This window comes from Pristiophorus japonicus, chromosome 4 (genome assembly GCF_044704955.1).
Source record: "Pristiophorus japonicus isolate sPriJap1 chromosome 4, sPriJap1.hap1, whole genome shotgun sequence".
Taxonomy (NCBI): Eukaryota; Metazoa; Chordata; class Chondrichthyes; family Pristiophoridae; genus Pristiophorus; species Pristiophorus japonicus.
In genome coordinates this window covers 6,557,505-6,701,683 of record NC_091980.1, presented here as the reverse complement: position 1 = coordinate 6,701,683, position 144,179 = coordinate 6,557,505, and the positions used below count along the sequence as shown (strand labels likewise).

Below are 144,179 nucleotides of genomic sequence, written 5' to 3'. Positions count from 1 at the left end.
CAACGGGCCATATTTTACCAGTGCTGAGTTCAAAGAATTCATGACCCGTAACGGGATCAAACATGTCACATCTGCATTGTTTAAACCAGCAGAGAGAGCAGTGTAAACCATCAAGCAAGGCTTGAAGAGGGTAACTGAAGGCTCACTGCAGACTCGCCTATCCCGAGTCCTGTTTAGCTACTGCACGAAACCCCACTCACTCACTGGGATCCCACCTGCTGAACTGGTCATGAAAAGAGCACTTAAGACAAGGCTCTCGTCAGTTCATCCTGATCTACATGAACAGGTAGAGAGCAGGCGGCTTCAACAAAGTGCATACCATGATAGCGCAAATGTCTCACGCGAGATTGAAATCAATGATCCTGTATTTGTATTAAATTATGGACAAGGTCCCAAGTGGCTTCCCGGCACTGTCGTGGCCAAAGAGGGGAGCAGGGTGTTTCGGGTCAAACTTTCAAATGGACTCATTCACCAGAAACACTTGGACCAAATCAAACTCAGATTCACGGACTATCCTGAGCAACCCACCTTGGACCCTACCTTTTTTGATCCCCCAACATACACACCAGTGGCAACCGGCACCATGGTTAACCATGAAGCAGAACCCATCATCCACAGCAGCCCTGCAGGGCCCAACACACCAGGCAGCCCAGCAAGGCCAGCTGCACAGCAGCCCAGCGAGGGCCCAACAAATGATTTAACAACACCAGCTTTCACACCGAGACGATCAACCAGGGCAAGAAGGGCCCTAGATCGACTCACATTGTAAATAGTTACACTATTGACTTTGCGGGGGAGTGTTGTTATATATGTGGACTTGTATTTACTCTGTACAGCCACCAGAGGGCTCATCCCCTGGATTCCCAAGGGATCCTATAATCCCTTGGGAGCACAGGTATTTAAGGAGGCTTCACAGGTTGGAGAGGTACTCTGGAGACCTGCAATAAAAGACTAAGGTCTCACTTTACTTTGAGCTCACAGTGTTCAGTCTGACTCTTTCTCCATACACTACAGGGGGAATGAAGGCAGAACCGCTGCTTGGACGGATACGGGAGAGGACGGTCCCGAGGTGGGAACGTGCTCCGAGCCAGAAGCAAGATGTTGCTCTTGGCTCTCATGTGTCGTTGGCAATGGGGGTGTGGCACTTTGGGGTGCAGTGCTGTGCTCCAGGACTACTGGGAGCCCTCTGCCACCAGTGTTCCTGGCTACCAGCTCCAGGGCCTCCTCCATCCCTTCCATGTTATATCTTGTTTGTTGGACAAAAACTCGGTGCCAATTACGTTCTTGGTGCTTAGTAGGCTTTTTGCTGCTGGTGAATCTCCCTCGTGCCTCCCACAACAGCCAGACAAACACACACCACAGCCACACACGCTTTCAGTTCCTCTCTGCTCCCTGTCTCTCTGTCTCCTCTTCTGCCCATGTCATGATGACCCCTGATCTCCTAAATTGCGGGAATCGAGCGTTGCCATGCCGTTGCTAAGGACGACGACATTTTATGGCAGAAGGTCAGAGAGATTTAACGCTAATGCCCATTTCATATCATTCGCAGTAACACCCCATTTTTTTAAAGTGGAAACTTGGGGGTTTGAAAATGGGCGATAATCCGGCGTTCTGAAAACCCATTTTTACCGCCCACGCCGGAAATAACGTCCGTTTTTGGGTGATCTGCACAAAAGTGGAAAATCTAGCCCATGGACTATACACAGCAGACACCTCAAAGCACTGGAGAAGTACCATCAACATTGCCTCAGGAAGATCCTACAAATCCATTGGAAGGATAGGTGCACCAACATCAGTGTTCTCACTCAGGCCAACATCCCCAGCATCGAAGCATTGACCAGCTCTGTTGGGCGGGGCCACATTGCCCGCATGCCCGACACGAGACACCCAAAGCAAGCCCTGTACTCGGAACTCCAACACGGCAGACAGGCCCCAGGCGGGCAGAGGAAACGTTTCAAGGACACCCTCAAAGCCTCCCTGATCAAATGCAACACCCCCACTGACACCTGGGAGTCCCTGGCCCAAGACCGCTCAAAATTGGAAGAGAATAATCCGGGAAAGCGCCAAACACCTCGAGTCGCTTCACCGGGAGCAAGCAGAGATCAAGTGCAACTGGCGGAAAGAGCGCACGGCAACTCAAGCGCTTTGCCAAACCGGCACTTCACCCAACGTCCCTTCAACCACGGTGTGTCCAACCTGCGACAGAGGCTGCAGTTCGAGCATCAGACTTATCAGTCACATGAGAACTCATTTTTAATGTGGCAGCAAGTTCTCCTCGACTCCGACGGACTGCCTATGATGATGATGGGCGGGGCAGGTGGTGGAGGTTTTGATAAGGAGCAAGAGTTTTTATTCGCGAGCCAAGTTGCCGTCAAGGACATGAGGTCGATGGAATTATCCGAAATAAGTTAATGGATGGCAAGAAAGAAAGAAAGATTTGCATTTATAGAGCGCCTTTCATTATATCCGGATACCCCAAAGCGCTTTACAGCCAATGAAGTGCTTCATGAAGTGCATTCACTGTTGTCATGTGGGAAACGTAGCAGTTAATTTTTGCACAGCAAGTTTCCACAAGCAGCAATGAAATAATCTTTTTAGTGATGCTGGTTGAGGAAAAAATTTGGCCCAGATCAGTGGAGAGAACTCCCCAACAACTTTTCAAAATAATGCTGTGGGATCTTTTACATCCATCTGAGAGGGCAGATGGTCCCTCGGTTTAACATCTCATTTGAAAAAGCAGCACCTCAGGACTGCCCCTCCGACAGTGCGGCACTCCCTCAGTACTGCTCCTCCGACAGTGCAGCGCTCCCTCAGTACTGCCCCTCCGACAGTGCAGCACTCCCTCAGTACTGCCCCTCCGGCAGTGCAGCACTCCCTCAGTACTGCTCCTCCGACAGTGCGGCACTCCCTCAGTACTGCCCCTCCGACAGTGCAGCACTCCCTCAGTACTGCCACTCCGACAGTGCGGCGCTCCCTCAGTACTGCCCCTCCGACAGTGCAGCACTCCCTCAGTACTGCCCCTCCGACAGTGCGGCACTCCTTCAGTACTGCCCCTCCGACAGTGCAGCACTCCCTCAGTACTGCCCCTCCGACAGTGCAGCACTCCCTCAGTACTGCCCCTCCGACAGTGCGGCACTTCTTCAGTACTGCCCCTCCGACAGTGCAGCACTCCCTCAGTACCACCCCTCTGACAGTGCAGCACTCCCTCAGTACCACCCCTCTGACAGTGCGGCGCTCCCTCAGTACTGCCCCTCCGACAGTGCGGCGCTCCCTCAGCACTGCACTGGGAGTGCGAGCCTAGATTATTGGGCTCACGTCTCTGGAGTGGAACTTGAAGCCACCACATTCCAACTCAGAGACGAGAGAATACTGCCCACTGAACCCCGATGACATTTTGGGGTGATTTTTGTCTACGTTAAAGGCGCTATATAAATGCAAGTTGTTGCTGCTTGGGACATTTTGTCAGCTCGGTGATCCGTGTCAGGGACTGGAATCTGTTGCAATCTTAATTGTTGTAATTTGTCAATGTTTGGGCTCTGCAGAGATATGTGAATATGATTTACATACTGATGAGTCGCAAAGCATCTCCAAATAAATAGTCATGGCGATACTCCGTAAGATTAAAAAGGTTGGATATTGTCGGAAAATATTTGCAAACGGAACATTTCAGGAAGCGAAGGTTGGTGGAGCTGCCAATTCCTTTTCGAGAGCACATCCCAGCGGAAAGTGCGGAGGGTTAATGCCTTTGATTTTCCATGAAAAAGAGAGATAAGTAGAAACTTGACACTGGACATTTGAAATAAAAACAGAACACGCTGGAAATTTGGAAGAAAATCAAAACGCTCTTTTTCCACACAACGCGCCTTGGAAATCTGGAATTCTCCTCTCCCCTCAATTCGTGATGGAATCTAGAACTAGGGGACATAGTTTCAGAATAAAAACGGAGATGAGGAGGAATTTCTTCTCTCAGAGTGTCGTGAATCTTAAGGAAGGATATACCTGCATTGGAGACAGTTCAGAGAAGGTTCACTCGGTTGATCCCTGAGATAAGGGGGTTGTCTTATGAAGAAAGGTTGAGCAGGTTGGGTCTCTACTCATTGGAGTCTGGTAGACTGAGAGGCGATCTTATTGAAACTTATAAGATTCTGAGGAGGCTTGACAGGGTAGATGCAAAGAGGATGTTTCTCTCAGAGGGTCGGGAATCTTTGGAATTCTCTGCCCCAGAGAGCTGTGGAGGCTGGGTCATTGAGTATATTTAAAGTGGAGATGGACAGATTTTTCAATGATAAGGGAGTCAAGGGTTATGGGGAGCGGGCGGGGAAGTGGAGCTGAGTCCATGATCAGATCAGCCATGATCTTATTGAATGGCGGAGCAGGCTCGAGGGACCGAATGGCCAACTCCTGCTCCTATTTCTTATGTTCTAAATTCCCCTGCAGTGGGGAAAGAGGAGGGGGAGCGAGGGAGGAAATGAGTCACTCTTTCAAAGATCTGGGACAGGCACGATGGGCCGAATGGCCCCCTTTAACTATGCTGGGTGATTCTATCCTATGATTCTAAAATGAGGAGGATAGTGATAGGCTGGTGGAATGGGCGGGCACGTGGCAGATGAAATCTAACGCAGAAAAGTGCAAAGTAATACATTTTGGTCGGAAGAATGAGGAGAGACAATATAAACTAAAGGGTACAACACTAAAGGGGGTGCATGAGCAGAGGAACGTGGGGTATATGGACACAAATCGCTAAAGGTGGCAGGACAGGTTGAGAAAGCAGTTAAAAAAGCTCACGGGATCCTGGGATTTATAAATAGAGGTAGTGGGCTAGTTTTATGCCAAAATTACCATTTTCGCTGCGTCGCCATTTTTAGGATAAACTTTCGGCCTTTAGGTGTCGGTAAAGTTCACGTTGCGCGAGGATTCCTAACATCTGTGTTTGGGAAAATGTTGGAGTCCATTATTAAAGAAGCAGTAACAGGACATTTGGGAAAACATAATTCGGTCAGGCAGAGTCAGCATGGATTTACGAAGGGGAAGTCATGTTTGACAAATTTGCTGGAATTCTTTGAGGATGTAATGAACAGGGTGGATAAAGGGGAACCAGTGGATGTGGTGTATTTGGACTTCCAGAAGGCATTTGACAAGGTGCCACATAAAAGGTTACAGCACAAGTCATTGAATAAATTTAGGACAAAGATAGACAGTTTCTTAACCAATAAGGGTTAAGGGGTTATGGGGAGCGGGCAGGGAAGTGGAGCTGAGTCCATGATCAGATCAGCCATGATTGTATTAAATGGCGGAGCAGGCTCGAGAGGCCTACTCCTGCTCCTATTTCTTATGTTCTTTCTTTCTTTCTTTTTCTTTCTTTCTTTCTTTCAAACTTTCTCTTTCTTTCTTTCTTTCTTTCTTTCTTTCTTTCTTTCTTTCTTTCTTTCTTTCTTTCTTCTTCCTTTCTTCTTTCCTTCCCCTGTAGTAGTTCAAAGTTTTGCTTTCCTTGCCAGATGTTGTCGATTCTCATTTGAACTGCAATCGAAGTCTGACATGAGGAGGCCTCATCCAAAGCCATGAATGTGCTGTGCTAACCATGCAAGTGTTGTGAATTTTCAACCGCATGCAGTGGGGAGAATCCAACACGGATATAAACGTTGAAAAAGTGCTGACATGGAGCATTTCAACTTTCTTCCAGAACCTTCTGTCGACTCTGTAAGTGATTAGACAACAAGCGCGCTGGCAGGAATGAAAGGATTGCCAAGCGATGAGTCTTGGCACATTTTAATTAAAATTATTGAGCCAGAGACATAGCAATGAGTAGGGATAGAGTGTGATGGAACACTCCCCACTTGCCTGGATGAGTGCAGCTCCAACAACACTCGAGAAGCTCGATACCATCCAGGTCAAAGCAGCCCGTTTAATCGGCACCTCATCCACCACCTTCAACACTCACTCCCTCCACCACCGGCGCACCGTGGCTGCAGTGTGTACCATCTACAAGATGCACTGCAGCAACTCGCCAAGCTCCATTGGGCGGGCCACACTGTCGGCAATGCCCCAGACACGAGACTCCCAAAGCAAGCGCTCTACTCGGAACTCCTTCACGGCAAACGAGCCAAAGGTGGGCAGAGGAAACGTTACAAGTTCACCCTCAAAGCCTCCCTGATAAAGTTCAACATCCCCACCGACACCTGGGAGTCCCTGGCCCAAAGACTGCCTTAAGTGGAGGAAGTGCATCCGGGAGGGCGCCGAGAGCGTGCAGTAATCAAGCGCAGGCAGCGGAAGGAGCGTGCGGCAAACCAGTCCCACCCTCCCTTTCCCTCAATGAATATCTGTCCCACCTGTGACAGGGACTGTGGTTCTTGTATTGGACTGTTCAGCCACCTAAGGACTCATTTTTAGAGTGGAAGTAAGTCTTCCTCGATTCCGAAGGACTGGTTATGATGATGATGATGATGATGACACTGCAGCAACTCGCCAAGGCTTCTTTGACAGCACCTCCCAAACCCGCGGCCTCCATCCAGTGCTGCTGACCCATCCCCCATTTCAACCCCTCCTGGAGACCAACAATCCTCAATCCTCTCCGTGTTTCCCTCCAGAATGTCATCTCACTCACGAGCCAGGCCTTTGTGCCACCCACAAGCTTATTGTGGGTTCCTCTGGGCAGGACACAGACACGGAAAAGGTGCGAGAGAGATTCGGCTGCTGACTGCACATTCTAGGCCAATATCTAGGTCCTTCCAGCGAGCCGCTGATTCTGGAAGTGGTGAGTTTGTAGTCTCAGATGTTTCCTTCTGCAGAACTTGTTATCACTGAATTAAAGTATTGGGAGTGTTTATTGGCTAAACTGATCATTGCTTTAATTTTGGGGAGGGACAGCAGTAAATGGGGGGAAATAGAGGAGGGGCACCAGTAAATGGGGGGATAGGGAGGGGCACTAGTAAATGGGGGATAGGGAGGGGCAGCAGTGAATGGGGCAATGGGGAGGGGCACCAGTAAATGGGGCAATGGGGAGGGGCACCAGTAAATGGGGCAATGGGGAGGGGCATCAGTAAATGGGGCAATGGGGAGGGGCACCAGTAAATGGGGCAATGGGGAGGGGCATCAGTAAATGGGGCAATGGGGAGGGGCACCAGTAAATGGGGCAATGGGGAGGGGCATCAGTAAATGGAGCAATGGGGAGGGGCACCAGTAAATGGGGCAATGGGGAGGGGCAACAGTAAATGGGGCAATGGGGAGGGGCATCAGTAAATGGGGCAATGGGGAGGGGCACCAGTAAATGGGGCAATGGGGAGGGGCATCAGTAAATGGGGCAATGGGGAGGGACACCAGTAAATGGGGCAATGGGGAGGGACACCAGTAAATGGGGCAATGGGGAGGGGCACCAGTAAATGGGGTAATGGGGAGGGGCACCAGTAAATGGGGCAATGGGGAGGGGCAACAGTAAATGGGGCAATGGGGAGGGGCACCAGTAAATGGGGGATAGGGGAGGGGCATCAGTAAATGGGGCAATGGGGAGGGGCACCAGTAAATGGGGCAATGGGGAGGGGCACCAGTAAATGGGGCAATGGGGAGGGGCACCAGTAAATGGGGCAATGGGGAGGGGCACCAGTAAATGGAGCAATGGGGAGGGGCACCAGTAAATGGGGCCAACTTACAATGATGTTTGTGAGTGAAAGAAGGTCAGAATGTTTTCATGGGTTAAATATAGAGATAAGCAGCTTCCCCTGATGGCTAAGTTGGTCAATGCTGGACCACGCAGACTAGGAAGATCGGAGGTACAATACCTGGTCTATGTTGAGTTTGCTGATCGCGAGTCAGGATAGCAGTAATTGCCACGTACAGTAAACACCTCAAGTTGCTGGAGAAATACCACCAGCGATGTCTCCGCAAGATCCTACAAATCCCCTGGGAGGACAGACGCACAAACGTCAGCGTCCTTGACCAGGCCAACATCCCCAGCATCGAAGCACTGACCACACTCGATCAGCTCCGCTGGGCAGGGCCACATTGTTCGCATGCTAGACATAAGACTCCTAAAGCAAGCGCTCTACTCGGAACTCCTTCACGGCAAACGAGCCAAAGGTGGGCAGAGGAAATGTTACAAGGCCTCCCTGATAAAGTGCAACATCCCCACCGACACCTGGGAGACCCTGGCCAAAGACCGCCCTAAGTGGAGGAAGTGCATCCAGGAGAGCGCTGAGCACCTCGAGTCTCATCGCCGAGAGCATGCAGAAATCAAGCGCAGGCAGCGGAAGGAGCGTGCGGCAAACCAGTCCCACTCACCCCTTCCCTCAACCACTGTCTGTCCCACCTGTGACAGGGACTGTGGCTCTCGTATTGGACTATTCAGCCACCTAATTTTAAGAGTGGAAGCAAGTCTTCCTCGATTCCAAGGGACTGCCTATTATGATGAATTGCACTAAGAGGCCGGAAGCGAGGTCGGGACCCGAGGCCAGTATACGTGTGGTAACCAACCACCAAAGCGTGAGCGGCTGGAGAGAGCGCGGTAACAGCGCAGTGGTTCTTGCGCATGGAGAGCAGCGAGCTGGAGCAAGGAGGGCCGAGGTACAGTGTTAGTATTCTATGGACAAATACACAAGCTGAAAAACAGGGAGAGAGGACCTGAGAGAGGGTTAGTAGGACTATGTGTGTTAGGCCCATGCAGTAGAGCCTGGTCTCCAATCATCTTGGATCCCCTTGCCATTGGACCAACATCGTGCTCTGTAAAGCCCGTGTGGTAGCTGTTGTGCAACGGTCACCCCACGTTAAAGGAATTCACGTACAGGCATCTTCCACCCTCTAAAATGAACTTCTGGAGGCCTGCATTGGTCTCATCAGTCACCTTAGAACTCATTTTAGCGTGGAAGCAAGACAATTCCGACTCCGGGAGATTGCCTAACAAGAAAAAGGGCAGCAGGTGCATGGGAACACCACCCCCTCCACGTTCCCCTCCCAGTCACACATCATCCTGACTTGGAAATATATCGGCCGTTCCTTCATCGTCGCTGGGTCACAATCCTGGAACTCCCTCCCTAACAGTCCCTAACAGGACCATTTTCCATACCTTGGTAGCTTACTGTCAACAAGCAGAGACTTCGATGACGAGGTCCATGACCACCTTCAGTATGCCAGTGCAGCCTTTGGTCACCGAAGGAAGAAAGTGTTTGAAGACCAGGACCTCAAACCCGGCACCAAGCTCATTGTAGTGATACCTGCCCCCGATATATGCTTCAGAGACATGGACTATATATACAGCAGGCACCTCAAAGCACTGGAGAAGTACCACCAACGCTGCCTCCGCAAGATCCTGCAAATCCATTGGCAGGATAGGTGCACCAACATAAGTGTTCTCGATCAGGCCAACATCCCCAGCATCGAAGCACTGACCACATTCAACCAGCTCCATTGGGCGGGTCACATGGTCCGCATGCCCGACACTAGATTCCCAAAGCAAGCGCTCTACTCGGAACTCCTACACGGGGTAAGCGAGCCAAAGGTGGGCAGAGGAAATGCTTCAAGGACACCCTCAAAGCTTCCTTGAAAAAGAGCAACATCCCCACCGACACCTGAGAGTCCCTGGCCCAAGCCAGCCCTAAGTGGAGGAACAGCATCCGAGAAGGCGCCAAACACCTCGAGGCTCTTCGCCGGAGTACGCGGAGACCAAGCGCAAACAGCGGAAAGAGTGTACAACAACCCAAGCACCCCAACCAACCGGTTCATCAACCAACAACCTTTCAACCACCATCTGCCCAACCTGTGACAGAGACCGTAGTTCCCGGATCAGATTCATCAGTCACCTGAGAACAAATTTTAAGTGTGGGTGCAAGTCATCCTTGACTCTGAGGGGGTGCCTAAGAAGAAATAGTGGGAAATGTTATATAAGTAAACTTGTATTTACTCTGTACAGCCACCAGAGGGCTCATCCCCTGGAGTCCCAAAGGATCCCATGATCCCTTGGGAGCACAGGTATTTAAGGAGGCCTCACAGGTTGGAGAGGCACTCTAGATACCTGCAATAAAAGACTAAGGTCACACTTTACTTTGAGCTCACAGTGTTCAGTCTCATTCTTTCTCCATATATAACAACTAGCAACAAGATCCAGATAGCGAACCCAAAGATGCAGAGAACAGTGGGCATCCTGGAGAAATTTTCAGAGAGAGCTGATTTGGAAACTTTTGTGGAGCAACTCAACCAATACTTCGTGGCCAATGAGCTAGATGGGGAAGAGAATGCTGCCCAATGTAGAGCGATCCTCCTCACCATCTGTGGGGCACCAACGTATGGCCTCATGAAAAATCTGCTCACTCCAGCGAAACCCACGGAGAAATCGTACGATGATTGTGTACACTGGTCTGAGAGCATGTGAACCCGAAGGAAAGCGTTCTGATGGTGAGGTACCGGTTCTACACCTACAAAAGGTCTGAAGGCCAGGAAGTGGTGAGTTATGTCGCCGAGCTAAGATGCCTTGCAGGACATTGCAAATTTGAAGGACATTTGGAGCACATGCTCAGAGACTTTGGTCCTTGGCATTGGGCACGAAACCATACTTCGCAAAGTTTTGACTGTAGAGATACCAACCTTGAGTAAGGCCATAGTGATAGCTCAGGCATTCATTGCCACCAGTGACAATACAAAGCAAATCTCTCAGCACACAAGTGCTCTAAAAGTACTGTGAACAAAGTGATGTTGTTTTTGAATTGCAACGTACAGGGTAGGTCACACATGCCTGCAGCTGCATGTCCGCAGATGTCTCAGAGTCCACCATCAAGGGTGATGAATGCAAGGCCATTAACACCTTGTTGGCGCTGCGGGGGTGATCATCATTTCCATTCATGCCGATTCAAAGGTTATGTTTACAAGGGCAGTGGAACAATGGGACACCTCCAATGTATGTGCAGGCGAGCTGCAAATCCTGTTAAACCTGCAAACCACCATGTTGCAGAGGAGGACATTTCCACGGAGGATCACAACGAACCAGAGCCTCAGACCGAGGAGGCAGAGGTACATGGAGTGCACACATTCACCACAAATTGTACCCCGATAATGCTGAATGTTGAACTAAATGGACTCCCGGTGTCAATGGAGTTGGACACGGGCGCGAGCCACTCCATCATGGCCAAAAAGATTTTCGAAAGATTGTGGTGCAACAAGGCCTCAAGGCCAGTCTTAACTCCAGTTCGCATGAAACTAAGAACTTGCACGAAAGAACTGATTTCCGTAATCGGCAGTGCTACCGTAAAGGTCTCCTACGATGGAGCGGTGCACAAACTACCACTCTGGGTGGTACCGGGCGATGGTCCCACGCTGCTCGGCAGGAACTGGTTGGGAAAGATACGCTGGAACTGGGACAACATCCAAGCGCTATCGCCCGCTGACGACACTTCGTGTGCCCAGGTCTTAAACAAGTTCCCTTCGCAGTTCATAAGAACGTAAGAACATAAGAATTAGGAACAGGAGTAGGCCATCTAGCCCCTCGAGCCTGCTCCGCCATTCAAAAAAATTATGGCTGATCTGGCCGTGGACTCAGCTCCATTTACCCGCCCGCTCCCCGTAATCCTTAATTCCCTTATTGGTTAAAAATCTATCTATCTGTGATTTGAATACATTCAATGAGCTAGCCTCAACTGCTTCCTTGGGCAGAGAATTCCACAGATTTACAACTCTCTGGGAGAAGAAATTCCTTCTCAACTCGGTTTTAAATTGGCTCCCCTGTATTTTGAGGCTGTGCCCCCTAGTTCTAGTCTCCCCGACCAGTGGAAACAACCTCTCTGCCTCTATCTTGTCTATCCCTTTCATTATTTTAAATGTTTCTATAAGATCACCCCTCATCCTTCTGAACTCCAACGAGTAATGACCAATCTACTCAATCTATCATAAGGTAACCCCTTCATCTCCGGAATCAGCCTAGTGAATCGTCTCTGTACCCCCTCCAAAGCTAGGATATCCTTCCTTAAGTAAGGTGACCAAAACTGCACGCAGTACTCCAGGTGCGGCCTCACCAATACCCTATACAGTTGCAGCAGGACCTCCCTGCTTTTGTACTCCATCCCTCCCGCAATGAAGACCAACATTCCATTCGCCTTCCTGATTATCTGCTGCACCTGCAAACTAACTTTTTGGGATTCATGCACAAGGACTCCAAAAGAGTTTCATGCACAAGGACCCCCAGGTCCCTCTGCACCACAGCATATTGTAATTTCTCCCCATTCAAATAATATTCCCTCTGACTGTTTTTTTTTCCAAGGTGGATGACCTCACATTCAAACCAGGCATATGGAAATTTCAAGGAGCAAAAATGCAGATCCACCTAATTTCGGGGACGCGACCCATCCATCACAAGACGAGAGGGCATCATTTCACCAATCGAGTTCAACGAGTGGTCCAGCCCAATCGTTTCTGTCCTCAAGGGAGATGGCACCATCAGAATCTGTGGCGATTACAAAGTAACTATCAATCGTTTCTCCCTGCAGGACCAAAACCCACTACCAAAGGCCGACGACATATTTGTGACGCTGGCGGGAGGAAAGACATTCACGAAGCTGGATTTGACTTCAGCCTACACGACGCAGTAACTGGAGGAATCATCGAAGGGCCTCGCCTGCATCAACACACACAAAGGTCTTTTTATTTATAACAGATGCCGGTTTTGGAATTCGATCAGCGGCAGTGATAATCCAGAGAAACATGGAAAGCTTACTGAAGTCGGTCCTGCACACCGTGGTCTTCCAGTACGACATCTTGGTCACAGGTCGGAACACAGTCGAGCATCTGCAGAACCTGGAGGAGGTTCTTAGTCGACGCAACCGCATGGGGCTCAAGCTAAAACGCTCGAAGTGCGTTTTCCTGGTGCCTGAAGTGGAGTTCCTGGGAAGAAGGATTGCGGCCGACGGCATCAGGCCCACCAACGTGAAGATGGAGGCAATCGAGAACGCACCGAGGCCACAGAACGTGATGGAGTTGTGGTCATTTCTTGGACTCCTGAACTACTTTGGTAAAATCTTACCAGGTCTCACTACACTGTTCGAACCACTGCATGTCTTACTACAAAAAGGGGACGAATGGGTTTGGGAAAAAGCCAAAAAATGCCTTTGTAAAAGCGAGAAAATTGTTATTCTCTTACAAATTGCTTGTGTTGTATGATCCATGAAAGCGTTTGTACTAGCATGTGATGCATCGTCATATGGCATATGTGTATTGCAACAAGCTAATGATTTCGGGAAACTGCAAACGGATGCTTATGCATCCAGGAGTCTGTCTAAGGCCGAGAGAGCCGACATCATGATTGAGAAAGAAGCGTTAGTGTGTGTCTATGGGGTAAAGAAAATGCATCAATACCTGTTTGGGCAAAAATTCAATTTGGAAACTGACCATAAGCCACTTATTGGAACATAGAAAATAGGTGCAGGAGTAGGCCATTCGGCCCTTCGAGCCTGCACCACCATTCAATAAGATCATGACTGATCATTCACCTCAGTACCCCTTTCCTGCTTTCACTCCATACCCCTTGATCCCTTTAGACGTAAGGGCCATATCTAACTCCCTCTTGAATATAGCCAATGAACTGGCATCAACAATGCTCTACGGTAGGGAATTCCACAGGTTAACATCTCTCTGAGTGAAGAAGTTTCTCCTCATCTCGGTCCTAAATGGCTTACCCCTTATCCTTAGACTATGACCCCTGGTTCTGGACTTCCCCAACATTGGGAACATTCTTCCTGCATCTAACCTGTCCAGTCCCATCAAAATTTTATATGTTTCTATGAGATTCCCTCTCATCCTTCTAAACTCCAGTGAATACAGGCCCAGTCGATCCAATCTCTCCTCATATGTCAGTCCTGCCATCCCGGGAATCAGTCTGGTGAATCTTCGCTGCACTCCCTCAATAGCAAAAACGTCCTTCCTCAGATTAGGAGACCAAAACTGAACACAATATTCCAGATGTGGCCTCACCAAGGCCCTGTACAACTGCAGTCAGACCTCCCTGCTCCTATACTCAAATCCCCTAGCTATGAAGGCCAACATACCATTTGCCTTCTTCCCCGTCTGTTGTACCTGCATGCCAACTTTCAATGTCTGATGTACCATGACACCCAGGTCTCGTTGCACCTCCCCTTTTCCTAATCTGCCGCCATTCAGATAATATTCTGCCTTCATGTTTTTGCCACTAAAGTGGATAACCTCACATTTATCCACATTATACTGCATCTGCCATGCGTTTGCCCACTCACCGAACCTGTCCAAGTCACCCTGCAGCCTCTTAGTGTCCTCCTCACAGCTCACACTGCCACCCAGCTTAGTGTCATCTGCAAACTTGGAGATATTACACTCAATTCCTTCATCTAAATCATTGATGTATATTGTAAATAGCTGGGGTCCCAGCACTGAGTCCTGCGGTACCCCACTTGTCACTGCCTGCCATTCTGAAAAGGATCTGTTTATCCCAACACTCTGCTTCCTGTCTGCCAACCAGTTCTCTAGCCACGTCAGTACATTATCCCCAATACCATGTGCTTTAATTGTGCACACCAATCTCTTGTGTGGGACCTTGTCAAAGGCCTTTTGAAAGTCCAAATACACCACATCCACTGGTTCTCACTTGTCCACTCTACTAGTTACATCCTCAAAAAATTCCAGAAGATTTGTCAAGCAGGATTTCCCTTTCATAAATCTATGCTGACTTGGACCGATCCTGTCACTGTTTTCCAAATATGCTGCTATTTCATCCTTAATAATTGATTCCAAAATTTCTCCACTATTGATGTCAGGCTAACTGGTCTATAATTACCCATTTTCTCTCTTCCTCCTTTCTTAAAAAGTGGTGTTACATTAGCTACCATCCAATCCAGAGGAACTGATCCAGAGTCGATAGACTGTTGGAAAATGATCACCAATGCATCCACTATTTCTAGGGCTAATTCCTTAAATACTCTGGGATGCAGACTATCAGGCCCGGGGCATTTATCGGCCTTCAATCCCATCAATTTTCCTAACACAATTTCCTGCCTAATAAGGATTTCCTTCAGTTCCTCCTTCTCACTGGACCCTCGGTCCTCTAGTATTCTCGGAAGGTTATTCGTGTCTTCCTTCGTGAAAACAGAACCAAATTATTTGTTTAACTGGTCCGCCATTTCTTTGTTCCTCATTATAAATTCACCTGAATCTGACTGCAAGGGACCTACGTTTGTTTTCACTAATCTTTTTCTCTTCACATATCTATAGAAGCTTTTGCAGTCAGTTTTTATGTTGCCAGCAAGCTTCCTCTCGTACTCTATTTCCCCCCTCCTAATTAAACCCTTTGTCCTCCTCTGCTGTATTACAAAATTCTCCCAGTCCTCAGGTTTGCTGCTTTTTCTGGCCAATTTATATGCCTCTTCCTTGGATTTAACACTGCACTTAATTTCCCTTGTTAGCCACGGTTGAGCCACCTTCCCCGTTTTATTTTTACACCAGACAGGGATGTACAATTGTTGAAGTTCATCCATGTGATCTTTAAATGTTTGCCATTACCTATCCACCATCAGCCCTTTATGTATCACTCGCCAGTCTATTCTAGCCAATTCATCTCTCATACCGTCGAAGTTACCGTTCCTTAAGTTCAGGACCCTAGTCTCTGAATTAACTGTCACTCTCCATCTCAATAAAGAATTCTACCATATTATGGTCACTCTTCCCCAAGGGGCCTCGCACAACAAGATTGTTACTTAGTCCTTTCTCATTACACATCACCCAGTCTAGGATGGCCAGCCCTCTAGTTGGTTCCTCGACATATTGTTCTCGAAAACTATCCCTAATACACTCCATGAAATCCTCCTCCACTGCATTGCTACAAGTTTGGTTCGCCCAATCAATATGTAGATTAAAGTCCCCATGATAACTGCTGTACCTTTATTGCATGTATCTCTAATTTCCCCAACCTCACTACTACTGTTTGGCGATCTGTACACAACTCCCACTAGCGTTTTCTGCCCTTTGGTATTCCGTAGCTCCAGCCATACCGATTCCACATCATCCAGGCTAATTTCCTTTCTTACGATTGTATTAATTTCCTCTTTAACCAGCAATGCCACATGACCTCCTTTTCCTTTCTGTCTATCCTTCCTGAATGTTCTATACCCCTGGATGTTGAGTTCCCAGCCTTGGTCACTCTGAACCCATGTCTCCGTGATGCCAATTATATCATATCCGTTAACTGCTATCTGCGCAGTTAATTCGTCCACCTTATTACGAATAATCCTCGAATTGAGGCACAGCGCCTTCAGGCTTGTCTTTTTAACATACTTTGCTCCTTTAGAATTTTGCTGTAATGTGGCCTTTTTTGATTTTTGCCTTGGGTTTCTCTACCCTCCACTTTTACTTTTCTTCTTTCTATCTTTTGCTTCTGCCCCCATTCTACTCCCCTCTGTCTCTCTGCATTGGTTCCCATCCCCCTGCCATATTAGTTTAATCCCTCCCAACAGCACTAGCAAACACTGCCCGAGGACCTTGTTTCCGGTCCTGCCCAGGTGCAGACCGTCCGGTTTGTACTGGTCCCACCTCCCCCAGAACCAGTTCCAATGTCCCAGGAATTTGAATCACTCCCGTCTGCACCACTCCTCAAGCCACGTATTCATCTGAGCTATCCTGCGATTCCTTTTTTCTGAGAGTAAAGGGATAAATACCAACACATCGGCCCGCATCCAGAGATTGGCGCTCACATTGTCCGCATACAACTACGCCATCCGCCACAGGCCAGGCACAGAAAACTGCGCCCATGCTCTCAGTAGGCTGCCATTGCACAACACTGGGGTGGAAATGGCACAGCCTGCAGATTTAGGCATGGTTATGGAAGCATTTGAGAGTGGGCAATCAGCAGTCACTGCCTGGCAGATCAAAACCTGGACAAGACAGGACCCCTTATTATCTCTAGTCATAAACTATGTGCTTCACGTGAACTGGTCCAGTGTCCCAGTGGAAATGCATGAAGAGATAAAGCCGTTCCAGCGACCAAAGATGAAATGTCTATACAGGCAGACTGCCTTCTGTGGGGCAATCGAGTAATGGTCCCCAAGAAGGGCAGAGACACCTTCATCAATGACTTCCACAGTACCCACCCAGGCATGGTAATGATAAAAGTGATAGCCAGATCCCACGTGTGGTGGCCCGGTATCGATGCAGACTTAGAGTCCTACGTTCACAGATGTAATACATGCTCGCAGTTAAACAATGTACCCAGGGAGACGCCGCTAAGTTTATGGCCTTGGCCCTCCAAACCGTGGTCTAGGGTATACGTCGACTATGCAGGCCCGTTCTTGGGTAAAATGTTCCTTGTGGTTGTAGACGCGTACTCCAAGTGGATTGAATGTGAGATAATGTCGGCTAGCACGTCTGCTGCTACTACTGAAAGCCTGCGGGCCATGTTTGCCACTCACGGCTTACCCGATGTCCTGGTGAGCGACAACAGACCACGTTTTACCAGTGCTGAGTTCAAAGAATTCATGACCCGTAACGGGATCAAACATGTCACATCTGCCCTGTTTAAACCAGCAACCAATGGTCAGGTAGAGAGAGCAGTGCAAACCATCAAGCAAGGCTTGACGAGGGTAACTGAAGGCTCACTACAGACTTGTCTATCCCGAGTCCTACTTAGAAACCGCACGAGACCCACTCACTCACTGGGATCCCACCTGTTGAACTGCTCAAGAAAAGGGTACTTAAGACAAGGCTCTCGTTAGTTCACCCTGATCTTCATGAACAGGTCGAGAGCAGGCGGCTTCAACAAAGTGCATACCATGATAGCGTGCAAATGTGTCACACGAGATTGAAATCAATGATCCTGTATTTGTATTGAATTATGGACAAGGTCCCAAGTAGCTTCCTGGCACTTTCGTGGTCAAAGAGGGGAGCAGGGTGTTTCGGGTCAAACTTTCAAATGGACTCATTCACCGGAAACACTTGGACCAAATCAAACTCAGATTCACGGACTATCCTGAGCAACCCACCTTAGACCCGACCTTTTTTGATCCCCCAACACACACACCTGTGGCAATTGGCACCACGGTTGACCACGAAGCAGAACCCATCATCCACAGCAGCCCTGCAGGGCCCAACACACCAGGCAGCCCAGCAAGGCCAGCTGCACAGCAGCCCAGCGAGGGCCCAACAAATGATTCAACAACACCAGCTTTCACACCGAGACAATCAACCAGGGCAAGAAGGGCCCCAGATCGACTCACATTGTAAATAGTTACTCTATTGACTTTGGGGAGGAGTGTTGTTATATATGTGAACTTGTATTTACTCTCTACAGCCACCAGAGGGCTCATCCCCTGGAGTCCCAAGAGATCCCATAATCCCTTGGGAGCACAGGTATTTAAGGAGGCTTCACAGGTTGGAGAGGCACTCTGGAGACCTGCAATAAAAGACTAAGGTCACACTTTACTTTGAGCTCACAGTGTTCAGTCTGACTCTTTCTCCATACACTACAGGAAAGATATGGAGGTGCAAATTTGCAGAGAAATTACAGAGAGGTGCAAGAACTATAGGGTAGTAATAATGCGGGACTTCAACTATAATAATATCGACTGGGATCGTAATGGTGTAAAGGGCAGAGAGGGGCAAGAATTTCTGGTGTGTTCTGGGGAACTTTCTAGATCAGTTGCGGCCCAACGAGGGAGGAGGCATTGCTGGATCTGGTTCTGGGGAATGTGGTCGGTCAAGTGGAACAAGTGTCAGTAGGGGAACATTTAGGGAACAGCGATCATAGTATCATAAGGTTTAGATTAGCTATGCAAAAGGACAGGGAGCAATCAAGAGTACAAATGTTTAACTGGGGGGAAGGCCAACTTCAGTGGGATGAGAACGGATCTAGCCCGGGGTAAACGGGATTGAAAGATTGGCAGGCAAAACTGTAGTGGAACAATGAGCTGCCTTTAAAGTGGAAAAGTGCCACATAATAGGCTTGCCAGCAAATTTGAAGCCCATGGAATAAAAGGGCCAGTGGCAGCATGGATACGGAATTGGCTCAGTGACAGGGAACAGAGAGTAGTGGTGTACGGACTGGAGGAAGGTATACAGTGGTGTTCCCCAGGGGTCGGTACTGGGACCACTGCTTTTCCTGATATATATTAATGACTTGGCCTTGGGTGTACAGGGCACGATTTCAAAATCTGCAGATGATACAAAACTTGGAAATATAGTGAACAGTGAGGAGGTTAGTGATAGATTTCAGGAAGACATAGACAGGCCGGTAAAAGTCACGATTGAGTCTGCCTCCACCACCCTCTCAGGCAGCGCATTCCAGATCCTAACCACTCGCTGCGTAAAAACGTTTTTCCTCATGTCGTCTTTTGTTCTTCTGCCAATCGCCTTAAATCTGTGTCCTCTGGTTCTCGACCCTTCCACCAATGGGAACAGTTTCTCTCTCGATCTACTCTGTCCGGTCCCCTCATGATTTTGAACACCTCGATCAAATCTCCTCTCAACCTTCTCTGCCCCAAGGAGAACAGCCCCAGCTTCTCCAGTCTATCCACGTCACTGAAGTCCCTCATCCCTGGAACCAATGTCGTAAATCTCTTCTGCATCTTCTCTAAGGCCTTCACATCCTTCCTAAAGTGTGGTGCCCAGAATTGGAAACAGTACTCCAGTTGGAACCGAACCAGTGCTTTATAAAAGGTTCATCATAAATTGCTTGGTTTTGTACTCTGAGGCCCAGATTCTCACCAACTTTGCGACCGGGCTTTTGCCGCGATTTGACCCTTGGTCAGCGTGATCCTCGGTGATTTCTGTGAGGCGGCACTTCCACATACTGCCGGGGAGAGGAGCGCCAACGTGCATCGCCACGGGTTGTGCTGGCGTCGCATTTTCGGCTCGCTCAGGACACATACGCGACGCCCAGAATACCGACATGGTCAAACCCGTTGGTGCAGCCCTGCCAGACCTAGTAGGTAAGGGTTTTATGAATGTTTTGAAGAATGTTTTTCCTACCTCTCCAAAGGGTCTCTGTCACAGCGCTATCGGCCCCGGACTAAAGTTGCCGAAATTTGCGGTTTGTGTCGCGAATCATAAGAACATAAGAAATAGGAGCAGGAGTCGACCATATGGCCCCTCGAGCCTGCTCTGCCATTTAATACGATCATGGCTAATCCGATCATGGACTCAGCTCCACTTCCCCGCCCGCTCCCCATAACCCCTGATCCCCTTATCGGTTAAGAAACTGTCTATCTCTGTCTTAAATTTATTCAATGTCCCAGCTTCCACAGCTCTCTGAGGCAGTGAATTCCACAGATTTGCAACCCTCTGAGAAGAAATTCCTCCTCATCTCTGTTTTAAATGGGTGGCCCCTTATTCTAAGATCATGCCCCCTAGTTCGAGTCTCCCCCATCAGTGGAAACATTCTCTCTGCAGCCACCTTGTCAAGCCCCCTCATAATCTTATACGTTTCGATAAGATCACCACTCATTCTTCTGAATTCCAATGAGTAGAGGCCCAACCTACTCAACCTTTCCTCATAAGTCAACCCCCTCATCCCCGGAATCAACCGAGTGAACCTTCTCTGAACTGTCTCCAAAGCAAGTATATCCTTTTGTAAATATGGAAACCAAAACTGCATGCAGTATTCCAGGTGTGGCCTCACCAATATTCTGTATAACTGTAGCAAAACTTCCCTGCTTTTATACTCCATCCCCTTTGCAATAAAGGCCAAGATTCCATTGGCCTTCCTGATCACTTGCTGTATCTACATAGTATCCTCTTGTGTTTCATGTACAAGTACCCCCAGGTTCCGCTGTACTGCGGCACTTTGCAATCTTTCTCCATTTAAATAATAACTTGCTAACATTATATTCCATCTGCTAAACTTTTGTCCACTCACTTAGCCTGTCTATGACCTTTTGCAGATTTTTTGTGTCCTCCTCACACATTGCTTTTCCTCTCATCTTTGTATCATCAGCAAACTTGGCTACATTACACTCGGTCCCTTCTTCCAAGTCATTAATACAGATTGTAAATAGTTGGGGTCCCAGCACTGATCCCTGCGGCACCCCACTAGTTACTGATTGCCAATCAGAGAATGAACCATTTATCCCGACTCTCTGTTTTCTGTTAGTTAACCAATCCTCTATCCATGCTAATATATTACCCCCCAACCCTGTGATCTTTTATCTTGTGCAGTAATCTTTTATGTGGCACCTTGTCAAATGCCTTCTGGAAGTCCAAATACACCACATCCACTGATTCCCCTTTATCCACCCTGTTAGTTATATCCTCAAAGAATTCCAGCAAGTTTCTCAAACATAATTTCTCCTTCATAAATCCATGCTGACTCTGACTGACCGAATTTTGCTTTTCCAAATGTCCTGTTACTGCTTCTTTAATAATGGACTCCAACATTTTCCCAACCACAGATGTTGGGCTAACTGGTCTATAGTTTCCTGCTTTTTGTCTGCCTCCTTTTTTTAAATAGGGCCGTTACATTTTCAGTTTTCCAATCTGCTGGGACCTCCCCAGAATCCAGGGAATTTTGGTAATTACAACCAATGCATCCACAATCCCTGCCGCTACTTCTCTTAAGACCCTAGGATGCAAGCCATCAGGTCCAGGGGATTTATCTGCCTTTAGTCCCATTATCTTACTGAGTATCACCTCCTCAGTGATTGTGATAGGAAAAGCAATTTTTTGTGAGGATGACACAAAAAATCTGCAAAAGGACATAGACAGGCTAAGTGAGTGGGCAAAAATTAGGCAGATGGAGTATAGTGTTGGAAAGTGTGAGGTCATGCACTTTGGCAGAAAAAAAATCAAAGAACGAGTTATTATTTAAATGGAGAAAGATTGCAAAGTGCTGCAGTACAGCGGGACCTGGGGGTACTTGTACATGAAACACAAAAGGCTAATATGCAGGTACAGCACGTGATCAGGAAGGCCAATGGAATCTTTGTTGAGCCTTTATTGCAAAGGGGATGGAGTATAAAAGCAGGGAAGTCTTGCTACAGGCGGCCTGGGAGTCCGTGAACCGACTTAAAAACGGGACGGGACTCATTGAATGGCGGTGCAGGCTCGAAGGGCCGAATGGCTTACTCCTGCACGTATTTTCTAGGTTTCTTTGTTTCTATGTTTCTATGCAACACCCTCCAGGCCAAGTCCCCAATAAATAGAGGGAGGACTCCCGCGTAGAGAGCACTCCATTGGGGACCCCCGCCTCCTCCGGACTCCAAGATAATGCGCCATGGCATGTCCGGATGGCAGACGAGGATGGAAAAGTTGAGAGGGTGCAAGAGCAGCCCGTACAGGAATAACCAACAGCTCTACAAATCTGTGAGCATCCTCAGAGGTTCATACCTTACAGGAGGGAGTTGCAGGATTGTGACCCAGCGACGATGAAGGAACGGTGACATATTTCCAAGTCGGGATGGTGTGTGTGTCTCGGAGGGGAACTTGGAGGTGATGGGCTTCCCAATACCAAGCTCCCCACAAAGACAGCGGCCTCGATTTTAACTCTGAGTGGGTTTTGTTGGGGGTGAAGGTGGGTCGGGATTTCCAAACACGGAGCGTCCACATAAAACGCCACGGTTGCCAAGTGTGTTTTTAGAGCATCAGACAATCCCCAGATTGAGATAATAGTGTGTAATGCCCAGAAAATGCAGTGCCGGTTAATGAGATAAATCGGAGAGATGGCAAAGGCCTCCATTGGTAATACAAGCTCTCATGATGTTTAATATTCAACATTTACAAACAGCAGCAGAGAGGTGAGGCAGAAGGAAGGAAGGGAGGGAGGGAGGAGTGTAAGATGAGCAAAGGTGTTGATAGGGAAAATAATGTGAAACTATTCCCTCTGGTGGGGGGAGTCCAGAACAAGGGGGTGCCACCTTAACATCAGAGCCAGGCCGTTGAGGGTGATGTCAGGAAGCACTTCTTCACACAAAGAGTGCTGGGAATCTGGAACTCTCTCCCCCAAAAAGCTGTTGAGGCCAGGGGTCAATTGAAAATTTCAAAAATGAAATTGATAGATTATTGTTGGGTAAGGGTATTAAGGGTTGTGGAACCAATGCGGGTAGATGGAGGTAAGATGCATATCAGACATGATCTAATTGAATGGCGGACTAGGCTCGAGGGGCTGAATGGTCTCCTGTTCCTATGTTCCTAAATGCAAGCAGATCCTGGGTACTCAGCCCTCTAGCTATTAGGGTCAGCTGTGGCTCAGTGGGCAACTCTCTCTCTCGCCTCTAAGTCAGAAGATTGTGGGTTCAAGTCCCACTCCAGCTCAAAAATCTAGCACTGTCGGAGGGGCAGTACCGAGGGAATGCTGCACTATTGGAAGGGCAGTACTGAGGGAATGCCGCACTGTCGGAGGGGCAGTACTGAGGGAGCATTGCACTGTCGGAGGGGCAGTACTGAGTGAGCACCACACTGTCGGAGGTCCCGTCTTTCGGAGGAGACATTAAACCGAGGCCCCGTCTGCTCTCTCAGGTGGATGTAAAAGATCTCATCGCACTATTTCGAAGAAGAGCAGGGGAATTATCCCCGGTTTCCTGGAGCCAATATTTATCCCTCAATTATTGTCACTAAAAACAGATTATCTGGGTCATTATCACATTGCTGTGTGTGGGAGCATGCTGTGTGCAAATTGGCTGTCGCATTTCCCACATTACAACAGTGGCTACACTCCAAAAAGTGCTTCATTGATTGTAAGGTGCATTTGTTTGTCCTGTGGTCATGAAAGGTGCTATATAAATGCAAGTTCTTTCTTTCTAGTTGGAGTCTCAGCAGTTGTTCTGGAACCCCCTCGGTCCATTCTCTCTGTGTTGTGTCGCTCCCCAGTCTCTCGGCATCTTCCGGCCCTTCCCCCGCCCCCGCCGCAGCTGGGTCAAAGGCCAATTGCGAAGGAGCGGGAACCAACACTCTCAATTTGTCCTTCGATCAATTACAGATACTGTAAAGTCCTTACTCTGCAACATGAAACCACCCGAGGCACATTCCAGGGACAAGGCCACTCAGTGACCTTCTCTCTTTATTACAGCACTCCAGAAGCGATGACCCTGCGTGGGACCTCCCTTTTTATACCTAAGTGATCAGGTAAGGAGTGTCTCCCACAAGTTCAGCCCCTGTGGTCAAGGTGTGCATCTGTATTGAGCGTATACAGTGATACAGTGGTGTTACATTGTGGTTACAAACATGACAGATACTCTTTTTCATATCAACGGTGTGTTTAAGAGCAGAGACTCCGGCTGCCAGATAATCTGCACTGGGATCCTGCACTGGGCTGCTGATCCCCTCTCAGTCCTGAGGATTCCTCCCTGGTCCTAAAGCCTGCCACAAATCACCCTCCCCATTTTGCTAACTGCACGCAGTGTTATTCAGAACCTAAAACCAAATCTGAGAAGTTTCCTTTAATGCTTCTCCCCAACTCACACTTTGCCCTCCAGTTTCACTCCTTCTGCAGGAGAAAGAAAAGACTTGCATTTAAATAGTGCCTGTCGCCACCTCAGGATGCCCCGTAGCACATTGCAGCCAATAAAATACATTTTAGAGTGTAGTCACTGTTGTAATGTGGGAAACACGGCAGCCAATTTGTGCACAGCAAGTTCCCACACACAGCAATGCGATCCTGACCAAAACCATGTTTCGGTGTTGATTGGCCCCAAGTCAGCAGCGAGAACTCCCCCTGCTCTTCTTTCAAACATGGCCGTACGATCTTTTACGTCGACTTGAGAGAGCAGAAGGTTCTTCGGTTTAACGTCTCATCCAAAAGACGGCACCTCCGACAGTGCGGCGCTCCCTCAGTGCTGCCTCTCCGACAGTGTAGCGCTCCCTCAGTACTGCCTCTCCGACAGTGCGCTCTCCCTCAGTGCTGTCACTCCGACAGTGTGGCGCTCCCTCAGTACTGTCCCTCCGACAGTGTAGCGCTCCCTCAGTACTGCCCCTCCGACAGTGCGCTCTCCCTCAGTGCTGTCACTCCGACAGTGTGGCGCTCCCTCAGTGCTGTCACTCCGACAGTGTGGCGCTCCCTCAGTGCTGTCACTCCGACAGTATGGCGCTCCCTCAGTACTGCCCCTCCGACAGTGCGGTGCTCCCTCAGTACTGCCCCTCCGACAGTGCGGCGCTCCCTCAGTACTGCCCCTCCGACAGTGCGGCGCTCTCTCAGTACTGCCCCTCCAACAGTGCGGCGTTCCCTCAGTACTGCCCCTCTGACAGTGCGGCGCTCCCTCAGTACTGCCCCTCCGACAGTCCGGCTGTCCCTCAGTACTGCCCCTCCGACAGTGCGATGCTCCCTCAGTACTGCCGCTCCGACAGTGCGGCACTCCCTCAGTACTGCCCCATCGACAGTGCGGCGCTCCCTCAGTACTGCCCCTCCGAAGGTGCGTCACTCCCTCAGTACTGCCCCTCCGACAGTGCGACGCTCCCTCAGTACTGCCGCTCCGACAGTGCGGCACTCCCTCAGTACTGCCCAATCGACAGTGCAGGGCTCCCTCAGCACTGCCCCTCCAACAGTGCAGGGCTCCCTCAGTGCTGCTCCATCGTCAGTGTAGTGTTCGCTCAGTTCTGCCCCTCTGACAGTGCGACCCTCCCTCAGTTCTGCACTGAATGTCAGCTAGGATCATGTGCTCAAGTCTCTGGAGTGGGACTTGAACCCATAACCTGCTGACGCAGAGGCGAGAGCGAGGGAGCTGCCCACTGAGCCACAGCTGACCCTAATAAATAGAGGACTGAGTGACCCAGGATCTGCTTGCATTTAGGAACATAAGAACAGGAGACCATTCAGCCCCTCGAGCCTAGTCCGCCATTCAATTAGATCATGTCTGATCTGTACCTTAACTCCATTTGCCCGCCTTGGTTCCATAGCCCTTAATATCCTCACCTAACTTAAAATCATGGCTCATATACGCCACAACTCACCCCCAATCGTTTTGGGGAACGTCCTATATCCCAGGAACCGCCGTGACCTGTCGGTCCACGGATCTGTCCCATTCCCAGCTCGCCCTAAGGTCTAGGCTCAGTCGGTATTCCCCCAGTTCTCAGCTTGGTCCCATCACCCAGTCAAGTTGGCCAAATGATGCTCCAGTTCATTTCAATCACTCCTGTCTTCTGTCACCCTATCACAGACTTTCCCCTATTGTTCTTTCTGCGTACAGTTTTGGTCTCCTTATTTAAGGAGGGATATATACTTGCATTGGAGGCAATTCAGAGAAGGTTCACGAGGTTGATTCTGGAGATGAAGGAATTGTCTTATGAAGATAGGTTGAGCAGGTTGGGCCTATACTCATTGGAGTTCAGAAGAATGAGAGGTGATCTTATTGAAACATATAAGATTCTGAGGGGGGGCTTGACAGGGTAGATGCAGAGAGGATGTTTCCCCTCGTGGGGGAATCTAGAACTAGGGGGCATAGTTTCAGAATAAGGGGTCGCCCATTTAAAATGAAGATGAGGAGGAATTTTTTCTCTCAGAGGATCGTGAAACTTTTGAATTCTCTGCCCCAGAGAGCTGTGGAAGCTGGGTCATTGAAGGTGGAGCTAGACAGATTGTTGAGCGATAAGGAATTCAAGGGTTATGGGGAGTGGGCAGGGAAGTGGAGCTGAGCCCAAGATTAGATCAGCCATGATCACCAATGGCGGGCTACAGGGCTGTAGTGATACCCACCCTCCTGTATAGCTCAGAGACGTGGTCCATATACAGTAGACACCTCAACTCGCTGGAGAAATATCACCAACCATGTCTCCACAAGATCCTGCAAATCCCCTGGGAGCACAGATGCACCAACGTTAGCGTCCTTGACCAGGCCAACATCCCCAGCATCGAAGCACTGACCACACTCGACCAGCTCCGCTGGGCGGGGCCACATTGTCCGCATGCCAGACACAAGACTCCCAAAGCAAGCGCTCTACTCGGAACTCCTACACGGCAAGCGAACCCAAGATGGGCAGAGGAAACATTTCAAGAGCACCCTCAAAGCCTCCCTGATAAAGTGCAAAATCCCCACCGACACCTGGGGGTCCCTGGCCAAAGACCACCCTATGTGGAGGAAGTGCATCCGGGAGGGCGCTGAGCACCTCGAGTCTCATCGCCGAGATCATGCCGAAACCAAGCGCAGGCAGCGGAAGGAGCGTGCGGCAAACCAGTCCCCCACCCTCCCTTTCCTTCAACCACTGTCTGTCCCACCTGTGACAGGGACTGTAATTCCCGTATTGGACTGTTCAGCCACCTGAGAACTCACTTTTAGAGTGGAAGCAAGTCTTCCTCGATTTCGAGGGACTGCCCATGATGATGAATGGCGGAGCAGGCTCGAGGGGCCGAATGGCCGACTCCTGCTCCTATTTCTTACGTTCTTTCCTCCCCAACCGTTCATTTTCCCTTGTCCCTGACTTTTACTGAAAATCTGTGCAATTCATCCAGTTCTGATGAAAGTTCATCATCCTGAAACGTTAACTCAGTTTCTCTCTCTCTCTCTCCTGCTGTGTGTTTCCAGCATTTTCTAGTTGTATCAGCGAAGGAATCTGTTTTTGCCAGCAGCCCCTGCCCTAGATACATTAACAAGACGTGTGTTGGTTGAAGTTCATTCCTGAAACAGTCTCTTGGCTGAAGTAAGGTAACCAGACTGAGCACCTCTCCCGGGATGGGAAGAAAGTTTGGCTCTTGCCATGTGTTTGATTTATCTCCAGCGAACTAGATACTGGAAAAAAAACATTAAACGACCAAATAACAGAACAAATCTACATCGCGTCTGTAACCACGACTCCACCAATTTCTATCCTTCAGTTACCCCGTCACTTGCCAAATAGATCTTTTCTCAAATTAACTTTTCACTTTCCAGACGTTTAATTGGAGAAAGAAGTAACGAGAGAGGGAGTGAGAAAGAGAAAAATGGAAGAAAAAGAGAGAGGGAGAGAATGAGAGAGAGCCCGGGAGAAAGAGAAAGGAAGGAAGGAAGAGAATGAATGAGAGAGAGAATGAAAGAAAATGGAGAAAGAGAGAACGTATAAAACAGAATTTTGAGCAACAAGGTAGTGAAGGGTTATGGGGTGCTCCGCTGGGCTGGCCACATTGTCCGCATGCCAGGCACGAGACTCCCAAAGCAAGTACTAAACTTGGAACTCCTTCATGGCAAGCAAGCCAAAGGTGGGCAGAGGAAACGTTACAAGGACACTCTCAAAGCCTCCCTGATAAAGTGCAACATCCCCACCGACACCTGGGAGTCCCTGGCCAAAGACCGCCCTAATTGGAGGAAGTGCATCCGGGAGGGCGCTGAGCACCTCGAGTCTCGTCGTCGAGAGCATGCAGAAACCAAGCGCAGGCAGCGGAAGGAGCGTGCGGCAAACCAGTCCCCACCCTCCCTTACCTTCAACCACTGTCTGTCCCACCTGTGACAGAGACTGTGGTTCCTATATTGGACTGTTCCGCCATCTGAGAACTCACTTCAGGAGTGGAAGCAAGTCTTCCGTGATTCCGAGGGACTGCCTATAATGATGGGAGCTGAGCCCATGATCAGATCAGCCATGATCTTATTGAATGGCGGAGCAGGCTCGAGGGGCCGAATGGCTGACTCCTGCTCCTATTTCTTCTGTGCTTAGAATGGAAGAAAGAAAAAGAGAGTGAAAGAAAGGGGGAGAGAATGAAAGAAAGAGAAAGGAGAAAGAGAGAGAAAAAGAAAGGGAATGAAAGAAAGAGAAAAAATGGAGAAAAGAAAAGAGAGAGAGAGAAAGAATGATGATAAGATAGAAAAAAGAAAGGAAAGAGAGAAAGTAGAAAAGGTGGACAGGAAGGAACTTGCCGATATATATGTCTATTGAGAGGTTTACTGTTAATGGGACTGGAGGCTGACTCAGATAGTGAGGGAGAGGCAATCAGTGAGGAGAGATTCAAGAAGCAACACGGCATTAGGAGTGACAGGAAATTGGAGAAACAATAGCCAAAGGGTGCCTGTGAGGGCGGTTCTGAGCCACACAGGTAAGAAAATAAGAATTAGGACCAGGAGCAGTCCCTACGACCCCTCGAGCCTGCTCTGCCACAATAAGATCACGGCTGATTTTCAACCTCAACTCTACCTTCAACCCCAATCCCAATATCCCTTGATTCCCATCGAGTCCAAAAATCTGTCGATCTCAGCCTTGAATATATCCAGAGACTCAGCATCCACAGCTCTCTGGGGCAGAGAATTCCAAAGATTCACCACCCTCTGAGTGAAGAAATTCCTCCTCATCTCAGTCCTAAATGGCCGACCCCTTATCCTGAGACTGTGCCCCCTAGTTCTAGACTCCCCAGCCCGGGGGGAACATCCTCTCAGCATCTACCCTGTTAATCCCCCTCAGAATCTTGTATGTTTTAATGAGATCACCTCGCATTCTTCTAAACTCCGGAGAGTATCGGCCCATTCTATACAATCTGTCATCATAGGACAGCCCCCTCATCCCAGGAATCAATCTAGTGAACCTATGTTGCACCCCCCTCTAAGGCATGTAAGCCCTTTCGCAGATTAATTATCCTGGCCGAGAAATTGCAACATGTTTTTCAGGCACCACTCGGCCTACTAGGGCCCCAAAAAGGGGGGCCGGAAGTGCCCTGACCCCCATATTGAGTAAGGCAGAGCATCACAAAACCTAGGCTGACAAAAGCTAGTGCAGTACTGAGGGAGTGCCGCACAGTCGGAGGGACGGTACTGAGGGAGCGCCGCACTGTCAGAGGGGCAGTACTGAGGGAGCTCCGCACTTTCGGAGGAGCAGTACTGAGGGAGTGCTGAACTGTCGGAGGGGCAGTACTGAGGGAGCTCCGCACTTTCGGAGGAGCAGTACTGAGGGAGTGCTGAACTGTCGGAGGGGCAGTACTGAGGGAGCACTGCACTGTCGGAGGGGCAGTACTGAGGGAGTGCTGAACTGTCGGAGGGGCAGTACTGAGGGAGCGCCGCACAGTCGGAGGGGCAGTACTGAGGGAGTGCTACACTGTTGGAGGGGCAGTACTGAGGGATTGCTGCACTGTCGGAGAGGCAGTACTGAGGGAGCGCCGCACAGTCGGAGGGGCAGTACTGAGAGAGGGCCGCACTGTCAGAGGGGCAGTATTGAGGAAGCGTTGCACTGTCGGAGGGGCAGTACTGAGGGAGCGCTGCACTGTCGGAGGGGCATTACTGAGGGAGTGCTGCACTGTCGGAGGGGCAGTACTGAGGGAGCGCTGCACTGTCGGAGGGGCAGTACTGAGGGAGCACTGAACTGTCGGAGGGGCAGTACTGAGGGAGCGCCGCACTGTTGGAGGTGGATACTGAGGGAGAACCGCACTGACGGAGGGGCAGTACTGAGGGAGCGCCGCACTGTCGGAGGGGCAGTACTGAGGGACCGCCGCACTGTCGGAGGGGCAGTACTGAGGGAGCGCCGCACTGTCGGAGGGGCAGTACTGAGGGAGCGCCGCACTGTCGGAGGGGCAGTACTGAGGGAGCGCCGCACTGTCGGAGGAGCAGTACTGAGGGAGTGCGGAACTGTCGGAGGGGCAGTACTGAGGGAGCTCCGCACTTTCGGAGGAGCAGTACTGAGGGAGTGCTGAACTGTCGGAGGGGCAGTACTGAGGGAGCACTGCACTGTCGGAGGGGCAGTACTGAGGGAGTGCTGAACTGTCGGAGGGGCAGTACTGAGGGAGCGCCGCACAGTCGGAGGGGCAGTACTGAGGGAGTGCTACACTGTTGGAGGGGCAGTACTGAGGGATTGCTGCACTGTCGGAGAGGCAGTACTGAGGGAGCGCCGCACAGTCGGAGGGGCAGTACTGAGAGAGGGCCGCACTGTCAGAGGGGCAGTATTGAGGAAGCGTTGCACTGTCGGAGGGGCAGTACTGAGGGAGCGCTGCACTGTCGGAGGGGCATTACTGAGGGAGTGCTGCACTGTCGGAGGGGCAGTACTGAGGGAGCGCTGCACTGTCGGAGGGGCAGTACTGAGGGAGCACTGAACTGTCGGAGGGGCAGTACTGAGGGAGCGCCGCACTGTTGGAGGTGGATACTGAGGGAGAACCGCACTGACGGAGGGGCAGTACTGAGGGAGCGCCGCACTGTCGGAGGGGCAGTACTGAGGGACCGCCGCACTGTCGGAGGGGCAGTACTGAGGGAGCGCCGCACTGTCGGAGGGGCAGTACTGAGGGAGCGCCGCACTGTCGGAGGGGCAGTACTGAGAGAGCGCCGCACTGTCGGAGGGGCAGTACTGAGGGAGCGCTGCACTGCCAACGTGCCAGTACTCAGGGAGTGCTGCACTGCCAAAGGGGCAGTACTGAGGGGGGGGCTGCACTGTCGGAGGAGCCATCGTTCAGATGAGACATTAAACCGAAGTCACGATTCGTCCTCTCAGATGGATGTCGAATTTCCCCTCGCTATATTGTGAAGAAGAGCAGAGGAGATCTCCCCGGTTTCCTGGGGCCAAAATTTATCCATGACCCAACACCTAAAACATATTATCTGGTCATTATCATATTGCTGTTTGTGGGAGCTTGCTGTGCGTAAATTGGCTGCCCTGCTTGTAACGTTACGACAGTGACTACACCAAAAAACATTTCATTGGCTGTAAAGCGCTTTGTGATGACTCAAAATTGTGAAAATCGTTGCAGAATTAAAACTTCCCTCTTAATTCAGAGCTGACAGTTCCCCAGTGTGCTTACTGAGTGCGTTGCTATGGTCTTCAAACTGCTGACTGTAATTCCTGATTTATGAAACACTTTACCCGGAAGGCATCGAAATCAGAAAGGTCAGGAGATGAGCTTTCCAAGAACTTCTAGAACTGAGGACTTTTCTTATAAAGGAAGACTTTCATTCATATAGCACCTTTCACAACCACTGGACAAAGCGCAATACAGCCAATGCAGTATCAATTGAAGTGTAATCACTCTTGTAATACAGGAAACACGGCAGCTAATCTGCTCAAAGCAAGCTCCCACACGCAGCAAATTATAATGACCTGATAATCTGCTTTAATTAAGTTGAGAGATAAATATTGGCCAGGACACCAGGGAGAACACCCCTGCTTTTCTTTGAAATAGTGCCGTGGGATCTTTTATGTCTACCCTAGGGAGCAGACAGAGCCTCGGTTTAACGTTTCATCCGAAAGATGGCCCCTCCGACAGTGTAGCGCTCCTTCAGTACTGTCCCTCCGACAATGCCCTGCTCGCTCAGTACTGCCCCTCCGACAGTGCGGCATTCCCTCAGTACTACCCCTCCGACAGTGCAGCGCTCCCTCAGTACTGCCTCTCCGACAGTGCGGCGCTCCCTCAGTACTGCCTCTCCGACAGTGCGGCGCTCCCTCAGTACTGCCTCTCCGACAGTGCAGCGCTCTCTCAGTACTGCCCCTCCGACAGTGCGGCGCTCCCTCAGTACTGCCTCTCCAACAGTGCAACGCTCTCTCAGTACTGCCCCTCCGACAGTGCGGCGCTCCCTCAGCACTGCCCCTCCGACAGTGCAGCGCTCCCTCAGTACTGCCGCTCCGACAGTGCAGCGCTCCCTCAGCACTGCACTGGGAATGTCAGCCTAGATTTTATACTCAAGACTTTGGAGTGGGATTTGAACTCACAACCTCCTGACTCAGAGGTGAGGTTGCTGCCCACCAAGCCACGGCTGACATTATGTTAATCTTTACTTTAATGACACTTTTCATTTTATCACTCTATTTTAAAAATATTTTAAGAAATAGGAGCAGGAGTCGGCCATTCGGCCCCTCGAGCCTGCTCCGCCATTCAGTAAGATCATGGCTGATCTGATCATGGACTCAGCTCCACTTCCCCGCCCGCTCCCCATAACCCTTTACTCCCTTATCGCTCAAAAATCTGTCTATCTCCACCTTAAATATATTCAATGACCCAGCCTCCACAGCTCTCTGGGGCAGAGAAATCCACAGATTCACGACCCCCTGAGAGAAGAAATTCCTCCTCATCTCATTGGAATTCAAAAGAATGAGACTAGAACTAGGGGGCATGATCTTAGAATAAGGGACCGCCCATTTAAAACTGAGATGAGGAGAAATTTCTTCTCTCAGAGGATTGTAAATCTGTGGAATTCGCTGCCTCAGAGAGCTGTGGAAGCTGGGACATTGAATAAATTTAAGACAGAAATAGACAGTTTCTTAACCGATAAGGGAATAAGGGGTTTTGGGGAGCGGGCAGGGAAGTGGAGCTGAGTCCATGATCAGATCAACCATGATCGTATTGAATGCCGGAGCAGGCTCGAGGGGCCGTATGGCCAACTCCTGCTCCTATTTCTTATGTTCTTATTAAATGGACGACCGCTTATTCTGAAACTATGCCCCCCTAGTTCTTCTTAAGTTATTCTTTAATACCTAAGGTTAACAAAAATCTCTCAATCCTAGATTTAAAATTAACAATTGATCTTGCATCAAGTTCTGAGCAAGCGTCCTCAACCTGAAACGTTAACTCTGCCTCCTCTCCACAGATGCTGCCTGACCCGCTGAGATTTCCAACATGTTCTGTTTCTATTATAGCATCAATTAAACATAGAAACATAGAAAATAGGTGCAGGAGTAGGCCATTCGGCCCTTCGAGGCCTGCACCGCCATTCAATAAGATCATGGCTGATCATTCACCTTAGTACCCCTTTCCTGCTTTCTCTCCATACCCCCTTGATCCCTTTAGCCGAAAGGGCCACATCTAACTCCCTCTTGAATATATCCAATGAACTGGCCTCAACAACTCTCTGCGGCAGGGAATTCCACAGGTTAACAACTCTCTGAGTGAAGAAGTTTCTCCTCATCTCAGTCCTAAATGGCCTACCCCTTATCCTAAGACTGTGACCCCTGGCACTGGACTTCCCCAACATCGGGAACATTCTTCCCACATCTAACCTGGCCAGTCCCGTCAGAATTTTATATGTTTCTATGAGATCCCCTCTCATCCTTCTAAACTCCAGTGAATACAGGCCCAGTCGATCCAGTCTCTCAATTGCCATTTGCGGAAGAGAGTTCCAAATTTCTACCACCCTTTGTGTGTAGAAGAAGTGTTTCCAAATTACACTCTGATTTTTAGGCGATGGACCCTCGTTGTCGAATCCCCAACCAGCAGAAGGAGCTTTTCTCTGTCCACCCTCTCCATTCCCCTTAATATCATGAAAAATGCAATTCGTTTTCCTGAGTTCCCTCTCCCTGGCCATAAGAATGATTTTCTTGTGGAAAGCGGGGAGAGGGCGTTGAACCCCAGCAGCACATTCCGTGCAGATGTGAATTTGGGAGAACAGAGCACTCATAGTGTTTGCTCAGCTGAAACTCAATCTCATCTCCCAATCCCTGCGAGTGAATGAATGAATGAATGGCCGGCGGTGACTGGCAGCTCAGCCGCCCAATGGCAAACGGGGCAGCCCCCACACGCCCCGAGATGCGGGCCAATCAGAGAGGAGAGGGCGGGGCCCGGGCGCCGCGCTGCTTCAAAGGCGGGATCCCCCAGCGCAGCGAAGCACAGAGCTCGCAGTCATTGATGTAGTGCACTTTAATCTGTGCCAACAGGGTCTAAATACCTGACCCAGAGGCAGGAGTGGGCAAATTCAGCTTTTTGCCGCCGAGAAAATTTTTTAAAAGCCGTTGGAACAAGTTTCTGAAAACTTTTGGAAAAGTTTGCAAACTTTTAGGAAAAGTTTCCACAAACTTTTTTTTTAAAAAAAAAGCGATGTTTGGATTGTGAGGGCGGGCGAAGTTACCATGGCTGTTTACACTCTGACCGGCTTCTCCTTGCTGAGTTTGCTGTCCTTCGGCTACTTGTCCTGGGACTGGATGAAACCCGGGCTGAGCAACAGGAAAGTGCCAGCGATGGAAGAGGAGGGCGTCAAGCGGAAACCCCACATCATCTTCATCCTGGCGGACGATCAGGGCTTCCACGATATCGGGTACCACAACTCGGACATCCGCACTCCCACCATGGACAGACTGGCGGCCGAAGGGGTTATCCTGGAGAACTATTACATCCAGCCCATCTGCACTCCATCCAGGAGTCAGCTCATTACAGGGAGGTGAGTTGAGGGAGAACTAACTTTCAAATTCCAAACTCTTCCCCCTTCCTCTCTGCAGGATGTAAATTAACATTTGTATTTGAGAAAAAGCCCTTGTATTTCCATAGCGCCTTTCGTGACCCCCTACCTCCAACCAATTGCTTTACACGTTTCCCAATGCAGTCACGGTTGTAATGAAGCCAATTTGCACACAGCAAGATCCCACGATCAGCAATTGGATACATTAGCGCATAATCTGTTTCCGTAAAAGAAATAAAGACTTGCATTCGTATAGCACCTTTCAGGACGTCCCAAAGCGCTCCAACGTATAGTCACTGTTGTACTGTGGGAAACGCGGCAGCCAATTTGCGCACAGCAAGCTCCCACAACAAGCAATGTGATAATGACCCAGATCATCTGTTTTTGTTATGTTGATTTGAAGGATAAATATTGGCCCCAGGACACCGGGGAGAACTCCCCTACTCTTCTTCAAAATAGTGGCCGTGGGATCTTTTACATCCACCCGAGAGAGCAGACGGTCCTCGGTTTAATGTCTCATCCGAAAGATGGCACCTCCGACAGTGCGGCGCTCCCTCGGCACTGCCCCTCCGACAGTGCGGCGCTCTCTCGGCACTGCCCCTCCGACAGTGCGGCGCTCTCTCGGCACTGCCCCTCCGACAGTGCGGCGCTCTCTCGGCGCTGCCCCTCCGACAGTGCGGCACTCCCTCGGCACTGCCCCTCCGACAGTGCGGCGCTCCCTCGGCACTGCACTGAAGTTTCAGCCTAGATTTATGTGCTCAAGACCCTGGAGTGGGACTTGAACCCGCAACCTTCTCACTCGGAAGCAACAGTGCTGCCCACTGAGCCACAGCTGATTGCTGGTTAAAAAGGGAAAAATATTTTGGTTTTAAAATTAATTATTTGCAAGTTTATATAATTAATGTATTAAAAAATATCTAATCAGCAGACATTACCTGTCAATAATTTGCATTATAAATTCATAAGATCACATTATATTATGTGATACCAGCTGTGGCTCAGTGGGTAGCACTCTCGCCGAGGAGTCAGAAGGTTGTGGGTTCAAGTCCCACTCTAGCACATAATCTCGGCTGACACTCCCAATGCAGTGCTGAGGGAACGCTGCAGTGTCGGAGGTGCCTTCTTTCGGATGAGACGTTAAACCGAGGCCCAACCCTCTGAGTGAGGAAATTCCTCCTCATCTTAGTCTTAAATGGCTGACCCCTTACCTGAGTCGTGCCGTCATGCTGTAATTGCACTCTCCCTCCACTGGAGGTGCTGCAGTGCCACCAGTGGCAGGAGGGCATCATTACAGTGTGAATAATTTACATCGATAACTCCCATTATAAATGTGGGCACAGAAATTTATAATGGCAAATATAAAAATAAGGTATGACCTTAAAATGGGGGCCTAAATATATCTGCTCCCTGGCAGATTAACTCCATCCCTCTCCCAAAATCCTGTCTGAGGCTGAACCAGGCTTTTTGCAACCTTGGTGTCATATGTGACCCTGAAATGACATATCCACAGCATAATTAAAACTGCCTATTTTCACCTCCATAACATCGCCCGTTTCCGCCTTTGCCTCAGCTCATCCTCTGCTGAAGCCCTCATCCGTGCCTATGTTACCTCTAGACTGGAGATTCCAATGCACTCCTGGCTGGCCTCCCACATCCTACCCTACGTAAATTAGAGGTGATCCAAAACTCAGCTGCCCGTGTCCTAACTCGCACCAAGTCCCACTCAACAATCACTCCCTGTGCTCGCTGACCTACATTGGCTCCCGGCTAAGCAACGTCTCGATTTTAAAACTCTCATCCATGTTTTTAAATCCCTCCATAGCCTCACCCCTCCCTATCTCTGTAATCCCCAGCCCCACAAATAGCCCCGAAATATCTGCGCTCCACTAATTCTGCCCTCCTGAGCATCCAATGATTATAATCGCTCAACCATTGGTGGCCATACCTTCTGCTGCCTGGGCCCTAAGCTCTGGAACTCCCTCCCTAAACATCTCCGCCTCTCTATCTATCTCTCTCTCTCTCTCTCTCTCCTCCTTCATGACGCTCCTTAAAATCTACCTTTTTGGCCAAGCTTTTGGTCACCTGCGCTAATTTCTACTTGTGTGGCTCGGTGTCAAATTTTTATCGCATAACACTCCTGTGATGCGCGTTGGGACGTTTCACTACGTTAAAGGCGCTATATAAATATACATTGTTGTTGTAAATGGCTGACCCCTTACCCTGAGACTGTGACCCCTGGTTCTCGGCTCGTGCCGTCATGCTGTAATTACACCCTCCCTCCACTGGAGGGGCTGCAGTGCCACCAGTGGCAGGAGGGTGTCATTACAGTGTGAAAAATTTGCATCAATAACTCGCGTTATAAATGTGGGCACAGGAATATGTAAAAATAAGGTATGGCCTTAAAATGGGGGTGAAAATATATCTGCGCTCCCTGGTCCAATTATGACCTGCCTGCTAACTTGACTCCTTGAGATATAAACTAGTAATGTGTAGCTTTGCCTTCAATCATACGAGAGCGAGGTAATCGATTCCAGCCTGGTAGAATCTCGAGCTCTTCACCCTTGGGAGATGATTGAGAGCTTGCTTGGCAGAGGTGGACGAGATAGCAAATGGTATGGAAGAGTAAATCTGAAGCACTGCATCTAACCACACTGAGGGACAAAAAAGGCCAGAAGTTCAAAAGCAACTTTAGTACCTGCTTTTAAGAGGTCGTTCTTAAATTCTCCAAAGCAGAATTTCAACTATGAGGATTATTTTCTTTGGAACAGAGGAGGCTGACGGGAGACCTGACTGAGGTGTATAAAATTCTAAAAGGACAAAGAGTGTTAAAAAAACAAGCCTGAAGGCTCGGTGTCTCAATATGAGGAGTATTCGTAATAAGGTGGATGAATTAACTGCGCAGACATCTGTTAACGGATATGATGTAATTGGGATTACGGCGACATGGCTCCAGGGTGACCAAGGCTGGGAATTCAATATTCAGGAAGGATAGACAGAAAGGAAAAGGAGGTGGGGTAGCGTTGCTGGTTAAAGAGGAGATTAACAAAATAGTAAGAAAGGACATTAGCTTGGATGATGTGGAATCTGTGTGGGTGGAGCTGAGGAACACCAAAGGGCAGAAAACGCTAGTGGGAGTTGTGTACAGACCACCAAACAGTAGTAGTGAGGTTGGGGATGGCATCAAACAGGAAATTAGGGATGTGTGCAATAATAGTACAGCAGTTATCATGAGTGACTTTAATCTACATATTGATTGGGCTAACCAAACTGGTGGCAATACGGTGGAGGAGGATTACTTGGAGTGTATAAGGGATGATTTTCTAGACCAATATGTCGAGGAACCAACTAGATAGCAGGCCATCCAAGACTGGGTGATGTGTAACGAGAGAGGATTAATTAGCAATCTTGTTGTGCAAGGCCCCTTGGGGAAGAGTGACCATAATATGGTAGAATTCTTCATCCAAGTCAGAGACTAGGGTACTAAACTTAAAAATAGGTAACTTCGATGGTATGAGACGGAAATTGGCTAGGATAGACTGGCGAATGATACTTAAAGGGTTGACGGTGGATAAGCAATGGAACACATTTAAAAATCACATGGATGAACTTCAACAATTGTTCGAGTGTAAAAATAAAATGGGGAAGGTGGTTCAACCGTGGCTAACAAGGGAAATTAAGGATAGTGTTAAATCCAAGGAAGAGACATACAAATTGGTCAGAAAAAGCAACAAACCTGAGGACTGGGAGAAATTTAAAATTCAGCAGAGGAGGACAAAGGGTTTAATTAGGAGGGCGAAAATCGAGTATGAGTAAGCTTGCAGGGAACATAAAAACTGACTGCAAAAGCTTCTATAGATATGTGAAGACAAATGTAGGTCCCTTGCAGTCAGAATCAGGTGAACTTATAATGGGTAACAAAGAAATGGCAGACCAATTGAACAAATACTTTGGTTCTGTCTTCACTAAGGAAGATAAAAATTACGAAAATACTAGGGGGACCGAGGGTCTAGCGAGAAGGAGGAACTGAAGGAAATCCTTATTAGTCGGGAAATTGATGGGATTGAAGGCTGATAAATCCCCAGGGTCTGATCGTCTGCATCCCAGAGTACTTAAGGAAGTGGCCCTAGAAATAGTGGATGCATTGGTGATCATTTTCCAACATTCTATAGACTCTGGATCAGTTCCTATGGACTGGAGGATAGCTAATGTAACCTCACTTTTTAAAAAAGGAGGGAGAGAGAAAACAGGGAACTATAGACTGGTTAGCCTGACCTCAGTAGTGGGGAAAATGTTGGAATCAATTATTAAGGATGAAATAGCAGCGCATTTGGAAAACAGTGACAGGATTGGTCCAAGTCAGCATGGATTTATGAAAGGGAAATCATGCTTGACAAATCTTCGCGAATTTATTGAGGATGTAACTAGTAGAGTGGATAAGGGAGAACCAGTGGATGTGGTGTACTTGGACTTTCAAAAAGCTTTTGACAAGGTCCCACACAAGAGATTGGTGTGCAAAATTAAAACACATGGTATTGGGGGTAATATATTGACGTGGATAGAGAACTGGTTGGCAGACAGGAAGCAGAGATTCGGAATAAACGGGTCCTTTTCAGAATGGCGGGCAGTGACTAGTAGGTTGCTGCAATATTCAGTGCTGGGACCCCAGCTCTTTACAATATACATCAATGATTTGGGTGAAGGAATTGAGTGTAATATCTCCAAGTTTGCAGATGACACTAAACTGGGTAGCAGTGTGAACTGTGAGGGGGATGCTAGGAGGCTGCAGGTTGACTTGTACAGGTTATGTGAGTGGGCAAATGCATGGCAGATGCAGTATAATGTGGATAAATGTGAGGTTATCCACTTTGGGGGCAAAAATGCGAAGACAGAATATTATCTGAATGGTGGCAGATTAGGAAAAGGGGAGGTGCAACGAGACCTGGGTGTCATGGTTCATCATTCATTGAAAGTTGGCATACAGGTCCAGCAGGCGGTGAAGAAGGCAAATGGTATGTTGCCCTTCATAGCTAGGGGATTTGAGTATAGGAGCAGGGAGGTCTTACTGCAGTTGTACAGGGCCTTGGTAAGGCCTCACCTGGAATATTTTGTTCAGTTTTAGTCTCCTAATCTGAGGAAGGACGTTCTTGCTATTGAGATTCCAGCGAAGGTTCACCAGACTGATTCCTGGGATGGCAGGACTGTCATATTAGGAGAGACGAGATCAACTGGGCCTTTATACATTGGAGTTTAGAAGGATGAGAGGGGATCTCATAGAAATATATAAAATTATGACGGGATTGGACAGGTTAGATGCAGGAAGAATGTTCCCGATGTTGGGGAAGTCCAGAACCAGGGGTCACAGTCTAAGGATAAGGGGTAAGCCATTTAGGACCGAGATGAGGAGAAACTTCTTCACTCAGAGAATTGTTAACCTGTGAAATTCTCTACCACAGAAAGTTGTTGAGGCCAGTTCGTTGGATATATTCAAAAGGGAGTTAGGTGTGACCCTTACGGCTAAATGAATCAAGGGATATGGAGAGAAAGCTGGAATGGGGTACTGAAGTTGCATGATCAGCCATGATCACATTGAATGGCGGTGCAGGTTCGAAGGGTCGAATGGCCGACTCCTGTAGCTATTTTCTATGTTTCTATGAGGGGCCTAGATAGAGTGGAAAGGAAGGACCTAGTTCCCTTAGCAGATGGGTCAACAACCAGGGGGCATAGATTTAAAGTAATTGGGGAAGATTTACAAGGGATTTGAGGAGAACTTATTTCACCCAGAGGGTGGTGGGGGTCTGGAACTCACTGCCTGAGAGGCAGAAACTCTCACCACATTTAAAAAGTACTTGGATGTGCACTTGAAGTGCCGTAACCTCCAGGGCTACGGACCCAGAGCTGGAAAGTGGGATTAGGCTGGGTAGCTTTTTGTCGGCCGGCACGGACACGATGGGCTGAAATGGCCTCCTTCCGTGCTGTAAGTATCTCTGATTCCTTGGTTCTTTATTCAAAGTGTGACAGCGACTGCAAAAAGCCTTGGAATCATTCAAAGAACCAGTTGGATTATCGTCGGGGGAAATTGTAGGGTATTCCTCGATAGGCGAGTCGAATTGCTTTCTTGCCGACCTAGTTTGCTTGGCACTGAATTAAAATCAGGACACTGACACGTTCCTTCGAGCAGAGAAGGTTCAGAGGAGATTTAATAGGGGTGTTCAAAATCATGAAGTCCATCAAAACCCTAAATAGAGCAAAACTGTTTCCAGTGTCAGGAGGGTCAGTAACCAGAGGGACACAGATTTAAGGGAGATTGGCAAAAGAACCAGAGGGGGAGATGAGGACAATTATTTTACGCAGCGAGTTGCTGTGATCTGGAATGTGCTGCCTGAAAGGGCGAGAGAAGCACACTGCGATACGTGTGGGCACGAGGTCTGTGCAGCAGAGCTGGTCTCCAGTCGTCTTGGTTAGCCCTTGCCACTGGACCAAGACCTCGCTCTGTCAAGCCCGTGTGGTGGCTGGTGTGCAACGGTCACCCCACGTTAAAAAAAATCCACGCACAGGCACCTTCCACCCCTGGAGTTCAGGACTGGAATATCGGGTCCTTCATAAAAACATCTGTGAACTCATCATTTTTGGTGTGGACGCAAGTCATCCTCGTTCGAGGGACCGCCTGTGATGGTGATGATGAGAGCAGATTCAATAGCAACTTTTAAAAGGGGATTTTGGATAAGTACTTGAAGGGGAAAAATTACAGGGCTGTGGGGAAATAGCAGGGGGGAGTGGGACCAATCGGATCACTCTTTCACAGAGCCAGCACAGGCACGATGGGCCGAATGGCCTCCTTCTGTGCTGCATCGTTCGATGATAAACAAGATTTCTGAAGTGCCTGAGAGCTGGAAATCACTAGATATAAATCAGCCGGTTACTCAGCATCTGTAAACAGGATTAGGGTGTGTCGAATCCTCCATCACTGCTTTAGTAACCGGGTTTAGCATGGTATTTTGTGTTATTTTAATATGGTTTCATAAACAAATGCTCAGCAATCTGAGGGGCAATTTATAACTGCATTCCAGAGTCAAATCATGGGTTCTGCACTTTGTATGCAGTTATCAGCCATGGCTCACTGGGCAGCTCTCTTGCCTCTGAGTCAGAGGTTTGTTGGTTTTAATCCCGCTCCAGACACACAAATCTAGGCTGACACTCCCAGTGCAGTACTGAGGGAGCGCCGCACTGTTGGAGGGGCAGTACTGAGGGAGCGCCGCACTGTCGGAAGATAGTACTGAGGGAGTGCCGCACTGTCGGAGGATAGTACTGAGGGAGCGCCGCACTGTCAGAGGGGCAGTACTGAGGGAGTGCCGCACTGTCGGAGGATAGTACTGAGGGAGCACCGCACTGTTGGAGGGGCAGAACAGAGGGAGTGCCGCACCGTTGGAGGGGCAGTTTTTTTTTCCAAAAATATACTTTATTCATTTAAAATTTTCACAATACATTGGAAAATAGTTCAGTACCTTGCGGTCAGCAATTCCATACAATTTGTTTGGATGCTGACAGCAGTTCCATACAATGCACTAGCGTGCATTTCATTTCAAGGTACAGTTTAGTACAATCCGTAAATCACGTTACATGTAGTACTGAGCAAATAAGGGTATTACATGGAGCAGATGAGAACAGGTTTACATTACATTCCAGGATACATTTCAATACCAATCACCAATCACGTTACAGGTAGCACTATGCAGATGAAAGCAGTACACGGAATGGATGAGAATACATTTACATTTATTTACAAGTTACTAAACCGTGCAGAGACTTACATTATACATGACACAACACAGGTGTGTTTCAGTACAAGGTGCTCGATGTATACAAGCAGATTAACAAGTACAGGCCGAGGGGGGTCTGATTCCATCCCCTGGGTTTACCGTGGCGGAAGGGCCTTAAACTCTGGCTCTTCCCCATCGTGCCTTTGCGGCGACTGCACCAACCTTTAGTGCATCCCTCAGCACGTACTCCTGGATCTTGGATTGTGTCAGTCTGCAACACTCGGCCGTGGATATCTCCTTGCTCTGGAAGACCAGCAAGTTTCGGGAAGACCAAAGTGCGTCTTTCACCGAGTTCATGGCCCTCCAGCAGCAGGTGATGTCTGTCTCGGTGTGTGTCCCTGGGAACAGTCCGTAGAGCACAGAGTCCTGTGTTATGGAGCTGCTTGGGATGAACCTCGACAGCAACCACTGCATCTCCTTCCAGACCTGCCTTGCAAAGGGGCAATCCCGAAGGAGATGGATGACAGTCTCGTCCGCTCCACAGCCAACTCTGGGGCAGAGTGCCGTGTCTCTGAAACCCCGGCTGTGCATGAAGGATCTGACGGGTAGGGCCCTCCTCACCGCCAACCAAGCTACGTCTTGGTGCTTGTGTGAAAGCTCTGGCGATGAGACATCCTGCCAAACGAGTTCGACAGTCTGCTCGGGGAACCGTCTGACAGGATCCATCATCTTCTTTTGTAGAGCGCCCAGGACCTTGCGTACCGACCATTGCTTTATGGCCTTGTGGTCAAAGGGGTTTTTCTTGGAAAAAAAACTTGTTGGAGAGGCAGTACTGAGGGAGCGCCGCACTGTCGGAGGGGCAGTATTGAGGGAGCGCCGCACTGTCGGAGGGGCAGTACTGAGGGAGCGCCGCACTGTCGGAGGGGCAGTACTGAGGGAGCGCCGCACTGTCGGAGGGGCAGTACTGAGGGAGCGCCGCACTGTCGGAGGGGCAGTACTGAGGGAGCGCCGCACTGTCGGAGGGGCAGTACTGAGGGAGCGCCGCACTGTCGGAGGGGCAGTACTGAGGGAGCGCCGCACTGTCGGAGGGGCAGTACTGAGGGAGCGCCGCACTGTCGGAGGGGCAGTACTGAGGGAGCGCCGCACTGTCGGAGGGGCAGTACTGAGGGAGCACCGCACTGTCGAAGGAGCCATCTTTCGGATGAGATGTGAAACTAAGTCTGCCCTCTCAGTGGGTTTAAAAGTTCCCGCGGCACTATTTTGAAGAATCGCAGGGGAGTTCTCCCCCGTGGCCTGGCCAATATTTATCCCTAAATCAACAATTATGTAAATGGTGTACAACAGATTTGTAAGACCTGTGAGAAACTGATGATCTGGTCATTATCACACAGCTGTTTGTGGGAGCTTGCTGTGCGCAAATTGGATGCTGTGTTTCCGATAATGCAAAACACACTTCAAAAGAGTAATTATCTGTAAAGCGCTTTGGGACGTCCTGTGGTCGTGAAAGGAGCTATAAAAAGTTCCCTTTCCCTGCACAGTGACACAAAAGTAACGACAGAAAACAACTGCTACGTGAATTCCATTCTTTTTGTTCACTCGTCCATACGAAAGTTGTGTTAGTAGTTATCGCAGGTCTGCGCCCTTCTCAATCCATCTTTAAATCGCGGTTTGTATTCGTGTTCGAGGTTGTTATTTGAGCTCGCTATTTTGTTAAATCCCCACGCTTCTATGGCACATGCTATATCGGTGGGAACTCATGTGAGAGGGAGGGGGTAGGAGTTTTTCCCCATGGCTCGTGCGATAAACTGGCGGCGGATGAGCGTGAGTACCCTTTTGCACAGATATTCGGCTACTGAGTGCTGCACAGTTAGGGGAGGTTGCAGCCCAATGGTTTGGAGGCAGTTCAGAGAAGGTTCACTAGGTTGATTCCGGGGATGAGGGAGTTGACTTATGAGGAAAGGTTGAGGAGGTTGGGCCTCTACTCATTGGAATTCAGAAGAATGAGAGGTGATCTTATCGAAACGTTTAAGATTATGAGGGGGCTTGACCAGGTGGATGCAGAGAGGATGTTCCCACTGATGGGGGAGATTAGAACTAGGGGACATAGTCTCAGAATAAGTGACCGCCCATTTAAAACTGAGATGAGGAGGAATTTCTTCTCTGAGGGTTGCAAATCTGTGGAACTTGCTGCCTCAGAGAGCTGTGGAGGCTGGGTCATTGAATAAATTTAAGACAGAAATAGACAGTTTCTTAAACGATAAGGGATTATGGGGAGCGGGCGGGAAGTGGAGCTGAGTCCATGATCGGATCAGCCATGATCTTATTGAATGGCGGAGCAGGTTCGAGGGGCCGTATGGCCTACTCCTGCTCCTGTTTCTTATGTTCTTACGAGTGCCCCCTCCCCCCACCCCCCCCCAAACCCCCGCGGCTCTGCATCGCTGTCCAGCCACTCCTGCTAGATCCTGGGGTTAGGACATGCCGCGAAGCATCTCACGGCCGACTAGTCACGCCTCCCCCTTCGCAGATCAAGCTCGCCCACGCAGAGCGGCCATTTGGGGATGGCCGCCAGTGTCCGTGAAAGGGGTGGGGGAGACAGTTCGAGTGGGCTTATCGGAAAAAGTCTCCAGTTGGTTGGAGGTAAGAAAGGGTTGGAAATTAGTAACATCGGAAGCAACTGAGAGATCCACGTTGGATGTTGAGTGTGTCAGCAAACAGGCAGTTCATTTCACAACGCTTGCAGACGGAATTGTACTCGGGGATCGAAAAAGTACTTGTTTAAAAAAATTGCGAATGAAAAGGCTGCAAAAAATTCAACAAAACGCCGACATTCTTTAGCTGTATCCAACAGGGGACATCCCTTAATCAGCGCTTGTTGTTATATAGCGCCACCTCCCCTCTGGGCCTTTCTGCATGCGCTATGGGCCTTGCCCCCACATCTGGACTCTTGGATTAACATTCCAAAATGATCTTGGAACTGCTGTGTTACATCAACTCCCACTCCAGCAACCCTTTCAGTATGTGATCGAGGACTTCATTCCAATACAATACTGAGGGAGGACAGACGCACCATCGTTGGCGTCCTCAACCAGGCCAACATCCCCAGCATCGAAGCACTGACCACACTCGATCAGCTCCGCTGGGCAGGGCCACATTGTTCGCATGCCAGAACACGAGACTCCCAAAGCAAGCGCTCGACTCGGAATTCGTCCACTGCAAGCGAGCCAAAGGTGGGCAGCGGAAACGTTACAAGGGACACCCTCCCTGATAAAGTGCAACATCCCCACCGACACCTGGGAGTCCCTGGCCAAAGACCTCCCTAAGTGGAGGAGGTGCATCCGGGAGGGCGCTGAGCACCTCGAGTCTCGTCGCCGAGAGCATGCAGAAACCAAGCGCAGGCAGCGGAAGGAGCGTGCGGCAAACCAGACTCCCCACCCACCCTTTCCCTCAACCACTGTCTGTCCCACCTGTGACAGGGACTGTGGTTCTCACATTGGATTGTTCAGCCACCTAAGGACTCATGCTAAGAGTGGAAGGAAGTCTTCCTCGATTCTGAGGGACTGCCTATGATGAGGGAAGTGCTGCATTATAGGAGGCGACTTCCTTCAGATGAGTCATTAAACTTGGGAACAGGAGCAGGCCATTTAGCCCACCAAGCCTGCGGCGTCACTGTTGCAATGTAGGAAACACGGCAGCCAATTTGCATAAAGCAACGCCCCGTAATGAGATAATGGGAGATCAATATTGGCCCCAGGACACCGGAGAGAACTGCCCTCCCTCCCGCTCTTCTTCAAAATAGTGCAGTGGGATCTTTTACATCCACCCGAGAGAGCAGACGGGGGCTCGGTTTAATGTCTCAGCCAAAAGACGGCACCTCCGACAGTGCGGCGCTCCCTCAGTACTGCCCCTCCGACAGTGCGGCGCTCCCTCAGTACTGCCCCTCCGACAGTGCGGCGCTCCCTCAGTGCTGCCCCTCCGACAGTGCAGCACTCCCTCAGTACTGCCCCTCCGACAGTGCGGCGCTCCCTCAGTACCGCACTGGGAGTGTCGGCCTGGATTATGTGCTCAGGTCTCTGGAGTGGGCCTTAAATCCACCACCTTCTGACTCTCAGGCAAGAGTGCTGCCCACTGAGCCCCAGCTGACACGAAAAACGGAACAGGAGGAGGCCATTCGTCCCCTCGAGTCTGCTCCACCATTCAATGAGACCGTGGCAGATCTGTACCTCACCTCCATTGAACCATCTTTGCTTCATGTCTCTCGATAACCTGACCCAACAAAAATCTATCCATCCCAGTCTGCAAAGCTCCAGTTGTCCCCCAACATCCACAGACCTTTGGGGCAGAGTGTTCCAGATTTCAGCCACTCTTAGTGTGTGAAAAAAAACACAGCCTGATTTCCTTCCGAAATCACCGAGCTCTAATTTAGAGATTGGAACCCCTCTTTCTCGATTCTACCACCAGTGCCAATATTTTCTCTCCATCTACCCTATAAGTTAAATTGAGGCTATGTCTGGTCACAAAAGAAAGCTATGGGACTATTTCGAAGATATAAATAAAGAACTTGCATTTATCTATTGTTATATTCATGACCTCAGGACATCCCAAACCACGTTTACAGCCAATGAAGTACTTCTGGAGTGTAGTCGCTGTTGTAATATAAGAAACGTAGCAGTCAATTCGCACACAGCAAGCTCCCACACACCGCAATGTGATAATGACCCAGATCATCTCTTTTTAGTGATGTTGATTGAGGGATAAATATTGGCCCCAGGACACCGGGGGTAACGCCTCTGCTCTTCTTCAAAATAGTGGCCCCGGGATCTTTTACGTCCACCTGAGAGGAGACGGGGCCTCGGTTTAATGTCTCATCCGAAAGATGGCACCTCCCGACAGTGCAGCACTCCCTCGGTACTGCCCCTCCGACAATACGGCACTCCCTCAGTACTGCCCCTCCGACAGTGCGGCGCTCCCTCAGTACTGCCCCTCCGACAATACGGCACTCCCTCAGTACTGCCCCTCCGACAATACAGCACTCCAACGGTACTGCCCCTCCGACAGTGCGGCGCTCCCTCAGTACTGCCCCTCCGACAGTGCGGCACTCCCTCAGTACTGCCCCTCCAACAATACAGCACTCCAACGGTACTGCCCCTCCAACAGTGCGCCCCTCCGACAGTGCAGCGCTCCCTCAGTACGGCCCCTCCGACAGTGCGGCACTCCCTCGGTACCGCCCCTCCGACAGTGCGGCGCTCCCTCAGTACTGCTCCTCCGACAGTGCAGCGTTCCCTCAGTACTGCCCCTCTGACAGTGCGGCGTCCCTCAGTACTGCCCCTCCGACAGTGCGGCGCTTCCTCAGTACTGCCCCTCCGACAGTGCGGCGCTCCCTCAGTACTGCTCCTCCGACAGTGCGGCACTCCCTCGTTACTGCCCCTCTGACAGTGCGGCACTCCCTCAGTACTGCCCCTCCGACAGTGGAGCACTCCCTCAGCACTGCATTGGGAGTGTCAGCCTGGAATTTTGTGCTCAGGTCTCTGGAGTGGGACTTGAACCCACAACCTTCTGACTCCGAGGCGAGAGAGTGCTACCCACTGAGCCACGGTGGAGAACCCAGAACAGGTGAGTGCTGCCTGGTTTTCTGGGCCAGTATTTATCCCTCAACCAACATCACCTAAAAGACGGAGAATCTGATCATTTATCACTTTGCTATTTGTGGGACCTTGCTGTGCGCTGATTGGCTGCTGTGCGTGTAGACAGTAACCGTGACAGCATCACAACTGAAGCAGTTTGGGACATTGCTGAGACAAGCGACAAAGTGCTGTATAAGACGTAACTCTTCACTGTTCTTTGTCAAATCATTCCCAAATGGTGGGGCCAGGTGCCGGAATGAACTCTGCTATCTTGCATGTTTTATGAAGAAACAGTGGTAGTTATAGTGATGGATCGTTCCATGTTAGGTATTTATTTGAAGAAGTTTAACCAGGATATCCTGCTAGTCTGTTGCCAGGGCTGTGGTACTATCCCTTCCCCACTCACTGGCCTGCCAGGGAAATATGCTTAAAGGAGCCTCGCGGGCTGCTTAAAGGGGCCAAAGGGGCCATGTGCATTGCTTAAAGGGACCCCGCGCGGCGCTTAAATTGGTTCCGTCATCCGCTTAAAGGGGCCCCACGCGCCACTTAAAGGGGCCCCGGGCGTCGCTTAAAGTGGCCACACCTTGCTTAAAGTTGACAAAGTTCATGAAAAATGCGACAGAGAAAATCAAAGAGGAGAGTAAAGTCGGAAAAGAAGAAAGGCAAGGCCAAAAGGGTGTTGATGTTTTTGCATTTAAATCTCTATAAATAAACGTATTCCTGATCTTTTGAGTGTATTTATTACTGTAACGTTAGTGTTCACTTCATCCTGTGTAAACTGAAAATAAGCAGAAACAATTAACGGTCGGTTCCGGGACACTGAAACTTCCTTGTATCCAAGGGTGAATTGTCCATTTCTACCGCTTTCCCACGGTCGATAGCAAATAAATATTTACACCAAACTGACACATAATCAAGTCGGGCCAGAGTCACAGAAAGCGGAAAGGAAAATAAACTGAAGAAAATACCGAAAAGTGAAGAGAAATAAAAGTTCTTCTCCCAGATGTCTCGGTAGGTAAGGGTGTTTCCCTGGACGGTACTGAGGGACATGGAGACAGAGAGAGCCACGTGCTCGAGTACCAGTCTGTGCTGAATCAGCTGAGTTTTGGGTGGGCACTATAAAAACAACAAACTTGCATTTATATGACACTCACGTCAACAAGCCATCCCAAAGCGCAGTATGGTGGCATAGCGGTTATATTACTAGACTGATAATCCAGAGCCCTGGATTAATGATCCGGAGACAGAAGTTCAAATCCCACCAGGACAGCTCGGGGATTTAAATTCAGCTAATTAATTAAATCTGGTATTAAAAAGCTCATGTTTTTGGTTGCAAAAACAGGAAGGCAGAATATTATCTGAATGGTGACAGATTAGGGAAAGGGGAGGTGCAACGAGACCTGGGTGTCCTGGTACATCAGTCATTGAAAGTTGGCATGCAGGTACAGCAGGCGGTGAAGAAGGCAAATGGCATGTTGGCCTTCATAGCGAGAGGATTTGAGTATAGGAGCAGGGAGGTCTTACTGCAGTTGTACAGGGCCTTGGTGAGGCCTCGCCTCGAATATTGTGTTCAGTTTTGGTCTCCTAATCTGAGGAAGGACATTCTTGCTATTGAGGGAGTGCAGCGAAGGTTCACCAGACTGATTCCCGGGATGGCAGGACTGACATATGAGGAGAGACTGGATCAACTGGGCCTTTATTAGGAGTTTAGAAGGATGAGAGGGGATCTCATAAAAACATAAAAGATTCTGACGGGACTGGACAGGTTAGATACAGGAAGAATGTTCCCGATGTTGGGGAAGTCCAGAACCAGGGGACACAGTCGAAGGATAAAGGGTAAGCCATTTCGGACTGAGATGAGGAGAAACTTCTTCACTCAGAAAGATGGTAACCTGTGGAATTCTCTACCTCGGAGAGGAGTTAAGGCCAGTTCGTTAGATATATTCAAGAGGGAGTTAGATATGGCCCTTATGGCTAAAGCGATCAAGGGGTATGGAGAGGAAAGCAGGAAAGGGGTACTGAGGTGAATAATCAGCCATGATCTTATTGAATGGTGGTGCAGGCTCGAAGGGCTGAATAGCCTACTCCTGCACCTATTTTCTAAGTTTCTATGTTTCTATGTTTCTGCCGCCCTTACCCGGTCTGGCCGATATGTGACTCCAGACCCACAGCAATGTGGTTGACTCTTAACTGGCCCAGCGAGATACTAGTTTTAACAAACTGCTATAACAAAGTCAGTACTGTGGGAGCACCTTCACCACACAAGAAGGCGGCTCACCACCACCTTCTCCAAGGGCAATTAGGGATGGGCAATAAATTCTGCCCTTGTCAGTAACGCCCACACCCCATGAACAAAAATATTTAAAAAAACCACCAATGATAACAACTTGCCTTCATATAGCGCCTTTAATGTGGTACAACCATCACAGGGGCGATTATCAATAAAATTTGACCCCGAGGCACATGAGATATTGGGGCAGATGACCACAAGCTCGATCAAAGAGGTAGGTTTTAAGGAGTATCTTAAAGGAGGAGAGAGAGGTTTAGGGAGGGAATTCCAGAGCTTAGGGCCCAGGCAGCTGAAGGCACGGCCGCCGATGGTGGAGCGATCGGGGGATGCTCAAGGGGGCAGAGTTAGAGGAGCGCAGATATCTCTGGGTGGGGGTGGCTGTTGTGGGGCTGGAGGAGATTACAGAGATGGGGAGTGTGAGGCCAGGAAGGGATTTGAAAACCAGGATGAGAATTTTAAAATTGAGCCGTTGATCCAGCAAGGAGCCAGTGTAGGGCAGCGAGCACAGGGGGTGATGGGTGAGTGGGACACGGGACAGTGAGCACAGGGGGTGATGGGTGAGTGGGACACGGGACAGCGAGCACAGGGGGTGATGGGTGAGTGGGACTGGGTGTGAGTTAGGACACGGGACAGTGAGCACAGGGGGTGATGGGTGAGCGGGACTGGGTGTGAGTTAGGACACGGGACAGTGAGCACAGGGGGTGATGGGTGAGTGGGACACGGGACAGCGAGCACAGGGGGTGATGGGTGAGTGGGACACGGGACAGTGAGCACAGGGGGTGATGGGTGAGTGGGACACGGGACAGCGAGCACAGGGGGTGATGGGTGAGTGGGACTGGGTGTGAGTTAGGACACGGGACAGTGAGCACAGGGGGTGATGGGTGAGCGGGACTGGGTGTGAGTTAGGACACGGGACAGTGAGCACAGGGGGTGATGGGTGAGTGGGACACGGGACAGCGAGCACAGGGGGTGATGGGTGAGTGGGACACGGGACAGCGAGCACAGGGGGTGATGGGTGAGTGGGACTCGGTGCGAGTTAGGACACGGGACAGTGAGCACAGTGGGTGATGGGTGAGCGGGACTCGGTGCGAGTTAGGACACGGGACAGTGAGCACGGGGTGATGGGTGAGTGGGACTTGGTGCGAGTTAGGACACGGGGCAGCGAGCACAGGGGGTGATGGGTGAGTGGGACTGGGTGTGAGTTAGGACACGGGACAGTGAGCACAGGGGGTGATGGGTGAGCGGGACTCGGTGCGAGTTAGGACACGGGACAGTGAGCACGGGGTGATGGGTGAGTGGGACTGGGTGTGAGTTAGGACACGGGGCAGCGAGCACAGGGAGTGATGGGTGAGCGGGACTGGGTGCGAGTTAGGACACGGGGCAGTGAGCACAGGGGGTGATGGGTGAACGGGACTCGGTGCGAGTTAGGACACGGGGCAGCGAGCACAGGGGGTGATGGGTGAACGGGACTCGGTGTGACGTAGGACACTGGGTAGCGAGCACAGGGGGTGATGGGTGAACGGGACTCGGTGTGACGTAGGACACGGGGCAGCGAGCACAGGGGGTGATGGGTGAGCGGGACTCGGTGTGACGTAGGACACGGGGCAGCGAGCACAGGGGGTGATGGGTGAACGGGACTCGGTGTGAGTTAGGACACGGGGCAGTGAGCACAGGGGGTGATGGGTGAGCGGGACTGGGTGCGAGTTAGGACACGGGGCACAGGGGGTGATGGGTGAATGGGACTCGGTGTGACGTAGGATACGGGGCAGCGAGCACAGGGGGTGATGGGTGAGCGGGACTCGGTGCGAGTTAGGACACGGGGCAGTGAGCACAGGGGGTGATGGGTGAGCGGGACTGGGTGCGAGTTAGGACACAGGGCAGCGAGCACAGGGGGTGATGGGTGAACGGGACTCGGTGTGACGTAGGACACGGGGCAGTGAGCACAGGGGGTGATGGGTGAACGGGACTCGGTGTGACGTAGGACACGGGTAGCCGAGTTTTGGATCAGCCCAAGTTTATGGAGGGTGGAAGATGGAAGTCTGGCCCTTAGTAAAGTCTGGGGGAGACAAACACAAGGGTGGGCCAACTACAGTCAACAAAACACCTCGAGTGTAGTCCCTGTTGTAATGTGGGAACGCGGCAGCCAATTTGCACACAACAAGTTCCCACACACAGCAATGTGATAATGACCCAGCTTATCTGTTTTATTGGCCAGGACACCAGGGCGAATGCCCTGCTCTTCGAAATAGTGGCCATATAATATTTTATGTCCGCTTGAGAGAGCAGACGGGGCCTCGGTTTAACGTCTCATCTGAAAGACGGCGCCTCCGACAGTGCAGCGCTCCCTCAGTGCTGCCCCTCCGACAGTGCAGCACTCCCTCAGTACTGCCCCTCTGACAGTGCGGCGCTCCTTCAGTACTGCCCCTCCGACAGTGCGGCACACCCTCAGCACTGCACTAGGAGTGTCAGCCTAGATCTGGTCTCTGGAGTGGCAGTTGAACCCACAGCTTTCTGACCCAGGCAAGAGAGTGCTGCCCACTGAGCCACAGCTGACATACAATGGTGCTCCTGGGCGAGAGAGTGGAACAATCTCTAACTTGGATTGACCCTTGCTGGAAAGTCAGTGGGCAACTTGGCTGCCACTCCAGTGGAACCCAAACCTTGGCAAGGAGCCAGCCACTTCAGGGCAGGAAGAGGAAAATAATCGGAAGGAGATTAAGTGGCAATTGACAGAATAAACTAACATCTGACCACTGTGAACATTATAACTCAAAGAACATAAGAAATAGGAGCAGGAGTCGGCCATACGGCCCCTCGAGCCTGCTCCGCCATTCAATAAGATCATGGCTGACCTGATCATGGACTCAGCTCCACTTCCCTGCCCCCTCCCCATAACCCTTTACTCCTTCATCGCTCAAAAATCTGTCTCTCTCCACCTTAAATATAGTCAATGACCCAGCCTCCACAGCTCTCTGAGGTAGAGAATTCCACAAATTTACAATCCTCTGAGAGAAGAAATTCCTCCTCATCTCAGTATTAAATGGGTGGCCCCTTATTCTGAGAATATGACCCCTAGTTTTAGTTTCCCCTATGAGTGGAAACATCCTCTCTGCATTCACCTTGTCGAGCCCCCTCATTATCTTATAAGTTTCAATAAGATCACCGCCCATTCTTCTGAACTCCAATGAGTAGAGGTCCAACCTATTCAACCTACTCTTCATAAGTCAACCCCCTCATCTCCGGAATCAACCTCGTGAACCTTCTCTGAACTGCTTCCAATGGAAGTATATCCCTCCTTAAATACGGAGACCAAAACTGTACACAGTACTCCAGGTGTGGCCTCACCAATACCCTGCATAGCTGTAGCAGGACTTCTCTGCTTTTATACTCCACCCCTTTGCAATAAAGGCCAACATTCCATTTGTCTTCCTTATTACTTGCTGTACCTGCATACTAACTTTTTGTGTTTCATGTACAAGGATCCCCATCACTGACTCCCTTGGAGCAGAGAAGGCTAAGAGGAGATTTGATACAGGTTTTTGAAATCATGCAGGGTTAAGATAGAGTAAATAAAGAGAAGGAGGTTGGATAGCTCTCCTTCTGTGTTGTTCTATGATTCTCGATCATGGCTGTACTGTAACTCCACTTAGTCGCCTTTGCTTCACTTGTCTTGGTACCCGTACCCAACACTAATTCCTGAAGGGCCTGGCTCCGATTTTAACATTGCACCCACTTGTTGAGGAGAGAAATAGTTTCCATACCCTAATGGATTCCCGTATCAGCAGTGGCTCAGTGGGTTACACACTCGCCTCTGAGTCAGAAGGTTGTGGGTTCAAGTCCCACTCCCGGATCTTGAGCACAAAAATCTAGGCTGACAGGACTACCAGTGATGATGAGTACTGAGGGAGTGCTGCTCTGTCGGAGGGGTAGTACTGAGGGAGTACTGCACAGTCTGAGGGACAGTACTGAGGGAGTGCCGCAGAGTCTGAGGGGCAGTACTGAGGGAGCGCCGCACTGTCGGAGGGGCAGTACTGAGGGAATGCTGCATTGTCGAAGGGGCAGTGCTGCACTGTCGTAGGTGCTGTCTTTCGGATGTGATATTAAACCGAGGCCCCTTCTGCCTTCTCAGGTGGGTGTAAAAGATCCCACGGCCACTTCTTCGAAGAGCAGGGGAGTTCTCCCGGTGTCCTGCACCAATATTTATCCCTCAATCAACATAATAATAAAACAGATTATCTGGTCATTATCACATTGCTGTGTGTGGAACCTTGCTGTGTGCAAACTGTAGTTACAACAGTGTGACTACACTCCAAAAGTACTTCATTGGCTGTAAAGCGCTTTGAGACGTCCGGTGGTCGTGAAAGGTGCTGTAGAAATGCAAGTCTTTCTTTAATCATTTTACACACCTCGATCACATCACCCTTCAACCTTCGAAACGCAGGGGAATAAGAGACACGTCCTCAATGATTTAACCTGTTCAGTCCAGGTTGTTTGACAGGAGCAGGCCGAGGCGGTGAGCACCAGTCGGGTCCTGGTCTGTGGGCAGGGCGATCGACACTGACCTGCCTTGACTTGCCCTTCCCCGCAGGAGTCCCCACATGGTGTTCAGGAGCAGCAACCTTGGCTGATCTGTTTGTTACTATATATTTTTTTCCATGCCTCTTCCTTGCCCAGTCCCAATTTGTGCAGCATTTTTATTAAAGGGAATTAATCGGGAGCCGTGTAATTCAACCTGTTTCATCCTCCCCCTCCGACTCCAGTGCTGCATTCTTAATCGGTGATGTTACTTGCCACGTGGACGCTTAACAATCGCTGTGAGGAATACACCGGGCTGTGTCCGCCAGTGACATGAAACACCTGGCCACCCTGGCTCTGCACACCCAGCCTCGAATCCCGCAGGCATTTTTTCAAGGTTAAAATTATGAAGGTTTAAAATGTCCCTGTGCTCGCTGACCCACGTTGGCTCCCGGTCCAGCACAAGCCAATCCGGTAGTTTTATGGTCACCATTACGAATACTAGTTTTTTAAATTCCAGATTTGTTTAATTAATAACAACATCATCATAGGCGGTCCCTCGAAGCGAGGATGACTTGCTTCCACACCAAAAAAGGGATGAGTTCACAGGTGTTTCAATGAAGGACCTAATATTCCGGATCCCGAACTACATCCTGAAGGGTGGAAGATGCCTGTGCGTGGATTTTTTTAACGTGGGTTGGCCGTTGCACACCAGCCCCTACACGGGGCTTGACAGAGCTCGGTCTTGGTCCAGTGGCAAGGGTTAACCAGGACGACTGGAGACCAGCTCTGCTGCACGGACCTAGTGCGCACACACATATCGCACAGTGTGGGCTGGGCCCGTGCTGCCCCTGGGGCCCTCGCCTCTCCTGGGCCCCGAACTCGCGCCTCTCCTGGGCCCCGATCACGTCCCTCTACAATCTCTTGCCGCTTCTTCGCCCCGACCTCGCCGCTCCTGCTGTATCTGCCCACGCTTCAATCACCGACAACAACAGCTTATATTTATATAGCGCCTTTAATGTAGTAAAACCATCCCAAGGTGCTTCACAGGGGTGTTATGGGATAAATAATTTGATACTGAGCCACACAAGGAGAAATTAGGCCAGGTGACCAAAAGGTGTGTGACTGATTTATTTGGCCCCAGCCTATATCATTCATTGGCTTTTTTAAAATGCCGTGATTCTTGAGGCCCAGATCTTCATTTGGGAATAAGGACAGCAAAGAATAATTTTTCAATGGCTCAGAGAGTCGATGGTCTGTTTGACGTGGAACTTGGCCATTTGGCAGCTCAAAGGTCGAGGTTCAGTCCCTGGTCCACACTATAGTCTGGGTGGCACTAGACGGGCCACCTTGAACCTCTGCAGTCCGTGTCGATATACTGAGTGTCTCGCTGGGCCATTTCAGAGGGCAGTTAAGTAGGAATCACATTGCTATGGGTCTGGAGTCACATATAGGCCCAGACCGGGTAAGGACGGCAGATTTCCTTCCCTGAAGGTCATTAGTGAACCAGTTGGGTTTTTACACAATCCGATAGTTTCATGGTCACTGTTACTGATACCAGCTTTTTATTCCATATTTATTTAATTAACAACAAATTGTATTTATATAGCGCCTTTAACAAAGTAAACCGTCCTAAGGCGCTACACAAGAGTTTTATGAGATAAATAATTTGACACCGAGCCACATAAGGAGATATTAGGACAGGTGACCGAAAGCTTGGTCAAAGAGGTAGGTTTTAAGGAGCGTTTTAAAGGAGGAGAGGTAGAGAGGTTTAGGGAGGGAGTTCCAGAGCTTGGGGCCCAGGCAACAGAAGGCACGGCCACCGATGGTGGAGCGATTATAATCAGGGATGCTTAGGAGGGCAGAATTAGAGGAGCGCAGAGATCTCGGGGGGTTGTGGGGCTAGAGTAGATTACAGAGATAGGGAGGGGGCGAGGGCCATGGAGGGATTTGTAAACCAGGATGAGAATTTTGAAATCGAGGTGTTGCTTAACCGGGAGCCAATATAGGTCAGCGAGCACAGCGGGTGATGGGTGAGCGGGACTCGGTGCGAGTTAGGACACGGGGCAGCGAGCACAGGGGGTGATGGGTGAGCAGGACTTGGTACGAGTTAGGACACGGGGCAGCGAGCACAGGGGGTGATGGGTGAGCGGGACTTGGTGCGAGTTAGGACACGGGGCAGCGAGCACAGGGGGTGATGGGTGAGCGGGACTCGGTGCGAGTTAGGACACGGGGCAGCGAGCACAGGGGGTGATGGGTGAGCGGGACTCGGTGCGAGTTAGGACACGGGGCAGCGAGCACAGGGGGTGATGGGTGAGCGGGACTCGGTGCGAGTTAGGACACGGGGCAGCGAGCACAGAGGGTGATGGGTGAGCGGGACTCGGTGCGAGTTAGGACACGGGGCAGCGAGCACAGTGGGTGATGGGTGAGCAGGACTTGGTGCGAGTTAGGACACGGGGCAGCGAGCACAGGGGGTGAGGGGTGAGTGGGACTTGGTGCGAGTTCGGACACAGGGCAGCCGAGTTTTGGATGAGCTCAAGTTTACGTCGGGTAGAATGTGGGAGGACAGCCAGGAGTGCATTGGAATAGTTAATTAGCAAATTAACTGAATTTAAATTCCCCAGCTCATTTGAACTCATGTCTCCGGACCATTAGTCCAGGCCTGTGGATTACTAGGCTATTAACATAGTCATTATGCTACCATACGATATTAGCCTCAAGACCCAGGATCAGGGGGAGGAATAATTGTCAGACGAGTGTGTGTGTGTGTGTGTAGACACTGGCAGACAGGATCAGTTCAACCAGCTCTCTCACCCTCCACACTTACAAGTGCCAAATGACCAGTTGCGTAAGGCACTCGAGGGCTTCCAGTACCAATGGGCCTGTTCCCCAATCCTCGGGCCAGACCCCTGGGCCAGACCCCAAACCCTGGGTCTGCCCCCTCCAACCTCTGGGCCAGACCCCAACCTCTGGGCCAGACCCCAAACCCTGGGCCTGAACCCAAACCCTGGGCCTGAACCCAAACCCTGGGCCATCTCCCGACCCCAGCATTGCAAATAATCACTCCGCCCATTGAATCCCTTCCCACAGCCCATGGACACTCTCCCCTATCATGGACTCTACCCCAACCATGGGGTGAAACAACTTCTCAAATCGAGCGCAATTTTGCTCACAATTTGTGCCCAGATCGCTGATGGCACCCAAAGCGGAAACTCTTGGCCAGGGTGCCATGTCTGGGACTGTTATAGACTCATAGACAGAGATTGACTGCCATTGAAGGTGGTAGGGCAGGTTGAGAAAAAGCATACGGGATCCTTGGCTTCATCAATAGAGACGTAGAGTACAAAATCAAGGAAGTGAGTGGGCAAAAATTTGACAGATGGAGTATAATGTCGGAAAGTGTGAGGTCATGCATTTTGGCAGAAAAAATAAAGAGCAAGTTGTTATTTAAATGGAGAAGGATTGCAGAGTGCCGCAGTACAGCGGGACCTGGGGGTACTTGTGCATGAAACACAAAAGGATAGTATGCAGATACAGCAAGTGATCAGGAAGGCCAATGGAACCTTGGCCTTGAAAGCAAAGGATATGGAGTATGAAAGCAGGGAAGTCTTGCTACAGTTATACAGGGTATTGGTGAGGCCGCACCTGGAATACTGCGTGCAATTTTGGTTTCCATATTTATGAAAGGATATACTTGCTTTGGAGGCAGTTCAGAGAAGGTTCACTCGGTTGATTCCAGGGATGAGGGGGTTGTCTTATGAGGAAAGGTTGAGGAGGTTGGGCCTCGACTCATTGGAATTCAGAAGAATGAGAGATGATCATATCGAAACGTATAAGATTATGAAGGGGCTTGACAAGGTGGATGCAGAGAGGATGTTTCCACTGGTGGGGGAGACTAGAACTAGAGGGCATGATAGAAACATAGAAATATAGAAAATAGGTGCCTGCATCACCATTCAATAAGATCATGACTGATCATTCACCTCAGTACCCCTTTCCTGCTTTTTCTCCATACCCCTTGATCCCTTTAGCTGTAAGGGCCATATCTAACTCCCTCTTGAATATATCAAATTAATTGGCATCATCAACTCTCTGCGGCAGGGAATTCCACAGGTTAACAACTCTCTGAGTGAAGAAATTTCTCGTCGTCTCAGTCCTAAATGGCTTACCCCTTATCCTTAGACTGTGTCCCCTGGTTCTGGACTTCCCCAACATCGGGAACATTCTTCCCGCATCTAACCTGTCCCATCCCGTCAGAATCTTATATGTTTCTATGAGATCTCCTCTCATCCTTCTAAACTCCAGTGTATAAAGGCCCAGTTGATCCAGTCTCTCCTCATATGACAGTTTAGCCATCCCTGGACTCAGTCTGGTGAACCTTCGCTGCACTCCCTCAATAGCAAGAATGTCCTTGCTCAGATTAGGAGACTAAAACTGAACACAATATTCCAGGTGAGGCCTCACCAAGGCCCTGTACAACTGCAGTAAGACCTCCCTGCTCCTATACTCAAATCCTCTAGCTATGAAGGCCAACATACCATTTGTCTTCTTCACCGCCTGCTGTATCTGTGTGCCAACTTTCAATGACTGATGTACCATGACACCTAGGTCTCGTTGCACCTCCCCTTTTCCTAATCTGCCGCCATTCAGATAATATTCTGCCTTCGTGTTTTTGCCCCAAAGTGGATAACCTCACATTTATCCACATTATACTGCATCTGCCATGCATTTGCCCACTCACCTAACCTGTCCCAGTCACCCTGCAGCCTCTTAGCATCCTCCTCACAGCTCACACCGCCACTCAGTTTAGTGTCATCTGCAAACTTGGAGATATTACACTCAATTCCTTCACTTAATCATTAATGTATATTGTAAAGAGCTGGGGTCCCAGCACTGAGCCCTGCGGCACTCCACTAGTCATTGCCTGCCATTCTGAAAAGGACCCGTTTATCCTGACTCTCTGCTTCCTGTTTGCCAACCAGTTCTCTATTCACATCAGTACATTACCCCTAATACCATGTGCTTTAATTTTGCACACCAATCTCTTGTATGAGACCTTGTCAAAAGCCTTTTGAAAGTTCAAATACACCACATCCACTAGTTCTCCCTTGTCCACTCTACTCGTTACATCCTCAAAAAATTCTAGATGATTTCCCTTTCATCAATCCATGCTGACTTGGACCAATCCTGTCACTGCTTTCTAAATGCGCTGCTATTTCATCTTTAATAATTGATTCCAACATTTTCCCCACTTCTGATGTCAGGCTAACCCGTCTATAATTACCTGTTTTCTCTCTCCCTCCTTTTTTAAAAAGTGGTGTTACATTAGCTATCCTCCAGTCCATAGGAACTGATCCAGAGTCGATAGACTGTTGGAAAATGATCACCAATGCATCCACTATTTCTAGGGCCACTTCCTTAAGTACTCTGTGATACAGACTATCAAGCCCCGGGGATTTATCGGCCTTCGATCCTATCAATTTTCCTAACACAATTTCCCGCCTATGAAGGATTTCCTTCAGTTCCTCCTTCTCACTAGACCCTCTGTCCCCTAGTATTTCCGGAAGGTTATTTGTGTCTTCCTTCGTGAAGACAGAACCAAAATATTGGTTCCACTGTTCTGCCGTTTCTTTGTTCTCCGTTATAAATTCACCTGAATCTGACTGCAAGGGACCTACATTTGTCTTCACTAATCTTTATCTGTTCACATATCTATAGAAGCATTTGCAGTCAGTTTTTATGTTCCCAACAAACTACTCTGTTTTCCCCCAGCTAATTAAACTCTTTGTCCTCCTCTAAATTTCTCCGAGTCCTCAGGTTTGCTGCTTTTTATGGCCAATTTATATGCCTCTTCCTTGGATTTAACACTATCCTTAATTTCCCTTGTTAGCCACGGTTGAGCCACCTTCCCCATTTTATTTTTACTCCAGACAGGGATGTACAATTGTTGAAGTTCATCCATATGATTTTTAAATGTTTTCCATCGCCTATCCACCGTCAACCCTTTAAGTATCATTTGCCAGTCTATTCTAGTCAATTCACGTCTCATACCATCGAAGTTACCCTACCTTAAGTTCAGGACACTAGTCTCTGAATTAACTGTGTCACTCTCCGTCTTAATAAAGAATTCTACCATATTATGGTCACTCTTCCCCAAGGGGCCTCGCAGAACAAGTTTGCTAATTAGTCCTTTCTCATTACACAGCACCCAGTCTAGGATGGCCAGCCCTCTAGTTGCTTCCTCGACATATTGTTCTAGAAAACTATCCCTAATACACTCCAGAAAATCCTCTGCACCGTATTGTTACCAGTTTAGTTAGCCCAATCTATATGTAGATTAAAGTCACCCATGATAACTTCTGTACCTTTATTGCACGCATCCCTCATGTTTGATGCTGTCCCCAACCTCACTGCTACTGTTTGGTGGTCTGTACACAACTCCCACTAGTGTTTTCTGCCCTTTGGTATTCCGTAGCTCCACCCATACCGATTCCACATCATCCAAGCTAATGTCCTTCCTTACTATTGCGTTAATTTCCTCTTTAACCAGCAACGCCACCCCACCTCCTTTTCCTTTCTGTCTATCCTTCCTAAATGTTGAATACCCCTGGATGTTGGGTTCCCAGCCTTGGTCACCCTGGAGCCATGTCTCCGTGATGCCAAATATATTATATTCATTAATTGCTGCCTGTGCAGTTAATTCGTCCACCTTATTCCGAATACTCCTCGCATTGAGGCACAGAGCCTTCAGGCTTGTCTTTGTAACACACTTTTCCCCTTTAGAATTTTGCTTTTTGCTTTTTGCCTTAGGTTTCTCTGCCCTCCACTTTTACTTTTCTTCTTTCTATCTTTTGCTTCTGCCCCCATTCTACTTCCCTCTGTCTCCCTGCATAGGTTCCCAACCCCCTGCCATATTAGTTCTCCAACAGCACTAGCAAACACTCCCCCGAGGACATTGGTTCCGGTCCTGCCCAGGTGCAGACCGTCCGGTTTGTACTAGTCCCACCTCCCCCAGAACCGGTTCAATGTCCCAGGAATTTGAATCCCTCTCTTCTGCACCACTCCTCAAGCCACGTATTCATCTGAGCTATCCTGCGATTCCTACTCTGACTAGCACGTGGCACTGATAGCAATCCTGATATTACTACCTTTGAAGTCCTACTTTTTAATTTAACTCCTAGCTCCCTAAATTCAGCTTGTAGGACCTCATCCTGTTTTTTTACCTATATCATTGGTACCTATATGCATCACGACAACTGGCTGTTCACCCTCCTCCTCCAAAATGTCCTGCAGCATCTCCAAGACATCTTTTACCCTTGCACTAGGGAGGCAACATACCATCATGGAGTCTCGATTGCAGCCGCAGAAACGCCTATCTATTCGCCTTACAATAGAATCCGCTACCATTATAACTCTCCCACTCTTTTTCCTGCCCTCCTGAGCAGCAGAGCCACCCACAGTGCCATGAACTTGGCTACTGCTGCCCTCTCCTGATGAGTCATCCCCTCCAACAGTACCCAAAATGGTGTATCTATTTTGGAGGGGGATGACAGCAGGGCACATCTGCACTACCTTCCTTCCACTGCTCTTCCTGTTGGTCACTCATTCCCTATCTGTCTGTGTAACCTTTACCTGCGGTATGACCATCTCACTAAACGTGCTATTCACAACATCCTCAGCATCGCAGATGCTCCAGAATGAATCCACCCGCAGCTCCAGTACCGCAATGCGGTCTGTCAGGAGCTGCAGCAGGATACACTTCCCGCACATGTAGTCGTCAGCGTTCCTGAGTTCCCACATAGCACAGGAGGAGCATGACACGTGTCCTGCCATGAAGTAACCCCGACATTAACTTAATTTGGCAACATCAATGATAAAGGTTACCTACTGATAAACGAAAAGAAAAAGAAAAAGTACTCACCCAATTACCAGCCAATCACTTACCCCTTTGTCTTTGACATCACCCTTCGATTTCTTTCTACTTTTTTGCCTTCTCTCCCTGCTGCAGCTGCATCAGCTGGCCTCCTCCAACACCAGCCACTCCCCGACTGTTGGGCCTTTTATAGGCCACCTCCTCCGACTCCCGCCACGCCTCCTCGACGAACACCTTAGTGTTATGTATGCAAACCTCACCAATGGTAAGACTTGCCACCAGGGGGCACACCTGTGGGAGACCTAAGAGTCACCTGTGAACCCTGGGCAAGCAGGTATAAAAGGCAACCCACCATGCTGCTTCCTCACTTTGGAGTTACATTAAAGAGACCAAGGTCACAATGGTTTGAGCTTTTTTTTTTAAGGCCGATGTGACGTGCGTTAAGTGCATCGTTTCGGGGTATTGTTTTTAAAAGTTTCAAAAATTGCACAATATTTATTTTGTAAATGTGCCAAAGTTGAATTGTGGAGTTATTCTGAGCACAATAATTGGCGACGAGTTACAGATCACGAATTTTCACGCGGTAATGGCTGCCGTTCGTATTCTTGAGAGATTTGTTGAGGGTGATGATTGGGAAGCCTTCGTTGAGCGTCTCGACCAGTACTTCGTGGCCAACGAGCTGGACACGGCTGAGGCGGTGGTCAAGTGCAGGGCGATTCTCCTCACCGTATGTGGGTCTTCGATATATGGCCTTGTCAAAAATCTTCTGGCACCGGTCAAACCAACGGACAAGACTTACACAGAGCTGTGCACGCTGGTTCGAGAACACTTCAAGCCGAAGGAGAGCATCCGAATGTTCTTTTACACGCACCATTGCTCCGAGGGCCAGAGCATGGCGAGTTTTGTCGCCGACCTAAGTCGCCTTGCGGGACAACGAATTTGCCAGATCTTTAGCGGAAATGTTGCGGGACTTTTTCGTGCTTGGAATCGGCCACGAGGTCATTCTTCGCAAACTGCTGTCTGCCGAATCCATGGATCTGAGCAATATCCCAAGCTTTCATATCCACGAGCGACACACGAACTAGATATCTTCACAGCGTCGAAGCTCACTGGCAAGTACTGTGCATAAGATAATGCCTTCAGCAGGCAGAGCTGTACATGGCGGGGCCTACAAAGCATCAGAGGCCAGACCTAGGGTGACTCAGAGGCCGCTGTGGGGTGTGAATGTGTATCCATTGACACCATGTTGGCGCTGCGGGGGGCAGTCATAGAGCTCATCAATGTCGATTCAAGCACTATGTGTGCAAGGGCTGTGGAACAATGGGGCACCTCCAGCGAATGTGCAAATGAGCTCTGACTCACCACGTGGCAGAGTCAGCAGTGGTCGCCCGATCCAGCGCAGATCACGCTGAATGAGCAGGAGAGGCAACTCAACCGGAGGATGAGGGGGAAGTGTATGGGGTACATACCTTCACCACCAAAAGCCCTCCGATAATGTTAAAAGTTAAAATTAACCGCATTCCAGTCTCCATGGAATTGGACACAGGGGCGAGTCAATCAATCATGAGCCACAAGGCTGTTCAGAAACTGTGGGGCAACATGGCACAGAGGTCAAAACTGAGCCCGATTCACACAACGCTGCGCACTTACACCAAAGAACTCATACCTGTTGTCGGCAGTGCGGCAGTCAAAGCACCGTACGATGGAATGGTGCGTGATTTACCATTATGGATTGTACCAGGCGATGGCCCAGTGCTGTTCGGCAGAAGCTGGCTAGGAAAGATCCGATGGAACTGGGACAACATCAAAGCTCTGTCTTCGGTGGATGATGCCTCGTGCGCCCAGGTGTTAATTGGTTTTCTAGACCAATATGTCGAGGAACCAACTAGAGAGCTGGCCATCCTAGACTGGGTGATGTGTAATGAGAATGGGCTAATTAGCAATCTTGTTGTGCGAGGCCACGTGGGGAAGAGTGACCATAATATGGTAGAATTAGTTATTAAGATGGACAGTTAATTCAGAAACTAGGGTCCTGAACTTAAGGAAAGGTAACTTCGATGGTATGAGACGTGAATTGACTAGAATAGACTGGCGAGTGATACTTAAAGGGTTGACGGTGGATAGGCAATGGCAAACATTTAAAGATCACATGGATGAACTTCAACAATTGTACATCCCTGTCTGAAGTAAAAACAAAACTGGGAAGGTGGCTCAACCGTGGCTAACAAGGGAAATTAGGGAGAGTGTTAAATCCAAGGAAGAGACATATAAATTGGAGAAAAAGCAGCAAACCTGAGGACTGGGAGAATTTTGTAATACAGCAGAGGAGGACAAAGGGTTTAATTAGGAGGGGGGGGGGCGGAAATAGAGTATGAGAGGAAGCTTGTTGGGAAAATAAAAACTGACTGCAAAAGCTTCTATAGATATGTGAAGAGAAAAAGATTAGTGAAGACAAACGTAGGTCCCTTGCAGTCAGAATCAGGTGAATTTATAATGGGGAACAAAGAAATGGCAGACCAATTGAACAAATACTTTGGTTCTGTCTTCACGAAGGAAGACACAAATAACCTTCCGAAAGTACTAGGGGATCCGAGTGTCTAGCGAGAAGGAGGAACTGAAGAAATCCTTATTGGTCAGAAAATTGTGTTGGAGAAATTGATGAGATTGAAGGCCAATAAATCCCCAGGGCCTGATAGTCTGCATCCCAGAGTACTTAAGAAAGTGGCCCTAGAAATAGTGGATGCATTAGTGATCATTTTCCAACAGTCTATCGACTCTGGATCAGTTCCTATGAACTGGAGCGTAGCTAATGTAACACTACTTTTTAAAAAGGGAGGAAGAGAGAAAACGGGTAATTATAGACCGGTTAGCCTGACATCAGTAGTGGGGAAAATGTTGGAATCAATTATTAAAAATGAATTAGCAGCTCATTTGGAAAGCAGTGACAGGATCAGAACAAGTCAGCATGGATTTATGAAAGGGAAATCATGCTTGACAAATCTTCTACAATTTTTTGAGGATTTAACTAGTAGAATGGACAAGGGAGAACCAGTGGATGTGGTGTACTTGGACTTTCAAAAGGCTTTTGACAAGGTCCCACACAAGAGATTAGTGTGCAAAATTGAAGCACATGGTATTGGGGGTAATGTATTGACGTGGATAGAGAACTGGTTGGCAGACAGGAAGCAGAGAGTAGGGATAAACGGGTCCTTCTCAGAATGGCAGGCAGTGACCAGTGGGGTGCCGCAGGCTCAAGGCTGGGACCTCAGCTATTTACAATATACATCATTGATTTAGATGAAGGAATTGAGTGTAATATCTCCAAGTTTGCAGACGACACTAAGCTGGGTGGTGGTGTGAGCTGTGAGGAGGATGCTAAGAGGCTGCAGGGTGACTTGGACAGGTTAGGTGAGTGGGCAAATACATGGCAGATGCAGTATAATGTAGATAAATGTGAGGTTATCCAATTTGGTGGCAAAAACATGAAGGCAGAATATTATCTGAATGATGACATATTAGGAAAGGGGGAGATGCAACGAGACCTGGGTGTCAGGGTTTATCAGTCATTGAAAGTTGGCATGCAGGTACAGCAGGTGGTGAAGAAGGCAAATGGTATGTTGGCCTTCATAGCTAGGGGATTTGAGAATAGGAGCAGGGAGGTACTTACTGCAGTTGTACAGGGCCTTGGTGAGGCCTCACCTGGAATATTGTGTTCAATTTTGGTCTCCTAATCTGAGGAAGGACGTTCTTGCTATTGAGGGAGTGCAGCGAAGGTTTACCAGACTGATTCCTGGGATGGCTGGACTGACATATGAGGAGAGACTGGATCAACTGTGTATTCAGTGGAGTTTAGAAGGATAAGAGGGGATCTCATAGCAACATATAAAATTCTGACGGGACTGGACAGGTTAGATGCAGGAAGAATGTTCCTGATGTTGGGAAAGTCCAGAACCGGGGTCACAGTCTAAGGATAAGGGGGAAGCCATTTAGGACCGAGATGAGGAGAAACTTCTTCATTCAGAGAGTTGTTAACCTGTGGACTTCTCTACCGCAAAACATTGTTGATGCCAATTCATTGGATATATTCAAAAGGGAGTTAGATATGGTCTTTACGGCTAAAGGGATCAAGGGGTATGGAGAGAAAGCAGGAAAGGGGTACTGAGGTCAATGATCAGCCATGATCTTTTGAATGGTGGTGCAGGCTAGAAGGGCCGAATGGCCTACTCCTGCACCTATTTTTTATGTTTCTATGTTTCTAAACAAATTTCCGGCGTTATTTGAGCCAGGCATCGGCAACTTCACAGGCGCCAAGGTGCAGATCCATCTTGTTCCTGGGGCACTGCCCGTTCATCACAAGGCCGGAGCAGTCCCATATATGATGTAAAAGTCGAGATTGAGCTGGACAGACTTCTACGAGAGGGAATCATATCGGCAGTTGAATTCAACGAGTGGGCCAGTCCAATCGTGCCGGTGCTAAAGAACGATGGGATGGGGGATGGTCAGAATCTGCGGGGACTACAAGGTAACGATCAACCGAGTCTCGTTACAGGACCAATACCCACTACCTAAGGCGGAGGACCTGTTCGCAATGCTAGCAGAGGGAAAGTCGTTCACCAAGCTCGACCTAACCTCTGCTTACATGACACAGGAGCTGGCTGAACCGTCAAAAAATTGATGTGTATCAACACGCACAAAGGACTGTTCGTGAACCACAGATGCCCCTTTGGGATTCGCTCAGCTGCGGCTATCTTCTAGAAGAACATGGAGAGTCTGCTGAAATCGGTTCCATGCACTGTGGTGTTCCAAGACGATATCTTGATCACTGGTCGCACCACCACCGAATCACTTGCACAACGTGGAAGAAGTTCTAAAGTGACTGGACAGAGTGGGACTCAGGCTGAAACGCTCCAAGTGTGTTTCCCTGGCGCCAGAGGTCGAATTTCTGGGAGAAAGATTGCGGCAGACGGCATCAGACCCACAGACTCCAAGACGGAGGCCATCAAGAATGCACCCAGACCACAGAATGTGACGGAGCTGCGCTCGTTCCTGGGACTCCTCGACTATTTTGGTAACTTTCTACTGGGGTTGAGCACTTTGCTGGAACCAGTGCATTTATTGCTACGAAAGGGTGACGACTGGGATTGGGGTAAATCTCAGGAGACAGCCTTTAACAAGGCCAGAAACCTGCTGTGCTCTAACAAGTTACTTGTATTGTATGACCCATGTAAACGTTTAGTACTAGCTTGTGATATGTCGTCGTACGGGGTTGATTGGCTTGCTGTAACGCACAATGTGTCGGGCAAACTGCAACCGGTTGCATATGCGACCAGAAGTTTATCCAAGGCTGAAAGAGCCTACAGTATGGTTGAGAAAGAAGCATTAGCATGTGTATACGGGGTTAAGAAAATGCACCAATATCTATTTGGTCTCCGGTTCGAGCTCGAAACCGACCACAAGCCGCTTAATTCACTGCTCTCAGAAAGCAAAGGTATTAACACGAATGCTTCATTCCACATCCAAAGATGGGCACTAACATTGTCTGCACATGACTATGTAATCCGCCACAGACCAGGCACTGAGAACTGTGCTGATGCCCTCAGTCGGCTACCATTGCCCACCACCGGGGTGGAAATGGCGCAACCCGCAGACTTGCTTCTGGTAATGGATGCTTTTGAGAGCGAGGGGTCACCCGTCATGGCTTGCCAGATCAGGACCTGGACCAGCCAGGACCCTGTGCTATCACTAGTAAAAAGCTGCATCCTTAATGGGAGCTGGTCGGCTGTTCTCAGGGATGAAATTAAGCCGTTCCACCGACGTAAGGATGAATTGTCCATCCAATCGGATTGTCCCCTATGGGGGAATCGCGTGGTTTTGCCAAAAAAAGGCAGGAAAATGTTTATACACGACCTACACAGTACCCACCCAGGCATAGTCATGATGAAGGCTATCACCGGGTCGCACGTTTGGTGGCCCAGCATTGACTCGGAATTGGAGTCATGTGTACACCAATGTAACACTTGCTCACAGTTGAGCAATGCACCCAGGGAGGCCCCACTGAGTCTGTGGTCATGGTCCTCCAAACCGTGGTCCAGGGTCCACGTAGATTTTGCTGGCCCTTTTCTTGGAAAGATGTTTCTAGTAGCAGTGGATGCTTACTCTAAATGGATTGAATGTATAATAATGCCGTCATGTACATCCACGGCCACATGGAAAGCCCCAGGGCCATGTTCGCCACCCATGGTTTGCCCGATGTCCTTGTTAGTGACAATGGACCGTGTTTCACCAGCTCGGCATTCAACGAGTTCATGACCCGCAATGGCATTAAGCATGTCAGGTCTGCCCCATTTAAGCCCGCATCCAATGGTCAAGCAGAACGGGTAATCCAAACCATCAAGCAGAGCTTGAAATGCGTAACGGACTTGAAATGTCTGCGGAATCTCCTTGCAGACCCTGTTATCTCGGGTCCTGCTCAGTTACCAGACGCGCCCCCACTCGCTCACCGGGGTTCCCCCCGCATAATTGTTAATGAAGAGACCAAAACCAGGCTCTCAGTCCACCCGGATCTCAATGATCACGTAGAAACCCGGCGTCACCGGCATAACGTGTACCACGATCGCGCGGCTGTATCTTGTAACATTGAGGTTAATGATCCTGTGTTTGTTCTTAATTACGATCATGGTCCCAAATGGGTTGCTAGCACTGTGTTAGCCAAGGAGGGGAATAGAGTGTTTGTTATTAAACTGTTGAATGGACAAACGCGAAGAAAGCACTTGGATCAGACCAAACTGCGATTCACTGACAACCAAGAACAGTTTGAAGAGGACATTACCATCATTGATCCACCCACACGCACCCAACCAGCAATCGACCTTGCGGTCAACCACGAGGATGAACCCACCATGCCCGACAGTCCGATCTGACCAGCCACACCACAGTGCAGCAATGATCCGACTGACTCACCCATACCAGGAATTCAACTCAGGCGATCAACCCGGGAACGTAGAGTGCCAGATCGCCTCAACTTGTAAATAACTTGTACATAAGACTTTGGGGGGAGTGATGTTATGTATGCAAACCTCACCAATGTGTAAGACTTGCCACCAGGGGGCACACCTGTGGGAGACCTAAGGGTCACCTGTGCACCTTGGGCAAGCAGGTATAAAAGGCAGGCCACCAGGCTGCTTCCTCAGTTTGGAGTTACATTAAAGAGACCAAGGTCGCAATGGTTTGAGCTTACAACACAGTCTTGTGGAGTTATTCTGAACACAATAGTTAGAATAAGGGGCCTCCCATTTAAAACAGAGATGAGGAGGAATTTCTTCTCTCAGAGGGTTGTGGATCTGTGGAATTCGCTGCCTCAGAGAGCTGTGAAAGCTGGGACACTGTATAAATTTAAGACAGAAATAGACAGTTTCTTAAATGATGAGGGGATAAGGGGTTATGGGGAGTGGGCAGGGAAGTGGAGCTGAGCCCATGATCAGATCAGCCATGATCTTATTGAATGGCGGAGCAGGCTCGAGGGGCCGTATGGCCTACTCCTGCTCCTATTTCTTATGTTCTTGTGTTCTAATGTAAGTTACGGTAAACCTGGAAAATCCACTGGTTAGACCTTAATTGGACTATTGTGTCCAATTCTGGGCCCCGCACTGTAGGAAGGATGTGAAGGTCTTAGAGAGGGTGCAGCAAAGATTTACGAGAATGGTTCCAGGGATGAAGGACTTCGTTGACGTGGATAGACTGGAGAAGCTGGGATTGTTCTCCTTGGAGCAGAGAAGTTTGAGAGGAGATTTGATCGAGGTGTTCAAAATCATGAGGGGTCTGGGCAGAGTAGATCGAGAGAAACTGTTCCCATTGGTGGAAGGGTCGAGAACCAGAGGGCACAGATTTAAGGTGATTGGCAGAAGAACCAAAGGCGACATGTGGAAAAACCTTTTTACGCAGCGAGTGATTAGGATCTGGATTGCGCGGCCTGAGAGGGTGGTGGAGGCAGACTCAATCGTGGCTTTCAAAAGGGAGTTGGATAAGTGCCCGATGGAAAAAGATTTACAGGGCTACGGGGAAAGGGTGGGAGAGTGGGACTGGCTGAGGTGCTCTTGCAGAGAGCCGAATGGCCTCATTCTGTGCTGTAACCGTTCTATGATTCTGTTAGTCAACAATTCCATTATCATTGTATCAGGCGGCGACCAGGATGGTAGAAAGCGAACTAGCAGGACCGTGGGTCTTATTTTATCCCTATGTTGCTATGTCCCATGGAGTACTTGGGACCATAGGAACAGAAGGAGGCCATTCAGCCCCTCGAGCCTGTACCGCCATTCAGGGAGATCATGGCTGATCTGCGACCTAACTCCATGGGCCCAAATTTCCCCAACCCCTTTTTTTTGGCGCACTCTCTCTCTCTCTCTCTCTCTCTCTCGAGATTCGCCGACTTTGTGCACGGGAAGCGGCGCCGATAAACTTGCTCACGATTCTGGCCGCTCTGTGTGTCCCGGCTCCTGGCGTGGCGCTCCTCGTGGAGTAGGGGGGTGGAGCTACAGCCCTGCGCCGAAAACAGTGCCGCAGCTGCGCGCATGCGCAGTAGAGCGGTCGCGCATGCGCAGTAGCTCCGCCCCATGTGATGATGATGCCTGCAGAATGCGTCCAGCCCCTATCCCAGGCCGAACGGCCTGCAGTACAGGCCGGTTGCTGAGGGCTGCAAGAAGCAGGTTGGTGCGATGAGTTTTGATAGGGGCGAGAGAGAGGGGGGAGAGGTTGGTCGTCTTTGGCTGCAGTCGAGTGGTTTGGCTTTGTGTTCCTTTGCTTGGGTGGTGGTCTTGTCATGTTAAAGAAACACATATACAGTGACAGCCATGTACTTAACCGACATCCCATCCTGTGTATCAGTAAATAACCAGCAACATGCAGTTAGGTTGTATTACAAATAATTTATGTGTGAAGCTCTTTGAAGATGTCAGTGGGCAAAAAGGGAAAAAATTCCCGCCCGAAAAGGGTTGAAAGTTGGTGGGGCGATAGCCGTGTTTTCCCTCCCTATCCCAGGCCGAGGGTAGGGTTTACTTCAGCTCTTTATTTGTTAATTTTGTTAATTTAATTCATTACTTCAGTTCTTTAATTTTTATTGAATGGTTATTACTGCGTGTTATTTGTTTAGTGCTTGAAATGTTGTTTAGGTGCAGAGTTCCTTCTATTTTTTTTATCTGTTATTTATTGATTGCTTATTACTTTGGTATTGGTGCTTTAGGGGCAGGGTTCCTTCTATTTTATTTGTTAATTAATTATTTATTACTTTTTGTGCTTTGTTTGGTGCTCGGTGGTTAAATGTAGTTACTTGCACCGATTCCTTAACTGTAAGTAAAGTCTTTCTGTGCGGACAAAAGTGGACACATACGCTGCCCTAAGTTAGTTTAGTATAACTTTTTTCTGGCCAAATTGGCATAAATGGTGTAACTGGCTGGGAGCGCCCCCTTTTGGAAAAAAAAATGACCTAACAAAAAACCTAACGAACTCACTTACACTGCCGCAAATTAAATGGCCACATTTGCAACTAAAAATATACACCAGAAAAATCAAGTTACACCAAAAAAAATGGTGCAACTCATGGGAAAATTTGGGCCCCATGTCCCCGTCTTTGCCCCATATCCCTTAATAGCTTTTGGTTAACAGAAATCTGTCAACCTCAGATTTAAAATTAACAATTGATCAATTGCCATTTGGGGAAGAGAGTTTCAAATTTCTACCGCCCTTTCTGTGTAGAAGTGTTTCCTAATTTCGCTCCTGAAAGGTTTGGCTCTAACTTTTATATCCAACCAGCCCCAACGTCTGAAGTCCCAAGTTTTCTGTTCGCATTCAGATGCTTATCTCAGTAAGGGGAAGTGTTGTTTTTTAGAATAACATCCACGAACATTCCTGCCTTTTTCAAGTCACCGACGTTTTCAATGTCTCCCCTTCATCAATGTTGGATTCTGCAACATTTCTCGTACGCCTCAGGACTTGAAATACTCCCAACACCCTGCACTGTCAAAATAAACCATCTGAGGGAGAACAAGCCACAGAATCTGCGGAGAGAAGCGGGTTCTTGATCGGAGCGAAGCATTCACAGCAGCTCCGATTAAATACTTCGAATTTCAGTCTTCCGGACCTGTTTATGCTTCAACCCCAGCGGGTGAGCCGAAAGTCAAAGAGGCTCTGTTGACCTAGTTTCCCATCACAATGCAAACTATGTGAAGAAGCCACTAGAAGTCCTGCAGTTAGTTTGAGAAAGGAATCTGCTCAGGTCCCCCACTGGGTGCTCCTGAGGTCGAGGTGAAAACTAGAAACGAAACACTATTAATATCCAAGGATCATGGATCCATGAAGCAGGCAGAGGATGGTGACGTACTTTTGGGGACATCCGAAATGGAGGCAGACGCTCCATAGGCACCTCGAGGTTGACAGTGTCAAAGGTCAAAGAAGGCCATGTATAAGGGCTGGTGAAGTTCCCTGCATTTTTCCTGCAGCCGTCATGCTCATGGCCTACACGGCTGTAGTAATACCCGCCCTCCTGTATGGCTCAGAGACATGGACCATATACAGTAGACGCCTCAAGTCACTGGAGGAATACCACCCACGATGTCTCCGCAAGATCCGACAAATACCCTGGGAGGACAGACACACCAACGTTAGCGTCCTCGACCAGGCCAACATCCCCAACATTGAAGCACTGACCACACTTGATCAGCTCCGCTGGGCAGACCACACATCATTCGCATGCCAGACACGAGGCTCCCAAAGCAAGCGCTCTACTCGGAACTCCTTCACGGCAAATGAGCCAAAGGTGGGCAGAGGAAACATTACAAGGACACGCTCAAAGGCACCCTGATAAAGTGCAACATCCCCACCGACACCTGGGAGTCCCTGGCCAAAGACCACCCTAAGTGGAGGAAGAGCATCTGGGAGGGCGCTGAGCACCTCGAGTCTCGTCGCCGAGAGCATGCAGAAACCAAGCGCAGGCAGCGGGAGGAGCGTGCGGCAAACCAGTCCCACCCACCCTTTCCCTCAACGACTATCTGTCCCACCTGTGACAGGGACTGTGGTTCTCGTACTGAACTGTTCAGCTACCTGAGAACTCATTTTTAGAGTGGAAGCAAGTCTTCCTCGACTCCGAGGGACTGCCTATGATGATGATGATGATAATATCCAAATGAGTCTCTGAACGACTGAAACTGGAGAATTTTATTCTATCTGTGAGGACAGACTGGGGTTGTTTTCTTTTGGAACAGAGGAGGCTGAGGGGAGACTGAATTGAAGTGTGCTAGACTCCCAAAGCAAGCGCTCTACTTTGAGCTCCGCCACGGCAAGCGAGCCCCAGACGGGCAGAGAAAACGTTTCAAGGACACCCTCAGAGCCTCTTTGGAAAAAATGCCACATCCCCACCGGCACCTGGGAGTCCCTGGCCCGAGACCGCTCAAAGTGGAGGAGCATCCGGGAAGGCGGCGAACACCTCGAATCTCTTCGCCGGGAGCCAATCACAAACAGCGGAAGGAGCGCACGACAAACCAAGCCCCCCCACCCACCCGTCCCTCCAACCACCGTCTGCCTCCCCCCCCCCCCCCCCCCCCCGTGACAGAGACTGTAGGTCCCGCATTGGGCTCATCACTCACCTGAGAACTATTAGTGTGGAAGCAAGTCATCCTCGACTCCGGGGACTGCCTCAGAAGGAGAAAAAGTTAAAATTATGAGGGGCCTGGATAGAGTGGAGAGAAAGAATTTATTTCCCTTAGCAGAGGGGTCAATAACCAGGGGGCATAGATTTAAAGTAATTGGTAGGAGGTTTAGAGGAGATTTGAGGGGAAATGTTTTCACCCAGTTTGTTATGTATGTAATAACTCGATAGACTGAATACTGTAAACTAACACAGGTACAAACCTGGCTCTGCTTTATTAGGGCCCAAAGTGATTACATTACACGATGGCTGGCCTTTTATACCTGGGCCACGCACACATGCACACAGCCCAATGACCTCCGACAGTGGCACCACCTGGTGGCTAGTAACCCCAAGCATCCATCCATGACAATATCCCCCTTTAAGATATTAGTCACAAATTGAGAATCTCCGGGGCTTTCCGCTCCCGAGTTGATCGTCTCAGTTCAACTCCAGCCTTGAGCAAACGTTCTGAGTCTGTTGTGACTGGGGGCTGGGTAGCCGATCTGATGGAAGAGGCAATGACCATGTCAGGGATTGAAAGTCCAGATTCATTGATGACAGCGGAGTCCTCTGATGACTGAGGGTAGGTTGGTTGGTCACTGATTGTGTCTTCCTCAGACTGTTCCGGTTCATCCGTGTGCCGCAACTGTATCTGATCAACATGTTTCCTGCATGTCTGCCCATTCTTGAGCTTGACGATAAACACTCTGTTACCCTCCTTGGCCGTAACAGTACCGGCGATCCACTTGGGAGCTTGACCATAATTTAGTACCTACACAGGATCGGTAACAGAGATGTTGCGTGACACAACAGCACGCTCATGATACCACTGCTGACTTTGATGTCTGTATTCAACATGATCGTTCAAGTCAGGGTGGACAAGAGAGAGCTTGGTCTTGAGAACTCTCTTCATTAATAGTTCAGCAGGGGGGACCCCAGTAAGCGTGTGGGGTCTTGTCCTATAACTAAGCCATATGCATGACAAGCGATTCTGCGGTGAACCTTGAGTTACACGTTTCATACTCTGCTTGATGGTTTGACCAGCACGCTCTGCTTGACCATTAGATGCGGGTTTGAATGGTGCTGACCTCACAGGTTTGATACCATTGAGTTTCATAAACTCTTGAAACTCCAGACTAGTGAAGCATGGTCCGTTGTCGCTTACAATGATGTCGGGCAGACCATGAGTGGCAAACATGACACGAAGGCTCTCAATGGTAGCTGTGGATGTACTGGATGACATGATTATACACTCTGTCCACTTGGAATATGCATCCACCACAATTAAAAACATCTTTTCCAGGAAGGGACCTGCAGAGTCGATGTGGATCCTGGACCGTGGTTTGAATGGCCACGACCACAGACTCAGCGGCGATTCCGCTGGTGCTTTACTTAGCTGCATGCAAGTATTGCACTGATGCACGCATGATTCCAGATCAGAGTCGATTCCAGATCAGAGTCAATTCCAGGCCACCATACATGAGACCTGGCAATGGCTTTCATCATGACAATACCGGGATGCATGCTATGTAGATCATGTACAAATTTCACTCTGCCTTTCTTAGGAATAACAACACGATTACCCCACAGTAAACAATCTGACTGAATGGATAGTTCGTCTTTGCGACGGTTGTAAGGTTTGGTCTCATCACCCATTTGCTTGGGTATGGCAGACCAATCACCACTAAGGACACAACGTTTCACAACCAATAATATTGGGTCCTGGCTGGTCCAGGTCTTAACTTGTTGGGCCGTGACAGGGGTTCCTTCACTTTCAAAAGCATCCATAACTAACAATAGGTCTGCAGGTTGTGGTGTCTCCACCTCCGGTGTGGGCAACGGCAGACGGCTCAGTGCATCAGCACAATTCTCGGTGCCAGGTCTTTGGCGAATGACATAATCATAGGCAGATAATGTCAGCGCCCAACTCTGGATGCGGGACGATGCATTGGTATTTATACCTTTGTTTTCCGAAAACAATGAAATAAGTGGCTTGTGATCTGTTTCCAGTTCAAACCGAAGACCAAACAGATACTGATGCATCTTTTAAACCCCATACACACAAGCTAATGCTTCTTTTTCTACCATGCTTGTAGGCTTTTCCCACTTTTGACAAACTTTTAGAAGCATACACAAACAGGTTGCAGTTTACCCGACTCATTAGCTTGTTGGAGCACACAACCAACTCCATATGACGAAGCATCACAGGCCAAAACTAGACTCTTACACGGATCATAATGTACCAGCAGCTTGTTAGAGCAAAGCAGATTAGTAGCTTTCTCAAAAGCTCTATCTTGAGACGCACCCCAAACCCAGTTGTCGCCTTTTCTTAGCAGCATGTGCAGTGGCTCTAATGAAGTGCTCAATCTGGGTAGGAAATTACCGAAGTAGTTGAGTAGACCATGGAAAGAACGCAGCTCCGTCACATCCTGAAGCGTGGGTGCATTTTTGATGGCCTTGATTTTCGAGTCCGTAGGCCTGATGCCGTCAGCAGCAATGTTCCTCCCCAGAAATTCGACTTCCGGTGCCATGAAGATGCACTTCAAACGTTTCAGTCTGAGTCCCACTTTGTCCAGACAATGTAGAACCTCTTCCAGGTTGTTCAGATGTTCGGCGGTGTCACGACCTGTGACCAGGATGTCATCTTAGAACACGACAGTTCTAGGGATGGACTTCAGTAGACTCTCCATGTTCCTCTGAAATATGGCTGCAGCCGAGCGAGTTCCGAAAGGACACCTGTTGTAGATAAACAGTCCTTTATGAGTGTTGATGCACGTAAGTTTCTTCGACGTCTCGACCAACTCCTGTGTCATATAGACCGACGTCAGATCCAGTTTAGTGAATGACTTCTCCCTGACTAGCGTTGCAAACAGGTTATCAGCCTTCGGTAACGGGTATTGATCCTGTTTCGAAACTTGGTTGATCGTAACCTTGTAGTCTCCACAAATCCTGACAGTGCCATCATTCTTCAACACAGGAACAATGGGGCTGACCCATTTTTAAAATTCAACCGGTGATATGACCCCTTCACACTGGAGTCTGTCCAGTTCGATTTCGACCTTCTCCCTCATCATGTAAGGAATCGCCCGAGCTTTATGATGGACAGGTCTTGCATCTGAGTCCATGTGGATCTGCACCTTGGCTCCCATGAAATTTCCGATGCCTGGTTCAAACAGCGAGGGGAACTTGCTCAGCACTTGAGCACATGGAGTATCATCCTCCGACAACAGCGCTTTGATATCATTCCAATTCTATTTGATTTTTTTGATTTTTTCCAGCCAATTCCTGCCGAACAGCATTGGATCATTGCCTGGAACAATCCATAACGGTAAATCATGAAGCACGCCATCATACAACACCTTGTCTACTGCACTGCCAATCACTGTTATGAGTTCTTTAGTGCACGTACGCAACTTGGTATTGACTGGACTCAGCTTAGGCCTCACAGCCTTAGTGTCCCAGAGCTTGTCGAACGTCCTCTGGCTCATTATTGATTGACTCGCACACGTGTCCAATTCCATCGGTACCGGCACACCGTTAAGTTTCACATTAATCATTATCAGTTGGCTCTTTGTTAGGAATGAATACAGTCCATATACTTCCTCCTCTGGTATCTCGGATTGCATATGCGGATCCACGCTATACTGGTCATCATCCTCCACATGGTGTGTCGCAGCACGCTTGCTCAGTTGCGGACACGTGCTGGAGACGCCCCAGTCTCAAACAGCCTTTACAAATGTACTGTTCAAACCGACACTGATGAGGCCAATGATTGCCCCCACAATGCCAACACGGTGAAATCGGATTCATTCCCGTTGGCGGACTTTTGGCAGCCAAAGGTTTCGCATACGCGTTGAGTAGGCCCTGCCATATGCAGCTCTGCCAAACGACGATACAATCTTGTTTACAGTACTTGCCGAGACCCGATTTTTCGATGATAATCTGCTTTAAGTTTTTGTCCGTCGTCATGCATGCCTGGGCAATCATGATGGCCTTGCTCAAATCCAGCATTTCCGCCGCCTGTGGCTTACGCAGGATCACCTCGTGGTTGATGCCGATGAAAAAGAAGTCCCGCAGCATGTCTCCCAATGCGTTTATGAACTTACACGGTCCAGCTCGAGGTCTTGGGTCGGCAACGAATTCCAACACATCCTGGCCCTCAGAACGAATGTGCTTGTAGAATCGATATCGTGAGATGATGATGCCGCCTTCTGGTTTGAGATGGTCACGTACCAGAGCACACAATTCCTCATAGTCCTTGTCCGTTGGACTTCCAGGCGAGAGAAGATTCTTTAAGAATCCATAGATTTTCGGACCGCAAACTGTGAGGAAGACCGCCCTGCGCCTAACTGCGTCAGTGAGTTCCTCCATTTTGTTGGCTACGAAGTACTGGTCCAGGTGAGCTACAAAATCTGCTCAGTCCACTCCCTCCGCGAATCTCTCCACAATTCCAATTGTGCTCATTTTTGCTTGCGAAGGTTTATAAGTTATCTCGTCGCCAAATGTTATGTATGCAATAACTCGATAGACTGAATACTGTAAACTAACACAGGTACAAAGCTGGCTCTGCTTTATTAGGGCCTAAAGTAATTACATTACATGATGGCTTGCCTTTTATACCTGGATTGCACACACGTTCTTCAGCCCAATGACCTCTGATAGTGGCGCCACCTGGTGACGTGTAACCCCAAGCATACATAGAAACATAGAAAATAGGTGCAGGAGTAGGCCATTCGGCCCTTCGAGCCTGCACCGCCATTCAGTGAGTTCATGGCTGAACATGCAACTTGAGTACCCCCTTCCTGCTTTCTCGCCATACACCTTGATCCCCCTAGTAGTAAGGACTACATCTAACTCCTTTTTGAATATATTTAGTGAATTGGCCTCAACAACTTTCTGTGGTAGAGAATTCCACAGGTTCACCACTCTCTGGCTGAAGAAGTTTCTCCTCATCTCTAAATGGCTTACCACTTATCCTTAGACTGTGACCCCTGGTTCTGGACTTCCCCAACATTAGGAACATTCTTCCTGCATCTAACCTGTCTAAACCCGTCAGAATTTTAAACGTTTCCCCTCTCATTCTTCTGAACTCCAGGAATACAAGCCCAGTTGATCCAGTCTTTCTTGATAGGTCAGTCCCGCCATCCCGGGAATTAGTCTGGTGAACCTTCGCTGCACTCCCTCAATAGCAAGAATGTCCTTCCTCAAGTTAGGAGACCAAAACTGTACACAATGCTCCAGGTGTGGCCTCACCAAGGCCCTGTACAACTGTAGCAACACCTCCCTGCTCCTGTACTCAAATCCCCTTGCTATGAAGGCCAACATGCCATTTGCTTTCTTAACTGCCTGCTGTACCTGCATGCCAACCTTCAATGACTGATGTACCATGACACCCAGGTCTTGTTGCATCTCCCCTTTTCCTAATCTGTCACCATTCAGATAATAGTCTGTCTCTCTGTTTTTACCACCAAAGTGAATAACCTCACATTTATCCTCATTATACTTCATCTGCCATGCATTTGCCCACTCAGCTAACCTATCCAAGTCACTCTGCAGCCTCATAGCATCCTCCTCGCAGCTCACACTGCCACCCAACTTAGTGTCATCCGCAAATTTGGAGATACTACATTTAATCCCCTCGTCTAAATCATTAATGTACAATGTAAACAGCTGGGGCCCCAGCACAGAACCTTGTGGTACCCCACTAGTCACTGCCTGCCATTCTGAAAAGTACCCATTTACTCTTACTCTTTGCATACATGACACAGAGGGCGGTGGGGGTCTGGAACTCACTGCCTGAAAGGGTGATAGAGGCAGAAACCCTCATCACATTTAAAAAGTACTTGGACGTGCACCTGAAGTGCCGTTATCTACAGGGCTACAGACCCAGAGCTGGAAAGTGGGATTAGGCTGGGTAGCTCTTTGTCGGCCGGCGCAGACACGATGGATCGAAATGGCCTCCTTCCGTGCTGTAAATTTCTTTGATTCTGTGAAACAGGGCATTGCTGGAAAAGGATACCGAGGCACTGAAAAAAGGTGCAAAATAAAATACTAGGATGATTCCAGAACTGAGAGATTAGAACTATCAGGAACGGCTGAACAAGCTGGGATTCTTTTCTCCTGAAAAGAGAAGGCTGAGAGGTGACCTGATAGAGGTCTTTAAAATAATGACGGGATTCGATAGAGTCGATGGAGAGAAGATGTTTCCACTTGTGGGCGAGACCAAAGGTAGGGACCATCAATACAAGATAGACACTCATAAATCCAATCGGGAATTCAGGAGAAAAGTCTTTAGAGAGCGGTGAGAATGTAGTACTCACTCCCACAAGGAGTGGTTAAGGCAAATAGCATCGATGAGTTTAAGGGAAACTGGATAAGGGCATGAGGGAGAAAGGAATAGAAGGATAGGGTGATTGGGTGAGATGAAGAGGGGTGGGAGGGGGCTGGTGTGGAGCATAAACCCCAGCACGGAGCTGTGGGGCCGAATGGGCTGTTTTTATGCTGTAGGCTTGATGCAATATTTTATAAACTCTTGCAGCATCCTGGTGAACCCGTGCTGTACCCTCTCGGAGGCTTAAACATCCTTCCTGTAGTGTGGTGCCCACCACAGCACATGGCACTCTGACTGAGATAGAAACATAGAAACTTACAGCACAGAAGGATGCAGTATAATGTGGATAAATCTGAGGTTATCCACTTTGGGGGCAAAAACAGGAAGGTAGAATATTATCTGAATGGTGACTCTGGATCAGTTCCTATCGAGTGGAGGGTAGCCAATGTAACCTCACTTTTTAAAAAAGGAGGGAGAGAGAAAACAGGGAATTATAGACCGGTCAGCCTGACATCGGTAGTGGGTAAAATGAAGGAATCAATTATTAAGGATGTCATAGCAGCGCATTTGGAAAGAGGTGACATGATAGGTCCAAGTCAGCATGGATTTGTGAAAGGGAAATTATGCTTGACAAATCTTCTGGAATTTTTTGAGGATGTTTCCAGTAGAGTGGACAAGGGAGAACCAGTTGATGTGGTATATTTGGATTTTCAGAAGGCTTTCGACAAGGTCCCACACAAGAGATTAATGTGCAAAGTTAAAGCACATGGGATTGGGGGTAGTGTGCTGACATGGATTGAGAACTGGTTATCAGACAGGAAGCAAAGAGTAGGAGTAAATGGTACTTTTCAGAATGGCAGGCAGTGACTAGAGGGGTACCGCAAGGTTCTGTGCTGGGGCCTCAGCTGTTTACACTGTACATTAATGATTTAGACGAGGGGATTAAATGTAGTATCTCCAAATTTGCGGATGACACTAAGTTGGGTGGCAGTGTGAGCTGCGAGGAGGATGCTATGAGGCTGCAGAGTGACTTGTATAGGGCAAATGCATGGCAGATGAAGTATAATGTGGATAAATGTGAGGTTATCCACTTTGGTGGTAAAAACAGAGAGACAGACTATTATCTGAATGGTGACAAATTAGGAAAAGGGCAGGTGCAATGATACCTGGGTGTCATGGTACATCAGTCATTGAAGGTTGGCATGCAGGTACAGCAGGCGGTTAAGAAAGCAAATGGCATGTTGGCCTTCATAGCGAGGGGATTTGAGTACAGGGGCAGGGAGGTGTTGCTACAGTTGTACAGGGCCTTGGTGAGGCCACACCTGGAGTATTGTGTACAGTTTTGGTCTCCTAACTTGAGGAAGGACATTCTTGCTATTGAGGGAGTGCAGCGAAGGTTTACCAGACTGATTCCCGGGATGGCAGGACTGACCTATCAAGAAAGATTGGATCAACTGGGCTTGTATTCACTGGAGTTCAGAAGAATGAGAGGGACCTTATAGAAACATTTAAAATTCTGAAGGGTTTAGACAGGTTAGATGCAGGAAGAATGTTCCCAATGTTGAGGAAGTCCAGAACCAGGGGTCACAGTCTAAGGATAAGGGGAAAGCCATTTAGGACCGAGATGAAGAGAAACTTCTTCACCCAGAGAGTGGTGAACCTGTGGAATTCTCTATCACAGAAAGTAGTTGAGGCCAATTCACTAAATATATTCAAAAGGGAGTTAGATGAAGTCCTTACTACTCGGGGGAGCAAGGGGTATGGTGAGAAAGCAGGAATGGGGTACTGAAGTTGCATGTTCAGCCATGAACTCATTGAATGGCGGTGCAGGCTAGAAGGGCCAAATGGCCTACTCCTGCACCTATTTTTCTATGTTTTCGATGACCGATTAGGAAAAGGGGAGGTGCAACGAGAACTGGGTGTCATGGTACATCAGTCATTGAAAGTTGCATGCAGGTACAGTAGGCGGTGAAGAAGGCAAATGGCATGTTGGCCTTCATAGCGAGAGGATTTGAGTATAGGAGCAGGGAGGTCTTACTGCAGTTGTACAGGACCTTGATGAAGCCACACCTTGAATATTGTGTTCAGTTTTGGTCTCCTAATCTGAGGAAGGACCTTCTTGCTATTGAGGGAGTGCAGCGAAGGTTCACCAGACTGATTCCTGAAATGACAGAACTGACATATGAAGAAAGACTGGATCGACTGGGCTTATATTCACTGGAATTTAGAAGAATGAGAGGGGATCTCATAGAAACGTCTAAAATTCTGACGGGATTGGACAGGTTAGATGCAGGAAGAATGTTCCCGATGTTGGGGAAGTCCAGAACCAGGGGTCACAGTCTAAGGATAAGTGGTAAGCTATTTAGGACCGAGATGAGGAGAAACTTCTTCACTCAGAGAATTGTGAAGCTGTGGAATTCTCTACCACAGAAAGTTATTGAGGCCAGTTCATTAGATTTAATCAGAAGGGAGTTAGATGTGGCCCTTACGGCTAAAGGGATCAAGGGGTATGGAGCGAAAGCAGTCATGGGATACTGAAGTTGCATGATCAGCCATGATCATATTGAATGGTGGTGCAGACTCGAAGGGCCGCATGGCCTACTCCTGCACCTATTTTCTATGTTTCTATGTTTTTATTCCAGACCATCGTGTTCGCGCTGGCCGACAAATAACCGCACGGCCCTCAATCAGCAGGCCTGAAGGTTACACATAAACCGATGAACAATGGCGGCAAGGTAAAGAGTTTCTGGCCCAACCAGTCCGCCCCACACTGAGATCTGGTTCAGATTTTAAATAGCCTCCATCGTTAACTTTTTATACCCTATTCCTCCAGTGATAAAAGCTAGAATTCCGTTACCTTACTGACTCATAAGGCTTATTGATTATAATCTTGAAAATGGCAATTTGAGCTGATCGCGATGTCTTTTAGCTGCTGTGAGGGAGTCTCGCTGGGAGGGAGGGAGGGCTCGAGGCTGAGGTTCATCACTCCTGACACCGAGCCAGGCTCCCATCGAGCGCGAATCTGAAAGTAAAGAAAGACTTGCATTTATTTAGCCCCTTTCACCACCTCAGGATGTCCCAAAGCGCTTTACAGCCAAGGAAGTACTTTTTGACGTGCAGTCATTGTTGTAATGTGGGAAACGCAGCAGCCAATTTCTGCACAGCAAGCTCCCACAAACAGCAATGTGATAATGACCCAGATAATCTGTTTTAGTGATTTTGGTTGAGGGTACGGTCTCACCAGGACCCTATATAATTACAGTAAGAAGTATTTACTCTAATACTCAAATCCTCTTGCAATAAAGGCCAACATACCATTTGTTTTCTTAATTACTTGCTGTACCTGCAGGTTAACTTTCAGTGATTGGTGTACAAGGACACCCAGGTCCCTCTGAACATCGACATTTCCCAATCTCTCACCATTTAAAAAATACTCTGCTTTTCTACTTTTCCTCCAGAGTGGATAACTTCACATTTCTCCACATTATATTCCATTTGCCATGTTCTTGCCCACTCACTGAGCCTGTCTATATCTACTTGCAGCCTCTCTGCATCCTCCTCACAACTTGTATTCCCAGATAGCTTTGTATCATCAGCAAATTTAATTTGGTCCCCTCATCTAAATCATTGATATAGATTGTGAATATCATCGTAGGCAGTCCCTCGGAATCGAGGAAGACTTGCTTCCACTCTAAAAGTTCTCAGGTGGCTGAACAGTCCAATACGGGAATTACAGTCCCTGTCACAGGTGGAACAGACAGTGGTTGAGGGAAAGGGGTGGGTGGGACTGGTTTGCCGCACGCTCCTTCCGCTGCCTGCGCTTGGTTTCTGCATGCTCTCGGCGACGAGACTCGAGGTGCTCAGCGCCCTCCTGGATACACTTCCTCCACTTAGGGCGGTCTTGGGCCAGGGACTTCCAGCTGCCGGTGGGGATGTTGCATTTTATCAGGGAGGCTTTGATGGTGTCCTTGTGACGTTTCCTCTGCCCACCTTTGGCCTGCTTGCTGTGTAGGAGTTCCGAACAGAGCGCTTGTTTTGGGAACCATGTGTCGGGCATGCGAACAATGTGGCCCGCCCATCGGAGCTGGTCGAGTGTGGTCAGTGCTTCGAGGCTGAGGATGTTGGCCTGGTCGAGGACGCTGACGTTGGTGCGTCTGTCCTCCCAGGGGATTTGTAGGATCTTGTGGAGGCAGTGTTGGTGGTATTTCTCCAGTGATTTGAGGTGTCTACTGTATATGGTCCACGTCTCTGAGCCATACAGGAGGGCGGGTATTACTACAGCCCTGTAGACCATATGCTTGGTGCCAGATTTGAGGCTAGTTACAATCTGCCAACCCGAAAATGACCCGTTTATTCCTACTCTCTGTTTTCTGTCCGTTAACCAATCCTCAATCCATGCTGTAAATTTCTATGATTCTACGATTGACTTATGAGGAAAGGTTGAGGAGGTTGGGCCTCTACTCATTGGAATTCAGAAGAATGAGAGGTGATCTTATTGAAACGTATAAGATTATGAGGGGACTTGACAAGGTGGATGCAGAGAGAATGTTTCCACTGATGGGGGAGACTAGAACTAGGGGGCATGATCTTAGAATAAGGGGCCACCCATTTAAAACAGAGATGAGGAGGAATTTCTTCTCTCAGAGGGTTGTAAATCTATGGAATTTACTTGCCTCAGTGAGCTGTGGAGGCTGGGACACTGAATAAATTTAAGACAGAGATAGACAGATTCTTAATCAATAAGGGGTTATGGGGAGCTGGCGGGGAAGTGGACCTGAGGCTATGATCGTATTAAATGGTGGAGCAGGTTCGAGGGGCCGCAAGTCATACTCCTGCTCCTATTTCTTATGTTCTTATATGTTATTTGCAGGATCTTGTGGTATTTCTCCATCGCTTTTAGGTGTCTGCTGTATATGGTCCACGTCTCTGAGACATATTGGAGGGCGGGTATCACTACAGCCCTGTAGACCATAAGCTTGGTGCTGGATTTAAGGCTAGTTACAGTCTGCCAACCCGAAAATGACCCATTTATTCCTACTCTCTGTTTACTGTCCGTTAACCAATCCTCAATCCGTGCTGTAAATTTCTGTGATTCTATAGCTCTGGCGTTGAGCCGGCACAGTCATGGTGGGCCGAATAGCCTCCTGCACGGTGTCATTCTAGGATTTCCAAGTGACTTGATGCTTATTCTCTGCTGCGACAAGGTATCCGTGCGAACTCAATCCTTTTCTTCCTCCCTGTCCTGCTGTAGGGTGTTTGTTGTTCACTCGACTCTGATTCTCAGACCTCCGAACTTACAGTGGCACAACATTTAGGACTTAACCCAGTGTCTGTTTTATTACGCAACAAAAAAACGACTAAAAACTTACAGGACCAGACTGCTGAGAGAAATTTGACTTTAGCTAAACAATCACCATTCCTGGCTGTAGCTATTGTGAGTTCGTGGTCATTGATTCCGTGACTGCTTGGTTCTCCTTCTGTCCGCTCTCTGCAGCGCCTGTTCCTTTCGTATCCTTTTGTCTCTTCCTCCTGTTTCTGCTGGTTCTTCCTGTGTCCTCTGCTTGCTGTGTCTGTATATTTATATCCAGGTTTTGAATAAGTTTACTGCTGGGACGAAATTCGATCGATCCATTTAACTGGTTGGTGATGACATTGAATGGCTACTAATTTGCACGCGGAGTTGACGATGCAAAAGATATTTCCTTATGCTGTATGCTGCTGGCCCGAACATTTGCACTTCATGGGGAGGTCCTTTGTTGTCTGATCTTATTACAGGCTCGATGTCTCCAGTGGCTGTTTTCCCCACCCTGGTCAATCAAGTTCAGGGCTTTGCGTTACAATTCCACTGTTGTTATGCAGGAAGTCAGTTTTAGTTCCTGACTACAGGATGTCCTTAATTGTCCAGTTTAATTCCAAAGCTTGTATCAATCAATTTTAGTTCATAAGAACATAAGAAATAGGAGCAGGAGTAGGCTATACGGCCCCTCGAGCCTGCTCCGCCATTTAATACGATCATGGCTGATCCGATCATGGACTCAGCTCCACTTCCCCGCCCGCTCCCCATAACCCCTTATTCCCTTATCGGTTAAGAAACTGTCTATTTCTGTCTTGAAATGGTCTGCGTTTTTCTGAAGATTTGTAACCTTGCACGCGGTGCAGTAACGGGTTGTTTTTTTTTTTGCCTTTTACTCCAGGTACCAGATCCACACGGGCCTCCAGCACTCCATCATCCGGCCCCGGCAGCCCAACTGCTTGCCGCTCGACCAAGTGACCCTGCCCCAGAAGCTGCAGGAAGCCGGCTATTCCACGCACATGATCGGCAAGTGGCACTTGGGCTTCTACAAGAAGGAGTGCCTGCCCACCCGGCGGGGCTTCGACACCTTCTTCGGCACGCTAACCGGCAGCACCGACTACTACACCTACGACAACTGCGACGGCCCCGGCGTCTGCGGCTTCGACCTGCACGATGGCGAGAACGTGGCCTGGGAGTACAGCGGCAAGTACTCCACCTCGCTCTACGCCCAGAAGGTGACCAAGATCTTGGCCTCGCACAGCCCCGAGGAGCCTGTCTTCATCTACGTGGCCTTCCAGGCGGTGCACACCCCGCTGCAGTCCCCCAAAGAGTACATCTACCAGTACCGGTCCTTCGGCAACGTGGCCCGCAGGAAGTACGCCGCCATGGTGACCTGCATGGACGAGGCCATCGGGAACATCACCCTGGCCCTGAAGAGGTACGGTTACTACGACAACAGCGTCCTGGTCTTCTCCACCGACAACGGGGGCCAACCGTTCTCGGGGGGCAGCAACTGGCCGCTGCGTGGCCGCAAGGGCACCTACTGGGAAGGCGGCATCCGGGGCATCGGGTTCGTGCACAGCCCGCTGATCAAGAAGAAGCAGCGGGTGAGCCAGTCCCTGGCGCACATCACCGACTGGTACCCCACCCTGGTGTCGCTGGCGCGGGGCAACGTCACCGAGACCCCGCCGCTGGACGGCTACGACCTGTGGCCCACCATCAGCGAGGGCAAGAAGTCGCCGCGGACCGAGATCCTGCACAACATCGACCCGCTGTACAACCACGCCAAGCTGGGCTCGTGGGAGGAGGGCCACCGGCTGTGGAACACGGCCATCCAGGCGGCCATCCGGGTGGGCCCCTGGAAGCTGCTGACCGGTGACCCCGGCTACAGCGACTGGATCCCTCCGCAGAGGCTGCCCAACTTCCCGGGCAGCTGGTGGAACCTGGAGCGGCAGCGCGCCGGCCTCCGCCGCTCGATGTGGCTCTTCAACATCACGGCGGACCCGTACGAGCGCCGCGAGGTCTCCGCCCAGCACCCGGGGGTGGTCAAGCGGCTGCTGGCCCGGCTGGCCCACTACGACCAGACCTCCATCCCCGTCCGCTACCCGGCCGAGGACCCCCGGGCCAACCCGGAGCTCAACGGGGGCGCCTGGGGCCCCTGGGCCAGCGAGGACGACGAGGACCAGGGGGTCAAAGTGTTGGCGAAGCACCAGAAGACCAAGAAGAAATCTTGCAAGATCTGCAAGCTGAAATCGTTCTTTAAGAAACTGAACACAAGGATAATGTCCAATAGGATCTAGCGGTGGAGGACTGTGCAGAATCAGCAGGCCAAAGCGGGTTATTCATTGACTGACTCAACTGCATGAGTTACCGACTGTGTATACTGGTGTGTGTGTGTGTGTAAGATAGACATCTCACTCGGTTTTTGGGGGAAAGCTGTAAGTCGAGTTTTATGTGATTTACTGGCGTTTCTGATGGTATGACTCCCTCTGGGGTATTTGCCACCCTGCTCCTGTCCATTCTGCGCTCCATCTCCCCCACCCCACCCACCGTCCATTCCTCTCTCTCAGGCCCTAAAACCGGGGCCAGGAGGGTTTAATGATGAGGACGGGTTGCTTAGACTACGTAAGAAATAGGAGCAGGAGTAGGCCATCCTGGCTTAACCTACCCTACTCCAAGACCACCCTACTCGAGCCCAATCCCACCACATCTGCACAGCCTCCTCCAGCCCCTACACCCCAATGTACCGCCCCACTCCTCATCCCCACCCGGCCCCGTCCCATGCAAGAGGAGATGTGGCATCTACCCTTATTGAGCTGTCATGTGATCCGACTCCTCCAAATTGCCACAGTTGCTGTCGTCTCGCTGTCGCTTCTCTTGTGAATACTCTGTATCTAAGCTAACACCTGCCCTGGGAGTGTTTGATGGGGCAGTGTTGAGGGAGCTTTACTCTGTATCTAACCCCGTGCTGTACCTGCCCTGGGAGTGTTTGATGGGACAGTGTAGAGGGAGCTTTACTCTGTATCTAACCCCCTATACCTGCCCTGGGAGTGTTTGATGGGACAGTGTAGAGGGAGCTTTACTCTGTATCTAACCCCCTGTACCTGCCCTGGGAGTGTTTGATGGGACAGTGCAGAGGGAGCTTTACTCTGTATCTAACGCCCTATACCTGCCCTGGGAGTGTTTGATGGGACAGTGTAGAGGGAGCTTTACTCTGTATCTAACCCTGTGCTGTACCTGCCCTGGGAGTGTTTGATGGGACAGTGTAGAGGGAGCTTTACTCTGTATCTAACCCCATACTGTACCTGCCCTGGGAGTGTTTGATGGGACAGTGTAGAGGGAGCTTTACTCTGTATCTAACCCCGTGCTGTACCTGCCCTGAGAGTGTTTGATGGGACAGTGTAGAGGGAGTTTTACTCTGTATCTAACCCCGTGCTGTACCTGCCCTGGGAGTGTTTGATGGGACAATGTAGAGGGAGCTTTACTCTGTATCTAACCCCGTGCTGTACCTGCCCTGGGAGTGTTTGATGGGACAATGTAGAGGGAGCTTTACTCTGTATCTAACCCGTGCTGTATCTGCCCTGGGAGTGTTTGATGGGACAATACAGAAGGAGCTTTACTCTGTATCTAACCCCGTGCAGTACCTGCCCTGGGAGTGTTTGATGGGACAGTGTAGGGGGAGCTTTACTCTGTATCTAACCCCGTGCTGTACCTACCCTGGGAGTGTTTGATGAGACAGTGTAGAGGGAGCTTTATTCTGTTTCTAACCCCGCGCTGTACCTGCCCTGGGAGGTTTTAATGCGACAGTGTAGAGGGATCTTTACTCTGTATCTAACCCCGCGCTGTACCTGCCCTGGGAGTGTTTGATGGGACAGTGTAGAGGGAGCTTTACTCTGTATCTAACCCCGTGCAGTACCTGTCCTGGGAGTGTTTGATGGGAAAGTGTAGAGGGAGCTTTACTCTGTATCTAACCCCGTGCAGTACCTGTCCTGGGAGTGTTTGATGGGAAAGTATAGAGGGATCTTTACTCTGTATCTAACCCCGTGCTATACCTGCCCTGGGAGTCTTAAATGGACAGTGTAGAGGGAGCTTTACTCTGTATCTACACTATACAGTGTGGCAATATTTGATGTTTACACAGCGCTAACATTCCTCACCTTGATGAACACAGAAGAATGTTAAAGTCTCCTGTGACATGCAGGAAAAATAAAATACTATTATCAATATTTGACATCCAACCAGCAATTTAACCTCATCTGATTTTCTCAATAGAGTTGAACCTCCTTTATCCAGAACTCCCTTATCCGGAACCACCCCTCGTCCAGAACCATTCCCGGCCACCGGGTGGCGCATTCGCAGAACTCCGACGTGAACAATTTAAAGTTCTTCCTCGCTGCCGACTCCTGCAATCGCTGGCCTGACCCCGCGATCCACCGCCCCCCTCCATGATCTTTCTGCCGCACTCCCAGCCCCAAGCCAGCCAGCCCCGATATCCCCCTTGCTCAGTACCTGTACCATCCAATTTAACGTGACCCCCCTCGTCCGGAAAAAAATCCCTTATCTAGAACAGGCCAGGTCCCGAGGGTTCCGGATAAGGGAGGTGCAACCTGTAGCACATTTTGCACAAAATTTCATTTTATTAGACCAATTAAGGGGAATGTATTTTAAGGGGAAGCTGGATAAACACATCAGGGAGAAAGGAATAGAGGTATATGTTGATGGGGTGAGATGAAGAGGGGTGGGAGGAAGCTCGTTTGGAGCATAAACACCGTCATGGACCAGTTGGGCCGAATGGCCCTTTTCTGTGCTGTACATTCTATGAAATTCTACATAATTCGGATCTGCAACAGTGTAGAATCATGCTGAGTTTTTGTGGATCTAGTTTGGTTTGGTTTGTCTGGGTTTGGTTTGGTTTGTCTGGGTTTGGCTGGGTTTGGTTTGTCTGGGTTTGGTTTGGTTTGTCTGGGTTTGGTTTGGTTTGGTTTGTCTGGGTTTGGTTTGGTTTGGCTGCGTTTGCTTTGGTTTGGTTTGTCTGGGTTTGGTTTAGTTTGTCTGGGTTTGGTTTGGTTTGTCTGGGTTTGGTTTGGTTTGGCTGCGTTTGGTTTGGTTTGTCTGGGTTTGGTTTGGTTTGGCTGCGTTTGGTTTGGTTTGTCTGGGTTTGGTTTGGTTTGTCTGGGTTTGGTTTGGTTTGGCTGCGTTTGGTTTGGTTTGTCTGGGTTTGGTTTGGTTTGTCTGGGTTTGGTTTGGTTTGGCTGCGTTTGGTTTGGTTTGTCTGGGTTTGGTTTGGTTTGGCTGCGTTTGGTTTAGTTTGTCTGGGTTTGGTTTGGTTTGTCTGGGTTTGGTTTGGTTTGGCTGCGTTTGGTTTGGTTTGTCTGGGTTTGGTTTGGTTTGGCTGCGTTTGGTTTGGTTTGTCTGGGTTTGGTTTGGTTTGGCTGGATTTAGTTTGGCTTGGCAGCATTTGGTTTGGTTTGGTTTGGTTTGTCTGGGTTTGGTTTGGTTTGGTTTGGCTGCGTTTGGTTTGGTTTGGCCGGGTTTGGCTTGGCTGGGTTTGTCTGGGTTTGGCCGGGTATGGCTTGGCCGGATTTGGCTTGGCTGGGTTTGGCTTGGTTTGGTTTGTCTGGGTTTGGTTTAGTTTGTCTGGGTTTGGTTTGGTTTGTCTGGGTTTGGTTTGGTTTGTCTGGGTTTGGTTTGGTTTGTCTGGGTTTGGTTTGGTTTGGATGCGTTTGGTTTGGTTTGTCTGGGTGTGGTTTGGTTTGACTGGGTTTGCTTTGGTTTGGCTGCGTTTGGTTTGGTTTGTTTTGGTTTGGTTTGGTTTGGCTGCGTTTGGTTTGGTTTGTCTGGGTTTGGTTTGGTTTGGCTGGGTTTGGTTTGGTTTGGCTGCGTTTGGTTTGGTTTGTTTTGGTTTGGTTTGGCTGCGTTTGGTTTGGTTTGTCTGGGTTTGGTTTGGTTTGGCTGGGTTTAGTTTGGCTTGGCAGCATTTGGTTTGGTTTGGTTTGGTTTGGTTTGGTTTGGTTTGGTTTGGTTTGGTTTGGCTGCATTTGGTTTGGTTTGGCCGGGTTTGGCTTGGCTGGGTTTGGCTTGGTTTGGCCGGGTATGGCTTGGCCGGATTTGGCTTGGCTGGGTTTGGCTTGGTTTGGCTTGGCTGGGTTTGGTTTGGCTGGGTTTGGCTTGGCAGGGTTTGGTTTGGCTGTGTTTGGTTTGGCTGGGTTTGGTTTGGCCAGGTTTGGTTTGGCTAGGTTTGGCTGGGTTTGGTTTGGCAGGGTTTGGTTTGGCAGTGTTTGGTTTGGCCGGGTTTGGCTGGGTTTGGTTTGGCTGGGTTTGGTTTGCCCGGGTTTGGTTGGGTTTAGTTTGGCCGGGTTTGGTTTGGCTGGGTTTGGTTTGGCTGGGTTTGGCTGGGTTTGATTTGGTCAAAGCCCTGATCCATGTGAATGGGTTTCTCCCCATTGGGAACATGAGACTCCCAGAGCTGTGTCCGTTGGTCATTTTGAGTCAAAATCTGGTGAACTTCAAAAACCCTTGAGTGGGCATTGTATTTTATCTGTGGTGAACACATAAAAGTGCAAGAAAGGCATTAGTTCAATACACAACCGGATTCATCGAGGAATGGGTTTAATGTCGTTAGTAGCACTGCAGCAACAACAATCACTTGCCTTTATATAGAAACTTTAATGTCGTAAAATGTCCCAAGGTGCTTCACAGGAGGATATTCAGACAGAAAAATGGGACACCAGACAAAGAAGAAGACATTAGGACAGCTGACCAAAGACTTTGTCAAAGAAGAAGGTTTTAAGGAGCATCTCCATGGTGGAGAGAGAGACGGAGAGGTTTAAGGAGGGAATTCCAGAGCTTAGGGCCCAGGCAGCTGAAGACATGGTGGCCAACAGTGGGGCGAAGGGAGTGGAGCATGCACAAGAGGCCAGAATTGGAAGAACGCCGAAATCTGGGAGGGTTGTGGGGCTGGAGGAGATTACAGAGATAGGGAGGGGAGAGACCATGGAGGGATTGGAACACGAGGATGTGAGTTTTAAAATCGGGGAGTTGCTGGAGTGGGAGCCAGTGTAGGTCAGCGAGCACAGGGGTGATGGATAAATGGGACAGTGTAAGTTAGGATACAGATGTTCCATCAGAATTTTGTGGCTTCGAACTGAACTCCAGGTCCTGTTCAATACCCCATTAGATGTGCAGCATTGTTGAATTAGATGTAATTGGGATTTTAACAGCGTATTGACTGCTAAACAGTTCTAGCCCTGAAAAAATAATTTTTCTGGTTGTGGAGTCAAATTTCACCATTATGATTAAAAATTACAATTTTTAAAAATATTTTTTTAAAGTTCGTTCATGATATTTCAGCCTCTACCCATTAGGCCACAGCTAGAGTACCGCGTGCAGTTCTGGTCACAATATTACAGGAAAGATGTGATTGCACTGGAGAGGGTAAGAGGAGATTTACGAGGATGTTGCCTGGACTGGAGAATTTTAGCGATGAGGAAAGATTGGATAGGCTGAGGTTTATTTTCGTTTGACAGAAGAAGCTGAGGGGAGACCTTATTGAGGTGTATAAAATTATGAGGGGTCTAGATAGAGTGGATAGGACGGACCTATTTCAATAGGCAGAGGGGTCAACAAAAGGAGGCATAGATTTAAAGTAATTGGGGGAGGTTTAGAGGGGATTTGAGGGGAAATTTCTTCACCCAGAGGGAGGTGGTGGTCTGGAACTCACTGCCTGAAAGGGTGGTAGAGGCAGAAACCCTCATCACATTTAAAAAGTACTTGGATGTGCACTTGAAGTGCCGTAACCTACAGGGCTACGGACCCAGAGCTGGAAAGTGGGATTAAGCTGGGTAGCTCTTTGTCGGCCGGCGCGGACACGCTGGGCCGAAATGGCCTCCTTCCATGCGGTAAATTTCTATGATATGATTATATGAAATCACTCTGATCCTGATTAACACATCCCCACTTCTCATCGCCCCAACCATCGGTGGCCCTGCCTTCTGTTGCCTGGGCCCCAAGCTCTGGAACTCCCTGCCTAAACCGCTGGGGATTTGCAGGCTCTTGCGGAGGTAACGGAGAGCATGGTGGCAAATGCAGAACGCGTTTGTTATTGTTTTTAATGGCTGCTGCTCCCAACGCTTGCTCACAGTCACGGGGGGCTGCACTGGCTGCCCACCTTGCACTCCGGGTCCTTCGGCAGAGGGAGCGCAGGCAGCGAGGGAGGCGGGAACAGGCGCGCAGAGGGAGGAGGACTGCGAGGGCTTCCCAACAGCAGGCCTGACCCACCGCGGGTCTCCCGACCGCACTTCCCCCACCTCAGCTGAAGCGAGGAGCACTGTAACAATCCGTGCAGTGGGTGTGCGGCCACACCCAGCGACTCCCGATGGTCAATGCCCGCTATCCTGGCAGCAGCCTTTCTGCCCTCATCCTGCCTCAGTCCGGTGTGCCAGCAATCTTCCAGCCACCACAGCAAGATCGAGGGTGGGTACCCGGAGACAAGGGATACCCGCTCCCCATCATAGGCAGTCCCCGAAATCGAGGAAGATTCGCATCCAACATCACTAGAGAATCTGATCATTTATCATGTTGCTGTTGTGGGACCTTGCTGTGCGCAGATTGGCTGCTGTGCGTGTACATCATCATCATTACCATAGGCAGTGCCTCGGAATCGAGGAAGACTTGCTTCCACTCTAAAAAAAAATGAGTTCTCAGGTGGCTGAACAGTCCAATACGGGAATTACAGTCTCTGTCACAGGTGGGACAGACAGTGGTTGAGGGAAAGGGTGGGTGGGGAGTCTGGTTACCCGCACACTCCTTCCGCTGTCTGCGCTTGATTTCTGCACGCTCTCGGCAACAAGACTCGAGGTGCTCAGCACCCTCGGAATCGAGGAAGACTTGCTTCCACTCTAAACACGAGTCCTTAGGTGGCTGAACAGTCCAATACGAGAACCACAGTCCCTGTTACAGGTGGGACAGATAGTCGTTGAGGGAAAGGGTGGGTGGGACTGGTTTGCCGCACGCTCCTTCCGCTGCCTGCGCTTGGTTTCTGCATGCTCTCGGCGACGAGACTCGAGGTGCTCAGCGCCCTCCCAGATGCACTTCCTCCACTTAGGGCGTTCTTTGGGCCAGGGACTCCCAGGTGCCGGTGGGGATGTTGCACTTTATCAGGGAGGCTTTGAGGGTGTCCTTGTAACGTTTCCTCTGCCCACCTGGGACTCGCTTGCCGTGTGGGAGTTCCGAGTAGAGCGCTTGCTTTGGGAGTCTTGTGTCGGGCATGCGGACAATGTGGCCCGCCCAGCGGAGCTGGTCGAGTGTGGTCAGTGCTTCAAAGCTGGGATACCTGCTCCCCACCTGGCTCGTAACTCCCTTCTGCAACACCAACACTCCCGCCCATCACTCATGTAATGAGAGCCATGCTGCTGGCATGTGTATCAGCCTAGCCCCCTCCCCCCCCACCCCACCTGTCTGTTGCTGCTCCCGGCGATTATGGGCCAGCTTGGCCTCCAAGAGAAAGAGAAGCGTGGGAGTGAACGTGGTGTAATGTGTTTGGGTGACGTGCCTGCCATAGCTGAATAGCTGTCAGTGTGTGTGCAAAGGTGTGAGATGTGGGTGCGAGTGTTGCAGCAGTGGTGAGGTTGTGAAGGTGATGTGAAGCTATGACTGTGAGTGGTGAAAGGAAGAGTGCTGGGGGTGTGGTGCATTGAGCAGTGTGTGAGAGACTTGTGGGGCAGATGGTAGGATGTGGTATTTGCTGAAGCCTTCACTCACCTTGACCAGCCTTGTGAGGTCATTAAACTTCTTCCTGCACTGGATGGCGTACTGTGGCACCAAACTGCGCCATCACATAGTCCGCTAGTCAGACCACACCTGGAGCACTGTGAACAGTCCTGGATAACAAACCTTAGGAAGGATATATTGGCCTTGGAGGGAGTGTCGCCTAAGTTTACCAGAATGATAGCTGGACTTCAAGGGTTCAGTTGCAAGGAGAGATTACACACATAAGAACATAAGAATTAGGAACAGGAGTAGGCCATCTAGCCCCTCGAGCCTGCTCCGCCATTCAACAAGATCATGGCTGATCTGGCTGTGGACTCAGCTCCACTTACCCGCCCGCTCCCCATAACCCTTAATTCCCTTATTGGTTAAAAATCTATCTATCTGTGATTTGAATACATTCAATGAGCTAGACTCAACTGCTTCTCTGGGCAGAGAATTCCACAGATTCACAATCCTCTGGGAGAAGAAATTCCTTCTCGACTCGGTTTTAAATTGGCTCCCCCGTATTTTGAGGCTGTGCCCCCTAGTTCTAGTCTCCCCGACCAGTGGAAACAACCTCTCTGCCTCTATCTTGTCCATCCCTTTCATTATTTTAAATGTTTCTATAAGATCACCCCTCATCCTTCTGAACTCCAACGAGTAAAGACCCAGTCTACTCAATCTATCATCATAAGGTAACCCCCTCATCTCCGGAATCAGCCTAGTGAATCGTCTCTGTACCCCCTCCAAAGCTAGTATATCCTTCCTTAAGTAAGGTTGTATTCCCTAGAGTTTAGCAAGATAAGGGGTAATCTGATCGAAGTTTTCAGGATATTAAGGGGAACAGACAGGGTAGTTAGAGAGGAACTATTGCCCCTGGTTGGGGAGTCTAGGACCAGGGGGCACAGTCTGAAAAGTTGAGCCAGACCTTTCAGGAGTGAAATCACGAAAAACGTCTGCACACACAGGGTGATAGAAGTTTGGAACTCTCTTCCACAAACGGCAATTGATGCCGGGTCAATTGTTAATTTTAAATCTGAGATTGACAGATATTTGTTAACCAGAGGTATTAAGGGATACGGGGCAAAGGCGGGTATTTGGAGTTAGGTCACAGATCAGCCACGATCTCATTGAATTTGCTGTCTCAGAGAGCTGTGGAAGCCGGAACATTGAATATATTTAAGACAGAGACAGACAGTTTCTTAACTGATGAGGGAATAAGGGGAGCGGGCGGGGGAGTGGACCTGAGTCCATGATCGGATCAGCCATGATCGTATTAAATGGTGGAGCAGGCTCGAGGGGCCGTATGGCCTTCTCCTGGTCCTATTTCTTATGTTCTTATGTCACAGGCTCGAGGGGCTGAATGGCCTCCTCCTGTTCCTGTGTTCTGCTATCTCCTGCCACATGGTCCGGGATGTATAGGGTCGAGGGCTTCCTGCCAGTCTGCGGGGGTAGAGGTCAGCCCTGCCACGTCCCCACGGCCACAAGGAGTTTCTCCAGAGCTTCAGGCTCCCTCCCTGGTGCGATGTCCTCCCATGTCTACGTGTGCGCGTGTCGTGCTCGCCCTTGAGCCTCTCCTGGTTGTTGAGGCCAGCTGCCCTGACAATGAGTTGCTGGAGTGTCAATGCACCAAATGGGCAGCTTGCTTCGAGGCCAGCGGCGAACACCTTTGCTTGGCCGCTGACCTCGAATTCCGGGACCAACGTGTCCTATGCTCCACACAGCAACTCATTGGGGACAATTTTAACATCAATGTGCCCAATGGGCAACTGGCGAGCGGGGGAGGCGATATCCCATGGAGGGGAGCAGTAGGGGGAGGAGGGGTGGAGGGTGGGGCTAAAGGGGTTCTGTTCCTCCAGACCACACGGAAAATAGAAGTTAAAATGATCTTTCTCCTTCGATCGACTTTTTAAAAACTTTTTTTTTTAAATTTTAACTTTTATTTCCCGATCTGGAAATAAAAAGTTGGCATCAGTAACAGTGACCAAAACCCATCGGGTTCACTAACGTCCCTTCGGGAAGGAAATCTGCTGCCCTTTCCCGGTCTGGCCGATTATATGTGACTCCAGTCTCACACCAACGTGGTTGACTCTTGTGCTTTTTGAAGTATTGGGCACGGTAGCATAGTGGTGATGTTACTGGACTAGTAATGCAGAGGTCTGGACTAGTGATCTTGTGGACATGAGTTCAAATCTTACCACGGCAGCTGGGGAATTTAAATTCAATTAAATAAATCTGGAATAAAAAGCAAGTATCAGTAATGGTGACCATGAAACTACGGGATTGTCAGAAATACCCAACTGGTTTTCTGCTGTCCTTACCGGTCTGTATGACTCCGGACCCCACAGCAACCACCAATGTGGTTGCCTCTTAAATAGCCTAGCAAGCCGCTCAGTGTATTCAAGAAGGCAGCGCATTACCAATTCCTCGAGGGGCAATTTGGGATGGGCAATACAATGCAATGCCGGCCTTGTCAGTAATGCCCACAGCCTGAGAACGAATTGAATTAAAAAAATCTAGAAATTTGTTCTTGGGGGATCGGGGTGGTGTGAAAATGCCTTTCATCCAGCTTGATGCTGTTTATCGGAGACAATGTTTAGTTTGTCGGCTAAAGTGGTTGGGATTAAAGGGTCGTTACTCCCACATGCAATTATTGCAAAGGTTGAAGCATCAAAGAAAAAGTTCATCAGAGTGTTCCAGTTGTTTTTTTCGGTGCTATGTAATTTCTGGGAAATCCACGACGAGTTAGCCAATTATTTTTTAATATAAGTTTTTTTTATAATGATTATTGACTGTTCTCATCCATTCAGATCGACTGGATGTAAAATAAACTGAACCAAAGAGAAGCCTGGGATATGTGATCCTAATCCTTTCTGCCAAGATGTTTTATCTCCATACTTGTCCTTCCTTTCTGCCTTTCCCCCCCCCCCTCCCCAGCCCCGGATGAGTGCAGCTCCAACAGCACTCGGGAAGCTCGACACCTTCCAGGACATGGCAGTCCGCTTGACCAACACTCCTGCTACTGGACTTAAACATACTCGCCCTCCACCACCAGCGCACCGCAGGATTCACTTCAGCAACAACATCAACGATAACAACTTGTATTTATATAGCGCCTTTAACGTAATAAAACATCCCAGGGCGCTTCACAGGAGCGTTACAAGTCAAAAAAAGTACATTTGACATCAAGCCACATGTGAAGAAATTCAGGCAGGTGACCAAAAGCTTGGTCAACGAGGTCGGTTTTAAGCAGCACCTTGAAGGAGGAAAGAGAGGTGGAGAGGTTTAGGGAGGGAGTTCCAGAGCTCGGGGCCCAGGCAACTGAAGGCACGGCCACCAATGGTTGAGCGATTATAATCAGGGATGCTCAAGAGGGCAGAATTTGAGGAGCGCAGACATCTCGGGGGGGGCGGGGGGGAGCTGTGAGGCTGGAGGAGATTACAGAGGTAGGGAGAGGCGAGGCCATGGAGGGATTTGTAAACCAGGATGAGAATTTTGAAATCGAGGCGTTGCTTAACCAGGAGCCGATGTAGGCCAGCGAGCACAGGGGGTGATGGGTGAGCGGGACTGGGTGCGAGTTAGGACACAGGCAGCCAAGTTTTGGATCACCTCTAGTTTACGTAGGGTATGTTATGTATGAATAAAGAGTCTGACTGGATACTGTGAGCTCAAAGTAAAGTGTGACCTTAGTCTTTTATTGCAGGTCTCCAGAGTGTCTCTCCAACCTGTGAAGCCTCCTTAAATACCTGTGCACCCAAGGGATTATGGGATCCCTTGGGACTCCAAGGGATGAGCCCTCTGGTGGCTGTACAGAGTATATGCAAGTTTACCAATATAACAACACTCCCCCTCCACCCACCCTATTTACAAGGTGAGATGATCTGGGACCCTTCTTGCCCTGGTTAATCGTCTCAGTGTTGATGCTGGTATTGGTGAACCATTTGTTGGGCCCTCGCTGGGCTGCTGTGCAGCTGGCCTTGCTGGGCTACCTGGTGTGTTGGGCCCTGCAGGGCTGCTGTGGATGATGGATTCTGCTTCGTGGTCAACTGCTGGGTCGGTTGCCACTGGTGTGTGTGTTGGGGGATCAAAAAAGGCAGGGTCCAAAGTGGGTTACTCAGGGTAGTCCGTGAATCTGAGTTTGATTTGGTCCAAGTGTTTCCGGTGAATGAGTCCATTTGAAAGTTTGACCCGAAACACCCTGCTCCCCTCTTTGGCCACGACAGTGCCAGAAAGCCACTTGGGACCTTGTCCATAATTTAATACAAATACGGGATCGTTGATTTCAATTTTGCGTGACACATTTGCGCTATCATGGTATGCACTTTGTTGAAGCCGCCTGCTCTCTACCTGTTCATGTAGATCAGGGTGAACTAACGAGAGCCTTGTCTTAAGTGCTCTTTTCATGAGCAGTTCAGCAGGCGGGATCCCAGTGAGTGAGTGGGGTCTCGTGCAGTAGCTAAGCAGGACTCAGGATAGGTGAGTCTGCAGTGAGCCTTCAGTTACCCTCTTCAAGCCCTGCTTGATGGTTTGCATTGCCCTCTCTGCCTGATCATTGGACGCTGGTTTAAACGGGGCAGATGTGACATGTTGGATCCCGTTGCGGGTCATGAATTCTTTGAACTCGGCACTGGTAAAGCATGGCCTGCTGTCGCTCACAAGGACATCGGGTAGTCTGTGTGTGGCAAACATGGCCCACAGACTTTCAGTGGTGGCAGTGGACATGCTTGCTGACATTATCTCACATTCATTCCACTTGGAGTACACATCTACAACCACTCGGAACATTTTACCCAAGAACGGGCCCGCATAGTCGACGTGTACCCTAGACCAGGGTTTGGAGGGCCAAGACGATAATCTTAGTGGCGCCTCCCTGGGTACATTGCTTAACTGCAAGCATGTGTTACATCTGTGAACATAGGACTCTAAATCCGCATCGATACCGGGACACCACACGTGGGATCTGGCTATCGCTTTCATCATTACGATGCCTGGGTGGGTACTGTGGAGGTCACTGATGAAGGTGTCTCTGCCCTTCTTGGGAACCACTACTCGATTGCCCCACAGAAGGCAGTCTGCCTGTATAGATATTTCATCTTTGCTGCTGGAACGGCTTTATTTCTTCCTGCATTTCCACTGGGACACTGGACCAGCTCCCGTGAAGCACACAGTTTTTAACTAGGGACAGTAAGGGGTCCTGGCTTGTCCAGGTTCTAATCTGTCGGGCTGTGATGGGTGATTGCTCACTCTCAAATGCTTCCATAACCATCATTAAATCTGCGGGCTGCGCCATTTCCACCCCTGTGGTGGGCAATGGCAGCCTACTGAGAGCATCGGCACAGTTTTCTGTGCCTGGCCTGTGGCTGATGGCATAGTTGTATGCGGACAACGTGAGCGTCCATCTCTGGATGTGGGCAGATGCATTAACATTTATCCCCTCACTCTTGGAAGGCAGGAATATAAGTGTCTTATGGTCAGTTTCCAATTCAAATTTTAGCCCAAACAGGTATTGATACATTTTTTTTTCCCCATAGACACACGCTAACGCTTCTTTTTCAATCATGCTGTAGGCTCTCTCGGCCTTAGACAGACTCCTGGATGCAAAAGCAACCGGTTGCAGTTTCCCGAAATCATTAGCTTGTTGCAATACACACCCGATGCCATATGACGACGCATCACATGCTAGTACCAAACGCTTACATGGATCATACAACACAAGCAATTTGTTTGAGCACAACAATTTTCTAGCTTTTACAAAGGCATTTTCTTGGCTTTTGCCCCATACCCATTCGTCCCCTTTATGCAGGAAGGCGTGCAGTGGTTCTAGCAGTGTGCTGAGACCCGGTAAGAAGTTACCAAAATATTCAGGAGTCCTAGAAACGACCGCAGCTCCGTCGCGTTCTGTGGCCTCGGTGCGTTCTCGATTGCCTCAGTCTTCGAATCGGTGGGCCTGATGCCATCCGCCGCAATTCTTCTCCCCAGGAACTCCACTTCAGGTGCCAGGAAAACGCACTTCGAGCATTTTAACCTGAGCCCCCATGGTTGAGTCAATTAAGAACCTCCTCCAGGTTCTGCAGGTGCTCGCTTTTGTCCCGACCAGTAACCAAGATGTCGTCCTGGAAGACCACAGTGTGTGGGACCAACTTCAGTCAACTTTCCATGTTTCTCGGGAATATCGCTGCCACAGGTCAGATTCCAAACGGGCATCTGTTATAAATAAAGAAACCTTTGTGCGTGTTGATGCAGGTGAGGGCCTTCTATGATTCCTGCAGCTCCTGCGTCATGTCGGCCGAGGTCAAGTCCAGCTTCGTGAACGTCTTTCCGCCCGCCAGCGTTGCAAAGAGGTCGTCTGCCTTTGGTAACGGGTATTGATCCTGCAGGGAGAAACGATTTATAGTTGCTTTGTAATCACCACAGATTCTGACTGTGCCATCTCCCTTGAGGACAGGAACAATCAGACTAGCCACTCATTGAATTCGATCGGCGAAATCATGCCCTATCTTTGCAGCTGGTCTAGCTCGATCTCTACCCTTTCATCATGTACGGTACTGCTCTCGCTTTGTGATGGATGGGTCGCGCCCCCGGAATTAGGTGGATCGGCACTTTTGCTCCTTGGAAGTTCCCGATGCCTGGTTCGGGAACTTGTTTAAGACCTGGGCACACGAAGTGTCGTCAGCGGGCGATAGCGCTCAGACGTCGTCCCAGTTCCAGCATATCTTTCCCAGCCAGCTCCTGCCGAGCAGCGTGAGACCATCGTCTGGTACCACCCAGAGTGGTAGCTTGTGCACCGCTCCATCGTAGGAGACCTTTACGGTAGCACTGCCGATTACGGGAATCAGTTCCTTTGTGTAAGTTCTCAGTTTTGTGCGAATAGGAGTCAAGACTGGCCTTGAGGCCTTGTTGCACCACAATTTTTCGAAAGTCTTTTTACTCATAATGGACTGGCTCACGCCCGTGTCCAGCTCCATTGACAGGATTCAGCATTATCGGGGGACACTTAGTGGTGAATGTGTGCACCCCATATACCTCTGCCTCCTCGGTCTGAGGCTCTGATTCGTCATGATCCACTGTGGGTCTGTCCTGCTCTGCAACACGATGGTTTGCAGGATTAACAGGATTTACAGCTCGCCTGCACATACATTGGAGGTGTCCCATTGTTCCACAGCCCTTGCAAACGTATCCTTTGAAGCAGCATGAATGGAAACGATGATCACCTCCGCAGCGCCAACAAGGTGTTAATGGCCTTTCATTCATTACCCTTGATGGTGGACTCTGAGACAACATCTGCAGACATGCAGATGCAGGCATGTGGGGCCTGCCCTGTACATTGCGATTTGAAAACAACATCACTTTGTTCACAGTACTCGTGTGCTGAGAGATTTGCTTAGTATTGTGACTGGTGGCGATGAACACCTGGGCTGTCGCTGTGGCCTTACTCAAGGTTGGGGTCTCTACAGTCAAAAGTTTGCGAAGTATCATTTCCTGGCCAATGTGAAGTACGAAAAAGTCTCTGAGCATGTGCTCCAAGTGTCCTTCAAATTCTCAATGTCCTGCAAGGCGTCTTAGCTCGGTGACATAACTTGCCACTTCCTGGCCTTCAGACCTTTTGTAGGTGTAGAACCGGTACCTCGCCATCAGAACGCTTTCCTTCGGGTTCAGATGCTCCCGGACCAGTGTGCACAAATCATCGTACGATTTCTCTGTGGGTTTCGCTGGAACAAGCAGGTTTTTCATGAGGCCATACGTTGGTGCCCCACAGACGGTGAGGAGGATCGCCCTTCGTTTGGCAGCGTTCGCTTCGCCTTCCAGCTCGTTGCCCACAAAAGTTTCCCAATCATCTCCCTCCGAGAATTTCTCCAGGATACCCACTGTTTTCTGCATCATTGGGTTCGTCATTTGTATCTCGTCGCCAGTTATGTATGAATAAAGAGTCTGACTGGATACTGTGAGCTCAAAGTAAAGTGTGACTTTAGTCTTTTATTGCAGGTCTCCAGAGGCCTCCTTAAGTACCTGTGCTCCCAAGGTCTTCAGATGGTTTTTAACATTTTGTTTAATGCTTTTGCCTTTGAGCTCCTCGACCCTCCCTGGGCCCGACTCCATCCTCGGCGGCACTTGGGCGGCAAGCGCCTCTGCCGCCGAGAATGGGAGCTCCCCGCCACCCGCCGACCTTCGAGAGACCTCGGCCATGAAAACCCCGCCTGGGACCGTCTGGGACCTCGGTGACCATCGGCAGTCCTTTGGACGGCACTCGGGCGAGCGGAATCCTTGACCAATTTCGGGCCCTATAAATTTTTGGGATGGTGCCCAATGCTAAGGTGCTCTCTCATTTCCAATGTACTGAAGTGTGACCTTATAACCTGACTTCTGATCATGTAGTTGTTGTGTCCTTGGATGCTCTGATAATGACTACACGAGGCAATGTATTGTACTTGAACTGCAGTGACCTTAGTCCATTTAATGTAACTTCAGAGTGAGGATCACACCTGGTGGCCTGCCTTTTATCCTGGGCCTGGCACACCTGTACAGGTAACCTACAAGTCTCCCACTGCAGTGCCCCCTGGTGGCACACCTTAGTGACCATACAGCTGGTGTACAAATAGTGCCCTCTGGTGGCACATCATCTGTAATAGTACAAGCAGTAAACATGTCTGGATACATGACATTAGCAATGCTCAGGGTCAAATACAGCACCCTCGGTACTGTTGTTTACTGACTGGAACCCTCCTCGCATCCTCCTGGTTCTTCAGATAGCGGAGAAATAAACACTCCATTGGACTAGCTACCTTGGGTTCTAATCTGTCCATCAGATTAAATTATCAGCATCATAGGCAGTCCCTCGGAATCGAGCAAGACTTGCTTCCACTCTTAACATGAGTCCTTAGGTGGCTGTACAGTCCAATACGGGAATTACAATCTCTGTCACAGGTTGGACAGATAGTCATTGAGGGAAACATAGAAACATAGAAAATAGGTGCAGGATACGCCATTCGGCCCTTCGATCCTGCACCGCCATTCAATGAGTTCATGGCTGAACATGCAACTTCAGTACCCCATTCCTGCTTTCTCGCCATACCCCTTGATCCCCCTAGTAGTAAGGACTACATCTAACTCCTTTTTGAATATATTTAGTGAATTGGCCTCAACTACTTTCTGTGGTCGAGAATTCCACAGGTTCACCACTCTCTGGGTGAAGAAGTTTCTCCTCATCTCGGTCCTAAATGGCTTACCCCTTATCCTTAGACTGTGACCCCTGGTTCTGGACTTCCCCAACATTGGGAACATTCTTCCTGCATCTAACCTGTCTAAACCCGTCAGAATTTTAAATGTTTCTACGAGATCCCCTCTCATTCTTCTGAACTCCAGTGAATACAGGCCCAGTTAATCCAGTCTTTCTTGATATGTCAGTCCCACCATCCCGGGAATCAGTCTGGTGAACCTTCGCTGCACTCCCTCAATAGCAAGAATGTCCTTCCTCAAGTTAGGAGACCAAAACTGTACACAATATTCCAGGTGTGGCCTCACCAAGGCCCTGTACAACTGTAGCAACACATCCCTGCCCTTGTACTCAAATCCCCTCGCTATGAAGGCCAACATGCCTGCTGTACCTGCATGCCAACCTTCAAAGGGGTGGGTGGGACTGGTTTGCCGCATGCTCCTTCCGCTGCCTGCGCTTGGTTTCTGCATGCTCTCGACGACGGGACTCGAGGTGCTCAGCGCCCTCCCAGATGCACTTCCTCCACTGCTCCCACTGGAGAAATATCACCAGCGATGTCTCCGCAAGATCCTACAAATCCCCTGGGAGGACAGGCGCACCAACGTTAGTGTCCTCAACCAGGCCAACATCCCCAGCATTGATCAGATTTAATAAAACTTGAGTGGTAGCAGGTTCCACTAGATTGCACCATAATGCCTTGGGCAGTATAGACCCTCTTCCCCGCCTTCCCCCACCCCGCTCCCGCCCCCAACCCCCCTCGCCAAAAAGGCTTCAGATGCCGGGGGTAAATTGGAGCTTTCAAGACTGAGGCGGTGAAATTGTCCTGTCCCCCGATTGGGGGCAGTAACCTTCTGACGTTGGAACTTCCTGCATCTGTCGGATTTGCCCTTACGGCCCCTCCAAGGAAGCGGACTGCAATCTCATGCGCGCCACCTCCCTGGGGATGCAGTTACCGGGGTACTAATGGGGCGATGTGATCGGGGTCCGGGAGAGGCGTGAGTTCGGGGCCAGGGGCCCAGGGGCAGCACGGGCCAGCCCACACTGCGATATGTGCGCGCACTAGGTCCGTGCAGCGGAGCTGGTCTCCAGTCGTCCTGGTTAACCCTTGCCCCTGGACCAAGACCTCGCTCTGTCAAGCCCCGTGTGGTGGCTGGTGTGCAACGGTCACCACACGTTAAAAAAATCCACCCACAGGCATCTTCCACCCTTCAACATGTAGTTCAGGATCTGGAATATTGTGTCCTTCATTGAAACACCTGTGAACTCATCCCTTTTGGCGTGGAAGCAAGTCATCCTTGATACGAGGGGCCGCCTATGCCTATGATGAATAATAGGGCATTGAGGGAAGTGATGGTCTCCGCTGGGCCAACTGGGGCAGCGTAGGACCGAGGGACTGTGGCCCAGCACCCAATATGGACCATCCCAGGGCCGCCATCGTGGAGCCCACCCGCGAGTCAACAGGCAAATAAAAAGATGGCGGCCCGGTGGCGCTGGCGGCCTCCTCTTTAAGGAGCGCCCCGAGAGCGGATATCGGCCCCGCTTCCCGACCCGCGACGCTGACATTGACGTCTGCTCTTGCCATCCTCGCTGCCCACGGCGGGGGGGTGGGGGGTTAATGGGTCGGTGCGAGGCGGCGATGGGTTGCCGCGACGCAGACGACATCATCGGCGGTTGCCGGCAGCCCGGGGCGGTAACCATGGGCCACGCGGCGTTGCCGTGGCAATTTCCGGGGTGACGGTAGTGCTTCCCCCCCCCTCCCCCCGCCTCTCCTCAGGTGAAAAGTCTCCTCCCCCCCCCAGAGGCACTAATGGGGCTACCAAATGGGGGAAGTTTCACTCTCTGAGATTTTTGTTGAAGGGAGTGATATGGGGATCGGGCGGGAAAGTGGAGTTGAGGTCGATGCTCTTCCATGATCTCATTGAATGGCGGAGCAGGCCCGAGGGGCTGAATGGCCTCCTCCTGCTCCTATTTCTTGTGTTCTTGTTGGGATAGGGATGTGGAACAAAGGCGGGAACATATGGTTGCGTTGCAGATCAACTAATCGAATGGCGGAGCAGGCCCGAGGGGCTGAATGGCCTCCCTCTGCTCCTAAAGTAACTTTGTTAGTAAAATTAATAATAGGCTTGACAATTCGCTAACTGAATATTAAGGCTACATTTGGATTGGCACCCGTGTTACATGAGGTCAGCTCCCACATGGAACGGCAGCACACACACATCTCGACAGGAAGAGCTGTTGGCCTCTCAAAAGAAAAACTACCAATTATTCATTTCGCCGCTTGTGCATTGAGCTGTCAATCAACCCCTTCCTCCAGAGGGACAAATTGTGTCTTTCACAATTAAATAGTGCTATCAATCACAGTGAGGTTCAGAGGCATAATGGGCCTCACAGAACCTATCTCCAACCCTGCCGATAATGAGATGACATGGTGCATGCGGTTAATACAAATTCACCAAACAGGCTGGCAGACCAAGCACGCTTTAATATTTAACAACCGCGCTAATCGTTAACAAAAGGTTTCTGGTGAACTATTAACATCGGTAATTTTGTAAGTGCAAAGCTCGCATATCTTTGTCACAGCGGGGCAGACGGAGGTCGTTCGGGGGTCTGAGAGACACACACACCGGCTTAATGATTGTGTGTCTACACACTCTCTCTCTGCCTCTCTCTCTCTGTCTCATATTCTTTCATCAGAGAACTCACTTTAACCTCAGGAGTCTCGCACAGAAAAGAACGGAAAGCTTAACCTCGGCACCTCATCTTTAGATCAGACATGTCCGGCCTGAACAACATTAAAAAAAAGATTTGCATTTATATAGCGCCTTTCAAGACCAACGGACGAACCAAAGCCAATGAACTACTTTTTTAGACGTGCAGTCACTGTTGTAATCTAGGAAACACAGCAGCCAATTTGCGCACATCAAGCTCCCACAAACAGCAATGTGATAATGACCAGATAATCTGTTTCTTTTTAGTGATGTTGGTTGAGGGATAAATATTAGCCAGGATACCGGGAAGAACTACCCTGCTCTTCTTTGAAATAGTGGCCATGGAATCCTTTTACGTCCACCTGAGAGGGCAGACGGGGTCTTGGTTTAACGTCTCATCTGAAAGGTGGCACATCCGACAGTGCAGTACTCCCTCAGTACTGCCCCTCCGACAGTGCGGCACTCCCTCAGTACTGCCCCTCCGACAGTGCAGCACTCCCTCAGTACTGCCCCTCCGACAGTACGGCACTCCCTCAGTACTGCCCCTCCGACAGTGCAGCGCTCCCTCAGCACTGCCCCTCTGACAGTGCAGCACTCCCTCAGTACTGCCCCTCCGACAGTGCAGCACTCCCTCAGTACTGCCTCTCCGACAGTGCAGCGCTCCCTCAGCACTGCCCCTCTGACAGTGCAGCACTCCCTCAGTACTGCCCCTCCGACAGTGCAGCACTCCCTCAGTACTGCCCCTCCGACAGTGCAGCGCTCCCTCAGTACTGCCCCTCCGACAGTGCAGTGCTCCCTCAGTACTGCCCCTCTGACAGTGCAGCGCTCCCTCAGTACTGCCCCTCCGACAGTGCAGCGCTCCCTCAGCACTGCCCCTCTGACAGTGTAGCGCTCCCTCAGTACTGCCCCTCTGACAGTGCAGCGCTCCCTCAGTACTGCCCCTCCGACAGTGCAGCACTCCCTCAGTACTGCCCCTCCGACAGTGCAGCACTCCCTCAGTACTGCCCCTCCGACAGTGCAGCACTCCCTCAGTACTGCCCCTCCGACAGTGTAGCACTCCCTCAGTTATGCCCCTCCGACAGTGCGGCGCTCCCTCAGCACTGCCCCTCCGACAGTGCGGTGCTCCCTCAGCACTGCCTCTCCGACAGTGCAATACTCCCTCAGTAATGCCCCTCCAACTGTGCGGCACTCACTCAGCACTGCCCCTCCGACAGTGTAGCGCTCTCTCAGCACTGCCCCTCCGACAGTGTAGTACTCCCTCAGTACTGCCCCTCCTGTTATGTATTCAACGGTCATTGTAACCCATGTATAAGCTGACCTAAGTTGGACACCTTGAGAACACTGACCACAGGGGGCGAACTTGTGGGAGACACTCCTAACCTGGACTTTCCGGTATAAAAGGGGAAGCTCCACCCACTGTCTGCCTCTTGAGGTCTTGGTAATAAAGGTAACTGGTCACAGAGTGACCTTCTCTCAAGTATGGGCCTCGTGTGCATTTATACTTATAGTAAGGACATATCATTGGCGACGAGGATGAGATTTAAACCATGCGAGCATGGCCACTAGCTGCACAGAAGTGAGATACTGTGTTGGTGATGATTGGGATGACTTTATTGAGAGACTACAGCAAAGTTTTGTCACTAAGGAATGGTTGGGACAGGATTCGGCCGACAAACACAGAGCTCATCTCCTGACGGTTTGTGGATCCAGAACGTACTCCCTGATGAAGGACCTTCTAGCGCCAGAGAAGCCAGTGGACAAGACGATCGAAGAGCTCAGTAAGTTGATCGGGGAACACCTTAAACCGGTGAGCAGCATGCACATGGCGAGACACTGGTTTTACACACACCGGCGGCGAGAAGGGCAAAGCGTTCCAGACTTCGTGGCAGATCTCTGGCGACTGGCGAGCCTATGTAAGTTCCCAGATGCATGCAGAGCGGAGATGCTGCGAGACTTTTTATTGAGGGCATCAGGCACGCTGGGGTTTTCAGGAAACTGATTGAGACCAAAGATTTGACCTTGGAAGCAGCGGCTCTGATAGCCCAGACATTCATCTCAGGGGAGGAAGAGACCAGAATGATTTATGGCAAAAATCTTGGCTCAAATGCGGCATATGACCAGGGAGTCAACATTGTTAATGCGGCACACAGTTCTCCAGGCAGACAAGGACAATCGGACATGCCCGAGCATGTAGTCGAACCCAAAGGGGAAATTCAACAGAGACAATGGCTAGCTGAACGGCGATTCATGCCATCGCAATGGACAATGTGGCCAGTAATGGGGCCATCAACACCTGTTAATGGTGCACTTAAGGACAGTTACAGAGACAGTCAGAGACGATCGACTGGTAATGGACCTTTTGTTTCCAACAATGGGGCTCTAGCTCATGCTGGAGGTGTGGAGCCAAACACCCAGCCAGAGCTTGCAGTTATCAGCAATATACCTGCAGGAACTGCAATGTCAGCGGTCACTTGGCGTGTATGTGCAGAAAGCCTGCAGTACGTTGATGTACGAGGAGGACGGGCCCGATGTAAGCCCTACGAGGCCAAATGAATACTGGGGGAAATCGCTGGAAGCTGAAGTTCAGCGAGTTCATGTGGAGCCCATATACAGTTCATACACCAGGACGCCACCGATAATGATGAAAGTAATCCTCAATGGCATCCCAGTATTAATGGAGCTAGACACGGGGGCCAGTCAGTCCCTGATGAGTATCAAACACTTCGAAAGGTTGTGGGTGTCCAAGGCCAGGAGGCCAAAATTATTGCCAATTGACGCACAGCTACGGACATATACAAAGGAGATCATTCCGGTGCTAGGTAGTCGTGACCCACAAAGATTCGGAGAACAGGTTGTCACTCTGGATTGTCCCGGGGGACAGTCCCACACTACTGGGGAGGAGTTGGCTTGCTGTCATGAACTGGAAATGGGGCGATGTCAATGCAATTTCTTCTGTGAAACGAGTATCATGCTCACAGGTCCTGGACAAATTTGACTCACTATTTCAACCCGGCATTGGCACATTCATGGGGGCCAAGGTAGTGATTCACATAAACCCGGACGCCAGGCCAGTACACCACAAGGCCAGAGCAGTGCCGTACGTGATGAGGGAAAAGATAGAATGCGAATTGGACCACTTGCTGAGGGAAGGCATCATCTCGCCAGTCGAATTCAGTGACTGGGCGAGCCCGATTGTGCCGGTGCTCAAGGCGGATGGGTCGGTCAGGATATGTGGTGATTACAAGGCCACCATCAATCGGGTGTCACTCCAAGACCAGTACCCGCTACCGAGAGCGGAGGACCTCTTCGCGATGCTATCCGGTGGCAAACTTTTTTCAAAATTGGACCTGACCTCAGCTTACATGACCCAGGAGCAGGCGAGTGAGTCGAAGAAGCTGACCACCATCACGACACACAAGGGGTTGTTTGATTATAACAGATGTCCGTTCGGGATTCGTTCGGCCGCCGTGATCTTTCAGCAAAATATGGAATGCCTCCTCAAGTTGATTCCAAGGACGGTAGTTTTTCAAGACAACATCCTCATCACGGGTCATGTTACTGAAGAACACCTCCACAATCTGGAGGAGGTGCTACACAGACTGGACCGGGTAGGTCTGCGACTGAAAAAGGCCAAGTGCGTCTTCTTAGCTCCAGAGGTAGAATTTCTGGGGAGGAGGGTAGCAGCAGACAGGATCAGACCTACTGCGTCCAAAATGGAAGCGATCCAGAGAGCACCCAGACCCCGTAACACGACGGAGCTGCGTTCGTTCCTGGGCCTCCTGAACTATTTTGGCAACTTTCTTCTGAAATTGAGCACGCTGTTCGAGCCGCTACATGTTCTCCTACGCAAAGGTCGTGATTGGGTCTGGGGGGACAGCCAGGAAAGGGCTTTTGATAAAGCACGCAATTTGTTATGCTCCAACAAACTGTTAACGCTATATGACCAGTGTAAGAAACTTGTTTTAACGTGTGATGCGTCGTCCTATGGGGTCGGGTGTGTGTTGCAGCATGTCAATGCCAATGGTCAGTTACAGCCGGTAGCTTATGCCTCCAGAAGTCTGTCCTGGGCAGAAAGGGGCTATGGGATGGTAGAAAAGGAAGCGCTCGCATGTGTATATGCAGTAAAAAAAATGCACCAGTACCTGTTTGGCAGGAAATTTGAGCTAGAGACAGATCACAAACCCCAAACGTCCCTTTTGGTCGACAACAAGGCCATAAATGCGAATGCATCAGCCCGCATACAGAGGCGGGCACTTACGTTAGCCACCTATGACTACACAATTCGGCACAGACCGGGCACTGAAAACTGCGCCGATGCACTCAGCAGGCTCCCACTAGCCACCACTGAGGGGGCAACTGAGCATGATGCTGAGATGGTCATGGCTGTTGAAGCTTTCGAAAGTGAAGGCTCACCTGTGACAGCCCGTCAGATTAAGGTCTGGACAAATAAAGACCCGCCACTGTCTTTAGTTAAGAAATGTGTCCTGAATGGGGGCTGGGCAGCCACGTACGGGGCATGCCCTGAGGAGTTCAAACCGTTTCATAGGCGCAAGGATGAACTCTTGATTCAGGCCGATTGCCTACTGTGGGAAAACCGCGTAGTCATGCCCCAGAAGGGCAGAGAGGTGTTATCAGAGAACTTCACAATGAGTACCCGGGCATTGTCATAATGAAGGCAATTGCCAGGTCACACATTTGGTGGCCAGGGATAGATGCAGATCTGGAACTTTGTGTTCGCAGGTGCAACACGTGTGCCCAGCTGGGCCATGCGCCCAGGGAAACTCCCCTTAGCCCCTGGCCATGGCCCGCCAAGCCATGGTCACGCATCCATGTGGACTACGCAGGTCCTTTCATGGGAAAAATGTTTTTGGTTGTAGTAGACGCCTACTCCAAATGGATTGAGTGTGCCATTTTAAATTCAAGCACATCCTCTGCCACGGTAGAATGTCTACGGCCAATGTTCGCCGCCCATGGTCTACCGGACGTCTTCATCAGCAACAATGGCCCATGCTTCACAAGCACTGAATTCCAGGACTTCATGGCAGGCAATGGAATCAACCATGTCAGAACGGCACCGTTCAAGCCGGCCTCAAATGGCCAGATGGAACGAGCAGTGCAGATAATCAAACAGGGGATGCTCAGAATCCAAGGGGGTTCACGACAAAGCCGCTTATCACGCTTCCTGTTGGCCAATAGATCCCGACCACAGGGGTTCCACTTGCAGAGCTGCTAATGAAAAGGACGCTCAAAACCAGGTTATCCCTTATGCACCCTACTATGAAAGAAATTATTGAGAGCAGGCGTCAGTCACAATGTGACTACCATGACAGGAATGCGAGGGCGCGATGTATTGATGTCAATGACCCTGTTTTTGTCCTTAATTACGCTGCAGGGCCCAAATGGCTTGCAGGCACTGTGATTGCCAAAGAGGGGAATAGGGTTTTGGTAGTTAAACTTACCAATGGACAAATCTGCCGCAAACACGTGGATCAAACTAAAAGGAGGTTCAGCAATCCCATAGAAGAAGCAGAGGAAGAACACGATGTAGAGTTCACTCCACCACAGGTGACCGAACACCGGAACCAAAGGGAGGAGAGCCCAGTCACTATGGGCAGTCCGGACAGGCCTGAGGCACCGCAAACAGCAGACACTCAGGCCAGCGCCCAACAACCGGAGCCCCAACTCAGGCGCTCTACAAGGGAGCGTAAACCACCAGAGAGGCTCAACCTGTGATCCCAATAAGACTTTGTGGGGGGAGGTGATGTCATGTATTGAACTATCATTGTAACCCATGTAAAAGCTGACCGAAGTTGTATACCTTGAGAACACTGACCACAGGGAGTGAACTTGTGGGAGACACTCCTAACCTGGACTTGCCGGTATAAAAGGAGAAGCTCCACCCACCTTCTGCCTCTTGAGGTCTTGGTAATAAAGGTCACCTTCTCTCAAGTATGGGCCTCGTGTGCATTTATACTGTATAGTAAGGACATATTACCTCCGACAGTGCAGCACTCCCTCAGTACTGCCCCTCCGACAGTGCGGCACTCCCTCAGTACTGCCCCTCCGACAGTGCAGCGCTCCCTCAGTACTGCCTTCCGAAAGTGCAGCGCTCCCTCAGTACTGCCCCTCCAACAGTGCGCACTCCCTCAGTACTGGCCCTCCGACAGTGCGGCGCTCCCTCAGCACTGCCCCTCCGACAGTGCGGCGCTCCCTCAGTACTGACCCTCCGACAGTGTGGCGCTCCCTCTGTACTGGCCCTCCGACAGTGTGGCGCTCCCTCTGTACTGGCCCTCCGACAGTGTGGCGCTCCCTATGTACTGGCCCTCCGACAGTGCGCACTCCCTCTGTACTGGCCCTCCGACAGTGCGGCACTCCCTCAGCACTGCCCCTCCGACAGTGCGGCACTCCCTCAGCACTGCCCCTCCGACAGTGCAGCACTCCCTCAGTACTGCCCCTCCAACAGTGCGCGCTCCCTCAGCACTGCCCCTCCGACAGTGTGGCGCTCCCTCTGTACTGCCCCTCCGACAGTGTGGTGCTCCCTCAGCACTGCCCCTCCGACAGTGCGGCTCTCCCTCAGTACTGACCCTCCGACACTGTGGTGCTCCCTCAGTACTGCCCCTCCAACAGTGCGCGCTCCCTCAGCACTGCCCCTCCGACAGTGTGGCGCTCCCTCTGTACTGCCCCTCCGACAGTGTGGTGCTCCCTCAGCACTGCCCCTCCGACAGTGCGGCTCTCCCTCAGTACTGACCCTCCGACACTGTGGTGCTCCCTCAGTACTGCCCCTCCAACAGTGCGCGCTCCCTCAGCACTGCCCCTCCGACAGTGCGGCGCTCCCTCTGTACTGTCCCTCCGACAGTGCGGCGCTCCCTCAGTACTGCCCCTCCGACAGTGTGGCGCTCCCTCTGTACTGGCCCTCCGACAGTGCGGCACTCCCTCAGCACTGCCCCTCCGACAGTGCGGCACTGGAGTGTCAGCCTGGAATTTTTGCACTTAAGTCTCTGGAGTTGAACCTGAACCCACAATCTTCTGACTCAGAGGTGCGAGAGAGTGCCACCCACTGAGCCACGGTTTGAAGAAGCAAACTCACTTGTCCGAGGTTTCTGTAGTAGGACAAGGGCGCTACAGTGAGGTGACATGGTGTGTGCGAGACATGTCCCTGTGGAATAATTTCGATAAGTTTCTCAGATTCCTGCTAATGACAGCAAAACAACTTTTTTTGATTGGTCCCTGAGAAACTATTCATGCTTTCTTTAAATTCATGCAACGACATAAAGAAGTGTGTCTGTGAACCATTCACCATTTAGAATTTTATGGATAAACAATGCAAAGCACAGGTGCCGAGTTCCTTTTCTTCTGCTACTCTCGCTTTCAGCGTTACAAAAAGAAGCACTCGATAATTACATAGTATTACATCGAATTTACAGCACAAATACCGGGGTTTATGCTCCATACCAGCCCCCTCCCACCCCTCTCCATCTCACCCCATCACCATATCCTTCTATTCCTCTCTCCCTATTGCCTTTATTCAGCTTCCCCTTAAATACATCGATACTATTCGCCTCAACCCCTCCCTGTGGCAGCGAGTTCCACATTCTCACCGCTCTCTGAATAGTGAAACTGTTTCAAAAATTCTTCCACCTGCTTTCAAAGCGGTCGGATAAACCAAGCAGTAAATATTGTTATAGCGTGTGGAAAGACACGTTTCAATATTTCGACTGAGAAAAATAAATTCAAACTGGATATTAAAACCCCATAAACCTAATTAATGCTTCACTTGCGGACTCCAGCTGCACAAACACATCTTAATGTAAACGACTCATATTTTTTTGTTATTGCTGTATAAGCAAGTCGTGTTGCTCCTTTAGGATCAGGAATCTACTTTTGACTCTGAGTCAGGAGGTTGTGGGCTCAAGTCCCCACTTGAGAGACTTCAGCACGAAATCCAGGCTGACTGCAGGGCAGTGCTGAGGGAGTGCTGCACTGTCAGAGGGGCAGTGCTGAGGGAGTGCTGCACTGTCGGAGGGGCAGTACTGAGGGAGTGCTGCACTGTCGGAGGGGCAGTGCTGAGGGAGTGCTGCACTGTCGGAGGGGCAGTGCTGAGGGAGTGCTGCACTGTCGGAGGGGCAGTGCTGAGGGAGCGCTGCACTGTCGGAGGGGCAGTGCTGAGGGAGCTCCGCACTGTCGGAGGGGCTGTACTGAGGGAGCACCGCACTGTCGGAGGGGCTGTGCTGAGGGAGCACCACACTGTTGGAGGGGCAGTGCTGAGGGAGCGCTGCACTGTCGGAGGGGCAGTACTGAGGGAGCGCCGCACTGTCGGACGGGCAGTGCTGAGGGAGCGCTGCACTGTCGGAGGGGCAGTACTGAAGGAGCGCTGCACTGTTGGAGGGGCAGTACTGAGGGAGTGCCGCACTGTCGGAGGAGCTGTACCAAGGGAGCCCCGCACTGTGGGAGGTGTTAGAGGGGCAGTACTGAGGGAGTACTGCACTGTAAAAGGTGCCGTCTTTCGGATGACACGTTAAACCTAGGCCCCGTCTCTCTCTCTCAAAGATCCTGTTATGTTCATACTCTATTTGTTTGTTCCAGTACACTAGGCAGGCATTAGGACCTTGTAGGAGCTATTCACACACTGCTGTACACATTCTGGTTCATGCTGATTTTGGGTTTTGCTATAAAGGACACAGTTAAGTTACTTTACTCCTGCTTCAGTTAGTCTGGTTATTTACGTACACAACTTAATTTGGCGACAAGGATGAATCAAATTAACCCCCCCCCCCGCCTTTCCTCTCCACACCCGGGACCCTCCAATCCCGTGGCCAAGATGGATAAAAAAATTTTCTACCTGCATCATGGCGAGTGGGTTAGACGGCGGCAATGTAACACCATCTCGTTGCCGTATAATACTTACCCACTGCCATGGCACCGAAGGCCAACGCATCTTTGGTCAAATCGAAGACACAGAGTCCTACAACAAAGCGGTAAGCGCCCTAGAGAACTATTTTGGGCCAAAGAAAAGTACCATGATGGAGAGATACAAATGTTGTCAAAGGGAGCAGGGAAACAATGAACCAATCAAACAGTGCATCATTTCATTAACTGAACCGGCCGCTATGTGTAATTTTGGAGCACTCACAGAGGAAATGATCAGGGATCAAATTATTGAGAAAACAATCATCCCTGCATTCGGGAATACTTGCTAATGGAGAATGACAAATTGACATTGGACAATTTGGCCATCCAAATCGAATCAGCGCTTTCCGATTCAAAAGCGATCAGATCCCCTGCTCCCCCTGTGCAGCAGACGTCAGCTACAGCCCATGTGCAAGGTGTTCGTCCAAAGCGGAAATCACAGCAGAGACCCAGAGCTAGTAATAAGCCACCCACTACGGATCGCTGGCCTAACTTCCACCGCTTTAACTGTGGGGACAAATCACACTCAGCAAAGAGTCCTAACTGCCCTGCACATGGGAAGAGATGCTCTGCATGTGGTCAAATGAACCATTTTGCTAATGTCTGTCGCTCATCGCAGCATATTCAACATGTGGGCAACCCCGATAGTGATAAACCCAGTATGGTTTACACCGTTAGTGACATTTCACACATCGGTTCGGGCAAATTCAAGGTAAACATTGACGGCATTGACCTTGGAGCCAAAGTCTCCACATTGAGCGAGGCTGTGTACAAAACCCACTTCACGCACTGTCCACTGCAGCCCGCAACTTCCCCTCTACATACGTACTCCCACTCCAGAATTGAGGTACTTGGGGTCATATCTGTCCCGATATACTGCAAGGACATAACATTGGAGAACTTTTCCTTTCATGTCACGAAGGGATGAAGCCTCATGGGTGTTGACCTTTGACAAGCTTGGGTTCAAAGTTTACGACCCAACCGGCACACCTGTGTACACGGTGGACTTTGACCAACAGTATCCCTCAATCTTCACAGGATGTGAAGTGACAACAAAATTCTGCCATCGTCCCCGCGTTGACCCTTCCGTCAAACCGGTTACACAGCGACTTGGCCGTCTCCCATTCGTGGTCCGTGACCAAGTAACCGCAGAATTAACGCGACTCGAATCTCAGGGAATCATTGAGACCATCGACTCCTCACCCTGGATCTCAAACTTAATCATTGCTTGGCGTAAAAATGGGGAGATCCGCCTATACATCAACCTGATAGAGGCCAACAAGACCATCATCCCCGACAAGTACCCTCTTCCTACCATCGACGAACTGTCTTCAGAATTCCACGGCTCAATAGTTTTTACGAAACTCGACATGCGCCACAGTTACCTCCCCCGAGCAGAGGACAGCAAACCGCTCACAGCATTCACGACGCACGATGGTCTGTATCAGTATCGACGCATGCCCTAAGGACTATCTTCTGCACCAAGTGCATTTCAGAAGATTGTCACAACTATACTAGCAGGCATAGAGGGAGCCCTCAATCTGCTTGACAATATCGTCGCCCATGGACGGACAATGGAAGAACATGACCAGCGACTTCACGCAGTTATGGCTGGACTTGCTACACATAACATTACACTCAATGCTGATAAGTGTACATTCACTGCTGGAGAAATAAACTTTCTGGGCTACAGAGTCACAGCACAAGGTGTCAAGCTGACACATGACAACATTGGCGCGATCCAGCGAATGCAGGAGGCTACCAACGTCAAAGAACTTTCAACATTCTTCAGCACTTGCAACTTCTATCTGAAGTCCGTCCCGCACTACGCGCACATCACCGAACCACCTCACAAGTTGCTGCACAAGGACGTCCCTTGGGAATGGACAGATTCCCAGGCTCAGGCATTCACCGCGCTTAAGGAGAAAATCACATCCCCTCCTACCCTCGCGCACTTTGATCCGAATGCCACTACATACGTCACCACGGATACATCAGCCACCACCTCGGGTGCTGTGCTCTCGCAATGGACAGACGGCCTGGAACACCCAGTAGCCTTCACCTCTCGCACGCTCTCGTCTGCAGAACGTAAATACTCTACAGGGGAACGCGAAGCACTCGCTTACATCTACACATGTGAACGCTGGCACATCTACCTCTGTGGCAGGAAATTTACCCTCCATACGGATCACCAAGTGCTAACTACGCTACTCGCTGTAACTGGATCTGGACAGACCACTACAAATCAGCCGATGGTCAGATCGCCTTCATCAGTATAACTTTGATATACAGCACATTGGTGGCAGTCACAACCACGTAGCTGACATGCTCAGCCGCTCGACACCTGCTTCGGACTCTGGTGCTGACGTGTTCACGGTTGACGACACGTGTCATGTCAATCATCACTCAGTCCATCAGAAACCTTGTCTCCTGCGACAAACTCAAAACCGAATCACAGCGTGATGCTACACTCCAGCACGTGTGTCACTTCCTCCAGACTGAGTGGCCTCAGCAAATTCCGGAAGAGCTGAAAACCTTCCACAGACTTTGCAATTAATTTTCCGTTTGGAACGATGGCTGCCTCGCTCCTGGTGATAGAGCAGTAATTCCCAAGTCGCGTCAACAGCGTGTTCTCTCACTGGCACACAATGGACACCCTGGCATTGTCCACATGAGGCAGAGATGTCGTGATTCAGTCTGGTGGCCTAGGATTGACACTCGCATCGAGGGGTTTGTCTCACACAGCAAAGCACGCAGTCTGAGCGACAAGGCCACAATCATCCGACCAGCACCAATGAAGCCCATTCCATGGCCACAAAGACCATGGCAGCAACTTCAGTTGTATATCTTCGGTCCAGTTGACACAGCTCCAGAGCACCAGCGTTTCCTTGTTGTCGTACATGACCTGCATTCCAAATGGCCAGAAATCGCTCCAACAAGTTCAGTGACCTCATCAACGATCGTCACTATTCTGCAGCGTATGGTCACGAAGTGGGGCCTCCCAGAGGTCATAATCACTGACAATGGACCACAGTTTGTGTCCGACCAGTGCGCGGATTTCCACACTCGTCGTGCTATCGAGCATCGCCTTACTGCTCCGTACAATCCTCAAAGCAACGGAGGTGTTGAGCGATTTAACCGTGTCATCAAAGGGGGTTTGAAAGCCAACCTCGCAGCAGGCCAAACATTCGAGGAAGCGGTTCAGACCATTCTCCGCACATACCGTTCGACAAAGCACCCGCTAACGGGGAAGTCACCCGCTGAGCTAATGATTGGGCAGAATCTTCGCTGGCCACTGGACATTCTCAAACCCCCAGCCAAACCTAGCGCCAAGGTAACCACACTCGCATCCCAGATTTCGGAATGGCAACGAAAAGCGACACAAAACGACGTGCTCAAAAGCCCTAACTGAAGAATGGTGATTGGGTCAGAGTTAAGCGCCCAAACCGGAGTCATAAGCTCGCACCTTCATTTTCGCCTCCACAACAGATCGGGCGAAAGTTCAGCCCTCACACCTGCGAGCTCAGTGATGGAACTCGATGGAACACTCGTAGACTGATCCCAACTCACAGGCCAACAGACCAGCAGGATGGAACAGAGACACCGTTCCGGTACCCAACCGAAAACCTCGACCAAACACCGCAAGCCTCACGCCTGTCTCAGCGTATCAGAACACGGCCTGGCTATCTCACAGATTTTGTCTGTTCATAGACTGTGTTTTTCGGAAGGGGAAAAATATGTTGTGTTCATACTCTGTGTGTTGCAGGATATTGGACAGGCATTAGGACCCTGCAGGAGCTATTCACACACTGCTGTAAACATGCTGGTTCATGCTGATTTTGGGATGCCATTTTGGGAGCTGCTATAAAGGACACAGTTAGTCACATTACTCCTGGTTCAGTTAGTTTGTTTATTTACGTACATTACAACAGTGATTACACTTCAAAAGTACTTCATTGGCTGTAAAGCGCTTTGAGACATCCGATGGTCGTGAAGGACACTATATAAATGCAAGTCTTTCTTTTTCATTTTGATTGAGGGATAAATATTGGCCAGGACACCGGGGATAACTCCCCCTGCTCTTCTTTGAAATAGTGGCCATGGGATCTTTTACATCCACCTGAGAGGGCAGACGGGGCCTCGGTTTAACGTCTCATCTGAAAGACGGCACCTCCAATAGTGCAGCACTCCCTCAGTACTGTTCCTCCGACAGTGCAGCACTCACTCAGTACTGCCTCTCCAAAAGTGCAGTGCTCCCTCAGTACTGCCCCTCCAACAGTGCAGCACTCCCTCAGTACTGCCCCTCCGACAGTGCAGTGCTCCCTCAGTACTGCCCCTCCGACAGTGCAGCACTCCCTCAGTACTGCCCCTCCCACAGTGCAGTGCTCCGTCAGTACTGCCCCTCCGACAGTGCAGCACTCCCTCAGTACTGCCCCTCCGAGAGTGCGGCGCTCCCTCAGTACTGCCCCTCCGACAGTGCGGCGCTTCCTCAGTACTGCCCCTCCGACAGTGCAGTACTCTCTCAGTATTGCCTCTCCGACAGTGCAGTGCTCCCTCAGTACTGCCCCTCCGACAGTGCAGCGCTCCCTCAGTACTGCCCCTCCGACAGTGCAGCGCTCCCTCAGTACTGCCCCTCCGACAGTGCAGCGTTCCCTCAGTACTGCCCCTCCGACAGTGCAGCACTCCCTCAGCCCTGCACTGGGAATGTCAGCCTAGAGACTTGAACCCACAACCTTCTGACTTGTGCCAGTGTACTGACACAGGAATAACGCAGACAGAGCACAAGCCTTGGTCCTGACTGTCCACTGACCTCCTGTAACCCCGCAGTAAATCGCATGTGACCTTTCTACACAACAAAGCTGTCTGTCACTTCAGTGCAACCCCCCAGGAAAGCGCCGTGCTCTCTGTACATCTCCCTCATTGTCTTCTCTTCATCGGCCCCTGACCTGAATGACATCTGTTTGGATTCCATTTGCCTGGCGGACAAGGCACTGTGGGTCTGTGTGACAACGGCTTGTTTGCCTCTTCCGTCTCTCCGACAACGTGCAGTTTAAAGTGACTGGAATGAGACTGGTTCACAACTGGATCACTTTCTCACACCAGGCTGGAGGTCAAGAACAAAGCTGCGATCACCGCCCACTTCACATTCTACACTGGCTTCTGGCTGAAACAAAAAATGATTTTTTTTCTCTCTCTTAGGAATTTCAAACCGTTTAGCTTTTCTTTTAAAAATTGACTCTTCAAACAGGTCCCCAACTCAAACAGAATATGTCATGTACCCTGCATGGTTACTGTTGGAACTATCACAAGGTGTGCCACCAGAGGGCACTGCAGTGGGAGACCTGTAGCTTACCTGTACAGGTGTGCCTGGCCTAGTATAAAAGGCAAGCCTCCAGGTGTGATCGTCTGGAGTTAACACATAAAGGACTAAGGTCACTACAGTACATGTACAACACATTGCCTCGTGGATTCATTGTTAGAGCATCCAAGCACACAACAGAATACACATTCCGACATTCGCAAGATCGTTCATTCCGGCACCCGGCCCCACCATTTGGGAATGATTTGCCAAAGAACAGTGAAGAGTTACGTCTATACAGCACTTTGTCGCTCGTCTCAGCAATGTCCCAAACTGTTTCACTTGCTGTCACGGTTACTGTCTACACGCACAGCAGCCAATCAGCGCACAGCAAGGTCCCACAAACAGCAAGGTGACAAATGATCAGACACTCCATCTTTTAGTGATGTTGGTTGAGGGATAAATACCAGGAAACCAGGCAGCACTCGCCTGTTTTAGGTTGCCAGCTGTGGCTCAGTGGGCAGCACTCTCTCGCCTCTGAGTCAGAAAGTTGTGGGCACAAGTCCCACTGCAGATACTTGGGCACAAAATTCCAGGCTGACACTCCCAGTGCAGTACTGAGGGAGTGCTGCACTGTCGGAGGGGCAGTACTGAGGGAGCAATGCGCTGTCGGAGGGGCAGCACTGAGGGAGCGCCGCACTGTCGGAGGGGTAGTACTGAGGGAGAGCCGCACTGTCGGAGGGGCAGTACTGAGGGAGCACTGCGCTGTCGGAGGGGCAGTACTGAGGGAGCGACGCACTGTCGGAGGGGCAGTACTGAGGGAGCGCCGCACTGTCGGAGGGGCAGTACTGAGGGAGCGACGCACTGTCGGAGGGGCATTACTGAGGGAGCGCTGCGCTGTCGGAGGGGCAGTACTGAGGGAGTGCCGCACTGTCGGAGGGGCATTACTGAGGGAGCACTGCACTGTCGGAGGGGCAGCACTGAGGGAGCGCCGCACTGTCGGAGGGGCAGTACTGAGGGAGAGCCGCACTGTCGGAGGGGCAGTACTGAGGGAGCACTGCGCTGTCGGAGGGGCAGCACTGAGGGAGCGCCGCACTGTCGGAGGGGCAGTGCTGAGGGAGAGCCGCACTGTCGGAGGGGCAGTACTGAGGGAGCGCCGCACTGTCGGAGGGGCAGTACTGAGGGAGAGCCGCACTGTCGGAGGGGTAGTACTGAGGGAGAGCCGCACTGTCGGAGGGGCAGTACTGAGGGAGCACTGCGCTGTCGGAGCGGCAGCACTGAGGGAGCGCCGCACTGTCGGAGGGGCAGTACTGAGGGAGCGACGCACTGTCGGAGGGGCATTACTGAGGGAGCACTGCACTGTCGGAGGGGCAGCACTGAGGGAGCGCTGCACTGTCGGAGGGGCGGCACTGAGGGAGCGCCGCACTGTCGGAGGGGCAGCACTGAGGGAGCGCCGCACTGTCGGAGGGGCAGTACTGAGGGAGCGCCGCACTGTCGGAGGGGCAGTACTGAGGGAGCGCCGCACTGTCGGAGGGGCAGTACTGAGGGAGCGCCGCACTGTCGGAGGGGCAGTACTGAGGGAGCGCCGCACTGTCGGAGGGGCAGTGCTGAGGGAGAGCCGCACTGTCGGAGGTGGCGTCTTTTGGGTGAGACGTTAAACCAAGGCCCCGTCTGCTCTCTCAGGTAGATGTAAAAGATCCCATGGTGACTAATTCGAAGAACAGGGGAGTTCTCCTCGGTGTCCTGGCCAATATTTATCCCTCAATCAATGCAACAAAAAATTCTGGTCATTATCACATTGCTGTTTGTGGGAGCTTGCTGTGCGTAAATTGGCTGCTGCGTTTCCCACATTACAACAGTGACTACACTTCAAAAGTACTTCATTGATTCTAAAGCGCTTTGAGACGTCCGGTGGTCGTGAAAGGCGCTATATAAATGCAAGTCTTTCTTTCTAATTACAACAACACCTTGTATTTATATAGCTTCTTTAATATAGTAAAACATCCCAAGGCACGTCACAGTAGCGATTATCAAACAAAATTTGACACCAAGCCAAATAAGGAGATATTATGACCAATGCTTGATCGAAGAGGTAGGTTTTAAGGAGCGTCTTAAAGGAGTGGAAAAAATTGGAGAGGGGAGAGGTTTAGGGAGGGAGTTCCAGAGCTTGGGGCCCAGGCAACTGAAGGCACGGCCACCGATGGTGGAGCGATGAAAATCGGGGATGCTCAGGGGGACAGAATGGAGGAGCGCAGACATCTCGGGGGGGGGGGGGTTGTAGGGCTGGAGGAGGTTACAGAGATAGGGAGGGGCAAGGCCATTGCGGGATTTGAGAAGGAGAATTTTAAAATCGAGGCGTTGCCGGGCCTGGAGCCAATGTAAGTCACCGAGCTGTGTCACGGCAAGCGAGCCCCCGGAGGGCAGAGAAAACGTTTCAAGGACACCCTCAAAGCCTCCTTGAAAAAACGTAACATCCCCACCGAATCTTGGGAATCCCTGGCTTATCTTTCAGCAGCAGATAAGATGAGGCAAGGGCAGAGATACAGTGCCTTTGACGATCACAGGACGTCCCAAAGCACTTTACAGCCAATAAAGTACTTTTTGAAGTGTAGTCACTGTTGTAATATGCTGCAGCCAATTTGCGCACAGCAAGCTCCCATAATCAGCAATATTAACCAGATAATTTCTTTTAGTGATGTTGGTTGAGAGATAAGTATTGGCCAGGACACCGAGGAGAACTCCCCTGATCTTTTACGTCCACCTGAGAGAGCAGACGGGGCCTCGGTTTAAAGTTTCCTCCGAAAGACGGCACCTCCAACACTGCGGCACTCCCTCAGTACTGCCCCTCTGACAGTGTGGCACTCCCTCAGTACTGCCCCTCCAACAGTGCAGTGCTCCCTCAATTCTGGCCCTCCAACAGTGCAGCGCTCCTTCAGTACTGCCCCTCCGACAGTGTAGCGATCCCTCAGTACTGCCCCTCCAACAGTGCAGCGCTCCCTCAGTACTGCCCCTCCGACAGTGCAGCACTGCCTCAGTACTGCCCCTCCAACAGTGCAGCGCTCCCTCAGTATTGCCCCTCCGACAGTATAGCGATCCCTCAGTACTGCCCCTCCAACAGTGTAGCGATCCCTCAGTACTGCCCCTCCAACAGTGCGGCACTCCCTCAGTACTGCCCCTCCAACAGTGTAGCGATCCCTCAGTACTGCCCCTCCAACAGTGCGGCACTCCCTCAGTACTGCCCCTCCAACAGTGCAGCGCTCCCTCAGTACTGTCCCTCCGACAGTGCAGCACTCCCTCAGTACTGCCCCTCTGACATTGATGGATGAGTGCAGCTCCAACAACACTCAACATCATCCAGGACAAAGCAGCCGCTTGATTGGCACCTCATCCACCACCTTAAACATTCACTCCCTCCACCACTGGCGCACCGTGGCTGCAGTGTGCACCATCTACAAGATGCACTGCAGCAACTCGCCAAGGCTTCTTCGGCAGCATCTCCCAAACCCACAACCTCTACCACCTAGAAGGACAAGGGCAGCAGGCGCATGGAAACACCACCACCTCCATGTTCCCCTCCCAGTCACACACCATCCTGACTTGGAAATATATCGGCCGTTCCTTCATCGTCGCTGGGTCACAATCCTGGAACTCCCTCCCTAACAGCACTGTGGGAGCACCTTCATAAGACATAAGATAAGGTAAGAATTAGGAACAGGAGTAGGCCATCTAGCCCCTCGAGCCTGCTCCGCCATTCAACAAGATCATGGCTGATCTGGCCGTGGACTCAGCTCCACTTACCAGCCCGCTCCCCATAACCCTTGATTCCCTTATTAGTTAAAAATCTATCTATCTGTGACTTGAATACATTCAATGAGCTAGCCTCAACTGCTTCCTTGGGCAGAGAATTCCACAGATTCACAACCCTTTGGGAGAAGAAATACCTTCTCAACTCGGTATTAAATTGGCTCCCCCGTATTTTGAGGCTGTGCCCCCTAGTTCTAGTCTCCCCGACCAGTGGAAACAACCTCTCCGCCTCTATCTTGTCGATACCTTTCATTATTTTAAATGTTTCTATAAGATCACCCCTCATCCTTCTGAACTCCAACGAGTAAAGACCAATCTACTCAATCTATCATCATAAGGTAACCACCTCATCTCCGGAATCAGCCGAGTGAATCGTCTCTGTACCCCCTCCAAAGCTAGTATATCCTTCCTTAAGTAAGGTGACCAAAACTGCACGCAGTGCTCCAGGTGCGGCCTTACCAATACCCTATACAGTTGCAGCAGGACCTCCCTGCTTTTGTACTCCATCCCTCTCGCAATGAACATTCCATTCGCCTTCCTGATTACCTGCTGCACCTGCAAACTAACTTTTTGGGATTCATGCACTAGGACCCCCAGGTCCCTCTGCACCTCAGCATGTTGTAATTTCTCCCCATTCAAATAATATTCCCTTTTACTGTTTTTTTTCCCAAGGTGGATGACCTCACACTTTCCGACATTGTATTCCATCTGCCAAACCTTCGCCCAGTCGCTGAACCTATCTAAATCTCTTTGCAGCCTCTGTGTGTCCTCTACACAACCCGCTTTCCCATTAATCTTAGTGTCATCTGCAAATTTTGTTACACTACACTCTGTCCCCTCTTCCAGATCATCTATGTATATTGTAAACAGTTGTGGTCCCAGCACCGATCCCTGTGGCACACCACTAACCACCGATTTCCAACCCGAAAAGGACCCATTTATCCCGACTCTCTGCTTTCTGTTCGCCAGCCAATTCTCTATCCATGCTAATACATTTCCTCTGACTCCACGTACCTCTATCTTCTGCAGTAACCTTTTGTGTGGCACCTTATCGAATGCCTTTTGGAAATCTAAATACACCACATCCATTGGTACACCTCTATACACCATATCCTCAAAGAATTCCAGTAAATTAGTTAAACATGATTTCCCCTTCATGAATCCATGCTGCGTCTGCTTGATTGCACTATTCCTATCTAGATGTCCCGCTATTTCTTCCTTAATGATAGCTTCAAGCATTTTCCCCACTACAGATGTTAAACTAACCGGCCTATAGTTACCTGCCTTTTATCTGCCCCCTTTTTTTAAACAGAGGCGTTACATTAGCTGCTTTCCAATCCGCTGGTACCTCCCCAGAGTCCAGAGAATTTTGGTAGATTATAACGAATGCATCTGCTATAATTTCCGCCATCCCTTTTAATACCCTGGGATGCATTTCATCAGGACCAGGGGACTTGTCTACCTTGAGTCCCATTAGCCTGTCCAGCACTACCCCCCTAGTGATAGTGATTGTCTCAAGGTCCTCCCTTCCCACATTCCTGTGACCAGCAATTTTTGGCATGTTTTCACCACACCTTCCCCACACGGACTGCAGCGGTTCAAGAAGGCGGCTCACCACCACCTTCTCAAGGGGCAATTAGGGATGGGCAATAAATGCTGGCCTTGCCAGCGACGCCCACATCCCGAGAATCATTAAAAAATATCTCAGTCCTAATTGACCGAACCCTTATTCTGAGGCTGTGTCCCCTAGTTCTAGACCCTCCCATTAGTTACAGCCTGCAAAACTGACAATGATCCTTTTATCCCGACTCTCTGTGCTTTATCCATTAAGTCAATGCTAATATATTACCCCCAATCCCACGGACCCTAATTTTGTGCAATAACCTCTGCAGCTGGATTTTTAGCTTTTGAGATTTCGGGGCAGTAATGGCGGTGGGGTGGTTATGTTACCGCCTGGAAAAAGTTTGCGCCCTTGTCTGCAAAATGAGGCAAAAAATGAGGCTCCACAATCACGGGCTCAAAATCTGGCTTTACACAAAGTATTTTTGTGCCCAAGCCGAAAGTCACGGTGTTATAAAGTTGTATTGATTTAAGGAACTGTATTGTTGTTCGTATTGGGCTTGTATTCACTGGAGTTCAGAAGAATGAGAGCAGATCTCATAGAAACGTTTAAAATTCTGACGGGTTTAGACAGGTTAGATGCAGGAAGAATGTTCCCAATGTTGGGGAAGTCCAGAACCAGGGGGTCACAGTCTAAGGATAAGGGGTAAGCCATTTAGGACCGAGATGAGGAGAAACTTCTTCACCCAGAGAGTGGTGAACCTGTGGAATTCTCTACCACAGAAAGTTGTTGAGGCCAATTCACTAAATATATTCAAAAAGGAGTTAGATGAAGTCCTTACTACTAGGGGGATCAAGGGGTATGGCGAGAAAGCAGGAATGGGGTACTGAAGTTGCATGTTCAGCCATGAACTCATTGAATGGCGGTGCAGGCTCGTAGGGCCGAATGGCCTAATCCTGCACCTATCTTCTATGTTTCTATGTTTCTATGTTTCTATGTTTCTATGTATACCTTTCTTTTGCTGAGGGGGGGGGGGGACTTTTTCACATAAAAAAATGTTTTCATTCGTTCACGGGATGTGGGCGTCGATGGCAAGGCCGGCATTTATTGCCCATCCCTAATTGCCCCTCGAGAAGGTGGTGGTGAGCCGCTTTCTTGAGCCGCTGCAGTGCGTGTGGTGAGGCTGTTAGGGAGGGAGTTCCAGGATTGTGACCCAGCGACGATGAAGGAACAGCCGATATATTTCCAAGTCAGGATGGTGTGTGACTCAGTGACTCATTGGATAGACTTGATACACTGCCGGCGGAAGAATTCTTATGAATGGCTGTACTTACTGACGACCCACAGAACCGCAGTGCCCCAGACATCTAGATTCCACTCCAGCATGCTGAGGGTTAAACTATTGGCGGTTCAGAAGGGTTGTAATGAAGTACTTGAAGGCCACAAACTGTTGCATGATATCGACAGTGAAGTGAGTGCCTCTGTCAGGTCCCACGCTATGATAATACTGCACAGTGAATCCCCACTTTACAAATAGCAGGAGCTGAAAATTTCAGGTGTTTAATATTTTTTAATTGTGCTATTTGAACTAGGATGACGGTGTTTTCCTGCACCAAATTGCTCCCTCAGTCAACACCGGTCATTGGAAATGTTGGTGTTTGGAATCCCACTGCGTGTACCATGGTTACTGACATTGTGACTCATCTCTCGTCTCCCCAAAGCCTTTCCACCATCGACAAGGCTCCAGTCAGGGGTGTGATGGAATACTCCTGTATGGCTCAGAGACGTGGACCAGATACAGTAGACACCTCAAGTCGCTGGAGAAATACCACCAACGATGCCGCCGCAAAATCCTGCAAATCCCCTGGGAGGACAGACGCACCAGTGTCACTGTTCTCACTCAGGCCAACATCCCCAGCATCGAAGCACTGACCACATTTGATCAGCTCCGCTGGGCAGGCCACATCGTCCACATACCCGACACGAGACTCCCAAAGCAAGCACTCCACTCGGAACTGCTACACAACAAACGGGCCAAAGGTGGGCAGAGGAAACGTTACAAGGACACCCTCAAAGCCTCCCTGATAAAGTGCAACATCCCCACCGACACCTGGGAGTCCCTGGCCAAAGACCGCCCTAAGTGGAGGAAGTGCATCCGGGAGGGCGCTGAGCACCTCGAGTCCCGTCGCCGAGAGCATGCAGAAACCAAGCGCAGGCAGCGGAAGGAGCGTGCAGCAAACCAGACTCCCCACCCACCCCTTCCCTCAACCACTGTCTGTCCCACCTGTGACAGAGACTGTAATTCCCGTATTGGACTGTTCAGCTACCTGAGAACTCACTTTTAGAGTGGAAGCAAGTCTTCCTCGATTCCGAGGGACTGCCTATGATGATGATGATGGAATACTTTCCACTTGCCTGGATGAGTGCAGCTCCAACAACACTCAAGAAGCTCGACACCATCCAGGCCAAAGTAGCCCATTCTCCAGATTTACACCAGAAATGCGAGGGTGCACCTATCAGGAAAGGATGAACAGGCTGGGTCACTTTTCACTTGAAAAAAGAAGGCTGAGGGGTGACCTAATAGAGGTCTTTAAAATGATGAAAGGTTTTGATAGAGTGGATACAGAGAGAATGTTTCAACTTGTGGGGAAGAGCATAACTAGAGGCCATCAATATAAGATTGTCACAAATAAACCCAATGGGGAGTTCAAAAGAAATGTCTTTACCCAGAGAGTGGTGAGAATGTGGAAGTCGCTACGACAGGAAGTGGTTAAAGTGAATATTACAGCTGCAGTTAGGGGGAGACTAGACAAGCAATATGAGGGAGAAGGATGTTATGTATGCAATAAAGATACAAACTGAGGACTGTTCAACTGAACAAGGTACAACTTTGTTTCTGCTTTATTACGACCCAAAGTGCCTGACTCACAAAATAGCTGGCCTTTTATACCAGAGCAGCACCATGTGCGCGCTGCTCAGTGGCCTCCGACAATGACACCATCTAGTGGCTACAAACAGCGTGTACATACATGACAAAGGAAATAGAGGGTGAGGCTGATAGATTTTGATGAGGAAAGACAGGAGGAGGCTCGAGTGGAGCATAAACGCCGGCATGGACTGGTTGGGCCGAATGGCCTGTTTCTGTGGCATATATCATAAGAACAAACATAAGAACATAAGAAATAAGGAGCAGGAGTTGGTCATTTGGCTCCTCGAGCCTGCTCCACCATTCAATAAGATCATGGCTGATCTGATCTTGGGTTCAGTTCCACTTCCCCACCCGCTCGCCATAACCCTTGACTCCCTTACCATTTAAAAATCTGTCTATCTCCACCTTAAATATATTCAATGACCCAGCCTCCACAGCTCTCTGGGGCAGAGAATTCCACAGATTTACAACCCTCTGAGAGAAGAGATTCCTCTTCATCTCCGTTTTAAATGGGCGGCCCCTTATTCTGAACCTATGACCCCTAGTTCTAGATTCCCCCCACGAGGGGAAACATCCTCTCTGCATCCACCCTGTGCATCCACCCTATATCCTAAGTAAACCACTTCAATCACCACTTCCTCCACTAAAAGCAGAAGATCTGATCATTTATCTCGTTGCCGTTTGTGGGAGCTTGCTGTGCACAAGTTGGCTGCCGCGTTACTCACCTTACGAAAGCGACTAGACTTCAAAAGTACTTCATCGGCTGTGAAGCACTTTGGGACGTCCTGTGGTTGTGAAAGGTGCTATATAAATGCAAGTCTTTCTTGCCAAAAAAAAACACGGTCTGTGATGCACGTTTAGCTGTTCTGAGGATGTGGAAGATACAAACATAGAAACATAGAAACATAGAAAATAGGTGCAGGAGTAGGCCATTCAGCCCTTCTAGCCTGCACCGCCATTCAATGAGTTCATGGCTGAACATGCAACTTCAGTACCCCATTCCTGCTTTCTCGCCATACCCCTTGATCTCCCTAGTAGTAAGGACTACATCTAACTCCTTTTTGAATATATTTAGTGAATTGGCCTCAACAACTTTCTGTGGTAGACAATTCCACAGGTTCACCACTCTCTGAGTGAAGAAGATTCTCCTCATCTCGGTCCTAAATGGCTTACCCCTTATCCTTAGACTGTGGCCCCTGGTTCTGGACTTCCCCAACATTGGGAACATTCTTCCTGCATCTAACCTGTCCAATCCTGTCAGAATTTTAAATGTTTCTATGAGATTCCCTCTCATTCTTCTAAATTCCATTGAATATAAGCCTAGTCGATCCAGTCTTTCTTCATATATCAGTCCTGCCATCCCAGGAATCAGTCTGGTGAACCTTCGCTGCACTCCCTCAATAGCTAGAATGTCCTTCCTCAGATTAGGAGACCAAAACTGAACACAATATTCAAGGTGTGGTCTCACTAAGGCCCTGTACAACTGCAGTAAGGCCTCCCTGCTCCTATACTCAAATCCCCTAGCTATGAAGGCCAACATGCCATTTGCCTTCTTCACCGCCTGCTGTACCTGCATGCCAACTTTCAATGACTGATTGGACTCTGACGTCCCACGATCGCAACCCTTCGGGCTCTGGGGCCTAAGACTGACGTAACAGGCTGTGGAAAAGCACAGAAAGAAATGCAACTCGATCCCTTGTTCTGTCTCCGAGCTCAAACCAAATCATCCTTTTTGTTCAAGGGCTTCAACAGAAAACATTTTGGGTTTGAGAAATACAATACAGATAAAGTCACTCCTCCAGGTGTAATTCATTTTAGTCATGATGTCAGGCTGAGTCAGAGCGAAAGAGGGGGAGTGAATTTGAAATGGGCGTCTGGGTACAAAATGTGTAAAGATGTGTGTCATATCTTAGAGAGCACACACATCACACAGTTGCAGGTTCCGGTGACCCCTGGTCTGCTGGTCAGGTGACCTGCTCTTTATTAACAGCACTAGCTGCAGTAACACAGGTGTCCACAGTGTGGGGCTACAGACATTACACTGTGCAATACCTCCCCTTCTCTGCCAACTCTTTCCAGATTTGCATATGGGGAGGAGGCTTACATAACACAGTATGGGACAGCTTGGTTACCAAGGAGTTTGTATGGGTAATCTGTTGGATGGCTGAGTGCATCCACAGCGTACACCTCCAATGCTGCTTTCACACTGCCCTGACTTTAACATTAGTACCTGCTACATAGCACTGCAAGATCCACAGAACCGAGCTATACTGCGAGCTCCGCACTGCTCCCTGCACGTCAAGCGAGCCCCAGGTGGCCAGAGGAAATGTTAAGCCTCCCTGATAAAGTGCGACATCCCCACCGGCACCTGGGAGTCCCTGGCCCAAGACTGCCCAAAGTGGAGGAAGAGCATCTGGGAGGGCACTAAGCACCTCGAGTCTCGTCCCATATCTCGGGAGGCTCTTATCAACAAAGGCAGACATTGATGCGGAGATTCAACACCGCCTCCAGTGGACCAGTGCAGCCTTCGGCCGCCTGCGGAAAAGAGTGCTTGAAGACCAGGCCTTCAAATCTACCACCAAACTCATGGTGTACAGGGCTGTAGTAATACTCGCCCTCCTGTGTGGGTCTGAGGCATGGACAATGTATTGAAGTCACCTCAAGTCGCTGGAGATCCTGCAAATCCCCTGGGAGGACAGGCGCACCAACATCAGTGTCTCGACCAGGCTAACATCCCCAGCATTGAAGCACTGACCACACTCGATCAGCTTCGCTGGGCAGGCCACATAGTTCGCATGCCAGAGATGAGACTCCCAAAGCAAATGCTTTATGTGGAGCTCCTTCACGGTAAACGAGCCAAAGGTGGGTAGCGGAAACGTTACAAGGACACCCTCAAGGACACCAAGGCCTCCCTGGTAAAGTGCGACATCACCACTGACACCTGGGAGACCCTGGCCGAAGACCGCCCGAGGTGGAGAAAGTGCATCCGGGAGGGCGTTGAGTTCTTCGAGTCTCAACGCCGCGAGCGTGAAGAGGTCAGGCGCAGGCAGCGGAAGGAGCGTGCGGCAAACCAGTCCCACCCACCCCTTCCTTCAACCACTGTCTGTCCCACCTGTGACAGAGACTGTAATTCCCGTATTAGACTGTTCAGTCACCTGAGAACTCACTTTTAGAGTGGAAGCAAGTCTTCCTCGATTCCGAGGGACTGCCTATGATGTATGATGATGAATATCGATGCCATCGAATGAGCAGTGTAAGTTTGATTTCGGGTCATAAAACAACATGGGATTTGCATCTTGTCCAGTTGGGTGAGGCAACATGTCTACAGTCAATGCAAAGCCATCTTTTTAAAAGATATTTCTTCCCCCTGGGCATCCCCATTGGCCAGCTGCCAGGCACGAATCAGAGCTACAAGATGAAAATGAGGCCCTGCCTTTAAGAGAAAAAAAAAGAAAGAATTGCATTTCTATAGCGCCTTTCACAAACACAGGATGTCCCAAAGCGCTTTACAGCCAATGAAGTACTTTTGGAGTGCAGTCACTGTTGTAACGGTTCATCCACCAGGCTCACAACCACCTGCCTCATCGTGGATCCCCCGAACCCAACTGGCCGGGGTTTTATTGAGTCTTGTGAACATCACGTGACTGGCGCAGCCACTCCCAACTCAACAGCTCTACTATTGGGCAGGTGCAGGTGACCAAAAGCTTGGTCAAAGAGGTTGGTTTTAAGGAGCAGCTGAAAGGTGGAAAGAGAGGAGGAGAGGTTTAGGGAGGGTTTAGGACTAGTAGCATAGTGGTTATGGCACTGGACCAGTAACCCAGAGGCCTGGACCAATAATCTGCAGGCGTGAGTTCAAATCCCCCCCACAGCAGCTGGGGAATTTAAATTCAGTTAATTAAATAAATCTGGAATAAAAAGCGAGTGTTAGTAATGGTGACTGCGAAACTACAGTATTGTTGTAAAAACCCATTCTTGGTTCACTAATGTCCCTTTAGGAAAGGAAATCTGCCACCTTTACCCGGTCTGGCCTATAGGTGACTCCAGACCCACGGCAATGTGGTTGACTCTTAACTGCCCCCTGAAATGGCCCAGCGGGACACTCACTTGCACCAAACCGCTACGACCAAGTTAGCACTGTGGGAGCACCGTCACCACACGGACTGCAGCGGTTCAAGAAGGCGGCTCACCACCACCTTCTCAAGGGGCAATTAGGGATGCTCATATTCCCGCGTACGAATAAATAAAAAACAAGAGCACCAGTGGGCTGGGTGAACAGGTCTAGGTGTGGGTTAGGATACTGCCAGCAGGGTTTTGGACAAGCTCCGGTTTATGGAGGCATACCTTACAACTGCACTGGAGTTTCAGCCTAGATTATCTGGAGCTGCACTAGGAGAGGTTTGCAGGGAGGAGGGGAGCGTGCGGCTGAATACAGCCAAAGAGCCCGGCAAGGCATGGTAACACAGAGCTCATACCACTCTTCAATGGAGGTGTCAGCTGTGGCTCAGTGGGCAGCACCCTCGCCTCTGAGTCAGAAAGTTGTGGGTTCAAGTCCCACTCCAGACACTCGAGCGCAAAAATCTAGGCTGACACTCCCCGTGCAGTGTTGAGGGAGTGCCGCACTGTTGGAGGGGCAGTACTGAGGAAGCGCCGCACTGTCGGAGGGGCAGTACTGAGGGAGTGCTGCACTGTCGGAGGGGCAGTACTGAGGGAGTGCTGCACTGTCGGAGGAGCAGTACTGAGGGAGTGCTGCGCTGTCGGAGGGGCAGTACTGAGGGAGTGCTGCACTGTCGGAGGGGCAGTACTGAGGGAGTGCTGCACTGTCGGAGGGGCAGTACTGAGGGAGTGCTGCACTGTCGGAGGGGCAGTACTGAGGGAGTGCTGCACTGTCGGAGGGGCAGTACTGAGGGAGTGCTACGCTATCGGAGGTGCCGTCTTTTGGAAGAGACGTTAAACTGAGGCCCCATCTGCTCTCTCAGGTGGACGTAAATGATCCAACAGCCATTATTTCGAAGAAGAGCAGGGGAGTTATCCCCGGTGTCCTGGGGCCAATATTTATCCCTCAACCAACATCACTAGAAACAGATTATCTGGTCATTATCACATTGCTGTGTGTGGGAGCTTGCTGTGCGCAAATCGGCTGCCGTGTTTTCCACATTACAACAGTGACTACACTCCAAAAGTACTAAATTGCCTGTCGGCCACTTGGGAACATCCTCAGGCCATGAATAGCGCTATTGAAAGGCATATTTGTTCTTTCTTAACGATCCATCGGATAACTTTGCTTGTAACAAACCATTGGGGCCGGCCGAGGTGGATAAAGTCATTTGAAATGTTTTAAAATTGATTCAGACTGAAATAGGAGATACGAACTGAATGGGTGGGGAATTGGAAGAGAACTCCTTTTGAAACTGTGTGAGAGCAATATAGCAGTTGGGAAACAATGCTCGATTGATTGGAAAAAAAGGTGTTCTAATCCTCAGAAAACTAATTTTGGAAAGATCCAAATTCAATCAATAGATGAACCTGAATTGGAAATGGTTTCCTAACACTTTCATACAGCTCGGCTGAAGACTGAAATAAGCTGTGATCTTATTGTGGTGGGCCTATTAGACAAGCCTGAATGGTTAAACCCTGAGGTATTCCTTGAGAAAGCAATAACTTAAGTGAGACAGAGAGCAACTATTAAAGGCCAGCAGTCATTCAAGCAGTTCCTGGCAGGGGAAGCATCTATTGGACAGGTTAGAAAGTGAGAAGGCCACAGAATATTGGATAGACTCGAGTGTACATAGCAGCAACCCTCGGTAAACCTGAGTTCATCCAAAACGCGACAGCCCATGTCCTAAATCGCACCGAGTCCACTCACCCATCACCCGCTGTGCTCGCTGCCCCGTGTCCTAACTCTCTCCGAGTCCTGCTCACCCATCACCCCCTGTGCTCGCTGCCACATGTCCTAACTCGCACCAAGTCCCGCTCACCCATCACCTCCTGTGCTCGCTGACCCGTGTCCAAACTCGCACCAAGTCCTGCTCACCCATCACCCCCTGTGCTCGCTGACCTATGTCCTAACTCACGCCCAGTCCCGCTCACACATCGCCCCCTGTGCTCGCTGATCCGTGTCCTAACTCGCGCCCAGTCCCACTCACCCATTAACCACTGTGCTCGCTGATCCGTGTCCTAACTCGCGCCCAGTCACACTCACCCATCACCCCCTGTGCTCGGTGACCCGTGTCCTAACTCGCACCGAGTCCCGCTCACCCATCACCCCGCTGTGCTCGCTGCCACATGTCCTAACTCGCACCAAGTCCCGCTCACCCATCACCTCCTGTGCTCGCTGACCCGTGTCCAAACTCGCACCAAGTCCCACTCACCCATCACCCACTGTGCTCGCTGCCACATGTCCTAACTCGCACCAAGTCCCGCTCACCCATCACCTCCTGTGCTCGCTGACCTGTGTCCAAACTCGCACCAAGTCCCGCTCACCCATCACCCCCTGTGCTCGCTGACCTGTGTCCTATCTTGCACCGAGTCCCGCTCACCCATCACCCCCCTCTGCTCACTGACCCGTGTCCTATCTTGCACCGAGTCCCACTCACCCATCGCCTCCTGTGCCCACTGCCCCGTGTCCTATCTTGCACCAAGTCCCGCTCACCCATCACCCCCTCTGCTCGCTGACCCGTGTCCTAACTCACACCCAGTCCCGCTCACCCATTACCCCCTGTGCTCGCTGCCCCGTGTCCTAACTCACACCCAGTCCCGCTCACCCATCACCCCCTGTGCTCACTGCCCCGTGTCCTAACTCACACCGAGTCCCACTCACCCATCACCCCCTGTGCTCACTGACCCGTGTCCTAACTCGCACCCAGTCCCACTCACCCATCACCCCCTGTGCTCACTGCCCCATGTCCTAACTCTCTCCGAGTCCCGCTCACCCATCACCCCCTGTGCTCACTGACCCGTGTCCTAACTCGCACCCAGTCCCACTCACCCATCACCCCCTGTGCTCACTGCCCCGTGTCCTAACTCGCACCCAGTCCCGCTCACCCATCACCCCCTGTGCTCACTGCCCCGTGTCCTAACTCGCACCCAGTCCCACTCACCCATCACTCACTGTGCTCACTGCCCTTACTGGTTGCCAACCCGAGAATGAACCATTTATCCCGAGTGTCCTAACTCGCACCCAGTCCCACTCACCCATCACCCCCCGTGCTCGCTGACCTACAATGGCTCCCGGTTAAGCAACGCCTCGATCTTAAAATTATCATCTTCTTGTTCATATCTCTGCATGGCCATCGCTCTCCTCCCTATTTCTGTAACTTCCACCGGCCCTCGCCCCTCCCTATCTCTGTAACCTCCTCCAGCCCTACACCCCACCCTATCTCTATAGCCTCCTCCAGCCCCACACCCTTCCCTGTCTCTGTAACTTCCTCCAGCCCTACATCCCTCTGTAACTCCGTAACCGCCTCCATTCCTCGACCATCCCTATCTCTGTAACCACCTCCAGCCCCTACAACTCTCCCTATCTCTGTAACCTCCTCCAGCTCTATACCCCTCCCTATCTCTGTAACCTCCTCCAGCTCTATACCCCTCCCTATCTCTGTAACCTCCTCCAGCCCTCAATTCTCCCTGTCTCTGTAACCTCCTCCAGGCCTACACCCCTCCCTATCTCCATAACCTCCTCCAGCCCCTACACCCCTCCCTATTTCTGTAACCTCCTCCAGCCCTGTAACTTCCCTTTTCTCTGTAACCTCCACCAGCCCTCGTCCCTCCCAATCTCTGTAACCTCCTCCAGTCCTCGACCGTCCCTATCTCTGTAACCTCCTCCAGCCCCTACAACCCTCCCTATCTCTGTGACCTCCACCAGCCCCTACACCTCTTCCTATCTCTGTAAACCCCCTCCAGCCCTACACCCCTCCTTATCTCTGTAACCTCTCCAGCCCCTACACCGCTCCCTATCTCCGTAACACCCTCCAGCCCCTCCAATCCTCCCTATCTCTGTAACCTCGACCAGCCCCGAACCCTCCCTATCTCCGTAACCTCCTCCAGCCCCTACAACACTCCCGACCTCTGCCCTCCCCCAATTCTGGCCTCTTGAGCATCCCTGACTTTGTTTGTGCCTTCTGTTGCCTGGGCCCTAAGCTCTAGAAGTCCCTCCCTAAACCTCTCCACCTCTCTACCTCTCTCTCCTTTAGGATGCTCCTTAAAAGCCACCTTTTTGACCAACCTTGTGGTCACCTATCAAAATTGCTACTTATATGGCTCGGTGTCAAATTCTGTTTGATAACGCTCCTATAAATCACCTCAGGCCGTTTTACTATGTTAATATAATGCAAGTTGTTTTGATTGTCACAAATTTACACCACCTTTTATATGTCAATATTTTAACATAAGAAATAGGAGCAGGAGTCGGCCATTCGGCCCCTCGAGCCTGCTCCGCCATTCAATAAGATCATGGCTGATCCGATCATGGACTCAGCTCCACTTCTTATGTTCTTATGTGATCAGCTATTCAACTGTGAATGTTTATTCAATTCAAAGCCCATATAATGTTTATTTAATTCTCTGGCTCCAAAATTATTTATTTAATTCTTGGCCCTGATAGGATTTCTTCAATTCCCGACCTATGATATTATTTTTGTAATTCTATGGCTTTGACAATTATTTCTTTCATTCCTGGCTTGTGACAGCATTTGTTTAATCTCAGATGTTAATTGTTGATATTGATTTAAATCGTGCGCATTCATATTTTTTTTGATATTCATTGAGTTCAGTATATTTTAGAAAATATTCTCAGGATGTGGGCGTCGCTGGCAAGGCCGGCATTTATTGCCCATCACTAGTTGCCCCTTGAGAAGGTGGTGGTGAGCCGCCTTCTTGAACCGCTGCAGTCCGTGTGGTGAAGGTGCTCCCACAGTGCTGTTAGGGAGGGAGTTCCAGGATTTTTTTGACTGATACCAGATTTTTAAAAAACAGTTAATTCAAGTTCTCAAACTTCCATGGTAGGATTTAAACTTGTGTTCTTTGTCCCTGACTCAGGTCAGAGGCTGGGTATTCTGTGGTGAGTGTCTCACCTCCGGACTCCCCAAAGCCTCTCCACCATCTACAAGGCACAAGTCAGGAGTGTGATGGAACACTCTCCACTTGCCTGGATGGGTGCAGCTCCAACAACACTCAAGAAGCTCAACACCATCCAGGACAAAGCAGCCGCTTGATCAGCCCCCCATCCACCACCTTCAACACTCACTCCCTCCACCACCTTCAACACTCACTCCCTCCACCACCGGCGCACCGTGGCTGCAGTGTGCACCATCTACAAGATGCACTGCAGCAACTCGCCAAGGCTTCTTCGGCAGCACCTCCCAAACCCGCGACCTCTACCACCTAGAAGGACAAGGGCAGCAGGTGCAGGGGAACACCACCACCTCCACGTTCCCCTCCCAGTCACACACCATCCCGACTTGGAAATATATCGGCCGTTCCTTCATCATCGCTGGGTCACAATCCTGGAACTCCCTCCCTAACAGCACTGTGGGAGCACCTTCACCACACGGACTGCAGCGGTTCAAGAAGGCGGCTCACCACCACCTTCCCAAGGGGGCAATTAGGGATGGTCAATAAATGCCGGCCTTGCCGGCGACGCCCACATCCCAGGAACGAATAAAATAAAATTCAAGTGATGGAAAGGGTTCATGAGGGCAGTGTGGTTGATGTTGTTTATGTGAACTTTCAGAAGGTGTTTCACAAAATACCACATAATAGACTTGTTAGCAACATTGAAGCCCACGGGATAAAAGGGGAAGTGGCTGTGTGGATACGGCATTGGCTACGGGTCAGAAAGCCGAGAGCAGTGGTGAACGCTTGTTTTTCAGTATGGAGGGAAGTAAACAGTGCAGTTCCCCCGAGGCCTGTAGCGGGAGCACTGCTATATTAACGACCTGGCCTTGGGTATGCAGAGCACCATTTCAAAGTTTGCCGACGACACGAAACGCAGAAATGCAGTAAATAATGAGGAGGATTGTAAGAGACTTCAGGAGGACACAGGCAGATGGATGAAATGGGCAGACACATGGCAGCTAACCTTTAATACAAAGAAGTGTAAAGTGCTCCATTTTTGGAAGAATGAGCAGCAGCTATATAAATGAAATATTTAAATTTTAAAAGGGGTGCCGGAGCAGAGAGACCCGGGGCTGTATGTACACAAATCTTTGAAGGTGTATAGAATGCACCTCAAGTCGCTGGAGATATATCACCAACGATGTCTCCGCAAGATCCTGCAAATCCCCTGGGAGGACAGGTGCACCAACATCAGTGTCCTCGCCCAGGCTAACATCCCCAGCATTGAAGCACTGACCACACTCGATCAGCTTCGCTGGGCAGGCCACATAGTTCGCATGCAAGATATGAGACTCCCTAAGCAAATGCTTTATGCAGAGCTCCTTCATGGGTAAACGAGCCAAAGGTGGGCAGCGGAAGTGTTACAAGGACAGCCTCAAAGCCTCCCTGGTGAAGTGCGACATCACCACTGGCACCTGGGAGACCCTGGCCGATGACCGCCCCCAGGTGGAGAAAGTGCATCCGGGAGGGGCGTGGAGTTCTTCGAGTCTCAACGCAAAGAGCGTGAAGGGGCCAAACGCAGGCAGCGGAAGGAGCGCGCGGCAAACCAGCCCCACCCACCCCTTCCCCCGACAAATATCTGTCCCACCCGTAATAGGGTCTGTGGCTCTCGTATTGGACTGTTCAGCCACCAGAGAACTCACTTTGGGAGTGGAAGCAAGTCTTCCTCGATTCCGACGGGCTGCCTGTGATGACTATGATGATGTACACAAATCTTTGAAGGTGGCAAGGCATGTTGAGGGGCTATAAAAAAGCATATGGTATCCTTGGCTTTATCAATAGAGGAATAGATTGCACGAGCATCATCCGTCATAGGTCGTCCCTCGAAGCGAGGATGACTTACTTCCACGCCAAAAAAAAAAGGACGCGTTCACAGGTATTTCGAATGAAGATCCCGAACTACATCCTGAAGGGTGGAAGATGCCTGTGCGTAGATTTTTTTTAACCATTGTGCACCAGCCACCACACTGGCTTGACAGAGCTAGGCACAAGCAAGGAAGTGATGCTAAACCTTTATACAACATTAGTTCAGCCTCAGCTGGAGCATTGCGTCCAATTCCGGGCACCGCACTTTAGGAAGAATGTCAAAGCCTTGGAGAGGGTGCGGAGGAGATTTGCTGGAATGGTTCCAGGGGATGAGGGACTTCTGTTATGTGGAGAGACCGGGGAAACAGGGTTTGATCTCCTGAGAGCAGGGAAGGTTAAGGGGAGATTTGGTGTAGGTGTACGAAATAATGATAGGTTTTGATAGAGTAAATAAGGAGACATTGTTTCCACTGGCCGGAGGGTCAGTTGCCAGAGGACTCAGATTTAGGTACGTATGAAACAGGAGCAGGAGTAGGCTATTCAAGACTCTTCAACTGTTCAATAAGATTGTGACTGATCTTCTACCTGAACTGCACCTTCCCATATCCCTTGATTCTCTTAGGATCCAAAAATCTATCGATCTCTCCCTTGAACGACCCAGCCTCCACAGCTCTCTGCGGCAGAGAATCCCAAAGATTCACCACCCTCGGAGTGAAGAAATTTCTCCTCATCTCAGTCCTAAATGGCCGACCCCTTATCCTGAGACTGTGACCCCTGCCTCTAGACTCCCCAGCCAGCGGGAACATTCCTCCGTGAATCAATCCCTGTAAGAATTTTATTTAAGGTAATTGGTAAAAGGATCAGAGACGACAGCAAGAAACATATTTATTACGCAGCGGGATATGATCTGGAACCCACTGTCTGAAAGGGCGGTGGAAGCAGATTCAATAGTAACTTTCGAAAGGGGATTGGATAAAGGGGAAGGGGAATGTTTGCAGGGTTGTGGGGAAAGAGCAGGGGGGACTGGAACAAATTGGACAGATCCTTCAAAGAGCTGGCAGAGGCACAATATGCCTAACGGCCTCCTTTAGTGCTGTATCATTCTATGATCCGATGTTCTCTGGATAACACATCCATACCTGTGGATTACATGTCTAGCAATGTGATATATTCACAGAGCACAAGCACACACAGCTTCCTACATGGCAGGCAGCTCTCTCGGAAGCCTCCGGAAATCTGCCTGGTTCTGTTTAATTATTAACTATGCACTTGCAGTACACTATACGTCCACATCCACAGTGTGGAGCTACAAACATTACAAGCTAACAGACATTACACTTCTCCCTCCTTAATGAAGACGTTATTGTAACAACCATCATACATAACTTGCATGTTAATACATAACACAGGATATAACTTATTTTTTTCCATATTTACAAATTTAACTTTACCACTTGTTTTCTGTTTTGAAGAGGATACCTTCGATCTCGAACGGAACCTTCCAAACATGGTGTCGATTTCACACTCGTTCGAGGCTCATCCTGAGGAACATTTTCCTCCACGGAATTTCCTTGATTTTCATTTGAACTCACTCTAACTTCAGGCTCTTTGTTTTCCTGACTCGGACTCAGACTTTCATTCTGATTCTCTCCTGGATTTGCTTCCAGTACATTGGATTTAGGATTTGCTACTGGTGTATCAAAACTATCTGATGAGTCAGAAATAATTGAATCATTCCCACCTTCAACTCCTTCCATGTCTGTAGGTAAAATATGGTCAATATGAACAAACCTAACCTGTTCATTATCAAACATCTTTACCAAATATGTGCAAGGACCACATATCTTCACCACTCTTCCTGGTAACCACTTTAACCATTTATGTGATGGTTCTTCACTTTCACCTTCTGGTTTAATTTCACACTTCTCTCTTTTACTCTACCTCTATCATGATTCTCTTTCTGTCTTAATTGTGTCTCTTCTATGGACTGTGCCAAATTTGGTTTTAACAACGAGAATCTGGTTCGTGACTGTCGTTTGAGAAACAACTCTGCTGGTGTTCTACCAGTAGTTGTATGAGGAGTATTTCGATATGTAATCAAAAAATTAGCCAATTTGTGATCCAATGGCAACTGTCGTTTCCTTGGATTTGGATCTAACATTTGTTTAATGAGGGCACGTTTTACAATTTGTACAGTGCGCTCTGCTGCACCATTCGAAGCAGGATGTTATGGTGGAACCTTGGTATGTTTCACACCATTTTTGCTCGTGAATTGTACAAATTCTTCAGAACGAAATTGTGGTCCATTATCCGAAACAATTTCTTCAGGGAGGCCAAATGAAGAAAATAATTTTGGTAAAATGTCCAATGTTTTACTTGTTGTTATTTTCCACATTGGAAACACCTCAAACCACTTCGAATGGCTATCAATCACTGAACAATTGTTGTCCTTCTAACTCAGCAAAATCAATATATAGCCTTTGCCACACCCGGGGAGGCCATTTCCATGGCTGTAATGGTACTGGTGGTGGTTGCTTGCTTACCGATTGACATGTCGTACACTGATTCACGATGTACTCTATATCTTTATCAAGACCTGGCAACCATAAATAACTGCGTGCAAAATTCTTGGTCAAGCACATTCCCAGGTGCTGGTCGTGGAGGTCTCCTAATAATTTGGACCTGAATTTATTTGGTATAACCACTCTTGCACCCCACATGATACAATCTTTATCGATGTATAATTCATTCCTACGAATGAAGAATGGATGTGTATCTTTGTCTGTTACCTGGTTTGGC

At 49.8% G+C, this 144,179-nt stretch overlaps 2 protein-coding genes across 2 annotated transcripts; one reads left to right on the top strand and one right to left on the bottom strand.

Moving 5' to 3' along the window:
- Positions 1-34,405: 34,405 nt before the first annotated feature.
- On the top strand, positions 34,406-89,562 carry LOC139261988 (arylsulfatase I-like). Its single transcript, XM_070877159.1, has 2 exons — positions 34,406-34,922; positions 87,199-89,562. The coding sequence occupies exons 1-2, from the start codon at positions 34,615-34,617 to the stop codon at positions 88,595-88,597; spliced, it is 1,707 nt and encodes a 568-aa protein (XP_070733260.1). The 5' UTR covers positions 34,406-34,614; the 3' UTR covers positions 88,598-89,562.
- A 2,173-nt stretch (positions 89,563-91,735) lies between these two features.
- On the bottom strand, positions 91,736-102,081 carry LOC139261945 (salivary glue protein Sgs-3-like). The gene is made up of 2 exons (XM_070877112.1): positions 102,055-102,081; positions 91,736-92,689 (listed from the first exon to the last, which is right to left on the bottom strand). Exons 1-2 carry the CDS (start codon positions 102,079-102,081, stop codon positions 91,736-91,738), a joined length of 981 nt encoding a protein of 326 aa, XP_070733213.1.
- Between the last annotated feature and the right edge of the window lie 42,098 nt (positions 102,082-144,179).

Coding starts and splice junctions, on each gene's coding strand:
- LOC139261945 (XM_070877112.1), bottom strand. CDS start 102,081: ATGGGGGCTCAGGTTAAAATGCTCGAA. Junction 92,690..102,054: donor CTCAGGTTAAAATGCTCGAA/GTGCGTTTTCCT, acceptor AATCAAACCCAG/CCAAACCCAGCCAAACCAAA.
- LOC139261988 (XM_070877159.1), top strand. CDS start 34,615: ATGGCTGTTTACACTCTGACCGGCTTCTCCTTGCTGAGTTTGCTGTCC. Junction 34,923..87,198: donor AGTCAGCTCATTACAGGGAG/GTGAGTTGAGGG, acceptor CTTTTACTCCAG/GTACCAGATCCACACGGGCC.